The sequence below is a fragment of the Aquarana catesbeiana genome, linkage group LG01 (genome assembly GCF_042186555.1).
Source record: "Aquarana catesbeiana isolate 2022-GZ linkage group LG01, ASM4218655v1, whole genome shotgun sequence".
In the NCBI taxonomy this organism is placed as follows: Eukaryota; Metazoa; Chordata; class Amphibia; order Anura; family Ranidae; genus Aquarana; species Aquarana catesbeiana.
In genome coordinates, this window is record NC_133324.1 from 185,888,534 (window position 1) to 186,032,712 (window position 144,179).

The window sequence follows — 144,179 nt, forward strand, 5'->3', positions numbered from 1 at the left end:
GCCTTCCCAGGGAGCATCAGTGGTGCTGGTGTTAAATCATCAGTGCCTTCAGGGAAACAAGAAAGATACAAGAGAAGTAAATCAATAAACTTAAAAAAAAAAAACTGTTTTGGATGATTCGTGCTGATGTGCTGATGTAAATTTTAGGGAAAGGGAGAAAGGTCAGCTTTAAGTTCAGTTTGTGGTTTCTGCATGCATTTTTAGGATGACATTTTAAATATTCCAATAAAACTGACCTAAAATCATTGCAGTTTCCCTTTAAAGACATACTTGTTCATTCAGGCCTATGGGCCATGTTTTGTGCACTGTTTTGGCCTTGTAGAGAGAAGCGTGTCCATGATATTTATTATTACTAATAATAAAGATATATTCCTGTGTTTGGACATAGCCGTACTTCTTTCTTGCAAACTATTCCAGCTTTCAGCCTCATATATACTTTAAGTTGACAATCTCACAAATCTTATGTACCCAGCAGAAGCTGCCATCTCAGCACAATGCAGTTTATATACAATATTAGTTTCCCTTTGCATGTAAAACATTGCCTGGAGTGCTAAAGTTGACAATACCTGCACAATGACCATTACTTTATTTGGGCTCCATTATTGTAATAGCGTATTGTATTGTATAGCGTTTAATGCCTATCCCACATCTTCTAATGTTTCACACTGATGTGTTTTCATCCTGTCAGGGTATTTTACCTTTAAAACTTGGAGTAGTGTGCTTTAATGATATAATATTTTAAACCGAGTTTATGGATGAGCAGATCTAGAATATAAAAGTAGCTGGCACGGGTTCAGCAGCTTGCAAAACATGCCCCCAGATACTGAATTTCCAATTCTTATATATAATTACACTGGAGTTCTAAGCCAGAATTTTCAAACACAGAGCAAAAGGTAATTGAGAGTCAAAGCAAACTGACGAGAGTAAGATGAAAAAAAAGCACCAATTTACTATATTTTCTTACAGTCAATTTCAAGTAAGCATGAAATCTCAACTTTTACAAGGCTGGCGTCAATGTTTCATCAAGCATTTCTATGATTTCTCATGCATCTCACCCTGCTATAAGATATCTCCCTGTTTGTTGTATTTCTAAAATAATATTAAAGTGATAAAGTTATGCAGCATTGAGACTTTCAGTCTGGGCTTCTTATTAACTCTCTTTCATTTTTATTATGATTTGATCTTTATGCTTTCCAAGTCACAATGATAAATGATTGTGATATGTGCGGTAAAGTGATGCACTTATGCTGAGACTATAAATACACAGCAGAAGAAACAAGAGTGCAGTAACAATGCTCTTCGGCACAAACCTTCATAGAGATTCTTAGTATCTTCAAATCTCTGTCCTGTAATGCAGGTCATAATTTTTCATAAAAGAATCACTACACTAAGAAAGGATATTGAAGGGTTTACATTGTACTTGAAAAATAGACACAGTTTTCTCCACTTGTATACATTCTTTATTAAAGGAACATATCCTGAAATCAGTTCTGCCATTGTAAATGTGTTTTAATAATCCTTCCTTATCATGCATACACATCATAATATTGCCTGTTTTCAAATCCAAGCCTTTTGATCACTTGCTGCCCATGTAACAGATATGTGCAACAGCAAAGAGGGTGGGCTTTAATGCCCATACCCTGCACATTTGTGCCAATGGAAGGCTAAGATTTCTTTTCTGAGAGTGCACTCACTGCGAGTTGTCAAAGACGGCCCTCAGTCTCTAGTATTACAACGTGTACTTTGGAGCCATAAAGATAGGCTGTTGATTATGTATCCACTGTAACAGCCAATCTCAGTGGTCATGTGATTGGGCAGTCTGCCCCGTTCAAGAGACACCAGGGCTGGATGGGAAGGGGTTAGTGTTCTTATATTGCAAGAAAAAGAAAAGAAGGTAAAAAGGAAAAGAAAAGCATATAATTTCCTCTGCATAATGCTTTCACAGGGATCACATTGCTTGCAAAAAGAAAGTTGCATATATTCAAACATTGGGTAAAGGAAAAATTTGTGGCGACCCAATTTCATCAGAGCTGAAATTATTACTAATATATTTGCTTGTTACAAGATTATTATTATTATTACTTAAAACCAAAATGTAGGCAATTAACTACCTGCTTAAATATATAAATGGATGGTCAGTTAAGGAAATATATGAATACGAACAACTGATGGCTTACAAAGATGGTATTCGGGCTAAATTTCACGCTAAATGGTGCATTCTGGGAAATGAGTTCTGAACAGGAGTCTGCTAGAGACTAATGCCAAGACAGATTCAGGTATACCACTGCTTGCATTTTAGAAATACATGTGTATTAAACTGTATTAATAATGTATTACTTTAAGCTGGGTTAATGCTGTATACATTTTTGTCTTTTATAGCTGCCTGGGGCTCATTTGTTTTTTACAGCTATTACTACTTTTTGAAACCACTGCTTTATTGTCTCCATTTCCAAAAAACATAGGGGGTTATTTACTAAAGAAACATCCACTTTGCACTACAAGTGCACTGCAAGTGCACTTAGAAGTGCAGTCACTGTATATCCGAGGGGGACATGCAAGGAAAATAAAAAACAGCATTTTAGCTTGCACAAGATTGGATGATAAAATCAGCAGAGCTTCACCTCATTTCAGATCTACCCCTCAGATTTACAGCGACTGCACTTTCAAGTGCACTTGCAGTGCACTTGTAGTGCAAGGTGGATTTGCCTTTGGTAAAAAAAAACCCATAGTCTTTATTTCATTTCATAAGATTTACCACTTCAGCCCCGGAAGGATTTACCCCCTTCCTGACCAGAGCATTTTTTGCAATACGGAACTGCGTCACTTTAACTGACAATTGCGTGGTCGTGCGATCGCATCCAAACAAAATTGACGTCCTTTTTTCCCTACAAATAGAGCTTTCTTTTGGTGGTATTTGATCACCTCTGCAGTTTTTATTTTTTTATAAACAAAAAAGAGTGACAATTTTGAAAAAAAAGCAATATTTTTAACTTTTTGTTATAATAAATATCCCTAAAAAATATATATAAAAAAACGAATTTCCTCCTCAGTTTAGGCCAATATGTATTCTACATATTTTTGGTAAAAAAAAAAAAAAATCGCAATAAGCGTACATTGATTGGTTTGCACAAAAGTTATAGCGTCTACAAAATAGGGGATAGATTTATGGCATTTTTTTATATATATTTTTTTAATAGTAATGGCGGTGATCTGCAATTTTTATCATGATTGCGACATTGCGGTGGACAGATTGGACACTTTTGACACTATTTTGGGACCAGTGACATTTATACAGTGATCAGTGCTATATAAATGCACTGATTACTGTGTAAATGACACTGGCAGGGAAGGGGTTAACACTAGGGGGTGATCAAGGGATTAAATGTGTTCCCTCAGCGTGTTCTAACTGTAGGGGGATGGGCTCACTAGAACATGACAGGGATCACTGCTCCCAATGACAGGAAGCAGTAGATTCCTGTCATGTTGCTAGGCAGAACGGAGAAATGCCTTGCTTACATAGGCATCTCCCCATTCTGCCTCTCCGTGTCACTATTGCGGGCCACCGGTGGACATCGAGTCCACAGGACCTGCGGGCATGCTCTGGTGGCGCGTACGTGCCCACAAGCCCCCGATTTAAAAGGGACATACATGTAAGCCCATTTGCGCAGCCGCGCCATTGTGCCGACGTATATCGTCGTGCGATGGACGGAATGCAGTTAAATATGTTTTTCAGTCCATATTTCATACCTAACTCATCAAAATACAGTTTTCCTATCTTTCATTAGACATGGCATCTGACCTCTATATCTTGTGACTCAATAGAGTTGTGGACCAGAAAAAAAACAGCCCAGTAGAAACTCCACAAAGGTGCATGAAAGAGATGAGCACGAACCCAAACAGATAAACAAACCTAATATACATGCTCACAACTTGGTTTTTAAAAGAGAATGCTAAATTAACCAAAAAGATTTGGAAAAAAATATTTTTATTAATAATTTACTTTTTTATGTACCGTTTTGAAAGAAACCAGAAAAATAGCAGGCTCTGAGCCCATGGGTAAAATTTAGTTGCATGGTTGTGCAATTAATCGTTTCAGCTGGAATACAACAGCCAACAGAAGAAAGCTCATAAGCAATTTTAGTTGAGTGATCAAGCAATTGATCACAGGGAAACAGCACGTGCTCCAAATCAGTTTCATTACAAGCAATGCAATTGCAAATTTTAATGCAATTTTTTGGCTCATTGACTTCAATAGGAGGACAAATTACTAGCTAGTTGTAATATAATCTAGTGATATGTGATTTTTTTTTTTTTTAATGCGATTATTTTGTTTACAGCCTTCCATAACACTAACAGTGATGACAGCCTAAACGTTTCTTTACAATACATTTTCAAAAATAGACTTTACACAAGCAAAAGTTCCTCTACTTTTCTTCCCCTTTGTTCATGTTAAGGCCACAGGTTGTAAAACAAATTATCTTGTCATAATGTAGAAAAATATTGTGCAATGACAGTAAAACATTTCTCAAGAAGCTGAAATCATAAATAACAGCCAAATAACAATAATGGCCCGTACACACGGTCGGATTTTCTGATGGAAAATGTCCGATCGGAGCGTGTTGTCGGAAATTCCGACCGTGTGTGGGCTCCATCGGATATTTTCCATCAGATTTTCCGACACACAAATTTGTTGAGCAGGAGATAAAATTTTCCGACAACAAAATCCATTGTCGGAAATTCCGATCGTGTGTACACAAATCCGACGGACAAAGTGCCACGCATGCTCAGAATAAATAAAGAGATGAAAGCTATTGGCCACTGCCCCGTTTATAGTCTCGACGTACGTGTTTTACGTCACCGCGTTTAGAACAATCGGATTTTCCGACAACTTTGTGTGACCGTGTGTATGCAAGACAAGTTTGAGCCAACATCTGTTGGAAAAAATCCTAGGATTTTGTGGTCGGAATGTCCGAACAAAGTCCGACCGTGTGTACGCCATATAACAGCGCCCAAAAATAAACTGCAGGCAAGAAGCTCAGACCTTGAATTTTTGCATTTTTTGGGGGGGAAAATTGCTTATCAATTGTGTATGAAATTGCATGATCAGGGACTTTTTAATTGCACATTTAACAATCTCTCAAATGTGCCCAGTTTTAATGACATTACTGCATTCTTAAGATATTTTCAACAACCATACAACAATTGATTAGAACTTTATTTTTGTTTTCTATTCCTAGTTTCCATGCATCTATAACACTGCAAGTAATAGTGATCAGCTATTTGCAATGAATTAGTGATTCACTTCACTAAATGAACAAAAGATGTCTTTTCAACCTCTTAAAATCCACCTCCTTATTGCAGTGTGCCTCCAACTCCCCCATATACACAAGCTGGTCTTCGACCAATCATTGTTAACCTGATCATGACATAAAGGTATGCATTTGAATTTGAAGACTGATGAGGGGCATCACTGGTATAACCCATGACTGCATGCCATGAGTTCAGTTTAATACACAACTACATGGCAGGCCATTCACTTGCTGACCTTGCTGAGAAAACAGGGGATTGGCTAGGGCCTTGTTTATATGTTTGCAGAAGGGATATCCTCACTAGTAGAATAATGGTTACACCCATAGCACAGTATTTCCAGAGACACCCTATCATTAAATGAGAGCCTATATACATTGCTGCAATGTATTAAGACAGTCCATTAATTTTGAAACACACAAGTACACATCTAAACAGTTTTACCAACACAGAGCACAAGAAATTGCTTGTGTTTACATCTGTGTGATACTATACACTTTACCATAGGTGCATTTTGGTGCAATAGGTGTGTGTGTGTTGGGGTGTCTCTAAAAATGAATAGCAGCACCGTCAGCGTCAAAGATTAAATGTGACCTCAAATCCTATGGAGAGGGGGATGTCTCACAGTTCTGACTCCTTCACTCACATGTTTTAGCTTGAGCTATTGAGCTTTTGACCTTTATAAACAACAGGCTTTGTTTTCAATAGAAGAGACAAGGAGAACCTAAAAAAAAAGAGCCAAGATCTCCACCTCCTGCTTGTGTATGAAAATACAAAATATTTAAAGTGATTCTAAAGGCATTTTTTTAAGGCGTTTTTTTTTTCTTCAAGGCCTGAAGAAGTCACGTGATCGGTGACGTCACACGTAGGGACGGAATAGGCTTGTTCATACTGCTGGAAGCATTACGAGCTCGCTGCTCATAGGAGATAGGCATTTGATCTGTATACTGCTCAATGTGAGTACTTTTTACCTATGTTTTTGAATAAAGCGACCCCCCTGTTCAAAACATACTTCACTATATGGTATCTTTGTCCTGCATATCCACTTTCTTATACACATCTGAGTTGTGGAGGAGGAGCTAGGACCCGCACTGGTCTAGGACCCCAGCTAGGACCATAGCTATATACATCCAGCTGCCATAAGGATCTTGGAACGCTAGCAAGCGTGGACATAGGGACGTGATTGAGGCTCAAGATCCTGCGCTTTTAGCGACTATCTCTGCGGTTGACCTAGCGCTGCTAGGTAAGGGGCCATTACCCACACTAGTGTATGTTGCACGAAGAGGACACAGAGTGTATTGCATCCCAAAACACCTCACTGCTGTGTTTTTTTGAGCACTGTTGTCTGTGCACTTCTATAAGACTTTTTTTTTTTTTTTGCACATTTTTTTGCTGGATTACTGGCATGTCATTTATTACCTTTGGACATCTAGCACTCTAAATCACTGCATTGAGGCATTTTAATATCAATTTTGGTCACTATTCACTGCAATATTGATTTATAATATTTTATTTATTTATTCACTTTATGCTTTGTTCGAATTTGTCTGAATAATTACACTCAGGTCACCTGAGCACTAGCACTTTATTATATGGTTTTTTGCACTATTGATTATATATATGCATTGTATGATTTTTAGATATATTTACATTGTACTGTTCACAACCAGTTTATTTACATCACTTCCCTGGATTATTATCACATTTTAGCATTTTTACACTTCACAAGGTTTTTAGCAACCAACACCAACCTATGCGATTTTTCTCTGCGACTTTGTTATTTTTATTTATTTATGCGATTCTATGTGTAGACATATTTACGTTGTACTGTTCACAACCAGTTTATTTACATCACTTCCCTGGATTATTAATACATTTTAGCATTTTTACACTTCACAAGGTTTTTAGCAACCAACACCAACCTATGCGATTTTTTTTCTGCGACCTTGTTATTTTTATTTATTTATGCAATTCTATGTGCTGTTGGGTATTAGCACATAGGAAATGACCACAAACGGAGATCTATAGCACTCTTTTCTGGTTAGCGCAGCACCCCTCCCTCTTCTACTTTGCTTTTTTGGGTTCATGCTTGGCCCTTTTATGGTGTGTGCAGCTGTCCAGTTGCATAGATCTTCCACAGCTCTCATCTTTTTTTCCTATTCCTCTTTTCTTTTTCCAACTGGGTAGCGCAGGAATATCTTTCACTTTATTTGGATTCACTCATTACTAACCAAATTAGATTTGATAGAAGGCAGATTCTATAGTATTATTTTGCAGAGGCCCTTCGCCCTTCGCCTTAAACCCCACATCCACATATATTGCCTGCTTTTTATAATAGGCTTGTCTAATCATAATTTATCATAGTACTTCAAATACTTTTACAGTTTTTTTTTTTTTTACCATGTACCTCTTGGCTGACTGGTGAAAAGAGCACCTTTGATTAAACAGCAACATAACAAAAATTAGATGTTGTATACTTACTATATTTGTATATCTAATATAGTTTGCACCTGCTTAGGCTTATGCTCTAATCAAATTTTTATATGACCAATCCTCGGAGAACTGACTTAATTTTATGTCTTTTTTTCCTGAAATGTGTCTAAACGCTGCTTATCTTTTTTGTGTGTTGTCTGACCATATGCCCTTCCAGTTTTTGAGTATTATGTCACTGTCCTCTCTGCAAACAGAGAAGCGCTAGGTAGGGTTCATTTCACCCATCTCAGTTATTATCTTTCTTACCTTTTTCAACAGCAAGCACTCCCACTAACTTTTTCAAAATGTAAATAGAATACAGTTTAAATCTAACATCAGTGATCATATACAGCAGGGGTCTCCAAACTTTCTAAAGAAAGGGCCAGTTTACTGTCCTGCAGACTTTAGGGGGGCCGGACTTTGCCCAGTGTGAGTAAACAATGCCAGATCTTTGGTATTAGGAGGAAAATTAGTTAGTGTCATTGAGAGGAATAGCGTCCTGTTTTTGTTGTCAGTGGAAGGAATTATATCCCATCCTTAATGTCAGTAGCAGGAATTATGCTCCATTGTTGGTGTCAGTGGCAGAAAAAATGCCTCGTGGGCTGGATAAAGGCAAGCAAAGGACCACATCCTGCCTCAGGGCCATAGTTTGGAAGCCACTGGTATACGGTATACTATATGTACTGTACACAGTAAATGATAGTTTTTGCTTTGAACTGAAGTTTATCTTTAACCTTTTTTTATGCAAATGGGAAATAAACTGAAAGCCAGTGGTTGCTGCTCCATGCACGTGAACCATTGGATTTAGATTTAATTCTACATTTTCTCATTAACTTTAATTTCTTTTGTGTCTACAGTATAACAAACTTCCGCTTGAGAACTCTGCTTCCCACACTCTTCCCTGCTATTTTCTATCATTTGACTCTAGTAGCATACAACTGCAGACAATGAGGTGTAACATTTGTATTATCTTTTTCTTTTATTGCAAAAAGTTAAACTGATGTGTTGGCAAAAGTTTAACTACCTCTATTTTCACAGCCAATAAAGTAGTAAAAATTTGGAAAGATGCCTATGGGACTGAGCACAGGTACAGAAGGGAAAGTATGGGAATGTGTTTTTGTAAAACAGTAAACTATATAAATGCATGCAGTAGCACATGTCTATACCAAGTGTTAAATGGAAGCTATGTTGATTTGGGGTTAAACTTTTATTATAGCTGTCTTTTAATGTGTATATGATTTTGAATTATTGTCTTGTATTTTTACTGTAAATGTACAACCTTTTTTTTTACCAATAAACAATTAATACATGACATAGAATTCCTAGAGAACTATCAGTTATCTAATGACTGAGCACAGCAAAAGCTTCTTGTGTTGAGGCACTGTTTGATTGCAACTTCTGACTGACCATCCTAAGTCACTCCTAGGGTTGAGGTTCAAATTTGTCATTGCCTTGGATTTTCAGTGGATCCAGTGGCTTTAAAATGTACTGCCCTGGTGAACTAATGTGGAAATTTGCCAAACCACCATTGCAGGTTTACAATGAACAATAAGGGGGGCTTTGTTTAAGGTCATAACATTGACATATAACAGTCACGTGTTTTGAAAATTTCATCCCTTGATCTCCGCTTTAACCACTAGGCACCCGTGCTATAGCCGAAAGACGGCTACAATGCAGCGCAGAATTGCCGGGAGGACGTCCCTGGACGTCCTCCTGTCTACTTGTTCCCCACGCGCCACCGCGGGTGCGCATCGGGGAAAATCTGCGTTGGCCATGTCCCTTGGACACAGCCAATCACAGATCGTGCTAAATGGCCAATCACAGCGGCCATTTAGCACTTAATCGGCTTGTCCAATGAGAGATGATTTCAAATGTAAACATATGAAATCATCTCTCATTGCCAGCTCTCCCTCCTCACACAGAGACCACGTGTGAGGAGGGAGAGCGACCTGTACTGCAGCGTGAGTGAACACTAACACATTGCCACACTAACACAAAACACAGTGCCCACAGTACCTATCAGTGCCATTTGTCCCCAGTGCCATCTGTCCCCAGTGCCACCTATCAGTGCCAGCTGTCTCCAGTGCCATCTGTCCCCAGTTCCACCTATCAGTACCATCTGTCCCCAGTGCCACCTATCAGTGCCATCTGTCCCCAATGCCACCTATCAGTGCCATCTAACCCCAGTGCCACCTGTCAGTGCCATCTGTCAGTGCCATCTGTCCCCAGTGCCACCTGTCAGTGCCATCTGTCATCAGTGCCACCTGTCAGTGTCACGTGCCATCTGTTATCAGTGTCACATGTCATCAGTGCCATGTATCAGTGCCATCTGTCATCAGTGCCACATCAGTGTTAGGTGTCATCAGTGCCACATATTAGTGCCATCTGTCATCAGTGCCACATCAGTGTCACGTGCCATCAGTGCCACGTATTAGTGCCATCTGTCATCAGTGCCACATCAGTGTCATGTGCCATCAGTGCCACGTATTAGTGTTATCTGTCATCAGTGCCACACCATTGTCAGGTGTCATCAGTGCTATGTATCAGTGCCATCTGTCATCAGTGCCATGTATTAGTGCCATCTGTCATCAGTGCCACATCAGCAAGGATGTGGAATTTCCTTCCACAGGCGGTGGTCTCAGCGGTGAGCATCCATAGTTTTTAGATAAGATAAGATAGAAACTATTAGATAAGCACCTGAACGACCGCAACATACAGGAATATACAATGTAATGGAAAAGTAAAATTGCGCTATTTTGAAAAAGATGAAAAAGCTGAAGCAGCTACATAAAAATGTGACTAAAATTTGTAAACACGAGGTGGGTAAAAATGTAGCGCTAATAAGGCTGGGTGAAACAGCTATGTGAACAAAAAAATGGAAGACGTGAATGTACATATAAAAAGTATGGACTACAAACAAGCAAGTCCTATTGGAGTGATGAATCACAAATGGATCAATAAAGGAGTGATAAGTGAATCACAAATACAATGTGATAGTGATAATGGCAAAGAGTCCGTCAGATGATAGACATCTACATGTAAACAGTCAAAGACAAAAATTAAAGCATTGGCAGCAAAAATCCCCAAAGGAAATGGTACAGGCAGTAGGCTTCTGGAGACATAGCAGCAGCCTCAAAATAAAGTGAAAAATTGCAATTATTAATAATTCCAAACAAAAGAAGACCAGGAAAAGGCGGAAGCCTCAAAGAGGGGGAACACAGACATTGCATCCCTGAAGGAGGGTCGATCTACTAGCGGTGATCATACTGGATGGATTCTGTCTTTCGAAGATACCGAAATCTGCTCCAGTTTCCCTGCTGACCATTCCAGGATACCTTGAGCTGTCTCTATCCATGCCTGATTGATCTGGTATTGCTGACAACCAGATCCATTTGTTCCGGTAAGAGTACCCATTCATTTTCTTTTCAACACTACTCTTGATGTCCCTGACTGCTCATATGAAGATGTCCTCAATCTAATGGACTTTTGGTCCTCATAACCATTTCCTTTGGGGATATTTGCTGCCAATGCTTTAATTTTTGTCTTTGACTGTTTACATGTAGATGTCTATCATCTGACGGACTCTTTGCCATTATCACTATCACGTTGTATTTGTGATTCACTTATCACTCCTTTATTGAGCCTTATTTGCGCTACATTTTTACCCACCTCATATATACAATGTAATACTGACATATAATCACACACATGGGTTGGACTTGATGGACGTGTGTCTTTTTTCAACCTCACCTACTATGTAACTATAACTATGTAACTATAATGCCCTGTACACACGGTCGGACTTTGTTCGGACATTCCGACAACAAAATCCTAGGATTTGTTCCGACGGATGTTGGCTCAAACTTGTCTTGCATACAAACGGTCACACAAAGTTGTCGGAAAATCCGATCGTTCTAAACGAGATGACGTAAAACACGTACGTCGGGACTATAAACGGGGCAGTGGCCAATAGCTTTCATCTTTTTATTTATTCTGAGCATGCGTGGCACTTTGCCCGTCGGATTTGTGCACACACGATCGGAATTTCCGACAACGGATTTTGTTGTCGGAAAATTTTATATCCTGCTCTCAAACTTTGTGTGTCGGAAAATCCGATGGAAAATGTGTGATGGAGCCTACACACAGTCGGAATTTCTGACAACAAAGTCCTATCACACATTTTCTGTCGGAAAATCCGACCGTGTGTACGGGGCATAAGTGTTATGTGTCATCAGTGCCACGTATTAGTGCATTTGTCATCAGTGCCACATCGGTGTCACATGTCATCAATGCCATGTATTAGTGCCGTCTGTCATCAGTGCCACACCAGTGTCACGTGCCATCAGTGCCACGTATTAGTGCCATCTGTCATCTGTGTCACATGCCATCAGTGCCACATATTAGTCCCATCTGTAATCAGTGTCACATGCCATCAGTGCCACGTATCAGTGCCATCTGTCATCAGTGCCACATCAGTGTCACGTGTCATTATCCTGGTGCTCCAGGGCCTTCAAAAGTGTAATAGGTAGTCAACAAGTTAGATGTGTAATTTATGCTCCTAGAACACCTGATGGTGCTCCCTGCATGTTGGGCCTCTCTATGTGGCTAGGCTGTGAAAAAGTCCCACACATGTGGTATTGCCATACTCAGGAGGAGTAGCAGAATGTATTTTGGGGCGTCATTTGTGGTATACACATGCCATGTGAGAGAAATAACCTATTACAATGACAATTTTGTGGGAAAAAAAAATCTTCATTTTGCAAAGAATAGTGGGAAAAAAATTACAACATCAAAAACCTCACCATGCATCTTACTAAATACCTTGGAATATCTACTTTCAAAAAAAGCGGTCATTTGGGGGGCATTTGTACTTTCCTGGTTTGTTCGGGTCGCAAGAAATTAGAGAAATGGCCACCAGTACATTAGATGTGATCAATTTTTTATGATTTGCACCACAGCTTGTAAACTCTATAACTTTCACACAGACCAAATAATATCCACTAATTTAGGTTATTTTCACCAAAGATATGTAGCAGTATAAATTGTGGCCAAAATTTATGAAGAAAAATTAATAATTTGCAAAATTTATCACAGAAACTAAGAAAAATGCGTTTTTTTTAATCAAAATTTTCGGTCTTTTTTCATTTATAGCGCAAAAAATAAAAAACCCAGAGGTGATCAAATACCACCAAAAGAAAGCTCTATTTGTGTGAAAAAAGGACAAAAAATTAATTTGGGTACAGTATTACATGACTGAGTAATTGTCATTCAAAGTGTGAGAGCACCGAAAGCTGAAAATTGGTCTGAGCAGGAGGGGGGTTTAAGTGCCCAGTAGGCAAGTGGTTAATATAAAAAATGTACTTATATTATTGTGTCCTGGCCATTCCCATATTGCTTGTGGGCATGTAAAGCCCACAAACATACTGTTCTGGGATACAGTGCAGCTAAGTGACCAGTATGCACCGCCCGTTCTCGCGCACGCGCAGTATGACAGGCTCGCAGTGCCGTAAACCTCTCACGTTGCCATCACAATGGGCATCGTCGTTGAAAGTGCCCGTCCCGTTGTGATGGCAATGAAGCCCTTGGCGCTGCCCACTGACTCCTGGGAAATGATGACACACATCTCCCAGGAGCAGTAGCGAGCAGAGAAGCCGAGGGAAGTGACGTGGTGAGGAAGGGGAAGATTTGAAGGGACAACAGGGATTAAAAGGTAAGTAAAAAAAAAAAAATTCTCCAAATGTCATTTGTTATATTATTTGCTATACAGTAATGAAAAATTATTTTTATGGGTGGAACTCCACTTTAAAGCATACACAGCCTGGTCCCAGTATCCTATTTGTAGCCACGCAGATCTGCCTATCCTTGCTGCTGTTTCCTAACAGGTAATTATCCTGACAGGTAACTAACTATTCCATGTCACTTTTGAAGTCCCACTGAAAGAACCCTCTTCCTGCTGTATGATATTGTTTTTCTTTGTTGCTTTGTTAAATGTCCTTCATGGCAATTCTTGGCTCCTAATATCCTTTTTGGCAATAGCTTACCTTTTAGCCTTGAAAATGGCCAGAATGTAGTAGCAAAATTCACCTCTACCTCCATAGACAATGGGGTTTCACAACTAAATTTGAGTTTGGCAAATTTTGAAAAGGATTTAATGAAAGCTCCTGGGATTTGAACCCTATTTTGACAGCAAAATTCGTTTTGCTGAATATTTTACTTGTTTTGGTGAGAGAGCCGAGGTTATTTGGGCTGGCTGATTAGGCAAGCTGGTCTGGAAGTTTTGGGCTCTATATATAAACTCATCCCAGAGCCGCACACACTCTGCTGCTGAGCCAAAGCCTCAAACATGTAAAGTGATTGGATACCTAGAATTGGCGCCCTATGAATGAGGAATATGCAAATGAAGCTGTCCCTTGAAGGGTAACAAGTCACAAAAAAGTTGAAAAAAATATATAAAAGGTGGCGCTAAGCATATACAAGTGAATATACAGTATATATCATGAATCAAAATCATGAAAATATATCACTGCAAAAAAACACATATTGTTAAACATATAACAAGCTAAAAAGTCAATTAATGATAGTGTTCCCAACACCAAAAAAATGCTTTTAAATGAAGCTTCTAGTTCTTCCACCACAGGTGCTCAATGGAAAGGTTCTTCCACCACAGGTGTTTGACCACTTTTTAAGGTAGGTCAAATTGCAGATTTGGAATAACAAATTGATTCCCACTGCAAGCACAACTCCGCTCCAATGGACCCTCCGGATGAAGCTAGGGCATAAAAATTTACTCCATGGGAGACGAGAGAGAAAGTCTCATAGTGTAGTATACTTAATAAAATTTAAAAGCAATGACAAAGTAGCTTGCACGTGAGCCTAGTGGTGAATAGCTTATCTATCGTTATCCATGCAGACTATCCTCAGTGCCAGGCCAAGACACCTACCAATGTAAGCAGGCACCCCACTTTGTATTTTTGTATATTTTTAAATAAAACAGTATTGCGCTATTGATTGTCTTTCTCTTTCTTTATGACATAATTTGGAGTAGAGGAGGACACAGGGGCTTCATCCATTAACTAAGGGTTCCTACAGCGCATTAGACCATCTTTTTAAGTAAAGAGGTCATAGCCATCTGGTGAGTAGCTTTCATATCTGAGCACGTTTGGTGTTGTTTTATGTTATATGGTGAAGGATTTCTTCTCTGCCATCAAGATTCTAGTCACCACTAATTTCCGCTATGGACATTCTCAATGTTATACCTTTGTAACAAATAAATATTATTTTTATTTGTATATCCAATGTTGCACTTTATATTTGAATTGATTTATTCATATACGGTTTATAGTATTTTTTACAGATAGGTATTAATCACCTTATTTGCACTTTTTTTGCAAATGTCACTTTATTCCATGTAAAATGGTCTTTGAGATAAGGCACATATTATTATCACACAGCGCCCCCTACCAACCATTTTTTAAGTACAATACTGAAGAAAGTTGTAATAATGTAATGTACAAAGTAATGTAAGAAAATAGTTGCCATAAGTGGAGTACATTAATAGGGAAAAGGAAGACAAATAAAAAGAGTAACAAGAGCTACTGCATATCACATATAGTAGTATTGGGTTAGAGCTATTTAAGACAGATAATCAAAGTTAGTATATTAATACGAAGTATGAGAAGTTTTCTGATGCCAGATAAGCCATTGGGATCAGTTTTCCCGAGCAGAATACAAGTGTCCTTTACAGGCAGCAAACATACGCTCATAAGAGCCATGGGTGTCCACCAAGGTGACCACGTTACAGTATCTGGGGATTTACAGTGGTGAACAATTGTCAACCTTGCTGCTAAGAGGATATGAGAAGAGATGCAACTAAGATGGTGGTGGAAGTTATCAAGCCCTATACCCAGTAATGCAAGTTCGGGAGATGGCTTCATATCTACTTTAGATAGTAGGTGAAATATGTCTTTCCAAAAAGTAGACACATTAGTGCACTCCCATAGAATATGGTACAGGTACAGGGTCAAATGTATGAATTATAGGTGATATACCAATGGAGTGTGAATTTATGGACCAGTTCATGTAAGTTGGAAGATCGGGATGCATTGAGGCTGATTTTAAGGGCAGCTAACCATTGGGAATCATTGAAAGTTTGGCTTATATCTTTTTCCCATTTGGACATAGGGATCAGTTTCCTGAAGGAGGTTTTATCCTGTAGTAGATTATAGAAAAGGGTGATTCCTTTTGATTGGGGATCAATCCCTGATAAGAATCTCCATGCCTGACTGTGTAGAGAGACATGAACATGGGGATTACGAATAAGACAGTTGTTGCTTGAATGTATTTGTAGTAGTCTGCTGATGGGAGTGAAATAGATCCTTGTAGGGAATTAAACGGATTGAGGAGATTGTCAGAGTAAAGATCTGAGATTCAATGTAAGCCTTTGTCTTGCCATGATTCCAATGAGAGATTAGGGATGATTAGAGGAAGTATAGCGATTGGTGTAGGTAATTTGCAAGGCTTGTCCCCTCTAGGAGTATGTGAAAGGAGGTTGGTAAATGCCGCTACTGTGGCTCTAATAGTGGGTGAGAAGGCTACACTTTGTGTTTTCACTATGGGTGCACTAAGTAGCCAAGTGCCAAGTTATGGCCAGGTACCTGTAATGCTTCGATTTCGTACCAGAGACAATTGGGGCTGGGGACGAACCAAGTTTTGAGTTGTGCTAAAATAGAAACAGTATAATAGTCCTTGATGTTTGTATACCCTGTACCTCCCACTGATCTGTGTTTCATTAGGTTAGTTCATGCAAATCTGATCTTCTTTTGTTGTCACACAAAATTGCTAAGAAGCGCTTGCATGGAAGCAAAAAAGGTCTTGGGGATTGGAATGGCAAGTGACAGGAAAAGATAAAGCAGCTGAGGCAGTAGAAGCATTTTGAATGCTGCTAATCTGCCTGACCACAAGAGTGTAGTTTTGGAAATACTCTCCAAATCTTTAGGGCGATAACTTAGAAAAGGAGTGAATTTTGCTTATAACAGAGAGGATACTGGAGCAGTTAGGTTTACCCCTAAGTATGCGAGGTAGTCTTTAGCCCATGGATATGGATATGTACCTTGTAGCATAGCTTGAAGGTCCTGAGGCAACCCTAGTGGTAGTATAAATCATTTAGAATCATTCAGCTTGTAGTATAAAACACTGCTGAATTCAGTCAGAATGCACTGTACCAAAGCCAGGGAGGAATCAGGGTTAGTCAACATGAGGATAACGTCATCTGCAAATAAGTTAATTTTATGTTCTTTTGATCCTATAGTGAATCCAGTTATATATTTCAGGGAGCTAATTTTTTCTGTGAGGGGTTCCATCATTAGTTTGAAAACTAGGGGGGAAAGTGGACACCCCTGCCTCGTGCTGTTGGTTATAGTAAATGTCTTGGATAGCATAGAGGAGCAGTATACTTGGGCCGAGGGTTGAGCATATAAAGCCATTATTGCAGCGAGAATATGGCCTGGAAAGCCAAACTTTTGAAATGTCAAGGTTAAATACTGCCAGTTAACCCTGTAAAATGCCTTCTCTGCATCCAGGGAAAGGTGCAGAGAAGGCACTCTGTGTTTCTCGGTGTGATGAATGATATTGATCATTCTGCAGGTGGCATCAAATGTCTGATGACTCTACGTGAAACCAGATTGGTCGGGGTGGATGAGGGATGGGAGGAGGTCCAATAGTCTATTTGCAATAAATCGAGATTGAGCAATGAAATGGGGGGAAATTTTGGGGAGTGGTAGGTTCCTTACCTGGCTTCGGCAGAGTGACAACTTTTGCTGTGAGCATATCCTTAGGGAATGAGATGGAGGAGGCAGCAGCATTGAACAGTTTAGTAAGATGCTCAATTAATATGAGTTTGAACTGTTTGTAGTATTCCCCTACAAATCCATCGGGGTCTGGGGATTTGTTATGAGGGAGTGAATTAATCACTTCTCCAATCTCCACAGTGGTGAAGGGAGCATTGAGGACTTCCAATTGTTTAGAAGTCAGACTAGGAAGATGAACTGAGCCTAAGAAATATGATTTGCTAGAAGGTTTTTAGAGTCCAGGAGTGGATCTGGAGAGATGTTTAAGTCACAACACCAGACAAAAGAGCCTTGTTGGATGCCTCTGACTTTTTTGTGAAGTTTGCGCAGTAAGCGCAGCTGATGCATGTTTGGGGCGTACACTGTTACAATAGTGTATAAAGCATTATTGATGGAACATTGAAGAATAAGAAAGCGACCTCCTTCGTCTTTGATGCATTCTTGAAGCAGGAAGGAGAGGAAGTTGCTGATGGCAACAAGGATGCCTTTCCTTTTGGCTGGAGCTTTGGCTGTAAAAACATTGGTGAAGTTCTTTTTAGAGCAGGACGGGGGTTAAGTGCATGAAAATGAGTTTTCTGCACACAAAGAATGTCGCAGTGAGTCTGAGCTGCTAGTTCCCGTAATGAAGCTCTTTTAGCTTGGTGGTAAAGACCCTTGGTGTTGAGAGATAAGATTTTGATGGTCATAGTAGAAGGGATATGAACTGATGAGATGCGGGTATCTGAATTTGAAGTTCAGTGGATAAAAGTCGCCACAGAGGAGTATTAGCAGTGCTGCAGTAGTAGAGATAATGTTATATGTCAGTGGGTTTAAGCCGTAGGTGTACTTCAGGAAACCAACAAGTAGGTAGAAACTTAAGGATGAACAAGAAAGTGAGTAATAAAAAAAATAAAAAAAAATAAGATAAGCCAACGGACTTGATGCCCAGTACTCTTCCTGAGTAATAGCACAATAGTGCCAAGGAAGAAACAATGGGGGTAAAAGTTCCGAAAGGCCATGTGCGGGCACTCACCGGGTGGGGTATTAAGTATGAGGAAAGTCCCAAGGCTACTATTAGCAAAGTTTTAATCTGCCGGAGTATTAAAGGAGGGGGTGCTCCTTGCGGGTGCCTTCTGGACCTTGCTACATTAGTGTGGAAGTGGAGGTGTCAGGAACAATGTCCCAGTTTTGCAAGGGAAGTAACCCATCTTGGAGTGATGCCACCACATGCTTGGTACTGTTATGGGTGATTGCAAGTTTGGCAGGAGCAACCCACTGGTATTGAATGTGGTGGTTGCATAAGATCTTTGTTACCATGTTAAGTTGTCTGTGATGTTGCAGGGTATGTTGGGATAGATCCACAAAAAGTTGTACCTGTGTATAAGGGTCTGGCAGGGTGCCCATAGCTCTGGCTTTTTGCATAAGCTGTTCTTTAACATGGAAAAAATTAATGCGCAGGATTACATCCCTAGGAACGGATTCAGACAGGAATGGAAGCTTAGGAAGTCTATGAATATGGTCGATGATTAATTCAATGTTCAGCAAATCCGGTAATAGATTTTTGATCAAGCCCCTAGTGTATGAGGATAGTTCATGAGCCTGTATGCCACGGATTTTTAAATTGTTGCGGCAGGATCTATCTTCGATATCCGCTTGTCTATCCACTTATCTTTGATCCACTGGTGTTCCTCAATATGGACTTTGTGCGCATCGACAAGGTCATTAACAGTAGTAGCAACAGCCCCCATGTTTGTTTCGATATGAGAGACCCTGTTCTCAAGGGTGTGGTCAAATTTAGGTAAGAGGGTGAGCATGTCAGATTGAAGACAGCTCCTTCAGGGACATTAGCATGTCTTTCAGAGTGTTATCCATGACAGGCTGCCTCAGAGTTGGATAGGAAGCTAGAGGGTCTAACTGAGGATCCTGGGCTCCCTGTGTGGTATATTGCTGGCTCACCTTGTGGTTGTCTGTTGCAGGAGAGTCCATTCTCATCTGGGCCTTAGCAGGGCTATGGGCTGCAGGGGTGCCTGGTGGAGAAGGTAGCGGGCTGGAGAGCTCCTGTGGACAGGCTTCAGTGTGCAGGGAGGTCCCCTATGGGAGCTGAGAGACCGTGAGAGCAGCAGGGCTGTGTGTTAGCGTGTCGGCTGTGGCACCATCTTGGTGGCACCACTCAGCCGGCTGAAACATGAATTCCAATAATTTCCTCATTGCTTGTCGTCCTTACACTTCAGGGACATATCACTGGTGAGGAGGCAGAGTGCGGGCAGGTTCTGATGGGCTTACTGATCCTTAGGAGAGCTGACAGACACTGCAACCCCAGGTCAGTGAGAGGAGCCTGTAATCTAAGCGTCCATTCCGTCCGCATGCCGGCCACACCCCCAACCCCATAATCTTTTTGAGTAAACCCCTCACTGTCAAAGATTACTGCAGATGATGACGCTGGGATGTTTGATCCAGAGATCCCCCCATGTGAATGAGTACCCCTACTCATTCACCAAAAAAAAATGTAGTGTAAAAAAAGACAGTTGGCAGTCCTTTTTTTAAATAACAAAAATTTCAAAAAATGTCTCCCCATGTAGCTCTATTGTCAATCACAATGCCTGTCGCCACAACGGACCTGAAAAAAAGAAAGAAAAAGTTCTCCGCTGCCGATGAAAGCTCCCGATGTCTGCCCTCTCCTTTGAGAGTTCTTAAATAACTAACTTTAATTAAGTGCGGGAGCTGAGTTTTTTTGGGGGCTGGCTAGTTAGGCAACAAGCTTAGCTGAAATAGGTCTGGTAGTTTTTGGCTCTTTATAAACCCCTAGTTTGTTCAGTGATTTTGAATTGTGTATGTCAGTTTGGAGAATTCTGTTCTACCTGTTTGGTAAAAATTAGCCTATGTTCGGTGAGACACAGCATTTGTGGCCAGGATTTTATTTATAGACAGTTAAAACAGAGCTCCACCCAAAAGGGGAAACTCCAATTGTTTGCCTCCCCCCCCCTGTTCGCTGCCACATTTGGCACCTTTCAGGGGGAGCGGGTACCTGGCTTTGACAGGTACCTGCTCCCACTTCCTGCTGAGCTCGCCGCGGCAAACTCAACAGGAAGTTCAGTCCCCCACCACCAGGCCATTCACAAATCGCAGCAAGCTTTGTGCATGCAAAGTAGGGAAACGGCTGTGGAGCCGCAGGGCAGCACCCGAGAGCCAATTAAAAAGTCGGCTCAGGTGAAGTGCCACTGGATTTGTGGACAGGTAAGTGTCCTAATAGTAAAAGTCAGTAGCTACAGTATTTGTAGCTGCTGACTTTTAATTTTTTTCTGAAGAAGACCGAAGCTCTGCTTTTTTTTCCAAATATAAGTTTTTATTAAGTTTTACAAAGGAATACAAAAGAGATACAATACAACTGTGGCCGTAATATATGGTCAGACTTACATACTGGTCTTAAACAGAAAGCTAAGATTCCATCTGCAATGTGGATGGTATAAACTACAGTGGGGACGGAAAATATTCAGACCCCCCTTAAATTTTTCCCTCTTTGTTATATTGCAGCCATTTGCTAAAATCATTTAAGTTCATTTTTTTTCCATTTTTGCAGATTTATTAAAAAAGAAAAACTAAAATATCACATGGTCCTAAGTATTCAGACCCTTCGCTCAGTATTTAGTAGAAGCACCCTTTTGATCTAATACAGCCATGAGTCTTTTTGGGAACTATGCAACAAGTTTTTCACACCTGGATTTGGGGATCCTCTGCCATTCCTCCTTGCAGATCCTCTCCAGTTCTGTCAGGTTGGATGGTAAACGTTGGTGGACAACCATTTTTAGGTCTCTCCAGAGATGCTCAATTAGGTTTAAGTCAGGGCTCTGGCTGGGCCATTCAAGAACAGTCACGGAGTTGTTGTGAAGCCACTCCTTCGTTATTTTAACTGTGTGCTTAGGGTCATTGTCTTGTTGGAAGGTAAACCTTCGGCCCAGTCTGAGGTCCTGAGCACTCTGGAGAAGGTTTTGGTCCAGGATATCCCTGTACTTGGCCGCATTCAGCTTTCCCTTGATTGTAACCAGTCGTCCTGTCCCTGCAGCTGAAAAACACCCCCCACAGCATGATGCTGCCACCACCATGCTTCACTGTTGGGACTGTATTGGACAGGTGATGAGCAGTGCCTGGTTTTCTCTACACATACCGCTTAAAGTTAAGACCAAAAAGTTCTATCTTGGTCTCATCAGACCAGAGAATCTTATTTCTCACCATCTTGGAGTCCTTCAGGTGTTTTTTTAGCAAACTCCATGCGGGCTTTCATGTGTCTTGCACTGAGGAGAGGTGCTGTGTGTACATTAATGAGGAAAAAATTAACTTCCCGGTGCCTTCCCTGTCTGCTCCCTCTGATGCACAGGGACTTCCCTGTGGCATTCCCCGTGACGTCAGAGGGGGGCAGACGAGAAGCGTCACACAGCGGGAGCCTCCCATCCCATCATGCTGGATGTGGAGCGGCCCAGAAGATGAAGGGAAGAAGATGCCGGCGCCGTGGAGGAAAATGCCGTACGAGAACACCGGAGGAAGAACCAGAAGAACCAGAAGAAGATGGAGGAAGAAACCGAAGGAAGATAGAAGAAAGAAGAAAGAAGATAGAAAAAAGAACATAGAAGAAAGAAGAAGCATTTAAATAAAAGGAATTGTCAAAAACTGTCTCTTGTCATTTTTAACACTTTTGACACTTTTTTTGTGAAATGGTAGGGTACCCCCTTACCATTTCACACAGGGGGGAGGGCCGGGATCTGGGGGTCCCCTTGTTAAAGGGGGCTTCCAGATTCCGATAAGCCCCCTGCCCGCAGACCCCCACAACCACCGGGCAAGGGTTGTGGAGATGAGGCCCTTGTCCCCATCAACATGGGGACAAGGTGTTTTGGGGGGCTACCCCAAAGCTGAGGGCATGTAGCCTGGTACAGTTCAGGAGAGGGGGTGCTTTCTTGTCCCCCCCTCTTTTCCTTTTTTAATTTTGGCACGGGATTCCCCTTAAAATCCATACCAGACCTGAAGGGCCTGGTATGGAATTTAGGGGGACCCCCACGTCATTTTTTTTTAAATTTTGGTTTGGGGTTCCCCTGTGGGGAATTCCCATGCCGTTTTTATCAATGAACTTTTATGTGTATTATCGGACCGGCAATTCATTAATAGCCGCAAGTAGTTTTAAATGACTTTTTTACCTTGAAATGTCATTTTGCTGTCAGACTGTTCTAAACACGGGAAACATGCGCCCCTTTACAGGCAAACAATAGACACCCCCCAGGTACGAAATTTAAAGGGATATTACACTTTTATTGTTTCACTGTAAGCATTATTAAAATCACTGCTCCTGAAAAAACGGCCGTTTTAAAAACTTTTTCTTACATTGATCCATGTCCCCTGGGGCAGGACCCAGGTCCCCAAACACTTTTTATGACAATAACTTGCATATAAGCCTTTAAAATTAGCACTTTTGATTATTCATGTTCCTGTCCCATAGACTTTAACGGTGTTCGTGTGTTCGAACAAATGTTTTGCCTGTTCGCATGTTCTGGTGCGAACCGAACAGGGGGGTGTTCAGCTCATCCCTACGTGGTACCTATGATAAGATGTGTCGTCATATCTGGAGGTAGCTTATCATAGCACCATATTGCTTCCTTTAGTGGAACCCCTACTTGAGTGTGTTCTACTTGAATCCACAGTTTGGTTTGTTCGTGTCTGTTCCAATCCACAATTTTCCCTAAGTGTACCGCCTGGTAATAGTGTTTTATATCTGGGAGGGCCAGTCCTCCGTAGTGTTTCGGTAATGTCAGGTAACGATTGCGAAGTCGTGGTTTAGTATGGGACCATATAAATTTTGTGAATATTGAGTGTACTTGTTTAAAATATGTTGGTGGAATCTTAATAGGTAACGCTTGAAACAAGTATAGGTATTTCGGTAGGATACACATTTTAATCAGATTGCACCTGCCGAACCAGGAGTGAAGTCCTTTGCTCCATTCCTCAAGCAGTCTTCTTGCTTTAGATAACATTGAAGGGAAATTCAGTTCAAAAGTGCGGGTAAGGTTACCAGGGATAATAGTTCCTAAGTAGTTAATGTGACTGATTACTTGAAATTAAATTTAGTTTTCAGTGGAATCAGATTCTCGGATGTCATATTAATGCCCATGGCTGTGGATTTGTCAAAATTCATTTTTAGATTCGATAGGTATCACTTGAATTCTGTAATTAGATTTGGGAGTGATATAACCGGATTAGTAAGGGAAAATAAAAGATCATCAGCATATGCAGAAATCTTGTATTGGGCCTGGTCTATGGTGATTCCGGCTATGTCTGGGTTCCGTCGTATCATACAGCGGAAGGGTTCTAGTACCAGGGCAAAGAGAAGGGGTGACAAAGGGCATCCTTGCCTGGTACCTTTAGAGATAGTGAAAGGTTCGGAGCGGACTCCATTAGCTTTAACCTGGGCCGTTGGGATGGAGTAAATATTCGAGATCCAATGTAGCATATTCTCACCTAGTCCTATGTGTTGAAGGACAGAGGACATGCATTCCCAACTCACCCGGTCAAAGGCTTTCTCAGCATCTGTACTGAGAAAGACACATTGAGTTTTGGTCACCGAAGCCCTATGTATTAAATTAAGTACCTTTGTGGTGTTATCCATAGCCTCTCTTGAGGGAACGAAACTTACTTGATCCAAGTGTATCAGATCTGTCATATACTGTGAAAGTCTATTGGCCAATATTTTAGTAAAGAGTTTGAGATCTATGTTTAACAGAGATATAGGCCTATATCTGCCACAAGCCGTTGGATCCTTTCCCTCTTTAGGTATGAGGGAGATATGTGCTCTTAAGGTATCTCTTTGTAGGTGGCCTCCCTTTGGGAAGTTGTTAAACATTTTGATCATGTAGGGGCCTAGTACTGGTAAGAAGGTTTGACAGTATTGGAGGGTGAACCCGTCAGGGCCTGGCTCCTTGCCCGGTTTCATGCTTTTGATCACGCATTGTAGTTCCATCAAGATGGATTCCTCCAATGCCGCCCCAGTTTCTTCCGGGAGTTTGGGAATGTCTGACAAATTTAGATGTAGTGCTGGTAGATTTCTAATCTACTGCTTATAGGTAAATTTAATGGATCATCTGTGCTATACATTGTTCAGGTTTAATCTAAGGTTAATTTAGCCTCTGTTCCAGCTTGGCTGTGTTGTGTGCAGTTCCACATTGCACCTGTGGGTGTCATTGTCATCGTGGGTCAATGTTGGAAAGCAGCAAACTGAAGTGTATGAGTGCTCTTCTGTCCCGAAGATAACTCGGCGAAGGTGGTCTTCCGAGTTGCATTCTGGGAGAGCGTATTTATGGGGCAGACCCCATGTTTTGGGGAGCTTTTTGCCTCATGGCCCTCTTGGCCTAGAGGTATGTGTCAGTGAGTGCTATTTCGTAGCCCTCCGGCTTGGAGCGTTACGCCGCTGCAGCCGGGCGGGTAGGCCCAGAAGTCTGTCTGGGGCCTGCTACTGCTAGGATGGTCCTGTGCTGTCTGTCCTGCGGGAAGAAGCTGGACAATTGAGAAGAATCCAGGGGAGAACCCATCTTGGAAGGGACCATGCGGAGCGCTGGTCTGGAGAGGGGCCTGGTGACTCAATTGGAGGACACATCCTAGATTGCCCTACCACACAAGTCCTTCCAGGTCGGCTTAAAGGTTCTGGTACTGTGTTTGCTGTTCATCGAAAACTACTACATCCTGTGGCAGAGGATCGTATGAGTTTGTCCCACCAAAGTCTGCGGCAGAGACTTTTTGTTCGTGCTGCGTTCCGGCTGCTAGGTCAGTGAGAGAAACCTATCCGGGCGGGCAAAAGATTTAATCCTAAGCTGAGGATACATTCATCTTAGAGATTTAAAGTCCTTGACGCTACGCCAAGAAAAGGTATTTGAACACCCCTGCAACTCTCCTTCTACCTCTTTCCTGCTACTTCTTCCAGTTATCCCCATTAAAGCATTGAAAAAGTACTTAAGTGACTGGTGCCTACATTGCCTCGCAGTAAACTCAACGGAGACCCCTAGACCAGGTGTTGGTGAAATTACAGGTAACAAGGTGACGGTAACAGCCCGCTTTAAACCAGCAGCTCCATCATGAGTTAGTGCTACATAGATAATCCTTTATTGCAGAGTTACTAATACACTGCTTCGGGAGCTTATATAGGGAGGAGTAGTAGGCCTGGAATTCGCTTGCAATTTGGGTGGGCATGACTTTCCTATGTCCCGAGGATGAGGTGACTTGAGGGATGTATGTGTGCAGTCTCTGTTGTCTGACTGCTTTGGCCAGCAGTTTCCCGCATTTATTCCCTGATTCATAGGAGAGTTTCCTACAGGATTGTAATGCCGCCTTAGCCTTATATTGCAGTATGTCTACTGTTTGTCTGCGAAGAGACAGTAGTTCTGTTTCCAGTGAGTGTATCGGGTTCCTTTTGTGTTTAGTTACTAATTCATGCATTTTACTTAAGAGTAGTGATAGTTGCTTTTTCCATTCTCACTTGATGTGTGCACCGTGCTTAATCAGCACCCCTCTAATTACGGATTTGTGGGCTTCCCACAATACCCCTGGGTTACAGTCGTCAGTGTCGTTGGTTAGATAGTACTGAGTTAATTCTTTGGTAACATCCGTCAATACTGATGGGGTCTGTAGTAGGCTTTTGTTTAGCCTCCAAAACTTAGCTTTGGTCATCAAGGTCTGTGAAAGGGTATAGAGCATAGTAATGGGTACGTGATCCGACCAAGTTATATTGCCTATCGCTGGGTCTTGTGCTGCCTCTAGTTGGCCATGTGGTATCAAAAAATAATCGATACGAGAATATAGTTTGTGCAGTGACGAAAAGAACGTGTAGTCCCTTTCCCCTGCGTGGTGAAGCCTCCATATATCTATTAGTTGGGCTTCATGTAGAACGCGAATGATGCATTTGTGTATACTGGTTCGGAGAGATGAGCTGCCAGAGGATGTGTCTACTGTTGGGTTCAATGTTATGTTAAAATCACCCCCCAGAAATTGACTGCCCTTCAGCAAAATCTGTCAGAAGATTAAGTATCTTGCCTGTCATTTGGTGCATAGACCATGGCTAGTGTCACCAGTACGCCTCCTATTAGTCCTTTAATGAACACATACCTCCCGTCTGTGTCAACTTTAGTTTCACGGCAGGTCCAGGGTACAGTCCTCACAATGAGTATCGATACTCCCTTAGATTTTGTAGTTGGATTGGTGGCATGGTAAGTTGTCGGAAAGAACCGGTTTTTCAGGCATGGTGGTGCACCTGATTTGAAGTGGGTTTCCTGTATGAACGCTATATCTGTTCTAGCTCTTTTGAGATCATTCAAGAGCATATAGCGCTTCTCAGGTACATTTAGCCCTTTGGAGTTCAGTGAAAAAATATTAATGTGGTCCATCACGCCCGTGTAGGGTTGTTAAAAGGTTAGCGGGGGAAGGGGTGGTGTGGTAAGGTAGAAAAAGTGTGGGGGTTAGAAAGGGGAAAAGAATAGAAAAGGAAGAGCAAGGATAGCTCTATAAAGAAGGAAGTGGACACCAAGTACTCTTAAATGTCCTATTTAATAAAAATTGTTAAAAAAAAAATCAATTTTATGCAAATTTCTGCAAAAAAACACACTCCGGTTATCACCGGGAAGGTGTTTTGGCCTATTGGGGAGGAGGTTAGACTACAACTGGGAGAGTCCACCCGGTCCCGTCCTGTCCTCCCAACCCTAAGGTAATACTTCGGCATGTAACGTGGGAGAACATATAGGGGTTGATTTACTAAAGGCAACTAGACTGTGCACTTTGCAGGTGCAATTGCTCCAGAGCTTAGTAAATGAGGTAAAGCTTCACTTTGCAAAGAACACCCAATCACATGCAAAGGAAAATAAAAAAACAGCATGTTTGCTTGCACGTGATTGGATGATGGAAGTCGGCAGAGCTTCTGCTCATTTACTAAGTTCTGGAGCAACTGCTCTTGTAGAGTGCAACTGCACTTTGAAAAGTGCATAGTCAATTTGCCTTTAGTAAATCAACCCCATAAAGTCAACAAAAATGTAAACAAGTAAACGGACAATAACTTATATACAGCCCCCTATGCACATATATATGACTACCGTGCTAAGGCATGAAACACATTCAACTATTTCTAAAACATTAGATACAAAAACTTTTTTTAGTCCAACCCTAGCGGAGATATATCCCTCCATTCAAATCTTCAGACATAGCAGCATGTTTTGTTCTGGTCCCTTTTCAATGTCTTTCCTCAATGAGGTGTGGTGTGGGTGGACCCACATTCCATATAACCGCCTGGATGGCTCTGCTCTCCCCGACAGGGGGGCCATAGCCCTCCCCACATGAGTACATCCATGTTCTTCAGGGTTAAGCCCGGGGAAGTGTGGGGAAGTACAACTGCAGCCTATTGACCTTTATGTCTATCTCCTCCCCTCCTCAAAGAATTTCCTTTCCCACCTTCCCCCACCAACTATCGTGAGATGACTCCTGGTCAGCCTCACTGGTTTCTAAGTTCCACCAGAGCCAACAAGGTGACCATTCCCAACTTGTATATACAAAAAGAAAAACAGTGTAGTGCTAGACTAGTGAAGAGAAACATATGTTGATATATGCAAATATGTCAAGACCCACAAAATTATTATGAGTCAACAAGTGATACTTAAAACAATAATCAGTGTGACACTGGTTTAAGGTGATACAATACACATATATAATGAGAACACTTGTGGATTATTCACCTGAAATCTATACCGTCATAAATAGTATAATATAAATCATATAAGTGATGATCCTTATAAATGTCCATACCCTAAAGGGTGTATATAGAGAAAAAAAAGGTGCAAAAATAAACAATAAAGTTCATAGGTGTCTCAAATGAAAGGATGAATCCAGACAAAATCCAGAGAGGCTATTGCAAAAATCAGGATTGCATGGTCCACCTTCAGTGCAGCCCACCACCAGATGGTAAAATTAGAGGCTTACCAGAAAGCCTGCGACCGCCCTTACTCAGGGGGGTCAATACAGGCTTAGTAGTGGAAAATATCCGTAGATGGTGTGTTCCCTGGATCGTTCTCACGCTCTTCCTCACCAAACAGATGTGAGTGGTCCTCAGCAACGGGGACTCCAATGTAGAAAAGGTGCTCCCATGGATTCCTTCAATACTCCTTCATGCATCAAAAATGCACCGGACCCCAGTACAGTTAAAAAAAGCAGGAAGAAGAAAGTATCTGGAACACGTCAAAAATATGCATGAAGAAACTCCCATTCCCAACTTGTATTGTATACCCATTAGCGCCCTACTGAGAAACCAAAATGAGAAACCAAAATCTCATTACAATAATGACGTCAAAGTGAAATACTGTGGGGGGAGGTCTGTGTGTTCCTAGGGGATGGCTTTGACATGTGAAACCTTCTTAAAATTCTATCTGTCTTTCCGTCATACCTTAGTCCCGCACAGTGATTAAACCATCTTAGGTCTTCAACACAACCGGTATGGAGAGAATAACCGTTAGGAGTAGGTGACTCTGTAAACCCATAACTGACTTATATAGTCCCTTGTTGTCTCCTCCATTATATGTAGACATATGCGTCCTGGGACTAAGCTCTCTTGCTTATAGGGTATGATTGTTCTCCTCAATTGTCATGTTTGGTAACTCCCTGCTTTCCAGTGATCTTGTCCCTTATGAACACCTTCAGTTCTGGAGTGTGGTATGACAATCTGCAGTGGGACACAGAGAGAGTAATAATCCAGGAGAGTCACGGTGTGCCATTAGAGGCTCATGGGGGGGATATCCTTCTTGCATGTCCTTCTCAAGAGACATTTCAAGGTGTCTGCAGTGGTGGGTGAAAGTACAAATATGAGGATATTAGCCGAGTCAGATATCTATCTTTAAGTGCATCCCTGATCCACACTGTCCAGTCACCTCCCCCAGTCCACCTTCCACCCAGATGTCAGGAGCTTGGCTTGAAGTTCAATCAAGGAAAAGGGGTTAGGGGTCCCCCCAGGTTTTGTCCAGGGAGAATGTTTAGTTTGCATAGGTGGTTTCTGAATGGGACAGGTGACAGGAGTCTCCAACACAGTGACATTTTATATGGGCATAACTGGGGGCACATTAGGGGTGAAATATTTGGGGAGGTATGCAAAAGTGTGTGTTCTCACCCTTGGGGCAGCCGTCGCTAGGTTTCCCTGGCTTCTTCTGGCGATGTGATGCGTGATCTGCGCCGGCCTCTCACTTGACCCTCCTACACGGGGGGCAAATCGTGGAATCACTTGGAGCCAATCCAGAACAGCTACTGGATCTGCTTCAAGAAATTCGAACAATGCAGGTAGTTCTGAGGGTGAGCACAGAGTGAAGAACTGTGACCTTTTCTTAAATGTCACTGCTATGGGGAAGCCCCAGCAGTATGTAATGCCAGCGTATTGAGCAATTTCAAGCACAGGCTTAAGTAGTGCCCTCCTCTGCAGGGTGGCCCTTGGGAGATCTGGCAAAATCTGAATAGTGGCCCCATCAAACTCAATGTCTCTCACCTCCCAAGCCTTCCGTAGGATGGTTTCTTTGTGCACATACTGATGAACTCTGCAGATCACATCCCTCGGGTGATTTGGGTCTGCGGATCATGGCCCCAGTGCTCTGTGTATCCGATCAAAGGACATAGTAGTTGGAAAGTTCTCCCCCGCTATGTTTCTAAATATGGCCAATGTAGTCGCTGCCAGGTCTTCTGAACCAGTGGCTTCGGGCAACCCCCGTATTCGTAGATTGTTCCTCCTACTACAATCCTCGATTTATTCAATATGCAGCTGCTGAGCGAGTACCGAGTTGATTGTCTTCCACTTGTTTTAGTCTCTTCTCAAGTATCGTCACCTTGGTCTCCCCTGCTCCCATACGATCCGTCAGGGATGTGATGTCTGCGCGCACCTCCGCAATATCCTTGCGTTGAGAGGCTTCAAGTCTGCTGGCTAGTGATTCAAAGTTGGCTCTCGTAGGTAGGGCCTGTAGAAGTGCTCGCAGCTCTGCGTCCGTCCATAGGGTGAGGGGTGTAAGATGCGGGTGAGCTGAGTCCTGTGTGTCCAAGCGGAATACCGCTGGGGTGTCCAGTTCCCTGTCCATGCTGAGTGGGGTCTCGGATTGTGTTTGTGTGGTGCTCGGTCCTGCACTCACATGTCCGCCGGGCCTCGTGCTGTCCGCCATCTTAGGAGCTGGAGATGCCTCCTGTGAGCTGGGGAAATATCTGTGGATTTCTCCTCGTGCTTGGAAAGCTGTTTTTTGTACTGTCTCCCTCTGCGTTTCCCAGCAGAGTACATGCTGTGGTTTTCTGTGAAATATCACTGATGTTAGGGCCAAAGAGGCCAGGACGGCACTGGAGCTCCACTGAAGCATGTCCCTACACGGCCATGTCCAGACCACGTCCCCCCGTAGCTCTGCTTTAAGTTCCCAGGCATCAGTAGGTTGCACCCGGTCTGACAGCCAGGGACCCTGTACATTAGTAATTTGCTGAGCTAATCTCTAAACAATAAAATATACAAATAGGTGTAGTGCCCTTTAAGATGAGCCTAACTTTTGTATATGACATTGTTTTGAAGTAGTAAATAGCTAATGACACCTTTATTAAAGTCAAAAGGCATAAACAAACCATTTTATACACAGTTTTACCAAATCAAATGTATAAAATTGGAAAATTAAAACTAAATAAGTGTGAAGTTTAATTCTGGAAATTTGATTGAATAATGTGTAAAGGTTTCCACATGCATTACTCACCTATGGTCCCAGTATGCTGTTAATTAAGATTTAAAATTAACAAATTCACACTTATAATGGGTTATAGTTCAATTACCTGTCTGCAGTTCTTTTCAAAACAAAATCAAAAATTTTACTTTGATACAGAAAACACTGCCAATATGCCAATGTTATAAAAGCCACTTAGTTCGGGAAAATAAACCAGAGTGACAGAGAGAGGAGCTTACCACTGTGCTGATTCTCCGTTCACTATCCAGTCTCAGGTTGGTGCAAGTTCAGGATGACCTGGGCTTAGAGCAAGGATCCTCAAGCTATGGCCCTCCAGCTGTTCTGGAACTACACATCCCATGAGGCATTGTAAAACTCTGACATTCACAGACATGACTAGGTATGATGGGAATTGTAGTTCCTGAACACCCGGAGGGCTATAGTTCGAAGACCCCTGGCTTAGAGGAAGAGGGTTGAATGATACTGACCATCAGGCTGAGGACATCTAAAGGCAGCAAACACTGGTTTTATTATTTTGTATTTTAAAGAGCTATGCATTTTTATCTCTATTTAATTTTTGACTGGAGTTAGGCTTTAACAATCCTTGGGTTTATTTAAAATAACAATGATGGATAACAGCTGATTTTGAAAGCCAATTCACCAGTGTCACAAGAAACCCCATGCATGTCTACAAGGCTGCTGCTAGAAATCACGGGGCCCCGTACAACCTACCTGACAGGGCACCACTGAAAAAATATCAAAACAATATTTTTGCTAAAAATATACAAAAATCATTATTAGCAGGCACAAACACAACATAACTTACAAACTTACGGGAGTACGGTACGGGGGGGAGGAGGACACAGTATAGGGGGGCACAGTAAGAGAGGGACAGGAAAGTACAGTTCGGGGGGGCAGGGGGGTAGGAAGGTAAAGTATGAGGAGGCAGAATAGCACAGTACAGTGGTTAGGGGGATACAGTACATGGGGGAGCAGGAGGGCACAGTAGAGGGGGAGGGTAGGTGAACATAGTACAGGGGGAAGAACTATTCTTTCCAAGTGTGAGACTTTTTCACAGCCTAGATGTTTATAGAAGGGTCCAAAATCCAAGCAGCACCTTTGGACTTTCAAAGAGCATACATTGTGCATCTAATTTCCTGTCTACCTATCACATTTCTTGAGTCCATGAAGTGCCAGAACAAGAGAAACAACCAAAAAATGGCCCTATTTTGGAAAGAAAACACCCCAAGATATTTTCTGAAAGGTTTAGCGAGTCTTTTAAAAATGTTATATTTTTACCACAATTTTTTTAGAGGGACCCAAAATCCAAGGATGAATTACACAGGTAGTTTCCTGAGTAACCAACAAATTTTTGAAGCCCTGGAGTACCAAAAGAGTGGAAATACCCACAAAGTGACCACATTTTGGAAAGCAAACCCCCCATGGTATGTTCTAAGAGGCACGTTGAATCTTTCGAAGACAATCTTTTTGCCACAAGTTTTTGCAGAATGAAAATGAAAATGTATTTTTTACACAAATTTGTCAATTAATAAGATATTTCTAACACACAGCATAGGCATACTTAAAATTACTCCTCGATAAACATTCTTATACTCCTTCCAAGTACGGCAATACAACCTGTGTGAGACTTTGTGAGACTAAATTACACATCTAATTTCCTGACTACCTATCACATTTTTTGAGGCCCTGAAGTACCAGGACAGAAAAAACACCCACAAAATGACCATGTTTTGGGAAGCTCTCCTCCGGCCATTGCAAATAAGCAGTCAGATGGGAACTTTTCCAATGTACGTAGATGTACCAGTACGTCCTTCCACTCCCGCGCCTCAATGTGTGCCCTCTAGGGCATGCAGCAGTACACTCTTTGATTTCTGTGTCCTACGATAACAGCGGATTGGATATCGGTGTACAGAGGCAATGAAATTGGCCCTGTACCATGTGTGATTGCTGTGACTAATCAGCGGTTAATAAGCGGTTAATAATGGAAAACTTAAAAAAGCAGTAGAAAAGGCAAAAAGTTCACATGTTTTCTTCGTTCTATCCTAAACTACAAAAATAAATTAATAATATAATCTGCTCTTTGGATCAATTATTCACAAAATCAACAAAAAAAAACAAAACAATATACTACAATATTCCAATGATATGTCTGAAAACAAATACCACCAGAAGCATCACTCTAAACCATTGATATCAAATATCTATTGCCCGCAAACAATATTTATGTGCATCTAATTGATAAATGTAATTCATGAACAATTGTTTAAATAATATTAATCCCTTATTTTATATCATGTGCAAAACAAATTGCAAAAAATAAGATCCACGAAACAGGAAAGTGTCCTCCTAAATGCATAAATTGCAGAATCTCCGAGCAGTGTTGCAGTAATTGTTAGACATGTGCAATCCGTTTTGTAACGAATCAAAATTCGGCCGAATCTTTTGGACATTCAGATGCATCCGAATAAAAAAATAACGAATTTCAACTAATACGAAAGAAATTATAGCAAATATAACAAAATAATTTGACATGATTCGGTCATTTGTTAAAGATCTAATGAAACAGAAGGTCAATCAAAGTAAATCTTACAGTCTAATCGGCTGATTCATTTTGTGCTGGAGGTTGGATATTACTGGCAAAGTGCATTCCTGAGAACTGAGTGAGAAGGGTGTTGTATTGTATTTGAGCAGAGGAAAAGAGATATTGTCATTGTGTGTGTTACCTGCTTGCCGACTGCCTCACGACGATATACGTTGGCAGAAGGGCACGTACAGGCAAAATCACGTACCTGTACTTTGCCTTTAAGAGGCTGCCAGCGGGCGCGCGCGCGCCCGCAGCAAGCTGTGTGAGTCGGGTTGTGGGTCCCGTGGACTCGATCGTCGCGGAGATACCCACGATTGCCTCACGGGGATGAAGGACGGTAAACGCTATAACTTTTGCGCAAACCGATCAATAATCAATAATCGCTTATTGCGATTTTCTTACCAAAAATATATAGAAGAATACGTATCGGCCTAAACTGAGGAAAAAAATATTTTTTTAATATATTTTTGGGGGATATTTATTATAGCAAAAAGTAAAAAATATTGCGTTTTTTTCAAAATTGTCGCTCTATTTTTGTTTATAGCACAAAAAATAAAAACCGCAGGGGTGGTCAAGTACCACCAAAAGAAAGCTCTATTTGTCGGAAAAAAAGGACGTCAATTTTGTTTGGGAGCCACATCGCACGACTGCGCAATTGTCAGTTAAACAACGCAGTGCCAAATCACAAAAAGTGCTCTGGTCAGGAAGGGGGTAAATTCTTCCGGGGCTGAAGTGGTTAATAGATTCAATAAACAAACGACTTTCCAAACTACATATCATTATTACGAATCAATATACATACATAAATATTGAATTTCAACTAATATGAAAGAAATTATAGCGGATATAACGAATGAATTCGACATGATTTGGTAGTTTGTTAAAGATCTAATAAAACAAAAGGTCAACTCAAAGTAAATCTTACAGTCCAATCAGCTGATTAATTTTGTGCTGGAGGTTGGATTACTGGCAAAGTGCATTCCTGAGAACTGAGTGAGAAGGGTGTTGTATTGTATTTGAGCAGAGGAGAAGAGATATTGTCATTGTGTGTGTTAATAGATTCAATAAACAAACGACTTTCCAAACTATGTATCATTATCACGAATATATATACATACATATATATCAAATTTCAACTAATATGAAAGAAATTATAGCGGATATAACAAATGAATTCAACATGATTCGCGATTCAGTATAACTAATATCGACACTCTACAGAAATAACAAATTATCTGAAAATGAATTAACGTAACATAACGAATATAACAGAACGAAACTATGTATTTTACGAATGACAACGAGCCGAAACTAAACAACATTTTCCATTGTGTACAAGTCTAGTAATTGTACACAATCCTCTCATGCTCAATAGTGCTTGCTTCCATCAATTGTAAGGCAACCCCAGTGGACACAAGCACTCACCAGATAAAAAGGCCCCTTAATAAAAAGGTATAAATGCATTTGATTTAATTAGCCTCTTACTGCCCTGTTTCTTGAGACAAACTGTGGATAAGAAAGAAGGAAAATGTTTACATGTGAGTTACTAGGTAGTTTAGAACTAAGAGAGAACAAGAGGAACAGTACGAAGTAACAGAGGCTAAAAGGTGTTAACCTTTACCTACTCTATACAAAGTAAAACTCACGTTTGGTATATAAATACTTCTGAATGTGGCCTAGAAAATAATCTAATTTATTAAGGGAGTAAAACATGTTCACTTTTGAAGAGATTTTTCACTTTGAAAGTAAATCTTCACTTAGCTTACTGAATATTGTATCAATTCTCTTTGGAAATAAATCACAATCATGTAGAAGGAACAATTAAATTCAAGAGATTTTCTTGGACTTAATTAGATTATTTAGGTCAGCAAAGTGTCACTAAGCTATGTGAAAAGCTCCTTGCAGCATGAATTATCACTAAAAGTTAATGTGCTCAACTCTTTTCTTTACATCTCTCTTTAAAGTTTATTTAGACCCATATATTGTTTTGTAGATAGAATAGGGAAAGGTAAGAACCCCTGTCTTTTTCATGCCATTTGTGCATATATTATTGAGATTTGCCATTACTTTTTGGCCCTGGGACTATATTTTCCAGACTGAAAACAAAGGTATATCTTTGACATTGCACCAGACAACCATAACATTCTTATAGGCATCAGAGCATTCCTTTACATCTATGTTGCTGTTAGAGAACTCCCTGTTTTGTAAAAAAAATCTACACATAAAAGGCAATAGAGGACCCTCTGTATTAGAGTCCCGGACAACATAAATACCTGAAAGGGAATCTAACCCATCATCACTCTATCCAAGGCAGAAAGATACAAAACAACACGACAATGTGAGTTTGGAACTTTTGGCATACCTTCTATAATTGAACCTGGTGCTTGGCTGGGACCAGGACCTTCCTCCTCTGGCTCTGTGTCCTCAACCTAGAGGCAGGAGGCCTGTGTGGTGAGCCATCTTCTGCAGCTTTCTCCTCTTTTACTGTGGAGAAGTTGCTGTCTTCTTCCTGCTGCTCCTCCTCAAAGAACAGGAGGAACTCAGCACAAGAATCCTTCTCCACTTCCACCTGACCAGATGCAGTAATTGGTGTTTGTGGCTGGCAGGGCCGCTGATAAGCCCTCCTGTACCTGGCCCAGGCCCCATCAGGTTGAAAGGGAGGCCTGGGCACCTGCCAAACAGTACTGCCTTATTGCCAACTCTTGTGGCTCCCCCTGCAGCTCTGCCGCCTTCAACTCATTCTTCTCCATCTGGCTGCAGTGCAAGGGGATTGGAATCTGTGTGCCCACCCCCCTGCTGTGCTGTCGGGGGCCTCCCTGTGTGCCCCCCTTCCCTGCAGCATTGCCAGCTTCCCTCCTCTCCCGCCAGTGACTGAGGGCACACAGGATGGAGAGCGGGGAATGTGTGGTAAATATGTCCTATTTACCTGCCCTTCATTTCTTGAATGAACACAGTGAGCGTTTGGCGCCGATCACTCACTGTGTCCATTTATTGTTGAATCATAGTAAATTGTGTTTCCTATACTTCAGTTTATGAATTAACATGGAGCCTCAGAGTGCTTCCCATTCATTCACTGTTCAGTGCAGATGAGGCTGCAGAGAAAGGGACTGGGGAATCTCTGTCCCCAGTCCCTTTCTCTGTTTCAAATGTGATATCCCCTGATGTTTCACCAAAGGCCCCCCAACAAGACTGTTAAAAAAATGAAAAAAAAAAATAGGGGGCCCTGTCAGGTAGGCTGTACAGCAGCCCTGTATAGCTAGGAAAGAAAAAGGACAAAAATAAAGAATTTTGACCTGTCAATTACTATGTTCTTAATTTTGAGAGAAAAAAGAATAGTAAGAAACAACAAAGGCTTGATAATATAAGAACTTAGAAGCACATAGAAAAGGTTAATTGTAACACCCTCCCACAAAATGTATTAAATCATTATTTGGATGGCAGCTATCTCCACTGAAAATAGCCAAGGAAACCAGGGTTTCTCTTAGGCCGCTTTCACACTGGGACGGGCGTTGATGGTAAAAAGCTGCTAGTTGTAGTGGCGCTTTACCGTCATTTTAGCGGTGCTATTCAGTTGCTAGCAGGGCACTTTTAACCCCCGCTAGCGGCCGAATAAAGGGTTAAATGTTCCCGTGCAGCACCGCTGCCGAAGCACTTTGTAGACACTTCAGCAGAGGTGCCCATTCACTACAATGGGCAGGAGCAGTGGGGGAGCGGTGTGTACCCTCTTCCACCACCCCAAAGATGCTGCTTGCAGGACTTTTTTTTAACATCCTGCCAGTGCATTGCCCCAGTGTGAAAGCACTCGGGCTCTCACACTGGGACTGCAGGGGAGGTGTTTTTAGGAGCTATTTTTAACCCAAAAGCGCCTGAAAAACGCTCCAGTGTGAAAGGGGTCTAATTGATTTTGCTCAACAGTGCTACAATTGCAGAACTCTTGGGAGGTGGCAAAACTGCATTTATAACTGGACACAGAGCAGCTCCATAATTGATGCATGGGAAAACGGGGAGGGGGTGTTGTGTGGCATTGCCGACATATGTATACATGCAAAAATTGTTTCTTTAGTGCTAGCAACAGCTCACAAAGACATAATGCACACAATCACATAGGATTCTCAGACTCACATTTGGATGGTAGCTCATGTCACAGGAAGGGAAATTTTAATAAAACGTAACATAAGGACAGAGTTCCTTGTCCCCCTGATGTCACAAAAGTTCTTGCTGCATTACAAGCAGTCATGGAGTGGCAGAAAAGTGCTATACAGTTTCAAGACACATACACCCACACACATAATAATATATACTATAAAAATATATACTAGGGTATAAAAAACTTGAACTGAGAGGTTGCTGTACTATGCAATGTTAGTACAGCGATCTCTCACTGTGCTATTCTGACAGGGGTACCATCAACCTCCCACAACACACCAGTCAGTGCTCGCAGTATTGGCTGCAGGTGCTGATCTGATGCCAATTGGCTGCTGGTTTCGAAGCATGCTCATTTGACAGAAGCTGGTCATGAGATCAGCTTCTGTTGGACAAGCAGCTGTATACGCGGGCCGAGTTTGTACTGTAATGGCTGATTTTGGCCAATATATGGCCTGTGTGTACGGGGCTTTACCTTGACAATGGCCACAATCCCTCAGTGATTGAAGATTAGATCTTTACTCAGAGATCTTTACTCAGTACAGTAATGCCCTGTACACATGGTCGGACATTGATCGGACATTCCGACAACAAAATCCATGGATTTTTTCCGACGGATGTTGGCTCAAACTTGTCTTGCATACACAAGGTCGCACAAAGTTGTCGGAATTTCCGAACGCCAAGAACGCGGTGACGTACATCACGTACGACGAGACTATAAAAGGGCAGTTCAGTACCAAGCGCGGCACCCTTTGGGCTCCTTTTGCTAATCTCGTGTTAGTAAAAGTTTGGTGAGAGACGATTCGCGGTTTTTCAGACTCGTGGTTTTCAGATCATATTTCTGCTGTTCAGTTTGTGCTTGTGGGTTTGTATCTGGTCTTCAGTGCGTGCAGCGAGTTACCATTGACTTGTCATTGTGTTCTTGTCCGTTCGTTACTGATTTTCAGGTCACTCTGTACAGGCCTTGCTGTTCTTCAGTGCGTTCTGTTACTCCGTTCTGAGCAGCCAACCGTTTTCTAGCCATGTTGCGTGTACGTACTCATCGTAGAGTTCGTACTGTGTGGGGGCTTGGTGTTGGGGTCCTTACTTTGACACAAGCCCAGTCCATGAACAGGCTGAGGAGGAGTTCATGGACCAAGAATTGGTTGCTCCAGCGTGACCAATTCTGTCACATGCCTTTGCCCCGTGAGATCGGTGAGAATAATCCTGACGATTTCAGGAACTTTCTCCGTATGACAGACCCCATTTTTCACCATTTGTTGGCTTTACTAATCCTTTATATCAGCAGGCAGGATACCTGCATGAGGCAAGCCATCACTCCGGAGCAGAGGTTAGTCACCTCCCTGCGGTACTTGGCAATGGGGAGAAGCCTGCAGGACCTCAAGTTCTCGACAGGCATCTCTCCTCAGGCTCTGAGGATCATTATCCCGGAGACCTGTTCTGCCATCATTCAGGCCCTGCAAAAGGAGTATATTAAGGTAAGATTTTTATCCTTTAACATCACATTTTATTGTATTTAATGTTTGCTAATGTATTGTATTTCTTTCCTCATTCCCTAATTACCATGATTGTAATATGCTGTGAATGTCCCCTTTGTCCTCATGCATGCTGGATTTTAAAAAAAAATTTTTTGTCCTTCATACATATTTTCCTTCACTAACCTCCCCAGCATGCTCTCCTGGGCCTATATCCACCTCTTCTACTCAATTAACAATGTATTTTGTCAGCTCCATAGTAGTGCTTTACCCTGAATACCCCCTAAAATGTGTAAAATTGTGATTTGTGCTTTAAATTCTGGCAAGTTTTTTTGGGGTCCCAAAATCATTTGGAACCCTCCCTCCCCCCCAAATGCTAACTCGGCTGATACCAATCCTCTTCTATCATCAATCCTCTATCTGCTGACTTTGCCAAACCCATACACACTATACCCACCTCTTTTGTGGTCATATTTATGGATGAATTCCCCAAAGTATGTAGTGCAAGGGCCTGCCTGAATACTTTCAAATGGTACTGTTTAAAGATCTTGTATCCAATTATTATCTTGATAGGTAATATCCGATTGTAAAAATGTGCTTCAGTGTGTACAGTGTGTATTTCTATCTTTGTATTATGACTCTTCTTACCTGTCCAGGGGGCTGCCAATAGTGTAAATAAGGAGGGGCTGGCCAAAGTAATATACATTATTTAGGCATTCATCTTTCAATGAAGTGGAGAGGGTTACCTGGCCAAAACATCTCCCCCCTAAAATTTTTAAAATGGCCCATGGGGGGGGGGGGGATCTGATAGGTGGACCTTATACCTTTGTCTTTAAATACTCCCTAAAATAAATGTTATGTTGATGTTGGCCAAGAATGTTTGTGTCTAATCTGCTTTCCATGTTTATGTGCAAAATGATTCATTTATTTTTCTTGTTTGACTCCACAGTTTCCTTCCAACCAAGAGGAATGGCAGACTGTGGCCTCCCACTTTGCCCAGTGGTGGGACTTTCCTAACTGTGTCGGGGCAATTGATGGGCAACACGTCCACATCGTCCCACCACCCAACTCTGGGTCATACTATTACAACTACAAGGGGTTCAATAGTATTGTGATGTTGGCGGTGGTGTTGGCTACTTATGGGTTCCTGTATGTGGACGTGGGGAAGAATGGCAGGATGTCAGATGGTGGAGTCATCACCCACACGTAGTTCTACAGGCGTCTCCAGAATGGAAGCTTGGGCTTGCCACCTCCAGAAGACAATGCGGAAGAACTCCCATTCGTCTTCGTTGCGGATGAAGTGTTTGCACATCTTATGCGGCCATTCCCTATGAGGACCCTCACCCCGGACCAGAGGGTTTTTAATTACTGGCTGGCCAGAACCAGAAGAGTGGTGGAGAACATGTTTGGAATAATTGCCAGCCGATTCCGCCTATTTCTTACACCAATACACATGGCGGAATATAAACTCAATCACATCATTCTGGCTTGCTGTGTTCTCCACAACTTTTTAAGGAGAAATTATTGGAACTATGCTGGCTCAGTTCAGTTGGGCCTGAAGCCGGAATTAATATGAATAAACCAAACCTGACGGCGCTTGAAGCTGGCCGTCCTGGCTTGCCCCCCCAGAGTGCCCGTGAGGTCCATCTAAGATACATGAAATACTTTGCGGGTAGGGGGGCCATCGATATGCCAGACAGTGTCTGAGACATTTTTTACATAAAAATATATTTTAAACTGAACAAATATTTGCATAAATTTACTGCTTGGCTTTCTTTTAGCTGACCATGACTGAAATTTGGGGAGTCCTGAAAATGGCGTGATTATAAAGCACTGTTGGGTGTTATTTACTAAAGGAAAATACACTTTGCACTACAAGTGCAATTGAGACTGCACTGAAACTGCACTTGTAGTGCAAAGTGGATTTGCCTTTAGTAAATAACCCCCAATGACACTGAAAACACCAACTTTACAACAAAAAATGCTTTTGAGCAATGAAAGAAGAAGCCACACATTGTAGATTCTCAATCTTTTTTTATCAAAGCACAATCACATGTGCATTTTTAAAAGGTTTTTAAAAAAACCAACATGTTTGTTGTATAACAATTTTTTATGCCACATTAAAAAGTAGAAATTGCCTTTTAAGGTAAAACAGGCATGTTTAAAAGCAAAAAGAAATACAGTACACAACTCTGGAACTTACAAAGTTCAACTTTTATAGAAAGTGAAGGCAATATCAGACATGATTATTTATAAACTGTGTTTGATATTGCGTTCAGCAGATGGGGTGAAGTCACCCCTGCAAAAGCCAAATTTTGAAGATGCACACAAATTGCCGAATTTCAACATGTGCTAGCTGCCATCATGGGGGATCAATGGACGTGTTTTGTGGGTGCAACCCCTTCCTCTCAGCTACTTTATTATTGAGGAAGGGGTTGCACCCACAAAACGCGTACATTGATCTCCCATGATGGCAGATAGCATATGTTGACACACTGTGTGCATCTTCAAAATTTGATGTCACAAAATTTTCACAAAATTGTCAGAAAAACAAAAACACAAAGCACAAATAAGTTAAGGATTTTTAGGGGTTTTAAATTCTCCCTAAAACATCAATGATGTTCTTCATTTTGTTTTGAACATCATTGATGTTTTGCTTGATGTTTTCCAAGTCCCTATTACACCCCATTATCTCCCCGATCAGGATCTGGGCACTTTCACTGGTGAAATGACCTTCTTCCACAACATCACGATCACCTAAAAATATATAGAAAAAGAAAACACCATGTATTATAAATATGCCGGCATTCATCTCTTACCTGAACCTGTGGTTGCAGACACTCACCTCTTGTGGTAACAATTTCCACCACATCTCCCTCCTCCTCCTCTGCTTGGGTTTGGGGGATTTCCACTTCTTCATGAGGTAGGGGGTCTGTTGTCCTCTGAGTCTTTTCTCCCCTATTGTCAAGCTTGAATACTTACCTGTTTTGTACAAGCTTCACAGATGGAGACACCCCTATAATATTCACTGGAGCACCTGTGTGGGCCCCCCAATAAAAAGGGTGTTCTTGTGTCCCACACTAGTGATCCAACGTCCAGATGTGTAAACAGCTGCTGAGTGTCCTCTCCTTACACAAAATCTAGTTTGCATTTCATTCTAGTTACAAACCCATCTAGACAAGAAACTTATTTTAAGAGAAGTAGGCCAGAAAAAAAATATTGAAATGCATCTGGACAAAACATGGTGTTTTATTGGCCGAACGAACAATGTTTCCTACGAACGAATAATGTGTCCATGAACATGAAAGTTGCCTTTTTAAACTGTACAACAGTAAAGAAAAGCACATGGAGCAGCACGAACGTTCTAAAAATAACGAATAGGAACGCAGCACAACTACTTACTTTTTTGCAGCACTCTCGTGATCCTTCTATACTGATCGTGCTCCCTGATTTTGAGGTCCGACCACCGCTTCCTCAATTGATCCTTGGATCGCCGTACCCCAAAATTCCTGTGCAGACTCTTCACAACTTTAGTCATGATCTTGGCCTTTCTGACATTGGGGTTGGGGTAAGGTCCATACTTCCCGTCATAGTCGGCCCTCTTCAGTATGTCGACCATCTCCACTAGGGATGAGCTTCGTGTTCGAGTGGAACCCATGTTCGACTCGAACGTCGTGTGTTTGGCCAATCACTGAATTACGAACGATATGGGCCGTTCGCGCCAAATTCAAGTGGTGCGTCATGCCCATAATTCACTGCAGCATCGCAGTGCATTGCTGGCTGATGATTGGCCAAGCATGCACTATGACCCGCATGCTTGGCCAATCACAGCGCCGTCTGTACAGAGAGCCGTAATTGGCCAAAGCTAGGGTGGCTTTGACCAATTATGGCTCAGGGGGTTTAGTACACGCCCCACACTATATAAGGCCACCTGCACGGCGGCCCTGTGGAGTGTGTTCCGGCGTTGAGAGAGAGATAGATAGACAGAGAGACAGTGTCATTTGATTTAAGTTAGATAGAGTAGGCAGGCGAGTCAGTTAGCTGCACTTACAGTGTATTGTGTATATATATATATATATATATATACATCCTAAGTGTTGTATATATATATATATATATATATATATATACACTGTATTCAGTTTAGCTAGATCCATTCCTGTTATTCTCTTCCTACTACTGACAGGCAGGCAGGTGTTTTTACAGTATTTACAGCTACCTGAAGAAAATTGCTGGTGTTCTTCTGATCCTATTAGTCCTATTAGCTACAGTATTTACAGTTAGTGTAGTGCATCCTGTGCACAGTGTGCACCTAAAGCTACCTGAAGAAAATTAGTGTTCTTCTGATCCTTTTAGTACAGTACCACAGGCAACTACAGTATTTACAGTTAGTGTAGTGCGTCCTCTGCACAGTGTGCACCTAAAGCTACCTGAAGAAAATGAGTGTTCTTCTGATCCTATTAGTACAGTACCACAGGCAGCTACAGTATTTACAACTTAGTGTAGTGCGTCCTCTGCACAGTGTGCACCTAAAGCTACCTGAAGAAAACTAGTGGTGTTCTTCTGATCCTATTAGTACAGTACCACAGGCAGCTGTAGTATTTACACATTAGTGTAGTGCGTCCTCTGCACAGTGTGCACCTAAGGCTACCTGAAGAAAATTAGTGGTGTTCTTCTGATCCTATTAATACCACAGGCAGGCAGCTACAGTATTTACAGTTAGTGCACTGTGTCCTCTGCACAGTGTGCACCTAAAGCTACCTGAAGAAAATTAGTGGTGTACTTCTGATCCTATTAATACCACAGGCAGGCAGCTACAGTATTTACAGTTAGTGTAGTGCATTCTCTGCACAGTGTGCACCTAAAGATACCTGGAGACAATTGCTGTTGTTCTGCTCCTATTAATACCACAGGCAGGCAGCTACAGTATTTACAGTTAGTGCACTGTGTCCTCTGCACAGTGTGCGCCTAAAGCTACCTGAAGAAAATTAGTGGTGTTCTTCTGATCCTATTAATATCACAGGCAGGCAGTTACAGTATTTACAGTTAGTGTACTGCGTCCTCTGCACAGTGTGCACCTAAAGCTACCTGGAGACAATTGCTGGTGTTCTCATACTAATAATACTACAGGCAGGCAGTTGATTCTGCTAGCTTCAGTATCAGTATATATATATATATATATATATACATCACAGCTTTGTGCAGCTACATCTCACTGCAGGCCATTAGTATGTCTGGAAGGCCAACAAGGAGAGGCAGACAGTCACAAGCCAATAAAAGAGAGCAAGCAGGCTCTGTGTCTAGAGGCAACAGTGCTGGTCATGGAGACGGTGCATCCTCATCAGCACGTGGCCGTGGGACATGCTTGTCCTTTTTTTCGGCAGCTGGCCATGTTGAGCCGCAACATGCGGAAGACTTGGTAGAGTGGATGACCAAGCTGTCCTCATCCTTCTCATCCTCTCTCATCCAGGCTCAGGGTACTTTGTCTGGCAAAGCAGCTGCCAACGTGGCCTCTTCCCTTGGCTCAGTGGCATCAGTCACTCCTTCCCTAGCCCCACCATGTCCTCCTGAGCAGTCCCCCGAACTGTTTGACCACAGTATTGGGTACATGCTCTAGGAGGATGCCCAGCATTTTGAAGGCTCCGATGATGGTACTCAGCTAGAGGAAGGCAGTAACGTGAGCCCAGAGAGAGGGGGTGCCCAAGAAGGACAGCAATCTGGCAGTCATGTTCCCCCAGCTGCAGCATACTGCCAGCTTTGCTCCAGTGATGAGGAGGGAAGGGATGATGAGGTCACTGACTCAAGCGGACAGGGCAGTCAGCGTTAAGGTGCATATTACCGCTGACTCATGGTCCAGCAGGCATGGACAGGGACATTACCTATCTTTCACCACGCACTGGGTGACTCTTCTGGCAGCTGGGAAGGCTGCAGGACAGGGTGCAGTACTGTTGGAGGTTGTTCTGCCACCACGCCTCCAAAATACTACTAGTGGTGATTCTTCCACGCCTCTCTCCTCCACCCCCTCCTCTTCTTCCTCCTCCATGGCCTCTTCCTGTGCTGATTTGACTTCGGAACCAGCGGTGCTCCGTAAGCGTTCAAGAGGCTACGCAAGCATGCAGGCCAAAAGATGCCATGCGGTGCTTGAGCTGGTGTGCTTGGGGGACAGGAGCCACACTGGGGCAGAGATTCTGTCAGCTCTGCAGGAGCAGGTTCAGAGGTGGTTGACGCCACGCCAGCTTAAGACAGGTATGGTGGTTTGCGACAATGGCACCAACCTCCTCTCCACCCTCCAAAAGGGACAACTGACCCATGTGTCCTGTTTGGCTCACGTCCTTAACTTGGTGGTGCATCGGTTCTTGGGCAGGTACCCGGGCTTACAGAATGTCCTGAGGCAGGCCAGGAAAGTCTGTGTGCATTTCCACAGGTCATATAATGCCAGTGCTTGGCTGGCTGACCTCCAAAAGGAATTTAACCTGCCCAAGAACTGCCTAATCTGTGACATGCCCACCAGGTGGAACTCAACGTTGGCCATGCTGCAGGAGCTGCACACGCAGAAGAGGGCCATCAATGAGTACCTGTGCGACTATGGCACCAGGACAGGGTCAGGGGAGCTTTTTTTTTCCCCACGCCAGTGGGCCATGATCAGGGATGCATGCACTGTCCTGTCACCATTTGAGGAGGCCACGAGAATGGTGAGCAGTGACAGTGCATGCATCAGTGACACTGTCCCCCTTGTCCACCTGTTGGAGCACACGCTGCATGGAATAATGGACAGGGCACTTGAGGCAGAACAGAGGCAGGAAGAGGAGGACTTCCTTAGCTCTCAAGGCCCCCTTTATCCAGACAGTGTTCCTGCATGCCTGCCGATCACACATGAAGAGGACGAGGAGGAGGAGGAGGAGGAAGAGGAGGATTGTGTCAGCATGGAGGTGGAGCCTGGCACTCAGCATCAGCAGCAGTCTTTAAGGGATCATTTACAGTCCCAAGAAACCCATGGGCTTGTACGTGGCTGGGAGGAGGTGGCTGTGGATCATGTCGTGCTTAGTGACCCAGAGGACTCCGGACCGAATGCCTCAGCAAACATACGCTGCATGGCCTCCCTGATCCTGCAAAGCCTGCAGAAGGATCCTCATATTCGTGGTATCAAGGAGATGGATCAATACTGGCTGGCAACCCTCCTTGATCCACATTACAAGGGTAAGGTTGCGGACCTTATCTTGCCGTCACAGAGGGAGCAGAGGATGAAACATCTTCAGGAGGCCTTGCAAAAAGGTCTGTGCAACGCGTTCCCAGAGACTGGGTGGTTACAAACCCCTGTTCATGGACAACGTGTTGCCGAGGCTTCAGTCAGTCGAAGAAGGAGCGGTGGAATAGGTGGCCGTCTGACCGATGCGTTCAGACAATTTTTTAGTCCGCAGCCCCAAGGTATGATCGGTTCCAGCAACCATTGCCAGCGTCTGTTTTACATGGTGCAGGAATACCTAAGGGCAAGATCTGACTTGGACACCTTTCCCACCGAAAATCCTCTGGGTTACTGGGTCTTGAGGATGGATCACTGGCCAGAGCTTGCACAGTATGCAATTGAGCTATTGGCCTGTCCTGCATTCAGCGTTCTTTCGGAACGCACATTCAGTGCTGCTGGAGGTTTTGTAACCGATCAAAGGGTGCGCCTGTCCACCGACTTGGTCGATAGACTGACCTTCATAAAAATGAATCAGTCTTGGATCACCACCAGCTACCAAGCACCTGATGCTGATGTAACCGAATCATTTTATTTTAAATGTCAGATCCCTTCAAGACTGCCTATGCTGATGCTGAATGACTATCCTGTTATGCTGAGTGACTATCCTCTTCCTCCTCAATGATCATGCTGATAGCTTGTAAGAATATTTTTGGGTCTGGGCGCCGCCACCAGTGGCTAAGGCCCAATTTTTCAGCCCCTGTTTAACAGGGGCGTGTAATTACAATTTTTGATGCAATACTTTGCAGCAGGGCTTGTTCCTGCGCTCCAACTAGAGTATCTGTGAGGGGTTGCAGTGTTGTGGCACCAGCACCAGTGCCTAAGGCCCAATTTTTCAGCCCCTCTTTAACAGGGGCGTGTAATTACAATTTTTGATGCAATACTTTGCAGCAGGGCTTGTTCCTGCGCTCCAATTAAAGTATCTGTGAGGGGTTGCATTGTTGTGGCACCAGCATCAGTGCCTAAGGCCCAATTTTTCAGCCCCTCTTTAACAGGGGCGTGTAATTACAATTTTTGATGCAATATTTTACAGGAGGACTCATTCCTGCACTCCAACTAGAGTATCTGTTAGGGGTTGCAGTGTTGTGGCACCAGTGCCTAAGGCCCAATTTTTCTGCCCCTGTTCAACAGGGACATGTAATTACAATTCTTGATCTAATATCTCACAGCAGGGCCAGTTTCTGCGCCCACCAAGGGTAACTGTGAGGACTTACAGTGTTGTGGCACCAGCACCACCACCACCAAAGGCCCAATTTTTCTGCCCCTATTCAACAGGTGCATGTAATTACAATTCTTGATCTAATATTTCACAGCAGGGCCCGTTCCAGCACCCACCAAGAGTAACTGTGAGGACTTACAGTATTGTGGCACCAGCACCACCACCATCACCAAAGGCCCAATTTTTCTGCCCCTGTTCAACAGGGGCATGTAATTACAATTCTTGATCTAATATTTCACAGCAGGGACCTATGAGGGCTTACAGTGTTGTGGCAACACCAACACCTAAGGCCACAATTTCTGCAGAGTATATAGGGCAGGCAAATAATTTAAAACATCCAACTTACAAACGACTCCTACTTGCAAAGAAGGAGACAACAGGAAGTGAGATGAAATCTACCCCTAGGAAGGGAAATTCTCTCCTGTAAGAGTTAATATGGGAAAAACGTGTCTCCTTTCCACTGATGCTTTATCACCAATCCTTGTTTCACTAACAACCCCAAATTTTCCAAAAACATTTGTCATTGGGACAGAAAGTGAGGTAAAATCTTCTGAAGAGGTGCACAGACAGCAAAACACATGTCACAGGGGTGATAACCCTTCCCTATGTTTTCCAAAAAGCTTAAAAATAGATTTTTTGGCTGGAGCTACACTTTAAAAATGTACCAGTTCAAAATTACAAACATATTCTACTTAACAACAAACCTACAGTACCTGTCTTGTTTGCACCACCTGTATACTGCTGTTCAGAGGGCCTGGGGCCCCACGCTTTTCCTTTTTTTAATTTGGGTGCGGGGTTCCCCTTAATATCCATACAAGACCCAAAGGGCCTGGTATTAGACTTGGGGGGGTACCCATGCCGTTTGTCTCACTGATTTTCATCCATATTACCGGGATTACATTAAAGCCGTAAGCAGTTTGAAATGACTTTTATTCCTTTAAATGTCATTTTGTGCAGGGACTGTTCTAAGCACGGGATACATGCGCCACTTCACAGGCATACGATAGATACCCCCCAGGTACGATATTTAAATTAATATTTCCATTTTCTTTTCCCTTTAAACATCATTAAAATCACTGCTCCCGAAAAAACGGCCGTTTTTAAAACTTATTTTTGCATTCATACATGTCCCCTGGGGCAGGACCCGGGTCCCCAAACCCTTTTTTAGGACAATACCATGCAAATTAGCCTTTAAAATTAGCACTTTTGATTTCGAACGTTCGAGTCCCATAGGCTTCAATGGGGTTCTAACGTTCATGCGAGTCCATTCGCAGGTTCTGGTGTGAACCGAACCGGGAGGTGTTCAGCTCATCCCTAATCTCCACCATCTCTACAAAGGCCATATTTGAGGCCTTAAATCATCTCCTCCGGGATTGTGATGTTTTTGACTCCGGGCATTCCTCCTCCTCGTTGCTGTAATTAGCATGCACCTGCTGTGTCTCCGCCATGTGCTCTTCCCCACTGTGCCGAACGAGAAGGTGAGGGAAATACACTAGAAAGAACATCAGGGTGGGCGGAGTTTCACGCATGCGCAGTGTATATAAAGTGTAACATGCGTGCGTAGTACGTACGATCTGTGAGCGGAGGAAGGAGTATAGAAAGCACCGACCGTGATAACGAAGGTAACATTTAAAATTTGGGTCTATACTGCTTAGAGATTGAGGCCTATATTGGGACAAGTTTAGGAGACTTTAGCCTGACATCAGGGTTTGTCTTGTGTTGTGTATTGCAGATAAAATGGATGGCTTCAATGACCACAACTTCCTCCCCCTGTTCATGGACAAGTACAGGGAGCTGCCCTGTCTGTGGCAGGTGAAACACCCGCAATATAATCATAAACAAAAGAGGCAGGCAGCGCTGGAGAAACTGCTGGAGTTGGTGAAGCCGGTGGTCCCCACGGCAACCATCCCCTATTTAAAAGTCAAAATTGGTGGCCTGAGGAGCACTTATCTTAGGGAACGCAAGAAGGTCCAGAATTCCCAGAGATCCGGAGCTGTAGCAGAAGACGTTTATGTCCCCAGGCTCTGGTACTATGAGAGACTGCGATTTCTGTCAGACCAGACTAAAGTCAGGGAATCCCTCTCAACCCTTCCTTCCACTCTTCCTTCCACCCTATCTTCCACCCCAGCTGAGTCTTCCGATGTCCAACCTGGGATTTCCAGCCAGGAAGAAGTGGAGGAGCCCAGCTTGAGTCAGGTATAGCATTCTTCTACAGATTTCTGGTCAATAAATAAATGATGTTTACTAGATGTTATTATTGATCACTAATTGCTGATTTAATAAAGTGTTTTACATGTCAATAGACAGTAGTGGGCAAAAATAATTGGGACAAGAATGAAAAATGCTGGGCTCAGAATGATAATCTTTTATATTTCTTAACATTTAATTTGCAACAATCATGAGATGAAAATTGTGTGTGATTGATGAAGAAAAAAATAAAACTATGTCCCTTTTTCATACACAGAAAGACCTCAGCCAGGAGGAGGCTGTGGAATGTGGCACACAGTAGGAGGCTGTGGAATGTGGCAGCCAGGAGGAGGCGGGGGTAAGTGGCAGCCAGGAGGTGGCAGGGCCCAGTAGGAGCCTCACAGAATCACAGGTTCCTCCCCTCCGTCTTCCAAACAAAAGACCCAGGAAGGGGAGTAACGTGGAGGATTCAGCACTCAGGCTGATTCAGGAGGCTTCTGCGTCCCTCATAGCCACCCCCACTTGTGAAGAGGCCTTTGCTTGCATGGCTGCCACCAAACTGCAGGACATGGAGGAGGGCCAACGCCTCATGTGTGAGGACATCCTTTATAAAACATTAACTAAGGGGGTGAGGGGCGAAATTACACCCAATACCCACCTGTGTGAGTTACATCCTCCTCCTCCTGCCACAACTCCACCACCACAGACACAGCGTGGAAGGAAGAGTGGAAGGAAGATAAGAAAGTGATGGCCTAGGTTCAGTTTGGTCTGACAAAAGATGCAGGCTCTAGTATGACCACAGCCTTGGGACATGTATGTCATCTGCTGCTGTTCATGATCTCTTGGACTTCTGGACCAGATTCTACTGCCTTACATATGGACAACTCAGGCCACCAATTTTGCATGGAAATAATTGATGTGTGCCCTGGGGGCCAAAGACTTCAGCAATTTCTGCAGTTTCTCCAGCGTTGCCTCCCTCTTTCTTTGGTTAGGACCCCTTAATAAATTTTTGGTTTCTTTTATCATACTATGTGTGTTTTCCTTCAAAAAGGACAGTTTGTTTGTGAGGAGGCAGGTACATTTCAAAACTACAATGTGAAATTAACAAGAGACACCAACACCAAGCAACCTCCTTGAGATTAAATAATACAAGATAATAATGGTGTTGTGGTAACTTAACACACAAAACACACCCAAAACTATTCTGGAGTTAAAAAAAAAAAAAACGGAGGCAGGAGGCGGAGCCTAGCGGAGCAGACATGCATTGTTAGAGCTCCACACCGCTGAGGAGAGAAGAGAAGGACAAAGCGGAGCCTGCAGGCTCAAAAGGTATCCATTTGAACCTTTTTGCCCCAGGGAACAACCTGTGAAAGTTTGGTCAGGAAATATGGTACTGGGAGGAAACCGTGGCAGAAATAAAAATCACCTCACAAAGAGCTCACAGGCACTCACTGCAGCTGAAGCAGCTCCAGTCACCTCACAAGATACAGCATCAGGGCGCTCTCACAGACAAAAAATGTCACAGCAAGACTCTCCATTTGAGTCAGATACAGAACAAATCCTCTCACAAACTTCTCCACAAGCCTCCTCAGTATCCCCAGTAATATTATTACAATTTGAAAAGATGCTTCATAAGGCTTTAAAACAAACCTCAGATCAAATAACAAACAGCCTAACCAAAGAAATAAGAGAGCTGGGAAACCGCACCGCAGCCTTAGAAATAAAAATGGATGAAATTGAAATTACAACCCAAGAAAATATAACAGAATTGGAACAATTAAAAAAAGAGAATTTAATACTTCAAACTAAGCTCGAAGATTACGAAAATAGAGCCAGACGTTCAAACTTGCGCATAAGGGGAATACCTGAAACTGTGACAGACCTGCAATCTACTATTACTGCTCTATTACAAGAACTAAAGCCAGATATCCCTATTGAACGTTTAGAACTGGACAGAGTACACAGAGCCCTCACAGCCAAAAAGAAAGATGGACCCCCACGTGATATAATCACAAAATTTCATTATTACAGAACGAAAGAACAAATACTAATTGCTGCAAGAGAAAAAAAGGAACTTAATTTTCAAGGACACAATTATCAAATTTTTGCTGACCTATCCCAACTTACTATTACTAAAAGACGATCCATGAAACCCCAACTAATGGAACTGCAACGCCACAACATTATGTATCAATGGGGCTTCCCCTTTTCAGTCAGATTTAACTACCAAGGTACAATTTACAGAAGCAGATCAGCAGATGAACTACAACAAACCCTTTTAAAATTAAATCTGACAGAACCCACAAGCAGCAACACTCCCACACGCAGAAGAATGGCATCATCTTCACCTTCAGGCAGCACCCAGAAAATTCCAGAACAAAATGGGAATCATCATTCTCACAAAAGAGGCCGTTATGCCAAATCATCCATGGACCAAGAAGATTCAATGGACTGACATCCTAATTCCTGATATCTCTTCATTTATTATACTAAGAGATGGTTCTCTATAAAAAAACTATATTTATAACTGAATGTAACTGCATTCTGATAGTCACACACTGTGTGGGATCATTTTACATTCCAGTTATATTTCTTATTACTTCTGATTCATATAGCCTTAGAATATATAAGTGAAATAAGGAAATTCTTGTTCAGTTATATATTATCAGGTAATAACAATAGATTTATTACTTTTTAGGACAAATATGTTCAATAATCCAGAAGTAATGGAAGCTTTTTTTTTTTTTTTTTTTTTTTTTTCTTTCTTTTCTTAAAACAAATATATTATTACCTAACTAGTTCCTAGAATTATGTTTTTGTTTATTCTAATCTGAAGCAATACAACCTCAATTTTATGAATTAACATATCTAAACAGTTACATATGAATAAAATATGTAATTGTTTACTCTAAAAGGGTTAAAATCCCAAAATAATTCAAACTATCTTCATCAATACCAAAGTTATTAACAGTACCTTTCTAACTGAATTATTTAGCCTAGGGAAAGACTAACCATATACAACCACCCTGGAATAAATAATTTCAACAAAAACTATATTCTGCACTCCAACCAATGAAACATCATTTTGATGTCTTTTGACATAGCACTTCTCTCCTGTAAGCGGAAGATCCGTGTACCCCCATTAGCCCTCCTCATTCTCCCAACCATATTATGTGGGAGTGTGACGAAGGCACTTATTCCCCTGAGAGAGATATTTATTCTCTTTCACGGGTAAATTGTGATTATTTGCAAAAAATAATTTATACAATGTATCATCTAATCTCATATGTTTTTTGTTTACTCTTTACTCCAGAATTCACTGGTTTCTTTTCTATCTATTCATCTCTTCAGTCCACACAGGTTGATCTGCGCAGTCAGCTCTGCATAACAAAAAGTAAGTCAAAACTATTTGATCTATTGCCATGGCACCACTGAATATACTTTCCCTGAATGTTCAGGGAATAAATGTCCCTCAAAAAAGGACCAAAGCCTTCCGTACTTTCCATAACAAGAAGGCTCACATAGTATGCCTCCAAGAAACACACTTCACCAAAGATTCTACTCCAAAATATATTTCTCCTTTTTATCAACAAATTTACACGGCTTCTGCCTGTACCAAGCAAAGGGGAACTCTAATTGCATTTCACCGATCCACACCATTCACCTTATCATCAGAAATTAAAGACCCAGAAGGTAGATACCTGATACTCATGGGTTATATAATGGATACAGCAATCACGGTGATTTCCTACTACGCTCCTAACAAACAACCTACACCATTCCTCTCACATATATTACAAGTGATTAATACACACAAAATAGGAACAGTGATAATGTGTGGGGATTCGAACCAGGTCCTCCTCCCATTTCTAGATAAATCACCTTTTACACCATCCAAAATAACCTCTAGATTACCTTTTTCTCAACTTCTTTCCAAATACAATCTGGTAGATTCATGGAGAGAAAGTAACCCAATGAAAAAGAAATTCACTTATTTCTCGCACCCTCATCAAACCTTCACCAGAATAGATCATATTTTTCTAACAATATGAATGATACCAGAAATTATTGCATCAGATATAATTCCGATTCCGTGGTCTGATCATAATGCAGTATACACTACTATAGCCTCAGCCATACCAAAAGCGCATGACCCAACGTGGTACTTACCGGACATAATGCTCAAACACCCACTACATCAGATGGCCATTGAACAAGCTTTAAAGGAATACATATCAATTAATAATACAACAGACATCTCCCCAATAACACTGTGGGAAGCTCATAAGCCTGTCTTGCGTGGTACAATACAAAGACAAATGGCACTATTTAAACGGGAACGCAAAAATCTAGCAAAAAAACTAGAACTCAATTTTAATGCAGCCTACATATCATTTCAAGATAATCCATCTCAGAGTACAAAATCTCATCTGGAAAAATCTAGATTGGAATATGATCTATTTCTCACTGAGTCAGTTGATAAATCCCTCAAACGCTCCAAACACAATTTCTACATGAATACAAACAAACCAGGTACATATTTGGCTCGGGCATTAAATTCAACTAACAAATCTTTCAAACCAATACGTTTGAAATTATCAAAAAATGTTTACACTTGTAATCCAGTTAAAATAGTCCATAAATTTCACTCACATCTCGCAACTTTATACAAGACAAACAATGAATTTAATCCTACAGAGGCTGAATCCTTCTTCTCAAAAATAACCTTACCTGAGTTATCTCAGAATCAAAAAAGCAGTTTGGATGAGCCTATAACTATAGATGAAGTTGCTAACGCCATAAAAGACCTAAAACTTAACAAAAGACCAGGCCCAGACGGCTACTCGGCTTTATACTATAAAACATTCTCAGAAATACTCTCTCCCATTCTCACTGAAACTTTTAACAAACTTCTAGATGGACATTCTTTTCGGCAAGAAACACTAATGGCAATTGTTTGTATGATCCCAAAACCCCTTTCTGATGATACTTCCTGTGTGAATTATCGGCCTATCTCTCTGTTAAACCTCGATATTAAATTATTAGCAAAAATAATAGCAAAACGCCTCAATAGCATTATAGGAAAATTAATACATAGAGATCAAGTAGGCTTCATGCCAAATAGACAGGCAGGCGATAATATACGCAGGGCAGTGTTATTGGCACATATTGCTAAAAAACGGAAAATCCCTTTATGTTTTCTATCTCTCGATATTAAGAGGGCATTTGACACAGTATCCTGGCAATATATGCAATATTCATTACAAAAATGGGGTTTTGGACCCCACTTTTTAACATGGATCAAAGCATTATATAATAAACCCAAAGCCTATATAAAATATGCTGGATACAAATCTGAAGCCTTTAATATCGAAAGAGGTACCCGACAGGGTTGCCCATTATCTCCCTTATTATTTGCCCTTATACTCGAACCCATGGCCCAATACATCAGAACAAACCAAACTATAACTGGCATTGAAGTAGGAGGTATTACACACAAATTATGTATATTTGCAGACGATATATTACTTTTTCTATCATCACCACAGGTCTCTGGTCCTAACTTAATACCAGCTCTTGATGGATTTGCAGCCCTATCCGGCCTTGTGATTAATCCTAAGAAATGCCTAGTGCTTAATATTTCACTCACAAACATGGAATTGATCCCGGCTAGGGCTGCACTCCCATTCACATGGGCAGAAAAATCAATCCCATATCTTGGAATTCATTTAACAGCCTCTCATTCTGACTTATTCTCAACCAATTATCCTCCTGTATTAAGACAGATCACAAATCTAATAAAACAATGGTCGCAACTTCCTTTATCCTGGATGGGGAAGATTAATGCAATCAAAATGACTATTCTACCCAAATTGCTTTATCTATTCAGAGTCCTCCCTATTCCAATTCCTTCCTATTTTTTGAGAATAATACAAAAAAGAGCAACTTCGTTTATATGGGGCTCTTCTAAACCACGTATACCTATACACACAATACATCTTCCCAAAAATAAAGGAGGCCTGGGATACCCTAATTTTACTAACTACTACAGAGCGGCACATTTGGCCAGTCTGTCCAAATACCATGCAAAACAGGAAATCCCATTATGGGTATTTATAGAGGCTTCAGAAAATGACCCTCTATTAATATCAAATTTATTATGGCTTGATCCTAAAGACCGCTTTAAAATTCATAATCCCATAACTAAACACTTCTTATCTCTCTGGGATAAACTAAAAACCAAATATCAGTTACAATCTCCACACAATCCTCTCCTTTCTTTTATCAGAAATCCGGCCTTTTATCCGGCATGGATCTACCCAAATTCTTTTAAAGCTTGGACAACATCAGGCATTCAGACACTAAATGACTTCATAGCATCTAAATCATTCCTTTCATTCCCATCGCTTAGAGAAAAATATGATCTACCAAACTCTGAGATATTTAGACATCTCCAAATCAAAAATTTCTATACACCATTCCTAAAGGGGGATACACCATTATCCCAATTATCCATTTTTGAATCAATCTGTACAAAAGATCCATTTGCTAAAGGTACAATTTCATCACTTTATAATCAATTATATGGAGTACCAAATCTTAATAGACCCTCTTACATTCAGAGGTGGGAGGAGGACCTGGGACGAACTTTAGAAGACACGGACTGGTCTAACATATGGCTCACATCTAAGTCATCTTCACCCAACATCTTAGCACTGGAGACAAATTATAAAGTCCTAACTCGCTGGTACCTTGTACCCGCTAGAGTGGCAAAATATTCACCTAATACCTCAGCTCTTTGTTTTCGAGGATGCCCAGAAATAGGCACATATTTACACATATGGTGGACGTGCCCAGTAATCCAAACCTTCTGGAAGGAAGTCTTCGTGATTGCATCTAAAATATTTAAAAAAATAATACAACCAGATCCATATTTAACTTTACTTAATCTAAAACCGGAATGGTTAACACTCTCTCAATTCAAACTTATGATCCAACTAATAACAGCTGCAAAACAAACAGTGGCCAAGGCATGGAAATCTCCTACATTGGTACTAGCAGAAACAATTCACAGAATGAATAATACAATGTCCCATGCTAAGATGGTAGCCATCGATCAAAATCAAATTCCAAAATTTGAAAAACTTTGGCATCCTTGGATAAAACAACAGTTCCTGTCAAACTTCAATGACTCTGTCCTGTTGCCATGGTAACGGATTAAATGACTTACAGAGACACCCATTCTAAAGCTTCAAAGAGAACTAAAAAGAATAATAAACTGACGAGCGGGACAACCTTGTGGACCATACCTCTACCTTTCAACCCTTTTTCTTCTTTCTCTTTCCTTTTCTCCACCTTACGATTAAAGCTCATTATCAGAATTTATTTGACCTATATACACTCTACTTGTAAACAATATGTATAGTAGGTATAAATCATTTAAATACCTAAAAAAGTAACTAAGGAAATGATATATATCTTTAATTTAGGTTTACGTGAACCCAATGTTTAATATTTGAAATGTCATGATATTTACCTATATATACACCCTACTGTAAAACAATGAGCTTACTTTATAGATCCTTGTAAACTTACTTTATGTATCTTTATAACATTGTATACTCAATAAACTTCTTTTGACAAGGAAAAAAAAAAAAAAAACACAAGATCAGGATTTAAAAAATAAAAAAAAACAAAAATTAATCTAAAAACATCAAAAAAATTTTTTTTTTTTTTCGGTAGATGTGACAAATAAAAATATTATATTGATGAAATCACGATAAATAATAAAGAAAGAAGTTTGTGAGAACACTGTGTGAATATGAACAGCAAAACAACTTCATTCTTCTAGCAGTATAAAGAAGAAGAGAGTGTGCTGCATTAAACAATTTAAATCATTGCAGCGTGACGAAAGTGCTATATCCATTACAATCGCTAATTTTACCAGACTGAGCAGTTTCGTCTCGGAATTTATTCTGAGCATGCGTGGCACTTGCGTCGGAATTGTCCACAAGGTCGGAATTGACGCGAACGGATTTTGTTGTCAGAAAATTTTATAGCCTGCTCTCAAACTTTGTGTGTTGGAAATTCCGAGGAAAAAGTCCGATGGAGCCCACACACGGTCAGAATTTCCGACAACAGGCTCCGATCGCACATTTTCCGTCAGAAAATCCGACCGTGTGTACAGGGCATAAAACCTTGGATTGAGAGTAACTTGGTTTGAGAGCGTTTTGTAAGACAAGCAAAATTTTCTGATAAATTTTGACTTGATATACAAGTAGCGTCATGTCACAACTGAGTATAAAAGAGAAGCGAGGCGCCTCTAAGTGTAGCAATAGGGTTACATTTAATGAAGGTATAACATTTAGCAACTCACATGTCTGATGATTAAAACAGGCACATCAAATTATGAAGGCATCCGGATAAAGTTGTCCACATAAACCATCCTCCACACCACCATCTATGTCATCCCTTCCACGTTGCAATCCACGAGCGCTTCAAGCCTCGCTTTCAGATCACTCTACTGCAGGGTAATCTTCCTGGCCATGATTGCAGACTGACAGCAGTGTGAGGCGGTGGTGTGGAGGATGGACTATGTAGACAGCTTTACCCTGGATGCTGGCATATGGACAGTAGATGTGCCTCTTTTAATCATCATCCATGTGAGTTGCTAAATGTTGGATCTTCATTAAATGTAACCATATTGCTACACTTAGAGGTGCCTATCTTCTCTTTTATACTCTAGTTCCTGCTGGATTTTGCTTCTAATCCCCTTGTGGTGGCTGCCATTTGTGGATGGACATTTTATGGTTACACAATCTATCACATTGCTATAATATTTTTATATAGACTATGAACTGAAGGACTTACGAATAAATGGTTGTGGAAGGAATCATTTGAGACTCCATTATTTCCTATGGGGAAATTTGATATGAGTGCTTTAGATTACAAGCATGTTTCTGGAACGAATTATGCTCGCAATCCAAGGTTTTACTGTATTATCTGCAGTCCTTACCTACATTTTGAGAACCTCTATAGTAGGAATAAGTATCTCACAAAAGTGAGTACACCCCTCACATTTTTGTAAATATTTTATTTTATCTTTCATGTGACAACACTGAAGTGAAATGACACTTTGCTACAATGTAAAGTAGTGAGTGCACAGCTTGTATAACAGTGTAGATTTGCTGTCCCCTCAAAATAACTCAACACACAGCTATTAATGTCTAAACCACTGGCAACAAAAGTGAGTACACCCCTAAGCTAAAATGTCCAAATTAGGCCCACCAAAGTGTCAATATTTTGTGTGACCACCATTATTTTCCAGCACTGCCTTAACCCTCTTGGGCATGGAGTTTGCCATGGAAACATAGTTTGCCACTGGAGTCCTCTTCCACTCCTCCATGATGACATCAAGGAGCTGGTGGATGTTAGAGAACTTGCAGCAAATTGACACTGTTATACAAGCTGTACACTCACTACTTTACATTGTAGCAAAGTGTCATTTCTTCAGTGTTGTCACATGAAAAGATATAATAAAATATATTTTAAAATGTGAGGGGTGTACTCACTTTTGTGAGATACTGTATATAATAATGGATAGATTGAGGTCAGGTATGCCTGGAGGGAGCCCACTCTTCCTTAAAGGCACAGGGGTATGCTGGACACTCAGGAAATAGCACAATAGCAGCAAAGGTGTCCAGTGCACCCCCTTGCCAAATAACCAACAGTACAAACGGAAGCTGCCCCAACTTATAACTGGCCTTAACAGCAAGGAGCACATGGAAGGGTGATGCATGTCAAATAACAACAGAGAAAAATTCCCAGCTCAACTTACTAACCAGCCTGCAACAAACCGAATTGTCCTGTCTAACAGTTCACATTAAAAAGAGGGGTTTAGTTTGCACACATTTTCAAATACATGCGTAAGCTGCAGAGGCCGCGACAAGGCACCCCAGTATTATCTGCATTCCTAACACTATACATTTTGAAAACCTCCATAGTAGGAGAACATATATAATAATGGATAGATTGCGGTCAGGTATGCCTGGAGGGAGCCCACACCCCCTTAAAGGTACAGGGGCGCAGTGGACACCCAAGAAATAGCACAATAGCAGCAAATTTGTCCAGTGCGCCCCCTTACCAAATAACCAACATTGCAAACAAATGAAAAGTGCTCCAACCTATAACTGGCCTCAACAGCAAGGAGCACATGGAAAAGCGATGCATGTCAAACAACAACAAAGAAAAATTTCCAGCTCAACTTACCAGCCAGCCTACAACACGCCAAATTGTAACAATCCACATTAAAAACTGGGGTTTAGTGTGCACACCTTTGCAAATACATGCGTAAGCTACAGAAGCCATGTCAAGGAATCCCAGTATTATCTGCAGTCCTAACTCCATACATTTTGAGAGTTTGCATAGTATGAGCACATATAAAATAATGGATAGATTAAGGGCATGTTTGCCTAAAAGAGCCCACTCCTCCACACACACGCACACACACACACACAACTGTGGGGGCTTGATGTGTATTTTATGGATAGTGTATTTATAAATGTATGTTCGCTTTTTAAAATGAAATCTTGTAAACAAGAAGTAAATAAAGTGAAGCTGTGTGCACTATGAATAGGGAAGTATGTGCATTGGATAAGGGAACACAGCCTCATTACTAAACGTATGTTTACTCTCCTAAGTGAACAGTCTTCATTTCTAATCCAACCCATATGTACATCTTCTAGAGAAGAAGTTGAACAAGTAACAACCATACACTCTGTAACACCTGCTCTTGCTGCACGGTTGAAAATGCTCCATTCTCATATTATCAAAGTAGGTAAGCCAAGACGCTGATAAAATTTCAGCAACCATATTTGTAGATCTATCACAGTAACAAGTACACATTTTTTTAAGGTATACTGAGTCTTGATCTCTAGAGACCAAACATTGTGCACTTAATGTTTAGAATTCAAAAATAATTACAATGCTCTTGTACAATGCCCATGTTTTGTATTTATTGCTGGAACAATAAGGCTGTTTTATTGCTATTGTCTAATTATTTGCCCTTTTCATTGTTCTTGCTTTGTTATCATGATTTATTACAAGCACCTCTATTTATCTATTCTTCACAAGCTATGTTCAGAACAAGATTTAATTTAGCTGAGGTATCTGTTTTGGGAGATTATTGAATATACTGCATAACACAATGCCCAGAAGTACCTATTAGGAAAAATAATTTCTGACATTTATTGTGTTTTAGCTAATACATAAGTCATGAATAATAAAATGGTTAGATGAATTGCATAAAGTGTCCTATATAGTAGAGGTATAAAATAAATATACACTAGATATTGTTAAAGTGACTCCTTCCTTACCTAAATTAATGTAATGTAGCAACTAAGGATGAGCCCAATGTTCAACTTGAACATCGGGTGTTCGCCTGTTCACCGAAGCAGCAAATTCGAAAGCTGCAGAACACCGTTAAAGTCCATGGGATATTAGCATGAAAAACCAAAAGTGCTCATTCTAAAGGCTTATATGCAATTTATTGCCATGAAAAGTGTTTGGGGACCTGGATCCTGCCCCAAGGGACATGTATCAATGTATCAATGCAAAAAAAAGTTTTAAAAACAGCCGTTTCGGGAGCATTGATTTTAATAATGCTTAAAGTGAAACAATAAAAATGAAATATTCCTTTAAATATCACGCCTGGGGGGTGTCTACAGTATGCCTGTAAAGTGGCACATTTTTCCCATGTTTAGAATAGTACCACAGCAAAATGACATTTCTAAAGGAAAAAAAGTAATTTAAAACTGATTGCGGCTGTAATTAATTGTCAGGTCTCGGCAATATAGATAAAACACATTGAAAAAAACGGCATGGGTTCCCCCCCCAGTCCATTACCAGGCCCTTTGGGTCTGGTATGAATATTAAGGGCAGCCCCGAACCAAAAATGTAAAAAAAAATTGCGTGGGGATTCCTCCAAAATCCATACCAGGCCCTTCAGGTCTGGTATGAATATAAAGGGGAACACTGTGCCAAATTAAAAAAAAAATGGCTTAGGGGTCGCCCCCAATATCCATACCAGACCCTTATCAGAGTACACAACCTGGCAGGCCGCAGGAAAAGAGGGGGTGCTGAGAGAGCGCCCCCCCCCTCCTGAACATGCCCTCAACCATGGGAGGGTAGTTTGGAGACAGAGTGACACCACGTGATGTCAGAGGAAGAAGGGGTTGCCCATTTATGTCACCGTGTGGCTCCGCTCTCAGCTATATAACAGCTGCCACCGAGAAGAAGCGTCACTCGGCGGGAGCTTCCCATGGAGGCCGAGCTGTTGCGGCTTTTTTTTTCTTTTTTCGGCTCGTCGGCAGCATGAGATGGATCTACATCGTGGGATATTTTTATTTTTGTATCTTTTAATAAAGGACTTGTCCCAAAGTCCTGTCTTTTTTACTATTTTGACACTTTTTTGTGAAATGGTAGGGCTACAATGTACCCGTTACCAATTCACATGGGGGGGGCCGGGATCTGGGATTCCCCTTGTTAAAGGGGGTTTCCAGATTCCGATAAGCCCCCCCGCCCGCAGACCCCCACAACCACCGGGGAAAGGTTGTGGAGATGAGGCCCTTGTCCCTATCAACATGGGCTCAAGGTGCTTTGGGGGGCTACTCCAAAGCACCCTCCACATGTTGAGGGTATGTGGCCTGGTATGGTTCAGGAAGGGGGGCTCTCTCATCCTCTCCTCTTTTGCTGCGGCCTGCCAGGTTACATGCTCAGATAAAGGTCTTGTGGATTTTGGGGGGGACCCCTACGCCATTTTTTAAAAATTTGTGTCCGATTTGTCCACAACGATGTCGCAGTCCTGCTAAAAAACGCATTACTAGTAAAAGAAAGAAAAAGAATAAATAAAGATGCTATAAAATTATCCCATAGTTTGTAGACGTGATAACTTTTGCATAAACCAATCAATATACGCTAATTGGGATTTTTTTACCAAAAATATGTAGCAGAGTACATATTGGTCTAAATTGATGAATAAATTCATATTTTTACATATTTTTATTGGCTATGCTTTATAGCAGAAATTAAAAAATATTGTTTTTTTGTTTTTTTGTTTTTTTACAAAATTGTCGCTCTTTTTTTGTTTATAGTGCAAAAAATAAAAACCACAAATACCACCAAAAGAAATCTCTATTTGTGGGAAAAAAGGACATCAATTTTGAATAGGTACAGCTTCCCACAACCGCGCAGTTATTAGTTAAAGTAACGCAGTGCCGTAACGCAAAAAATGGCCTGGTCATTAAGGGGGTAAAACCATCCAGGGCTGAAGTGGTTAAAATAATGTAAAAAAACATAATAAACAGTGCAGTTGGGCTTTACTTCAACTGACTAATACAAAAGAAAGCAATGTAATTAGTAGTGGTTAATTATATTCAACTGGACTTGTTCTTTTATGTTGAAGATGCTTTGTAGCTAGGGATGAGCTCGATGTTCGGATCGAATATACAGTATCTCACAAAAGAGAATACACCCCTCACATTTTTGTAAACATTTTATTATATCTTTTCATGTGACAACACTGAAGAAATTACACTTTGTTACAATGTAAAGTAGTGAGTGTACAGCTTGCACAACAGTGTAAATTTGCTGTCCCCCCCAAAATAAGGCAACACACCGCCATTATTGTCTAAACCGCTGGCAACAAAAGTGAGTACACCCCTAAGTGAAAATGTCCAAATTGTGCCTAAAGTGTCAATATTTTCTGTGGCCACCATTATTTTCCAGCACTGCCTTAACCCTCTTGGGCATAGAGTTCACCAGAGCTTTACAGGTTACCACTGGAGTCCTCTTCCACTCCTCCATGATGACATCACGGAGCTGGTGGATGTTAGAGACCTTGTGTTCTTCCACCTTCTGTTTGAGGATGCCCCACAGATGCTCAATAGGGCTTAGGTCTGGAGACATGCTTGGCCAGTCCATCATCTTTACCCTCAGCTTCTTTAGCAAGGCAGTGGTCGTCTTGGAGGTGTGTTTGGGGTCGTTATGTTGGAAGACTGCCCTGCGGCCCAGTCTCTGAGTCTCCCAATGAATGGGATCATGCTCTGCTTCAGTATGTCACAGTACATGGTTGGCATTCATGGTTCCCTCAATGAACTGTAGCTCCCCAGTGCCGGCAGCACTCATGCAGCACCAGACCATGACTCTCACACCACTATGCTTGACTGTAGGCAAGACACACTTACAGTATCTCACAAAAGTGAGTACACCCCTCACATTTTTGTAAATATTTTATTATATCTTTTCATGTGACAACACTGAAGAAATTACACTTTGCTACAATGTAAAATAGTGAGTGTACAGCTTGTATAACTGTAAATTTGCTGTCCCCTTGCTCTACATAATGATGGCCTAGGCTATAAGAAGATTGCCAAGACCCTGAAACTGAGCTGCCGCATGGTGACCAAGACCATAGAGTGATTTATCAGGACAGGTTCCACTCAGAACAGGCTTCACCATGGTCGACCAAAGAAGTTGAGTGCACGTGCTCAGCATCATATCCAGAGGTTGTCTTTGGGAAATAGACATATGAGTGCTGCCAGCATTGCTGCAGAGATTGAAGGGGTGTTGGGTCAGCCTGTCAGTGATCAGACCATACACCGTACACTGCATCAAATTGGTCTGCATGGCTGTCATCCCAGAAGGAAGCCTCATCTAAAGATGATGCACAAGAAAGCCCGCAAACGGTTTGCAGAAGACAAGCAGACTAAGGACATGGATTGCTGGAATCATGTCCTGTGGTCTGATGAGACCAAGATACCTTTATTTGGTTCAGATGGTGTCAAGCGTGTGTGGGGGCAACCAGGTGAGGAGTACAAAGGCAAGTGTGTCTTGTCTACAGTCAGCATGGTGGTGGGAGTGTCATGGTCTGGTGCTGCATGAGTGCTGCCAGCACTGGGGAGCTACAGTTCATTGAGGGAACCATGAATGCCAACATGTACTGTGACATACTGAAGCAGAGCATAATCCCCTTTCTTCGGAGACTGGGCCACAGGGCAGTATTCCAACATGATAACAACCCCAAACACACCTCCAAGTCGACTACTGCCTTGCTAAAGAAGCTGAAGGTAAAGGTGGTGGACTGGCCAAGCATGTCTCCAGACCTAAACCCTATTGAGCATCTGTGGGACATCCTCAAACGGAAGGTGGAGGACCGCAAGGTCTCTAACATCCACCAGCTCCGTGATGTCGTCATGGAGGAGTGGAAGAGGAGTCCAGTGGCAACCTGTGAAGCTCTGGTGAACTCCATGCCCAAGAGGGTTAAGGCAGTGTTGGAAAATAATGGTGGCCACAGAAAATATTGACCCTTTTGGGCCCAATTTGGACATTTTCACTTAGGGTTGTACTCACTTTTGTTGCCTGCGGTTTAAACATTAATGGCTATGTGTTGAGTTATTTTGAGGGGACAGCAAATTTACACTGTTATACAAGCTGTACACTCACTACTTTACATTGTAGCAAAGCATAATTTCTTCAGTGTTGTTACATGAAAAGATATAATAAATAAATAAATACTCAGTCTAGTATATATATATATATATATATATATATATATATACTCTGCATCCAGTGTAGCCTATATCTACAGTGCATTCTGTGGTGTACTATTTCTACTACACTTCTGGTAGTGTACACAGTACACATTACAGTGCAGCCGTAGTGCAGTTGCTACTACTTTTCTGGTGGTGTACACAGAACACAATACAGTGCAGCCGTAATGCATTTACTACTACTTTTCTGGTGTTGTACACAGTACACAATAAAGTGCAGCCGCAGTGCAGTTGCTACTACACGTCTGGTGGTGTACACAGTACACAATACAGCGCAGCCGTAGTGCAGTTGCTACACTTTTCTGGTGGTGCACACAGTACACAATACAGTGCAGCTGTAGTACAGTTGCTACTACTTTTCTGGTGGTGTATACAGTACGCAATACAGTGCAGCCATAGTGCATTTGCTACTACTTTTCTGGTGGTGTACACATTACACAATACAGTGCAGCCGTAGTAAAGTTGCTACTACTTTTCTGGTGGTGTACACAGGACACAATACAGTGCAGCCGTAGTGCAGTTGACACTACTTTTCTGGTGGTGTACACATTACACAATACAGTGCAGCTGTAGTGCAGTTGCTACTACTTTTCTGGTGGTGTACACAGCACACAATACAGTGCAGATGTAGTGCAGTTGCTACTACACTTCTGGTGGTGTACACAGTACACAATACGGTGTAGTGTGGTGTTGCAAAACAAAATATACATGTCTGGAATGCCACCAAGGAGAGGCAGACGTTCACAGGCCACTAAAAGAGGGCAAACAGGCTCTGTGTCTACAGTCAACAGTGCTGGTCATGGACATGGTGCATCCTCTGCAGGTGGCCGTGGGGCACGCTTGTCCTTTTTTCTGCTAGTCTCCTCCTCTTCTTCTTCTTCCTCTATGGCCTCTTCTGCAGATTTGTCCTCTGAACCAGTGGTTCTCCGCAAGCGATCAAGGGGCTATGCACGAACTCAGGCAAAAAGATGCCATGCAGTGCTTGGGTTGGTCTGCTTAGGGGACAGGAGCCACACTGGGGCAGATATTCTGTCAGCTCTGCAGGGGCAGGCTTAGAGGTGGTTGACGCCATGCCAGCTTCAGCCAGGAATGGTTGTATGCGACAATGGCACCAACCTACTCTCCGCCCTCCAACAGGGACACTTAACCCATGTTCCATGTTTGGCACACGTCCTAAATTTGGTGGTGCAGTGGTTCTTGAGCAGGTACCCAGGCTTACAGGATCTCCTGAGGTGGTCATTTCCGCTGGTCATACAATACCAGTGCTCGGCTGGCTGACACTGAAAGGGAATGCAACTTGCTCACCAAACGCCTCATTTGTGACATGCCCACCAGGTGGAACTCAACATTGGCAATGCTGCAGCAGCTGCACACGCAGCAGAGGGCCATCAATGAGTACCTGTGTGAGTATTACACCAGGACAGGGTCAGGGGACCTTGGCTTCTTTTTGCCCTGCCAGTGGCTACTGATCAAGGATGCATGCACTGTCCTGTCACCATTTGAGGAGGCCACGAGGATGGTGAGCAGTAACAATGCATGCAGTGATACTGTCCCTTTTGTCTTTCTGTTGGAGCACACGCTTCATGGAAAAATGGATAGAGCACTTGAGGCAGAACAGTGGCAGGAAGAGGAGGACTTCCTTACCTCTCAAGGCCCCCTTTATCCAGATAGTATTCCTGCAGCCCTGCCAAACACATAGGAAGAAGAGGAGGAAGAAGAGGAGGAGGAGGATTGTGTCAGTATGGACGTGGAGAATAACACTCAGCAGCAGTCTTCAAGGGATGGTTTTCAGTCCCCAGAAACCCCAGTCCCCAGTCCCCAGAAACCCAAGGAGTTGTACTTGTCTAGGAGGAGGTTGTTACAGATCATGTGATCTTTACTGACCCAGAGGACTTAGAATCGAAAGCCTCTGTAAACTTAGGCTGCATGGCCTCCTTGATTCTGCAAAGCCTGCGAAAGGACCCTAGAATTCATAGTATCAAGGAGGGGGATCATTACTGGCTGGCAACCCTTCTTGATCCACATTACAAGGGTAAGGTCGCAGAACTCATCCTGCCTTTGCAGAGGGAGCAGAGGATGAAAAATCTTCAGGAGGCCTTTGTCAGGCTATGAGCAAATAACAGGTAACAGTTCAGGTGTGCTGATTATGCAAAGAGTTCAAGGAACAAGTGCACATACCATGAGCCGGTCTAAGCAGAGCAGGCCAGCTGGGACTTGCAGTTCACCGCTGCAGATGAAGGTAGGTGTTGGCTGGACCTTGTAGTTTACTGCTGCAGATGAAGGTACAACAGTAGAATCAGGCAAAGCGTAGTCTAGGTAAGCTGGGTCATACACAAGTAGGTCAGAGTCCAAATGGAACAGAATCAGAAGCAAACAAGCAGGGTCAAAACTAGCTGGGTCATACATGAAATATATACAGAGCAGATATCAGCTGGTTCGAGCAGTAGCTTTCAAAGGTAAGCAACTGTTTCACGAGCATTGATTGTGTGCTGATACAGGTGATTTAAAGGTTAGCTGGCCAATCACTGTTGTTTCCCAGGCAAAGGCTGGGTCAGGTGAGTTCCGCTGGGTCTTAAAAGGATCCTAGTACTGACAGCTTTGAAGAAAGGTTTGTGCAATGCATTTCCAGACCCTGGGAGGTTACAACGTGGTGCTGGACAATGGGTTGCTGAGGCTTCATTCAGTCAGAGGAAGAGCGGTGGAGAAGGTGGCCGGCTGACCGATGCCTTTAGACAATTTTTCAGTCCTCAGCACCAAGATCTGATGGGTTCAAGCAACCATCGCCAGCGTCTGCATTACATGGTGCAAGAATATCTTGAGGCAAGAGCAGACTTGGAGACCTTTCCAACAGAGCATCCACTGGGTTACTGGGTCTTGAGGATGGACCACTGGCCAGAACTTGCTCAATATGCAATTGAGCTACTGGCCTGTCCTGCACGCAGCATGCTTTCTGAACGCACATTCAGTGCTGCTAGAGGGTTTGTAATGGATCATAGATTGCGCCTCTCCACAGACTCCCTTTGATAGGCTCACATTCATAAAAATGGATCAGTCTCGGAATCAGCAGCCATCAAGCACCTGATGCTGATGTAACTGATTGATTTTTCTATGGATGTGGGATCCCTTGAAGACTGCCTATGCTGAGTGACTATATTATTCCTCCTCAATCTTGATAATGCTAGCTTCCAACAATATTTTTAGTTTAGGGCACCACCACCAGTGCCTAAGGCCCAATTTTTCTGCCCCTGTTTAACAGGGGCATGTAATTACAATTCTTTATCTAATATTTCACAGCAGGGCCCATTCCTGCACCCATCAAGAGTAACTGTAAGGGCTTACAGTGTTGTGGCACGACCACCACCAAGGGCCCAATTTTTCTGCCCCTGTTTAACAAGGGCATGTAATTACAATTCTTGATCTAATATGTCACAGCAGGGCCCGTTCCTGCGCCCACCAAGAGTAATTGTGAGGGCTTACAGTGCTGTGGCACCACCACCACCAAAGGCCCAATGTTTCTGCCCTGTTTAACAGGGGCATGTAATTACAATTTTTGATATAGTATTTCACAGCAGGGCCCGTTCCTGCACTCACCAAGAGTAACTGTGAGAGCTTACAGTGTTCTGGTACCATCAACACATAAGGCCCAATTTTCTGCAGAGTATATAGGGCAGGCAGTAAAGTATATATACTTCTGTATATAGTGTCTGGGGCCCCCCCACGCCATTTTTCTTTTACATTTGGGTGCGCGGTTCGCCTTAATATCCATACCAGACCCAAAGGGCCTAGTAGTGGGCTGGTGGGGGGGGGTCAACCCATGCTGTTTTTCTCAATGAATTTTATCTATATTGCCGGGACTCGACATTACATTACAGCCGCAAGCAGTTTTAAATGACTTTTATTCCTTTAGAAATGTCATTTTGCTGTGGTATTGTTCTAAACACGGGGAAACTGCGCCACTTTACAGGCATACTATAAACACCCCCAGGCACGATATTTAAAGGAATATTTAATTTGTATTACTTCACTTTAAGTAATATTAAAATCACTGCTCCCGAAAAAGAGGCCATTTTTAAAACTTTTTTTTTTGCATCAATACATGTTCCCTGGGGCAGGACCCGGGTCCCCAAACACTTTTTATGGCAATAACTTGCACATAAGCCTTTAAAATTAGCACTTTTGACTTTTCACGTTCGTGTCCCATAGAATTTAATGGTGTTGGCGTGTTCCAACAAACTTTTTGCATGTTTGCATGTTCTGCTGTGAACCGAATCGGGGGGTGTTTGGCTCATCCCTATTTGTAGCCTAGCCAGGCCACTTCTTCAGTTTCAATTAGTGGCAGGAAAATATCGCAGCATTTATAGCCACACATGTAACACAGACACATTTATCCAATCGCCATGGAATGTGTCCAGGCAGCTGTTGATTGAGAGTAGCACAGACATTTCAGGAATGTTTTCAATGTTTTTGGCTACCCAAACTAGGTCACGAAAACATCCACAAGGTTAGGTGGAAATGCAGAACCATTGAACAGTTGGAGATGCAGAACACATGGAGTAATATAATAATCCCATATGCAGCTGGAGTGTAAAAAAAAACTCAGAAGGATCTTTAACAAACATTGCATTACTGGGTCTATTAAGCCCAGAAATACACTGAGATAGAGGCTTGTACATTCAAAAAACCCACACGGGTAAAGTAATTTGATATTAGCAGTGCAGTGTAGTGAGAAATGCAAAGCCCTTAAAATTGGGGGACACAAAACAAACTCTCAGTAAATGAATATCCAAACATAGGAGGGCCAATGCTACAGCTCAGGACATTTTTTGCACACCTACGTGGTTGCAAAGTTAGAAGGTTTTTTATCTTAATGCATTGTATGCATTAAGATAAAAAGCCTTCCATGTGCAGCAGCCACCCCAGCACCCCCTAATACTTACCTGAGCCCCATCTCTCTCCAGCAATGTCCAAGAGTGCCTCGCCATCCGGGACTCTCCTCCTGATTGGCTGAGACACAGCAGCGGTGCCATTGGCTCCTGCTGCTGTCAATCAAAGTCAATTAGCAAGTCAGGAGAGAGAGGGGGTGAGGCCAAACTTGGGCTCGTTGTCTGAATGGACACGGGGAGCTGTGACTCAGCACATGTGCCCCCATAGCAAGCTGCTTGCTGTGGGGAGCACTCAACAGGAGGGAGGGGCCAGGAGAGCCAAAGATTACCCAAGAAGAGGAGGATCTGAGCTGCCCTGTGCAAATCCACTGCAACAGAGCAGGTAAGTATAACATGTTTGTTATTTTTAGAGAAAAAAAAGGAGACTTTACAATCACTTTAAGAAGAATGGAAATTCTTTTGAGGAAAGTGAGAAGTACGTTTTGGACAGAGTGGACAACTGATTTGCAAGAAGTGTGCAGGAGTACATTTAGGTAAAACTGGAACAACCATCCCTGAACATCAGTGTGGGCCTTTCGACACCATCTGTCTTCTACATCTAATGCCATTTTAATGTCTCTGTTGTGGCAGTTTGACAATGATTCACACATAAAGCCCTGTACATTTAATTATTAACTCATATGCAGACTTCCTGACACCAAGGATAGGATGATGAAACCAGAACAGGATAGATCGCCAACTTTCATACCTCCCATCCTGTTCTCAGACAATCAACATCTATTTGCCTTGATACGTTCTGTCCTCGTAGGCTCCCTATGACTCTGAGTAACTGTAGGGATATTTTATTTTATTTTTTATTTTTTTCCTTTCCTGTGGCTTAGAGTGAAGTTTCATTCACTCTGATACGTGGAAAATACATAACAATGCATTGCTTTGCACCTTGTGGCATCTTATGGATTCAGTAGGTCTTGTGTTTTGTTTTTCCTTCCAAATTGACGCATGTGCTGTTAATATGTGTAAAGGTTTTATGTCTACATGTTGTCTTCTTAAACTTTAAGTACTTACAAACACACCAGGTTTTCCTATAACTTTTTGTTTGTCAGAGTACAGATATGTGGGTGTGTCTGTACATTTTCGACCGTACTTACTGTGGATGGACGCATTATCTCAGCTGGAAGTCTGTTCCAATCATCCACTACTAATTTAGTACATTATGAACCTCTCAGAGAGGTACAGTGAGGTGTTAGTAATTTTTGAGTTTTGTATTTTAGGAGAAATACACAGACAAGGACGAATGATTGGACCCAGACTGGACAAAGTACTTTGAAACACAGAGGACCTTAAAACATAATTTTTATTTTTGTTTTAAGGAGAAGCCTTGAATCTAATTAATTGCAGTCAGGCCCAAGTAAATTCTAAAAAGAAAAAAAATTTAAACATTTTTTTTTTTAAACAGAGATCCTACTCTCTGTAATACAAGTTCTTGTGGCCTGCTTGATTTGCAGTGAGAGTCAATTAATATGTTAATCACCACCGACAGAGGGTGTTGCCTTTTGAATAGCTACAATGTTTGAAGGCAATTTCAATGTTTTTTTTTTTTTGACAGAATACAGATTCAATTTTTTTTTTTAATTTGTTACATTTTTTTTTTTTTTCTCTCATTTTTATTCTTCTTTTTTCTTAACGGTAACTTTTTTTTTTGTTTACAAAAAAACAAAAACAAAGGGGGAAGAAAGATTTTTAATTTTTTTTTTTTAATTCTTTTTTTTTTAATGTTTACTATTTTTCTTTCTTTCCTATAGTACCTTTATTTTTTTTATTTTTTATTTTTTTTCATGGTGATTCTTGAGTTTAGTTTCACTAGGGTAAAATAAAGAATATTTTCTTTGTATATGTGACATACAATCCTCTCTACAGTTCTAATATTGGGCAGTCATCATATGTGGTCATTGATCAATTTTTTTTTTGGTCAGTTTTCTTTTTGTGCCATAATCAAGTTCAAAGATCATTGCGTGAATATCATATAGATATACTGGGACTGGTGAGACTCATAGTGATTGGCAAATAGCAGGGAGTATAGTACAATTGTACTTAAGAGTAATTTATTTTTATTGTTCCTGAAGCCACTAGTGACTGATGACATCCCACTTATCCGTATTCTGAAATCAAGTTATTTTTGTCTGCGTAGGCGACACTGCCTAATCTGCACGGAGAACTCTTAAGGTGATGACCTCTTCCGTAGCCTGCTAAAGGCAGGACTCATAGAGTAGCTACACATGGTAGCCAATGACGGAGCTATATGCCCAAAGGTTTGGCACCAGCCAAGGTTGAACGGAACACAGTTCCAGTAAAAGGGGTTAGTGGTGAGTTGCGATAGCAACAAAATTCCCCTGAACACGTGAAGCGTCATACACACACAACGTGGTGTTCCACAGAAGGTGGGGCAGAGGTACTTTCAGGCATATGACAATAGAGGAAGAAAGATGGGGGGATGAAAATCAGACACCTGGCTGAAGGGCGTAACCATTTAAATTGTTACACATGTCACTGGGAAAGGGGTCTCATTAGTATGTCACAGTATATCTATGACAATTCTAATCAAAGGTCCTTACGGCTCAGACTTACCAGACAAGCATTCAGTTGAATGCATATGTCTTAAATGTACTTGTGTTTTCCTTTCTCTACCTTTGTCCACATTAATAAAGTATAATCTTAGAAAGCCAGGAAAGCTGGTCCCCAGCCCATTATTGTATGCTGTATCCAATTGGAATCACTCGGGAAGGCCGTCCCAGAAGCAAGGGCAACAGAACCAGATGCGCATTATGGACTTTCGTACTGTTATTATTGGACTGTTGAGAACAAGGATCCTCATGGTTTTTTTTTTGTTTTTTCTTCTTCTTCTTGTTTTGTTTTGGGGCTGTTTCTCCTGATTTTTATTATGGACTTATGACATCCAGAACAAGTAATGACTACCAATACTGGGATCCAGAAATGTGAACTGTAGGGATGAAGAGTTTAAAAGTTTTTTTTTTCTCTTCTCAAAGAGTTTTATTTCATTTCAGAGGACAAAGCCAAACGTGCCAGATATTGAAGGAGATTGCACATAAACCATTATTCTAGGTGTGGCCGAGTCTCATATTTTCAACTGGCCACAAGGGGCCATCTGTTGCCTTATGGGATTATGTGAAATCTCCATTAATCACTGTAAAATATTGCAATTAGAAATATATTTCAGTTAGAGGGAAATATATTTAAAATACTGAGTGTTGTGTTGGTGTTATTGTAATTAGTTCAACTTCAAAGGTTGGCCTTTTGTTCTCCCTGATAACATCTTCCCTGGGTAGTAAACAACAGCCTTCTTTGACTCATCCAATCAAGCTGTGCCCAATATACATTTACTAGGTACAGTGACCAATTAGGGAGAATTATATTAGCCACACTACAGAAAGGAGGGGGGGGGGGGTATAATGCTTTGTGACCAAGCTAACTCACTCTTTGGTGTGGGAACAGACAGCAGTCACCATGGGCTGACCTGAAGTTAACAGGTAATCTAATATACTTGTATTTTATACTGTACTGTAAATATGGGTGTCGTGGGTAATTTGTAAATACCATGTAAGCCAGGAGACCTACACTGTACATTGTGTTGTAAATACTGTCGGGTGTGTACTTTGTATAGATTATGTAACCCTATTAATAAATGTGTATTGCGGAACAAACTACCTCTTTGTTGTAAGATCTCTCAGATCTAGATATGTATATGTCCATACTACTACAATGATTGAGGTGTATGCACAAAATACAGAACTAGTCAACAGTTCCATGGTGATTAGATAGAGGTGTCTGTGCTACCTGTGTGACTATTAATACCAAGATATTTTCGTGACACTCGTCAGGACTGAAGTGGCTTGGATGAGCTACAAAGTGTCTTCAACAATATAGAACAAGTCCAGATGAATGTGACTAACTACTGCTAGCTGTACCATAACTTGGATAAATAAGAACTGAGAGAGCAGGGAGATAGTGGGCACTATGTCTTGTATTTCCAATGAGTAATATTTCATTAAATGTTGCTTCCTCCCAGTGCAGATGACCACAGTTCTCTGTTTACAAATTGGTGATTTGCAGCTACATCATAATGAATGAATTCATAGTTTATCTTTAGCAGACCTGCTAGTTTTGCTCAGTGATTTAGCAATTTGCCTTTTAATTACTAAACAAGCTTGTGAAAGGTGTTATTGTGACAAATGTTTTCAGTTAACCCCTTATAAATAAGGGATAAAAGGAGTAATTAAATTGTAGTAGCTCAGATTACCCCCTTACAAATATCATGTAACTAGGGCTTCTTTAATTCACTTGAGCTTCACTCAGTATAGCTAATGCTCAATATAGCTCTATCTATCTATCTATCTATCTATCTATCTATCTATCTATCTATCTATCTATCTATCTATCTATCTATCTATCTATCTACAGTGGGGGTTATTTACTAAAGGAAAATCCATTTTTCACTGCAAGTGCACTTGAAAGTGCACTTGGAAGCAAAGTTGCTGTAGATCCGAGGGGGACATGCAAGGAAAATAAAAAACAGCATTTTAGCTTGCACATGATTGGATGATAAAATCAGCAGAGCTTCCACTCATTTCAGATCTACTCCTTAGATTTAGAGCGACTGCACTTCCAAGTGTACTTTTAGTGCACTTTTAAGTGCACTTGCAGTGTAAGTGGATTTGCCTTTCGTAAATAACCCCCAATAACTCACAAAAGTGAGTACACCCCTCACATTTTTGTAAATATTTTATTACATCTTTTCATGTGACAACACTGAAGAAATTACACTTTGCTACAATGTAAAGTAGTAAGTGTACAGCTTGTATAACAGTGTAAATTTGCTGTCCCCTCAAAATAACTTAACACACAGCCATTAATGTCTAAACCACTGGCAACAAAAGAGAGCACACTTCTAAGTAAAAATGTCCAAATTAGGCCCAAAGTGTCAATTTTTTGTGTGGCCACCATTATTTTCCAGCACTGCCTTAACCCTCTTGGGCATGGAGTTCACCAGAGCTTCAAAAGTTGCCACTGGAGTCCTCTTCCACTCCTCCATGAGGACATCACAGAACTGGTGGTTGTTAGAGACCTTGCGCTCCTCCACCTTCCATTTGATGATGCCCCACAGATGCTCATTAGGGTTTAAGTCTGGAGACATGCTTGGCCAGTCCATCACCTTTGCCCTCAGCTTCTTTAGCAAGGCAGTGGTCATCTTCGAAGTGTGTTTGGGGTCATTATCATGTTGGAATACTGCCCTGTGGCCCAGTCTCTGTAGGAAGGGATCATGCTCTGCTTCAGTATGTCACAGTACATGTTGGCATTCATGGTTCCCTCAATGAACTGTAGCTCCCCAGTGTCGGCAACACTCATGCAGCCCCAGACTATGACACTTCTACCACAATGCTTGACTGTAGGCAAGACACACTTGTCTTTGTACTCCTCACCTGGTTGCTGCCACACACGCTTGACACCATCAGAACCAAATAAGTTTATCTTGGTCTTAGTAGACCACAGCACATGGTTCCAGTAATCCATGTTCTTAGTCTGCTTGTCTTCAGCAAACTGTTTGCAGCCTTTCTTGTGCATCATCTTTAGAAGAGGCTTCCTTCTGGGACGACAGCCATGCAGACCAATTTGATGCAGTGTGCGGCGTATGGTCTGAGCACTGACAGGCTGACCCCCACCCCTTCAACCTCTGCAGCAATGCCGACAGCACTCATACATCTATTTCCCAAAGACAACCTCTGGATATGACGCTGAGCATGTGCACTCAACTTCTTTGGTCGACCATGGCAAGGCCTGTTCTGCGTGGAACCTGTCCTGTTAAACCGCTGTATGATCTTGGCCACCATGCTGAAGCTCAGTTTCAGGGTCTTGCCAATCGTCTTATAGCATACGCCATTTTTATGTAGAGCAACAATTCTTTTTTCAGATCTTCAGAGAGTTCTTTGCCATAAGATGCCATGTTGAACTTCCAGTGACCAGTATGAAAGAGTGAGAGGGATAACACCAAATTTAACACACCTGCTCCACATTTACACCTGAGACCTTGTATCACTAACGAGTCACATGACACCGGGGAGGGAAAATGGCTAATTGGGCCCAATTTTGACATTTTCACTTAGAGATGTACGCACTTTTGTTGCCAGCAGTTTAGACATTAATGGCTATGTGTTGAGTTATTTTAAGGGGACAGCAAATTTACACTGTTTTACAAGCTGTACACTCACTACTTTACATTGTAGCAAAGTGTCATTTCTTCAGTGTTATTACATGAAAGGATATAATAACATATTTACAAAAATGTGAGGGGTGTACTCACCTTTGTGAGATACTGTATATATTTAGATGGAAAGAGAGAGGGAGCGAGAGAGAGAGAGAGAGAGTCCATGAAGTCCATGAAAGTAGTTCTGCAGCACTTCAATGGATTTATTTAATTGCTTGCAAAATCTACAAGCTTCACATGTGATACTGTAAACACATACTATAACACACAAAGAAATGGTGCAAAAAATTAGCAAAATACCAATAAGGTTGACTGTAGCTGGTGATATAAGTCTTTAAGAGTCCAGTGGCATATAGCAAACCTTTTTTTCACAGCTGCAGCAGCTCAGTGAAGCAATATCTTGGGTAAATCTCACTAGTGCACATATGGAAAACAAACAGAGATAGAGAGGGCGCCACTGACTAAGTGTAGCTTTATTAAAATCAATGCTAAAAATACACATAAATGTTCTCACTGTGGAAACATAAGGAACTGCATATCAAACATCCCAGGCTCTGTGTATTATTCTCATATTAAAAGTCTTTGGCTGGTGGAGTAATGGAAGCTAGTAACAAGCAGGAGAGTGTGGCATGGAAGCGGCCAAGCCATGCAAAGTATAACAGGGAGAGCCCCCCTCCTGAACCGTACCAGGCCACATGCCCTGAACATGGGGAAGATGCTTTGTGGTCCCCCCAAAACACCTTGTCCCCATGTTGATGGAGACAAGGGCCTCGTCCCCACAACCCTTGCCCGGTGGTTGTGGGGGTCTGTGGGTGGGGGGCTTATCGGAATCTGAAAGCCCCCTTTAACAAGGGGAGCCCCAGATCTCAGCCCCCCCATGTGAATGGATATCGGGTACATACAAATTCACCAAAAAAAGTGTAAAAAATAGTAAAAATGACAGTAGACAGTTTGGGACAAATCCTTTATTAAAAAATAAAAAAATAAAAATGTCCCACGATGTAAATCCACCATCCATCACGCCGCCTGACGAACCGAAAAAAATAAAAATAAAAAGCAACAACTCTGCCTCCATGGGAGGCTCCCACCGACTGAAGCCTCTTTGCGATGATGGCTGTTATATAGCTGAGGGCAGGGGCCACCCGGTGACGTAAATGAGTGACCCCGCCCCCTCTGACGTCACGTGTTGTCAAAGGACGCGGGGGGTCACCTGTTTACATCACCAGGTGGCCCCGCCCTCAGCTATATAAAATCTGTCATCACGAAGAGGCTTCAGTCAGCAGGAGCAGAGGCAGAGTTTTTTCCGTTTATTTATTTTTTTTTTTGCGGGTTGTCGGACACAGTGATCGAAGATGAATGGACATCGCAGGACAGTTTTTTCTTCTTTTATTTTTAAAGGACTTGTCCCAAATTGTCTACTGTAATTTTTACAATTTTGACACTTTTTTTGGTGAATGTGTAGGGGTACAATGTACCCGATACCCATTCACATAGGGGGGTGGGATCTGGGGGTCCCCTTGCTAAAGAGGGCTTCCAGATTCCGATAAGCCCCCCACCCACAGAACCCCACAACCACCAGGCAAGGGTTATGGGGACGGCCCTTGTCCCCATAAACATGGGGACAAGGTGTTTTGGGGGAACCCCAAAGCACCCTCCCCATGTTGAGGGCATGTGGCCTGGTAAGGTTCAGGAGGGGGCGCTCTCTCCCCCCTCAGATAAGGGTCTGGTATGGATTTCAGGGGGGGACCCCTACACCTTTTGTTAATTTTGGTGCAGGGTTCCCCTTAAAATCCATACCAGACCTGAAGGGCCTGGTATGGATTTTGGGGGGACCCCCACGCATTTTCTTTTTACATTTTGGTGCGGGATTCCCCTTAATATTCATACCAGACCCAAAGGGCCCATGCCGTCAAAGATTTTCATCTATATTGATGGGATCCGACAATTTATTACAGTCGCAAGCAGTTTTATCCACTTCAGCCCCGGAGGATTTGGCTGCTCAATGACCAGAGCACTTTTTACAATTTGGCACTACACTGCTTTAATTGGTAATTGCGCGGTCATGCAATGCTGTACCCAAACAACATTTGCATCTTTTTTTTCCCACAAATAGAGCTTTCTTTTGATGGTATTTGATTGCCTCTGCGATTTTAATTTTTTGCGATATAAATGGAAAAAGACCAAAAATTTTGAGAACAAATTACGTTTTCTACTTTTTGTTATAAAAAAAATTTAATAAACTCAATTTTAGTCATACATTTAGGCCAAAATATATTCAGCCACATGTCTTTGGTAAAAAAAATGTCAATAAGTGTATATTTATTGGTTTGCGCAAAAGTTATAGCGTCTACAAACTTACAAACTAGGGTACATTTTTTGGAATTCACACAGCTTTTAGTTTACGACTACCTATCTCATTTCTTGAGGTGCTAACATGGCAGGGCAGTACAACCCCCCCCCCCAAATTACCCCATTTTGGAAAGTAGACACCCCAAGGAAATTGCTGAGAGGCATGTTGAGCCCATTGAATATTTATTTTTTTTGTCACAAGTGATTGAAAAATGACAAAAAAAAATTACACAAAGTTGTCACTAAATGATATATTGCTCACACATGCCATGGTTATATATGGAATTACACCCCAAAATACATTCTTCTCCTGATTTCACTCTTTCACTCTCTCTTGATTTCACTCCTCACTACCTATCACAGTTTTGAAGGCCATACAATGCCAAAATAGCACAAACCCCCCCCCCCCAAATTACCCCATTTTGGAAAGTAGACACCCCAAGCTATTTGCTTATAGGCATGTTGAGTCCATGGAATATTTTATATTTTGCCACAAGTTGCGGGAAAATTACAATTTTTTTTTTTGCACAGAGTTGTCACTAAATGATCTATTGCTCAAACATGCCATGGGCATATGTGTAATGACACCCCAAAATACATTCTGCTGCTTCTCCTGAGTACTGGGATACCACATGTGTGAGATTTTTTGGGAGCCTAGCCGTGTACAGGACCCCAAAAACCAAGCACCTCCTTCTGGCTTTCTAAGGGCGTAAAATGGTGATTTCACTTCCTCACTACCTATCACAGTTTCAGAGGCCATGAAATGACAAGATAGCACAAAACCCCCCCAAATGACCCAATTTTGGAAAAAAAAAAAATTCAAGCTACTTGCTGAGAGGCATATTGAGTCCATAGAATATTTTATATTTTGCCACAAGTTTCAGGAAAATTACACTTTTTCTTTTTTTTTTTTTTTTTGCTCAAAATTGTCACTAAATGATATATTTTTCAAACATGGCATGGTTATATGTGGAATTACACCCATAAATACATTCTGCTACTTCTCCTGAGTATGGGGATACCTCATGTGTGAGACTTTTTGGGAGCCTAGCCGCGTACAGGATCCCGAAAACCAATCACAGCCTTCAGGCTTTCTAAGGGCGTAAAATGGTGATTTCACTTCCTCGCTACCTATCACAGTTTCGAAGGCCTTGAAAAGTCAAGATAGCACAAAACCCTCAGAAATTACCCCATTTTGGAAAGAAGACACTTCAAGATTTTTGCTGAGAGATATGTTGTGTCCATGGAATATTTTATATTTTGCCACAAGTTGCAGGAAAATTACTAATTTATTTTTACACAAAGTTGTCACTAAATTATATATTGTTTAAACATGGCATTGTTATATGTGGAATTACACCCCAAAATACATTCTGCTGCTTCTCTTGAGCACGGGGATACCACATATGTGGGACTTTTTGGCAGTCTAACCGCATACAGGACCCCAAAAACCAATCACCGCCTTCAGGCTTTCTCAGGGTGTACATTTTTGATTTCACTCCTCACTGCCTATCACAGTTTCAGAGGCCATGACATGCCCAGATACCCCCCCCCCCCCCAAATGACCCCATTTTGCAAAGTAGACACCCCAAGCTATTTGCTGAGAGGCATGTTGAGTATTTTCCAATCTCCCTTTTGAAAAAAATTGATAAAAGAAAAAAAATTACATTTTCCTTTTCTTTCTTTATTTTCAAAAGTAAATGAGATCTGCAAAATACTCACCATGCCTCTTAGCAAATACCTTGGGGTGTCTACTTTCCAAAATGGGGTCATATGGGGGGAGGGGGGGTTGTGCTATCTAGATAATTCAGGGCTTCTGTAACTGTGATAGGTAGTGAGGATTAAAATAAAAATGTACGCCCTTAGAAAGCCTGAAGGCGGTGATTGGTTTTCAGGGTCCTGTACGCGGTTAGACTCCCAAAAAGTCTCACACATGCGGTATCACCGTACACAGGAAAAGCAGCAGAATGTATTTTGGGGTGTAATTCCACATATAACCATGCCATGTTTGAACAATATATCATTAAGTGACAATTTTTTGCAAAAAAAAAAAAAAGTGTCATTTTCCCGAAACTTGTGGCAAAATATAAAATATTCCATGGACTCAACATGCCTATCAGCAAATAGCTCGGGGTGTCTACTTTCCAAAAAAATGGGTCATTTGGGGGGGTTTGAACTGTCCTGGAATTTTATGCATAACATTTAGAAGCTTATGTCACACATCACCCACTCTTCTAACCACTTGAAGACAAAGCCCTTTCTGACACTTTTTGTTTACATGAAAAAATATTACTTTTTTTTTTGCAAGAAAATTACCTTGAACCCCCAAAAATTATATATATTTTTAAAGCAAATGCCCTACAGATTAAAATGGTGGGTGTTGCAATTTTTTTTCACACAGTATTTGCGCAGCGATTTTTCAAACGCAATTTTTTTGGAAAAAACACACTTTTTTAATTTTAATGCACTAAAACACACTATATTGCCCAAATGTTTGATGAACTAAAAAAGAGAATCTTATGCCGAGTACATGGATACCAAACACGACATGCTTTAAAATTGCGCACAAACGTGCAGCGATGACAAACTACATACATTTTTAAAAGCCTTTAAAAGCCATTACAGGTTACCATTTTAGATTTACAGAGGAGGTCTACTGCTAAAATTACCGCCCTCGATTTGACCTTTGTGGTGATACCTCACATGCATGGTGCAATTGCTGTTTAGATATGATCTAGATCTCTCCTCTGCCCTCAAAGCATCTGACCACACCAAGATCGATGTGATAAAATGCTTTGCCAATTTCCCAATGGCACTGTTTATATCTGGAGAAACCTAAGTCATGAAAAGCTCATAGCTTCCGGTTTCTTAGGCCATAGAGATGATTGGAGCCATTCTGGTCTCTGATCAGTTCTATGTTCAGCTGGCGGAACCACCGGTTGCATTCTCGGGTTGCCTGTTGGGACAGGAGAGCCTGAGAAAACCATGGAAGATGGTGGGGGGATGTTCCCTCCCACTGCTTGTAAAAGCAGTCTAGAGGCTAAATAGCTGCTACGATTGCTTTTTCATGAAAGCCGACTGCTCGCTGAAAAGAATGATACCAAGATGATACCTAAACTTGCAGGCATCATTCTGGTATAACCATTCAAAGCCCAGCAACCTCCTTGTTGGGCATACATTGTAATGTTCTTTTTTCATGCAGCCTGTGGGCTGAACGAAAAGAAGAGATTGATTGGTGGGTATGCCCACCATTAGAATACCACCTTTCATCCACCCACTTCTAATGATGGGCATACATGCACCATTTTTTTTAACTGTGGTGGTGAAATCACCTCCTACAGCGCTGGAGTCGCTGATTTACATATCATGGGAGCAAACGCTGTTGCTGTCAAGATAAATAAATCAGTACTGCAGCTGAATGCTACCTGCTAAGCAAATGAATGGTTAACAATAAAACAAAGTAACATTTCAATATAACTGTAAGACTTACCATACTAGATTGCTTTAAGAAAGGCCTGGATACTTTCCTAAATGTACATAATATAACTGGGTACTAACATTTATAGGTAAAGTTGATCCAGGGAAAATCCAATTGCCTCTTGGGGGATCAGGAACAAATTTTTTCCCCTGTTGTAGCAAATTGGAGCATGCTCTGCTGGGGTTTTTTGACTTCCTCTGTATCAACTGAGGGTATAAAATTGGGTATATTGGATTGTAAGATGTTTTTTATTTCATTTATTTATTGTTTTTAAGGTTGAACTGGATGGACTTGTGTCTTTTTTCAACCTGACTAACTATGTAACTATGTAACTATGTAACTTGCAAAGTAAATACAATAAAACATAGTAAAAATAAAAGATTTTTTCTTGTCAAAAGAAGTTTATTGAGTATACAATGTTATAAAGATACATAAAGTAAGTTTACAAGGATCTATAAAGTAAGCTCATTGTTTTACAGTAGGGATTATATAGGTAAAAACCATGAAATTTCAAATATTAAACATTGGGTTCACGTAAACCTAAATTAAAGATATATATCATTTCCTTAGTTACTTTTGTAGGTATTTAAATGATTTATACCTACTATATATATTGTTTACAGGTAGAGTGTATATAGGTCAAATAAATTCTGATAATGAGCTTTAATCGTAAGGTGGAGAAAAGGAAAGAGAAAGAAGAAAAAGGGTAGAAAGGCAGAGGTATGGTCCACAAGATTGTCCCATTCGTCAGTTTATTATTCTTTTTAGTTCTCTTTGAAGCCTTAGAATGGGTGTCTCTGTAAGTCATTTAATCTGTTACCATGGCAACAGGACAGAGTCATTGAAATTTGACAGGAATTGTTGTTTTATCCAAGGATGCCAAAGTTTTTCAAATTTTGGAATTTGATTTTGATCGATGGCTACCATCTTAGCATGGGACATTGTATTATTCATTCTGTGAATTGTTTCTGCTAGTACCAACGTAGGAGATTTCCATGCTTTGGCCACTGTTTGTTTTGCAGCCGTTGTTAGTTGGATCATAAGTTTGAATTGAGAGAGTGTTAACCATTCCGGTTTTAGATTAAGTAAAGTTATATATGGATCTGGTTGTATTATTTTTTTAAATATTTTAGATGCAATCACGAAGACTTCCTTCCAGAAGGTTTGGATTACTGGGCACGTCCACCATATGTGTAAATGTGTGCCTATTTCTGGGCATCCTCGAAAACAAAGAGCTGAGGTATTAGGTGAATATTTTGCCACTCTAGCGGGTACAAGGTACCAGCGAGTTAGGACTTTATAATTTGTCTCCAGTGCTAAGATGTTGGGTGAGGATGACTTAGATGTGAGCCATATGTTAGACCAGTCCGTGTCTTCTAAAGTTCGTCCCAGGTCCTCCTCCCACCTCTGAACGTAAGAGGGTCTATTAAGATTTACTACTCCATATAATTGATTATAAAGTGATGAAATTGTACCTTTAGCAAATGGATCTTTTGTACAGATTGATTCAAAAATGGATAATTGGGATAATGGTGTATCCCCCTTTAGGAATGGTGTATATACATTTTTGATTTGGAGATATCTAAATATCTCAGAGTTTGGTAGATCATATTTTTCTCTAAGTGATGGGAATGAAAGGAATGATTTAGATGCTATGAAGTCATTTAGTGTCTGAATGCCTGATGTTGTCCAAGCTTTAAAAGAATTTGGGTAGATCCATGCTGGATAAAAGGCCGGATTTCTGATAAAAGAAAGGAGAGGATTGTGTGGAGATTGTAACTGATATTTGGTTTTTAGTTTATTCCAGAGAGATAAGAAGTGTTTAGTTATGGGATTATGAATTTTAAAGCGGTCTTTAGGATCAAGCCATAACAAGTTTGATATTAATAGAGGGTCATTTTCTGAAGCCTCTATAAATACCCATAATGGGATTTCCTGTTTTGCATGGTATTTGGACAGACTGGCCAAATGTGCTGCTCTGTAGTAGTTAGTAAAATTAGGGTATCCCAGGCCTCCTTTATTTTTGGGAAGATGTAGTGTGTGTATAGGTATACGTGGTTTAGAAGAGCCCCATATAAATGAAGTTGCTCTTTTTTGTACTATTCTCAAAAAATAGGAAGGAATTGGAATAGGGGGGACTCTGAATAGATAAAGCAATTTGGGTAGAATAGTCATTTTGATTGCATTAATCTTCTCTATCCAGGATAAAGGAAGTTGCGACCATTGTTTTATTAGATTTGTGATCTGTCTTAATACAGGAGGATAATTGGTTGAGAATAAGTCAGAATGAGATGCTGTTAAATGAATTCCAAGATATGGGATTGATTTTTCTGCCCATGTGAATGGGAGTGCAGCCCTAGCCGGGATCAATTCCATGTTTGTGAGCGAAATATTAAGCACTAGGCATTTCTTAGGATTAATCATAAGGCCGGATAGGGCTGCAAATCCATCAAGAGCTGGTATTAAGTTAGGACCAGAGACCTGTGGTGATGATAGAAAAAGTAATATATCGTCTGCAAATATACATAATTTGTGTGTAATACCTCCTACTTCAATGCCAGTTATAGTTTGGTTTGTTCTGATGTATTGGGCCATGGGTTCGAGTATAAGGGCAAATAATAAGGGAGATAATGGGCAACCCTGTCGGGTACCTCTTTCGATATTAAAGGCATCAGATTTGTATCAAGCGTATTTTATATAGGCTTTGGGTTTATTATATAATGCTTTGATCCATGTTAAAAAGTGGGGTCCAAAACCCCATTTTTGTAATGAATATTGCATATATTGCCAGGATACTGTGTCAAATGCCCTCTTAATATCGAGAGATAGAAAACATAAAGGGATTTTCCGTTTTTTAGCAATATGTGCCAATAACACTGCCCTGCGTATATTATCGCCTACCTGTCTATTTGGCATGAAGCCTACTTGATGTCTATGTATTAATTTTCCTATAATGCTATTGAGGCGTTTTGCTATTATTTTTGCTAATAATTTAATATCAAGGTTTAACAGAGAGATAGGCCGATAATTCACACAGGAAGTATCATCAGAAAGGGGTTTTGGGATCATACAAACAATTGTCATTAGTGTTTCTTGCCGAAAAGAATGTCCTTCTAGAAGTTTGTTAAAAGTTTCAGTGAGAATGGGAGAGAGTATTTCTGGGAATGTTTTATAGTATAAAGCCGAGTAGCCATCTGGGCCTGGTCTTTTGTTAAGTTTTAGGTCTTTTACGGCGTTAGCAACTTCATCTATAGTTATAGTTTCATCCAAACTGCTTTTTTGATTCTGAGACAACTCAGGTAAGGTTATTTTTGAGAAGGATTCAGCCTCTGTAGGATTAAATTCATTATTTGTCTTGTATAAAGTTGCGAGATGTGAGTGAAATATTTGGACTATTTTAAATGGATTACAAGTATAAACATTTTTTGATAATTTCAAACATATTGGTTTGAAAGATTTGTTAGTTGAATTTAATGCCCGAGCCAAATATGTACCTGGTTTGTTTGTATTCATGTAGAAATTGTGTTTGGAGCGTTTGAGGGATCTATCAACTGACTCAGTGAGAAATAGATCGTACTCCAATCTAGATTTTTCCAGATGAGATTTTGTACTCTGAGATGGATTATCTTGGAATGATATGTAGGCTGCATTAAAATTGAGTTCTAGTTTTTTTGCTAGTTTTATGCGTTCCCGTTTAAATAGTGCCATTTGTCTTTGTATTGTACCACGCAAGACAGGCTTATGAGCTTCCCACAGTGTTATTGGGGAAATGTCTGTTGTATTATTCATTGATATGTATTCCTTTAAAGCTTGTTCAATTGCCATCTGATGTAGTGGGTGTTTGAGCATTATGTCCGGTAAGTACCACGTTGGGTCATGCGCTTTTGGTATGGCTGAGGCTATAGTAGTGTATACTGCATTATGGTCAGACCACGGAATCGGAATTATATCTGATGCAATAATTTCTGGTATCATTCCTATTGTTAGAAAAATATGATCTATTCTGGTGAAGGTTTGATGAGGGTGCGAGAAATAAGTGAATTTCTTTTTCATTGGGTTACTTTCTCTCCATGAATCTACCAGATTGTATTTGGAAAAAAGTTGAGAAAAAGGTAATCTAGAGGTTATTTTGGATGGTGTAAAAGGTGATTTATCTAGAAATGGGAGGAGGACCTGGTTCGAATCCCCGCACATTATCACTGTTCCTATTTTGTGTGTATTAATCACTTGTAATATATGTGAGAGGAATGGTGTAGGTTGTTTGTTAGGAGCGTAGTAGGAAATCACCGTGATTGCTGTATCCATTATACAACCCATGAGTATCAGGTATCTACCTTCTGGGTCTTTAATTTCTGATGATAAGGTGAATGGTGTGGATTGGTGAAATGCAATTAGAGTACCCCTTTGTTTGGTACAGGCAGAAGCCGTGTAAATTTGTTGATAAAAAGGAGAAATATATTTTGGAGTAGAATCTTTGGTGAAGTGTGTTTCTTGGAGGCATACTATGTGAGCCTTCTTGTTATGGAAAGTACGGAAGGCTTTGGTCCTTTTTTGAGGGACATTTATTCCCTGAACATTCAGGGAAAGTATATTCAGTGGTGCCATGGCAACAGATCAAATAGTTTTGACTTACTTTTTGTTATGCAGAGCTGACTGCGCAGATCAGCCTGTGTGGACTGAAGAGATGAAAAGATAGAAAAGAAACCAGTGAATTCTGGAGTAAAGAGTAAACAAAAAACATATGAGATTAGATGATACATTGTATAAATTATTTTTTGCAAGTAATCACAATTTACCCGTGAAAGAGAATAAATATCTCTCTCAGGGGAATAAGTGCCTTCGTCACACTCCCACATAATATGGTTGGGAGAATGAGGAGGGCTAATGGGGGTACACGGATCTTCCGCTTACAGGAGAGAAGTGCTATGTCAAAAGACATCAAAATGATGATTCATTAATTGGAGTGCAGAATATAGTTTTTGTTGAAATTATTTATTCCAGGGTGGTTGTATATGGTTAGTCTTGCCCTAGGCTAAATAATTCAGTTAGAAAGGTACTGTTAATAACTTTGGTATTGATGAAGATAATTTGAGTTATTTTGGGATTTTAACCCTTTTAGAGTAAACAATTACATATTTTATTCATATGTAACTGTTTAGATATGTTAACTCATAAAATTGAGGTTGTATTGCTTCAGATTAGAATAAACAAAAACATAGTTCTAGGAACTAGTTAGGTAATAATATATTTGTTTTAAGAAAAGAAAGAAAAAGCTTCCATTACTTCTGGATTATTGAACATATTTGTCCTAAAAAGTAATAAATCTATTGTTATTACCTGAAAATATATAACTGAACAAGAATTTCCTTATTTCACTTATATATTCTAAGGCTATATGAATCAGAAGTAATAAGAAATATAACTGGAATGTAACTTGATCCCATACAGTGTGTGACTATCAGAATGCAGTTACATTCAGTTATAAATACAGGTTTTTTTATAGAGAACCATCTCTTAGTATAATAAATGAAGAGATATCAGGAATTAGGATGTCAGTCCATTGAATCTTCTTGGTCCATGGATGATGTGGCATAACGGCCTCTTTTGTGAGAATGATGATTCCCATTTTGTTCTGAAATTTTCTGTGTGCTGCCTGAAGGTGAAGATGATGCCATTCTTCTGCGTGTGGGAGAGTTGCTGCTTGTGGGTTCTGTCAGATTTAATTTTAAAAGGGTTTGTTGTAGTTCATCTGCTGATCTGCTTCTGTAAATTGTACCTTGGTAGTTAAATCTGACTGAAAAGGGGAAGCCCCATTGATACATAATGTTGTGGCGTTGCAGTTCCATTAGTTGGGGTTTCATGGATCGTCTTTTAGTAATAGTAAGTTGGGATAGGTCAGCAAAAATTTGATAATTGTGTCCTTGAAAATTAAGTTCCTTTTTTTCTCTTGCAGCAATTAGTATTTGTTCTTTTGTTCTGTAATAATGGAATTTTGTGATTATATCACGTGGGGGTCCATCTTTCTTTTTGGCTGTGAGGGCTCTGTGTACTCTGTCCAGTTCTAAACGTTCAATAGGGATATCTGGCTTTAGTTCTTGTAATAGAGCAGTAATAGTAGATTGCAGGTCTGTCACAGTTTCAGGTATTCCCCTTATGCGCAAGTTTGAACGTCTGGCTCTATTTTCGTAATCTTTGAGCTTAGTTTGAAGTATTAAATTCTCTTCTTTTAATTGTTCCAATTCTGTTATATTTTCTTGGGTTGTAATTTCAATTTCATCAATTTTTATTTCTAAGGCTGCGGTGCGGTTTCCCAGCTCTCTTATTTCTTTGGTTAGGCTGTTTGTTATTTGGTCTGAGGTTTGTTTTAAAGCCTTATGAAGCATCTTTTCAAATTGTAATAATATTACTGGGGATGCTGAGGAGGCTTGTGGAGAAGTTTGTGAGAGGATTTGTTCTGTATCTGACTCAAATGGAGAGTCTTGCTGTGACATTTTCTGTCTGTGAGAGCGCCCTGATGCTGTATCTTGTGAGGTGACTGGAGCTGCTTTAGTTGCAGTGAGTGCCTGTGAGCTCTTTGTGAGGTGATTTTTATTTCTGCCACGGCTTCCTCCCAGTACTATTTTTCCTGCCCAAACTTTCACAGTTTGTTCCCTGGGGCAAAAAGGTTCAAATGGATACCTTTTGAGCCTGCAGGCTCCGCTTTGTCCTTCTCTTCTCTCCTCAGCGGTGTGGAGCTCTAACAATGCATGTCTGCTCCGCCTCCTGTCCCCCCAAAATAAAACATTTTTTAACGCAATCTGGGCCTAAAAAAATATATGCCGAAGCATGGCGACAATCCACCCCTAATGTTGGGGGCAAATCGCCCCTCCACCCTTGCCCCCATGCTTCGGCATATACAGTATCTCACAAAAGTGAGTACACCCCTCACATTTCTGTAAATATTTAATTATATCTTTTCATGTGACAACATTGAAGAAATTACACTTTGCTACAATGTAAAGTAGTGAGTGTACAGCTTGTATAACAGTGTAAATTTGCTGTCCCCTCAAAATAATAAATAATAAAATAACTCAACACACAGCCATTGATGTCTAAACCACTGGCAACAAAAGTGAGTACACCCCTAAGTGAAATTGTCCAAATTGGGCCCAATTAGCCATTTTCCCTCCATAGTGTCATGTGACTCATTAGTGTTACAAGGTCTCAGGGGTGAATGGGGAGCAGGTGTGTTAAATTTGGTGTTATTGCTCACTCTCTCATACTGGTGTGGCGGCAACCAGGTGAGGAGTACAAAGACAAGTGTGTCTTGCCTACAGTCAAGAATGGTGGTGGGAGTGTCTGGGGCTGCATAAGTGCTGCTGGCACTGGGTAGCTACAGTTCATTGAGGGAACCGTGAATGCCAACATGTACTGTGACATACTGAAGCAGAGCATGATCTCCTCCCTTCAGAGACTGGGCCGCAGGGCAGTATTCTAACATGATAACGACCCCAAACACACCCCCAAGACGACCACTGCCTTGCTAAAGAGGCTGAGGGTAAAGGTGATGGACTGGCCAAGCATGTCTCCAGACCTAAACCCTATTGAACATCTGTGGGGCATCCTTAAACAGAAGGTGGAGGACCGCAAAGTCTCTAACATCTACCAGCTCTGTGATGTCATCATTGAGGAGAAGAAGAGGACTCCAGTGGCAACCTGTGAAGCTCTGGTGAACTTCATGCCCAAGAGGGTTAAGGCAGTGCTGGAAAATAATGGTGGCCACACAAAATATTGACACTTTGGGCCCAATTTGTACATTTTCACTTAGGGGTGTACTCACTCTTGTTGCCAGTGGTTTATACGTTAATGGCTGTGTGTTGAGTTATTTTGAGGGGGCAGCAAATTTACACTGTTATACAAGCTGTACACTCACTACTTTACAGCAAAGTGTAATTTCTTCAGTGTTGTCACATGACAAGATAATCAAATATGAGGGGTGTACTCACTTTTGTGAGATACTATATACTCTTTTTTTTTTTTAACTGTGATGGTGAAATCACCTTCTACAGCGCTGGAGTCGCTTATTTACGTATCGTGGGAGCAAACGCTGTTGCTGTCAAGATACATAAATCAATGCTGCAGCTGAATGGCGTACCTGAAAACAAAAAAATGGTTAACAATAAAACACAGTAAACAGTAAAGTATAAAATAATTACATACCTGAAAAGCAAACATGATAAAACATAGTAACAATAAAACATTGCATTGTAGAACGCAGTAAAAAAGAGTAGAACAATAGAGAGAGAGAATAGAGAGAGAGAGAACAATAAAACAGCTATTTTTGTTCTTTTTATTTTATATTATTTTTTAACTTTTTTTTTTTTTTACCCTTTTATTTGTAACCGTAATGGTTGTAATGGTTTGGTTCCAGGTTCGGGTCTCCCAAAATGCGATGACAGCTTTGGAGACCCTGTGAAAGTGTGTCCTAGTCTGTGCAGTGCTGTACCGTATGCTAATACTCAACTAGTGTATGGTGGCATTCAAAACATTCACCAATGTAAAGACCAGGATGGTCAGGATAGGAGGGACAATAATAGTGGGTGTCACGCCTATATCTGCGCTTTCTACAGACAAGACATTTTCTTTGGGGGGCTCATTGGATAGGGGTACCAGGGAGGACATATGGAAAATGCCTCCCATACAGCCAGCTTACTGCATTTGGATTGGGAAGTTGGGCCACAGCACCATCTGGAAACAGAAGGGCTGTTATGATCTCTTCCTGAAGCTTTGTATAGCACATAAGCATTCAGCAGAGCCAATTGAAATAAGTATACAGACACTTTTTTGTACCAGCGTCTGGCCTTACGGGCAATTAGGTACGGCGCCAACATCTGGTTGTTGAGGTCCACCCCACCCATATTAAGGTTATATTTATGGACACGGAGGGGTTTCGCCACAACACCAGTTGCTGTAGGAATTTGGACTGTCGTGTCTGCGTGAAGGGAGGACAGAACGAAAACATTTTGATTATCCCTCCACTTCACAGCGAGCAAGTTATTACACTTCAAGCAGGCTCTCTCCCCCAGCCTAATGCCCCGTACACATTGATCGGACATTCCGATCAGACATTGATCGGACATTCCGACAACAAAATCCATGGATTTTTTCCGACGGATGTTGGCTCAAACTTGTCTTGCATACACACGGTCACACAAAGTTGTCGGAAAATCTGATCGTTCTGAACGCGGTGACGTAAAACACGTACGTCGGGACTATAAACGGGGCAGTAGCCAATAGCTTTCGTCTCTTAATTTATTCTGAGCATGCGTGGCACTTTGTGCGTCGGATTTGTGTACACACGATCGGAATTTCCGAAACGGATTTTGTTGTCGGAAAATTTTATAGCAAGCTCTCAAACTTTGTGTGTAGGAAATTCCGATGGAAAATGTGTGATGGAGCCCACACACGGTCGGAATTTCTGACAACAAGGTCCTATCACACATTTTTTTGTCGGAAAATCCAACCGTGTGTACAGGGCATAAGACGGGAATCTACAAGCTGCTGGGGTAAGCTCCGGTGATTAGATGCGCCAATTTCGTGATCAAACAAATGATTAAAATGTGGCATCCTTGTGTAAAAATTGTCCACATACAAGTGGTACCCCTTTCCGAAAAAGGATGACACCAAGTCCCACACAATCTTATCAGTGCTCCCTATGTAATCTGGGCAGTTCTCCGGCTCTCTTCCCTCGTAAACCATAAAACTATATGTATAGCCTGTAGCCCTGTCACAGAGCTTATACATCTTGACCCCCATATCTGTCACGCTTGCTGGGAAGATACTGTTTGAAAGACAAGTGGCCGGAAAACCTAATCAGGGACTCAAAAATGCAGACAACTTGATGGGGAGTAAACAAGGCTGCAAACTGTTGGTTGAAGTGGTTTACGAGGGGCTGGAATTTGTAGAGCCAATCGTATCCAAGGTCACCCCAAGGATGACAGAGTTCATTGTCTTTGAAGTGCATGAACTGCAAGATCTGCTGGTCATGGAGGCAGATAACACGGGCATACTCACGCAACTCACTCTTTTTAGTTATGGCCATGGGCCCAGAAAGGTCTCAAATTCGAAAACCGTAATAGGTTTCCAATCTCTGGCAAGTGTCAAATGGGGATTAGCAGCTATGAATTGACCAGCATACAAATTGCTTTGGTCCACAATAGATCTATAGAGATCTTCCATGAAAAACAGCGAATAAAAATCAAGTGACGAAAAATCAACTGTTTCCACCTGAATTCCGGGTTGGCCAGTGAATGGGGAAGCACGGGTGCTGCAGAAGTGATGGGCTCCCAATTCGGATTGGCAAATGCAGCAGGAAGGGCACTATGGACTCGACGGGCCTGTCTTTGTCTTATTGCTGGCTGTGGGACACTAGCTATGCTAGCCACCGCACCAGCTTGAACTGCACTTATGGGACTCGCCACGTCACCACGTGTTACTGCAGTGCTGGTTTGACTATGACCAGGGTGTACTAGGCTGCTGGTGCTTGCCAGTTCACCAAAAGGATTAGGGGCACTAGTACTGGCTCTCTGCTCCATACGAGAGCCCTGTGGTTGTTGCACCTCAACGACAGCAGAAGAACGGAGTTGGGTACGCCTGACCTTGGCAGGGACCACAACTCTGTTGTCAGAGCTATCTGTCAGGGTGCCACTGCTGTCTACAGGATCATATTCTGAGCCTGTATCTGACAGATGAGTGACTTCCTCTTCACTATCTGTCATGCTCAGAAATGTTTAGGCCTCTTTAATAGTGTACCTTCGATTTGACATTTTGGTCTCTAAATTTACTGATACAGTAGTGAGACTCACAGGAAAAAGAACTCCTGACTGTCAGCGACTGATTAAAATGCTACCAAAAAACTGTTAGCGTTCGCAGGGATCAGGCCTGACTCTGTGAATGCTGCAGTTATGTGTGTTGTATTTTTGTAAGTGACAGTGATCGACTGATACTGCACTTGGGTGGGCTGGGCTGGGCGGAGGGGCTAAACGCAGGTGCTAGCAGGTATCTGGGCTGATCCCTCTAACACTGCGTTTTTGTGAACCCTAAACTTCTGGGGACGCTAGTATAAATCTGATCAGATCAGATATCGATCCGTTCAGACACTATACTATTAAGGGAGGTATATGGTGCGTGCGTGGGTGTTAACGCTACTGGCACTAATCTGATGCTGCCTGGGGCAACGCAGACCCTGACTGATGCTAAAACCTAACTGATATCATCCGCTGGGCGATCAGGGGGTTAAACCTTTATTGGGTAATATACGGCGGGTGCCCTGATGCTTTTAAAGACAAACTTACTAACACCCGTAACACTAATACGGTGATCTCTGGTGACAGGGGGTAAAAGGGTTAACTAGGGGGCAAGCAGAAAGTTAAAACCTTTATTAGGTAGTATATGGGGGTACCTGACGCTATAAAAACCTAACAGTGAAACAAATCACCTAACTGGCTAACTAGCATCACCTGTGACACAAATACGGCAATCGATTAGTGACACTGGCGACAGGGGGTGAAAGGGTTAACTAGGGGGCAATTAGGGGGTTAAAACCTTTATTAGGAAGTATACATGGGGGTACCTGATGCTATAAAAACCTGACGGTGAAACTAATCACCTAACTGGCTAACTAGCGTCACCAGTGACACAGATATGGCGATCGATTAGTGACACTGGCGACAAGTTGTGAAAGGGTTAACTGGAGGCGATCAAGGGGTTAAACCAAGTGTACCTATATGTACTGGTGTTAGTGTACTGTTGGTGCAACTCACGGTTAGATGTTATCTCTCCTCTCACTAGAATCGAAAAGACCCCACGAGGAGAGATGACATCACTTCCTCCTGTATGTGTTTACACTTACACAGACAGGGGAAGGTTTCCATTCGTTAGGAGCGATCACCAGGTCCAGACCATAAATCATTGGTCTGGTCCTGGGGACTGATCGGTCCTCTAATGAATTCGACCGCTGCGGACACGGGGGGGGGGGGGGGGGGGGGCGTGATCGCACCTCCCTCCCCATGGGGTGGGAGGGACGTATAGGTACGCCCATTTGCCCACCCGTGCCATTCTGCCAACGTATATCACCGTGCAGCAGTCGGGAATCGGTTAAATTACTTTTTTTCCGTTAGAAATTTAATTTTGCTGTGGTATTGTTCTAAACACTGGAAAAAATTGCTACTTTACAGGCATACAAAAGACACCCCCCAGGCACGATATTTAAAGCAATATTTCATTTTTTATTGTATCACTTTAACCACTTCCCGCCCGGCCTATAGCAAAATCACAGCTGGGCAGTGGTTCAGTTATCCTGACTGGGTGTCATATGATGTCCTTCAGGATAACAACCGCCGCGCGCCAGTGGGGGCGCGCATCGTGGCGATCGGTGGAGCGGTGTGTCAGTCTGACACACTGCTCCACCAATCTCGGTAATGAGCCTCCGGCAGAGGCTCTTTACCACGTGATCAGCCGTGTCCAGCCATTGATCGGCTTTTCAGAAGACAGTCAATCTTAGCTGGTCTGTTTGTCAGAGAACCTGAATTATTTAGCAATTAAGCATAAGCACAGCAGCAGAACAATAGTAAAGCAAGCTACAGTTCAACTTAACTTTTTCATAATAATCTGCTGCTATTGTGTTAGTGTTGTGAACTTGATAGTGATACTAGTGTTGTGATAGCCTCAGAGGCTGCCCATGTTGTGGGGGGGAAAGCAACGAAAAACATACAAACATCGAATCTTTGGCTTATGGTGTCTGTCGAAAGTTCTAAGAAGATTCAACAGAGTAGCTTAACTGTACGACATGGCAATCGTACATTTCAGGTCAAATGCATCCACCCATAGGCTATAGAAAAATTCTAATGTTGGTTGACTAGTAAAATAATTAATAAATATAATTATTACTAGTCATATAACATTAGAATTCTACTACAGCTAGCTTGTAGGTGGAAAATTCGACCGGAATGTACACGTACAGTTTAGCTGCTCCATCGAATCTTCTTTGAACATTCGACAGACACCATAAGCCTTCACTGACAGATTCGACCTTAATTAATTTGGATTTACAGACAAATGCAATTTTTAACGAAAAACTACATAAATAAAAACGAATTTCAGGAGTAACTAAATAAATTTACTTGTAAACAGGAATGAATTCTGGACAACCGCACTCGTAGACTAGCCTCGTTTATTAAGAAAATGCACATCAATTACAGGGTGACAGCAGACAGGAATAGAGCTGACGTTTCGCACTAACGTTAGTGCGAAACGTCAGCTCTATTCCTGTCTGCTGCCACCCTGTAATTGATGTGCATCTTCTTAATAAACAAGGCTAATCTACGATTGCGGCTGTCCAGAATTCATTCCTGTTTACTGCTACTAGCAATAGCCAGCACGTACAACCTCCGAACCAAGAAGGATTCATTTTGGTCTGTTTGAACTTTTCCTGGAGCGGTGATCACTCCTTCCTAAATAAATGTACTTTTCGGACGAAAACGAAATTCCGAAACAAAATATTTCAGTGTGCACAAGTCTAATGCCCAGCAATGCCACCCATCAGTATCATCAGTCCCGCCCATCAGTGACATCAGTGCAACCCATCATTGCCACCTGTCAGTGCTCATCTATGCCCATCAGTGCCCACCTATCAGTGCCCATCAGTGCCCATCCGTACCACCTATCAGTGCCACCCATAAGTACCAATCAGTGCCACCCATAAGTACCCATCAGTGCCGCCTACAAGTGCCCATCAGTGCTGCCTATGAGTGCCCATCAGTGCTGCCTATGAGTGCCCATCAATGCTGCATACCAGTGCCACCTATCAGTGCCCATCAGTGCCACCTATCAGTGCCCATCAGTGCCGCCTACCAGTGCCCGTCATCAGTGCCCGTCAGTGCCACCTCATCAGTGCCACCTCATTGGTGCCACCTCATCGGTGCCCATCAGTGCTGCCTTATCAGTGCCCGTCATTGAAGGAGAAAACTTACTTATTTACAAACATTTTTAACAGAAATGAAGAAAAACTTGTTCTTTTTCAAAGTTTTTGGTCTTTTTTGATCAAATACCACCAAAAGAAAGCTCTGTTTGTGGGAACAAAATGATAAAAAATTTGTTTGGGTACAGTGTAGCATGACCGCGCAATTGTCATTCAAATTGCGACAGCGCTGAAAGCTGAAAATTGGCCTGGACAGGAAGGTGTCTAAGTGGCTGATATTGAAGTGGTTAACCACTTGAGCCCCGGACCATTATGCTGCCTAAGGACCAGAGGTCTTTTTCCAATTTGGCACTGCGTCGCTTTAACTGCTAATTGCGCGGTTATGCAATGCTGTACCCAAACGAAATTTGCGTCCTTTTCTTCCCACAAATAGAGCTTTCTTTTGATGGTATTTGATCACTTCTGCAGTTTTTATTTTTTGCGCTATAAACGGAAAAAGACCGAAAATTTTGAAAAAAAATGATATTTTCTACTTTTTGTTATAAAAAAAATCCAATAAACTCAATTTTAGTCATACATTTAGGCCAAAATGTATTCGGCCACATGTCTTTGGTAAAAAAAATGTCAATAAGCGTATATTTATTGGTTTGCGCAAAAGTTATAGCGTCTACAAACTAGGGTACATTTTCTGGAATTTACACAGCTTTTAGTTTATGACTGCCTATGTCATTTCTTGAGGTGCTAAAATGGCAGGGCAGTACAAAACCCCCCCAAATGACCCCATTTTGGAAAGTAGACACCCCAAGGAAATTGCTGATAGGCATGTTGAACCCATTGAATATTTATTTTTTTTGTCCCAAGTGATTGAATAATGACAAAAAAAAAAAAAAAAAAAAATATTTACAAAAAGTTGTCACTAAATGATATATTGCTCACACAGGCCATGGGCCTATGTGGAATTGCACCCCAAAATATATTCAGCTACTTCTCCTGAGTACGGGGATACCACATGTGTGGGACTTTTTGGGAGCCTAGCCGCGTATGGGACCCCGAAAACCAATCACCGCCTTCAGGATTTCTAAGGGTGTAACTTTTTGATTTCACTCTTCACTGCCTATCACAGTTTCGGAGGCCATGGAATGCCCAGGTGGCACAACCCCCCCCCAAATGACCCCATTTTGGAAAGTAGACACCCCAAGCTATTTGCTGAGAGGCATATTGAGTCCATGGAATATTTTATATTTTGACACAAGTTGCGGGAAAGTGACACTTTTTTTTTTTTTTTTTTTTTTTTGCACAAAGTTGTCACTAAATGATATATTGCTCACACAGGCCATGGGCCTATGTGGAATTGCACCCCAAAATACATTTAGCTGCTTCTCCTGAGTATGGGGATACCACATGTGTGGGACTTTTTGGGAGCCTAGCCGCGTACGGGGCCCCGAAAACCAATCACCGCCTTCAGCGTTTTTAAGGGCGTGAATTTTTGATTTTACTCTTCACTGCCTAACACCGTTTCGGAGGCCATGGAATGCCCAGGTGGCACAAACCCCCCCCAAATGACCCCATTTTGGAAAGTAGACACCCCAAGCTATTTGCTGAGAGGCATGGTGAGTATTTTGCAGCTCTCATTTGTTTTTGAAAATGAAGAAAGACAAGAAAAAACTTTTTTTTTTTTTCTTTTTTCAAATTTCAAAACTTTGTGACAAAAAGTGAGGTCTGCAAAATACTCACTATACCTCTCAGCAAATAGCTTGGGGTGTCTACTTTCCAAAATGGGGTCATTTGGGGGGGTTTTGTGCCACCTGGGCATTCCATGGCCTCCGAAACTGTGATAGGCAGTGAGGAGTGAAATCAAAAATTCACGCCCCTTAGAAAGCCTGAAGGCGGTGCTTGGTTTTCGGGGTCCCGTACACGGCTAGGCTCCCAAAAAGTCTCACACATGTGGTATCCCCGTACTCAGGAGAAGCAGCAGAATGTATTTTGGGGTGTAATTTCACAAATCCCCATGGCATGTTTGAGCAATATATCATTTAGTGACAACTTTGTGCAAAAAAAAAAAAAAAAAAAAAAAAATTTGTCTCTTTCCCGCAACTTGTGTCGCAATATAAAATATTCCATGGACTCGACATGCCTCTCAGCAAATAGCTTGGGGTGTCTACTTTCCAAAATGGGGTCATTTGGGGGGGTTTTGAACTGTCCTGGCATTTTATGCACAACATTTAGAAGCTTATGTCACACATCACCCACTCTTCTAACCACTTGAAGACAAAGCCCTTTCTGACACTTATTTTTTACATGAAAAAGTTTTTTTTTTTTTGCAAGAAAATTACTTTGAACCCCCAAACATTATATATTTTTTTAAAGCAAATGCCCTACAGATTAAAATGGTGGGTGTTTCATTTTTTTTTTTCACACAGTATTTGCGCAGCGATTTTTCAAACGCATTTTTTGGGGAAAAAACACACTTTTTTAAATTTTAATGCACTAAAACACACTATATTGCCCAAATGTTTGATGAAATAAAAAAGATGATCTTAGACCGAGTACATGGATACCAAACATGACATGCTTTACAATTGCGCACAAACGTGCAGTGGCAACAAAATAAATACATTTTTAAAAGCCTTTAAAAGCCTTTACAGGTTACCACTTTAGATCTACAGAGGAGGTCTACTGCAAAAATTACTGCCCTCGATCTGACCTTCGCGGCGATACCTCACATGCATGGTGCAATTGCTGTTTACGTTTGACGACAGACCGCCGCTTGCGTTCGCCTTAGCGCAAGAGCAGGGGGCGACAGGGGTGCTTTTTTTTTTTTTTTTTTTTTTCTTTATTATTTTTTTGCTTTTTTATCTTATTTTTAAACTGTTCCTTTCATTTTTTTTTTTTTTTTAAATCATTTTTATTGTTATCTCGGGGAATGTAAATATCCCCTATGATAGCAATAGGTAGTGACAGGTACTCTTTTTTGAAAAAATTGGGGTCTATTAGACCCTAGATCTCTCCTCTGCCCTCAAAGCATCTGACCACACCAAGATCGGTGTGATAAAATGCTTCCCCAATTTCCCAATGGCGCTATTTACATCCGGCGAAATCTAAGTCATAAAATGCTCGTAGCTTCCGGTTTCTTAGGCCATAGAGATGTTTGGAGCCACTCTTGTCTCTGATCAGCTCTATGGTCAGCTGGCTGAATCACCGGCTGCATTCTCAGGTTCCCTGTTGAGACAGGAGAGCCAGAGAAAAACACGGAAGACGGTGGGGGGGGGGGGGGGCATTCCCTCCCACGGCTTGTAAAGGCAGTCTAGAGGCTAATTAGCCGCTAGGATTGCTTTTACATGAAAGCCGACCGCTGGCTGAAAAGAATGATACCAAGATGATACCTAAACCTGCAAGCATCATTCTGGTATAACCACTCAAAGTTGTGAATGGCGTACCTGAAGACAAAAAAATGGTTAACAATAAAGCACAGTAAACAATAAAGTATAAATAATTACATACCTGAAAAACAAACATGATAAAACATAATAACAATAACAATAACAATAACAATAACAATAAAACACTGCAGAATAGAATACAGTAAAAAAAGAGCAGAACAATAGAGAGAGAGAATAGAGAGAGAGAACAATAAAACGACAACTATTTTTTTTTATTTTATATATATTTTTTTTTTTTTTACACTTTTTTTGTAACTAACTTTTATAACTGTAACCGGTTCCAGGTTCGGGTCTCTCAAAATACGATGGCATCTTGGGAGACCCTGTGAAAGTGTGCCTAGTCTGTGCAATGCTGTACCCTACGCTAATACTCAACTAGTGTATGGTAGCGTTCAAAACATTCACCAATGCAAAGACCAGGATTGTCAGGACAGAAGGGACAATAATAGCGGGTGTCACGCCTATATCCGCGTTTGCTGCAGACACAACATCTTTTTGGGGGGGGTTCGTTGGGTAGGGGTACTCGGGAGCACATAAAAATGCCTCTCATGCAGCCGACTGCATTTCGTTGGGGGATGTGAATGGGGGAAGTACGGGCGCTGCAGAAGTGGTGGGTTCCCAATTAGGATTGGCGAATGCAGCAGGAAGGGCACTATGGGCACGACGGGCCTGTGTTTGTCTTTTTGGTGGCAGCGGGACACTACTTGTGCTTGTCACCTCACCAGCTTGAACTGCACTTATGGGACTCGCCACGTCACCAAGTGTTACTGCAGTGCTGGTTTGACTATGACCGGGGTGTACTAGGCCGCTGGTGCTTGCCAGTTCAATAAAAAGCTTCCAAAAAAACTGTTAGCGATCGCAGGGATCAGGCCTGACTCTGCGAACGCTGCAGTTATGCGTTTAGTGTTTTGTAAGTGACAGTGATCGATCGATACTGCACTTGGGTGGGCTGGACTGGGCCGGGCGGAGGGGCAAAACGCAGGTGCTAGCAGGTATCTGGGTTGATCCCGCTAACACTGCGTTTTTGGGAACCCTAAACTGCTGGGGACGCTAGTATAGATCTGATCTGATCGGATCAGATATTGATCCGTTCAGATACTATACCACTAAAGGAGGCGTATGCTGCGTGCGTGGGTGTTAGCGGTACTGGCGCTAACCTGACGCTGCCTGGGGCCGGTGCTTGCTAGTTCACCAAAATGCTACCAAAAAAACTGTTAGCGATCGCAGGGATCAGGCCTGACTCTGCGAACGCTGCAGTTATGCGTTTAGTGCCTTGTAAGTGTCAGTGATCGATCGATACTGCACTTGGGTGGGCTGGGCGGAGGGGCAAAACGCAGGTGCTAGCAGGTATCTGGGCTGATCCCGCTAACACTGCGTTTTTGGGAACCCTAAACTGCTGGGGACGCTAGTATAGATCTGATCGGATCAGATATTGATCCGATCAGATACTATACCACTAAGGGAGGTGTACGGTGCGTGCGTGGGTGTTAGCGGTACTGGCGCTAACCTGACGCTGCCTGGTGCTTGCTTGCCAGTTCACCAAAATGCTACCAAAAAAACTGTTAGCGATCGCAGGGATCAGGCCTGACTCTGCGAACGCTGCAGTTATGCGTTTAGTGTTTTGTAAGTGACAGTGATCGATCGATACTGCACTTGGGTGGGCTGGGCGGAGGGGCAAAACGCAGGTGCTAGCGGGTATCTGGGCTGATCCCGCTAACACTGTGTTTTTGGGAACCCTAAACTGCTGGGGACGCTAGTATAGATCTGATCAGATCAGATATTGATCCGATCAGATACTATACCACTAAGGGAGGCGCATGCTGCGTGCGTGGGTGTTAGCGGTACTGGCGCTAATCTGACGCTGCCTGGGGCGACGCATATCACCGCCGGGCGATCAGGGGGCTAAACCTTTATTAGGTAATAAACGGCGGGTGCCCTGACACTATAAAAAATAAACAAACTAACCAGCGTCACCCGTAACGGTTATACGGTGATCAGTGGTGAAAGGGTTAACTAGGGGGCAATCAAGGGGTTAAAACATTTATTAGGTAGTATATGGGGGTCCCTGTCACTATAAAACGCTGACGGCGAACCTAAATATTTACCTCACTAACTAGCATCACCAGCGACACTAATACAGCGATCAGAAAAACGATATTTGAGTCAAAAGTAATCGGGCTCATCCTTACCTGCAGGTGTCTGCCCTCCCCTCATAGCTGCTGAGCCCTGACACCGTGGTCAGTTTACTTGCCTCTGTCATCCGCAGCCGGCTATCTGCTCTCCTCTCTGCTCCTGTGTCCTCCTTCCCCTCCCCTCCCTGCCTTTCTGCTCATGATTATGATGTGTGATTTATAAAAATAAATGCTGCAAATACCTAATTTCACAGCTGGGATTGCAATCACATGACCAGTCAGCTCTTTCCTCCTCTCCTCCTCCTCCACTCCAGACTGACGTCAGCAGGGGGATCTCGGCCCCTCCCCCTGCATCTGTCAGAGGAGGAAAGGCGAGAGCCGGCCAATCATGTGATTGCAATCTCGGCTGTGAAATTAAGTATTTGCAGCATTTATTTTTATAAATCACACACAGAAGGGGACACTGCAATAGGAGGCAGTGCTGATGGTGTATACAGGTTAGAGTGGCTTAACAACCACTTTAATATCCAGTTATATTTTGTGCATTTAGGAATGCATCCAGCACATTTTTAAAACAATCTACTGTGCTGGCCAGAACCAGTTCTTAATGATTCTATTCTACAAGTTTACATCTCCTACTGTGAAGAAGACTTTCCATTAATGAAGGTTACATTTATTTTCCTCCAGACATAAAGAGTGCCCCCTTCAGGGTCATAACCTGAGAGTCACTACAAGGACCGTTTATGTTTTTAACCATAATGATCATATCCCCCCTTAACCACTTTCCTCAATGTAGAAAACTGGCGGGCGGATGCTCCCTAGTCCTGGGAGGACATACTCATACATCCCCCCCAGAACTGCACCTTGTGCGTGCCCCCTGGGGTGCACAGTGGCGGGATCTGTAACCACTGTGTTGACAATCACAGTGGTCACAGTTACAGTAGTAAGCAAGGTTGCCTACAACAGCCTAAATTGTAAGTTGAGCAGCTCTGTTTTTATTGTTGCACTTGTTCCATGGAATTTCTTTGATTCTAATAATTGCATATAGTTAAAAAACACTACACTATGACCACATTCTGTGCTCCTGTGTGAGCTTTATTGCCACAGCTCATATCACTATGCACTTTTGGGGGAGGAAGATACCAGAGAGGTGGCAGGGACTGCATATAGGATCAGATTTATTTTAAAGAGATGCTGTGTTTGCTACCGAGGGTAGCATTACATACCGGTGAGTGTCCTGGGAGATGATGTGTGCTCATACATGGGAAGATTTATTACCAATCCAAATCTGGTGGGGGAGAATTTGTGTTTAACATATGTGGATGAACTTTATTATTTAATAAGTTGAGTTGAGAACATAAATATGTAATGAAACTTTTGTTGGGAAAGGAGTGCTGGATTTGCTATTCTAAATTTAAATTTCTGGATAACCCCTATATATTGACACTTCTGAGATTTTGTTACTAATTTATTTGCATATTTGGTTTTGGTTTAGCACTGCAAATATTCACTCATATTTTTTAATGTCTTTAATCACCGCCACACATGTCATATTGTCCCTGATCACCATCACACCAGTTACAGTGTCCTGATCACCACCACACCAGTTACAGTGTCATCATCACCACCCCACCAGTTACAATGTCCCTGATCACCGCCACAACAGTTACTGTGTTCCTGATCGCTACCACATCAGTGCAGCGTTTCCTCTGCCTGCTGCCTGTACTAACCCTGGTTGGTTTGTTGACCATGTTCCTGCCTGCTGTCTGGACCAATCCTTTGCCTGTTTGCTGAACGTGTCTCTGCCTGCCTCCTCAACTGACCCTTCTGCACATTTCGCTGACTACATTCCTGTGAGACACCAGGCCAGTGAACATTGCATTCCTGGGAGCAGCCATGTACCAGTAGGCTAGGCTTGCTTGGCTTATAGGAGCTGAGACTGCTATAGGTGATGCTACACTAAGCTATATTCTCTGACCACTCGTATGGAGGTGACCATTACAGTTCATTGGTTTTGATACTATTGGTTGATTTGCGTGAGACACAAGATAAAATGTCTAGTCCAGACAGAGAAAGTCTCACACATGTGATATCGCCATACTCGGGAGGAGTAGCACAATGTTTTTTGGGGTGTAATTGTAAATACGCCTGTACTGTGGGTGAAAAATATATTATTAAATCGATAACTTTGTGTAAAAAAAAAATAATTTTAATTTTCTTTCCGCATCTTTCAAAAATGTTTGGCAATAAAAAATGAAGTCTTCAAAAGGCCACAATGCCTTTTTAAAATACCATGGGGTGATTACACATCAAAATGTGGTAATGTATGGGTGTTTCTACTGTTCTACTGCTCCAGAGCCTCCAAAAAAATGTAATAGTTAGTACTGTTGGGGCGAACAGTTCGGTCCGAGCAAAAGATCAGTCTGAACATCGACTGTTTGCACGTTTGGTGAACAACCAAATTTGCGTGCACTTCACAGTGCATTCTAGGGCCCTAATTGGATGAAAATATAAAAATAAGAGAATACCGCGCTTAGAATAAAGTAAAACAGCAACAAAAACCATCTAATATCTAATGGTGCTAGTGTGCAGTTATAAATAAAGTTGCGCTAAATTAAAAAATCTCTTTAAAGAGACCAAGTGGAGGTGAAACAAACAAAATAAATTAATCGAATAATACAAACATATGCAATGAATAAATTGAATATTGAAAATAAGTGTCCATATGCATCAATAGTGCATTGTGAAATATAAAAATAAAAATATGAAAATAAAAATAAAATGAATGTCCATATACACCAATAGTGCAAGAAATAGTGTCCTTAAAAAATGTGTACACAATTGATAAGTGTGTGGAGGAATGGGTAAATTTGGGCAATGAGGACCATAACAGGTAGGGATTCCGGGTGACCGCCTTCGCCCTTTAATGCCACAACTGAGAAAAAAGGGTCTCAACCTGGAAGTGAAGCTCTATATATGAGAACCCTTACCAGAGCTGGTGGACCCCCTAAAGAGCAGGGTCAAAAAATCAGACAGATTAAGCCCTTTGCAGGGACACGTGGATCAGGCTGATACACAGACCAGCCCGAGTGTGTTTTTTTCCAGTTTGTGAACATCCATCTGATGAGTGCATCATCGCATTTTGGCGAATTCTCCACCAATAATCTGAGGCAATCGAAGGATTGGAGATATTGGAGGATCCATGTGTCCCTGCAGAGGGCTTAATCTGTCTGATTTTATGACCCTGCTCTTTAGGGGGTCCACCAGCTCTGGTAAGGGTTCTCATATATAGAGCTTCACTTCCAGGTTGAGACCCCTTTTTGTCAGTTGTGGCATTAAAGGGCGAACGGGGTCACCCAGAATCCCTACCTGTTGTGGTCCTCATTGCCCAAATTTACCCATTCCTCCACACACTTATCAATTGTGTACACATTTTTAAAGGACAATATTTCTTGCACTATTGGTGTATATGGACATTCATTTTATTTTTATTTAATGTTTTTTATTTCTATATTTCACAATGCACTATTGATGCATATGGACACTTATTTTCAATATTCACTGTATTCATTGCATATGTTTGTACTATTCGATTGATTTATTTTGTTTGTTTCAACCTCCACTTGGACTCTTTAAAGAGATTTTTGAATTCAGAGCAGCTTTATTCCTAATTGGATGAAGCCTTATTCCTGACCACTGGTCAGGTTGCAAGGCTTTGCCAATTAGGGCACAGAGCACTGTCAGAGCCCTGATTGGACAAAGTGATGATGACTTTCTCCAATCACAGATAGTCCCACTCTACACTATAAAAGGTTCCTTCCCATAGGAAGCTTTTGCAGTGCGTTGGAGTGGTGAAAGATAGCGCAGGGCTCAGTTTGCTACTAGTGAGTTAGTGTGTTCAGTTATTGTGACTCTGAGTGTAGAGTGTTGGTGTAGTGTTAGTATAGTGTGTCGTTATAGTGTAGTGTCAGTGTAGTGTGTTAGTGTAGTGCAGTGTTTAACATAACATTACATAACATTTAGTGCTGTATACAGTGCTTGTATACCCTTTTTATTTTTTTAGTTGCTGCATGTTTTTTTTTTTTTTTGTCTCCTGCCTTCCCCCTTTTTTTAAAATTGTCAGCCACAGTTTTTCTGATTGCTATACTGGTGTTCCCCCATTTTATTTTTTTTTTATAGTTTTTACATTTCTGTCAGCGTCAGTCCTCAATTTAAAGTGCACCAAGTATCACTTTTCATTCAATAAAGTGCATCCCAGTTTCTATAAAATTTTGGTAATAAGCCCTCCCCCATCATGTCTGGGAAGCCAACAAGGAGAGGCAGACAATCCCATGCGACTATGAGGGGGACAGCACTGTCTGTGTCCACAGTGATGTTGCCCATGCTATCCAGCCACAGGATGCAGAGGAGATGGTGGACTAGCTTACTAAATCATCCTCATCCTCTATAACCCAAGCTGACACTAGTGCACAGTCCACCGCAGCTGCCAGAGTGGCTTATTCTGCCATCTTGTCCACAGCTACTCCTGCCATAGCCCCAGCATCATGCACAAAGGATTCAGCTGAATTATTTGAACACAGCATCAGCCACTTGCTTCTTGAGGATGCGCAGACATTACTTGATTCTGATGTTGGTTCTGAGGTAGAGGAAGGGAGTAACATAAGCCTACAGAGAGGGGGGAATCACTGATAAACAACAAATTGGGATTCATGTCCCCCCAGCCACAGCGTATTGCCAAGTTGATTCCAGTGATGATGAGGATGGAGGGGATGATGATGATGAGGTCAATGATGTGACTGATAGGAGTGCCGGATATAGCAGAGGAGGAAAATGAGGGGGAGAAACAACCCAAACAAGGCAGGATGTCCTCCAGAGGCAGGGCAAATAGGAAGAGCAGGGCTGTCTTTAAGGCAGGGCAAATAGGGCAGCTGCCCAGGGCCCCATCATTGTTGTGGGGCCAAAATTAGCTGCCTCATACTTGACAACTATCCCAGTTTAAATTCCCTTATCCCTTGAAGTTTTAGTCCTGTGCTGTGTCCCAATATCTCAGTGTGAAGTTCTGTTACTATTGCTGCCCAGCTCTGCCCTATTGCCGTGTACAGCTGACTCATTTGCAGACCCTCTGTAAATAACCTGCATTGATATGTAAATAGCGGCAGCATTAATATGTAAATAGCCGCAGTGTGGCGGCATTGATATGTAAATAGACAGCATTCATATGTATTTCATTTCCCCCCCCTGAGGTCATATCCACTATCACTTCTGCTGAATGCTGCCCACTGGGGAGGTAAAGGGACATGCTGGAAAGTTTTGCCTACAACTGTGGTCATTAAGCCTAACATCAGCCTGTTCTGCAAAGGTAAGAAAATTGGAGGTGGAACTCTTTTTCAAATTAACATGGTGCCACAGCACCCTGAATTTTGGTGCATGTAAATACGCACATCTCAGCAGATGCATGAGAGTGTAATTACCAATTAATGGCACTGCTGTGTATCTGCTAAAGGGCAGCACGTTTCTGTGGTGTCAGGAAAGCGATTTTGCATGCCTTCCCGACACACACAAATGTGAATGCAGGCTAAACGTCTCAGTTACATTGTTGGTCAGTGTAGAATCCCCTACTATATACTTGCCAAAGATTTCCAGCTTTGCTTTACATGATTCAGAATTTGCCACAGTGTACTGCCTCCTAACTAATCCCATACCCCCACCACTGGCACTGATCCCATCAACCGCACAGAATTGCCACTGATTACACCCCCCCTCCCCCAGCATTGCCACTGACTGATTCCAGGAGTCCTAGGATCTCTAGGAGTTTACTGTCTATTGATGGGTCCCCTCACCTCCTCAGTCCATGGTGTGCAGGCAGTGAGGAGATGATGTCCGGTAACCTCTAGCAACCAATCAGTGAGCAGTATTGATGTACAGTAATCTCTAGCAACCAATTAACAAGCAGAAGTCATGTGCTGTAACCTCTAGCAAAAAATCAGTGAGCCATACTGTGTGCTGTAACTTTTAGCAGTCAGTCCGTGAGCGGTAATGATACACTGTAACCTCTGGTAACCAATCGCAATCACTGCCTGATCTAATTCAGGAAATTGATTTTGAGTCTAGCTGCTATTTATTGTATGTCTCAGAGCAGATGGAGAGTGAGATTGCATGGAAGGGGGAGGCCCAAGAAAATATTTGCCCAGGGTCCAATCAACAATAAAGACAACCCTGTGGAAGAGTAAAGAGCAGCCACAGTGGAGCTGTTATCTCCCAGCCCACGGCCCACAGCTCAGCTGTATGGGCCTTTTTTAGCACATGAGCAGCCGATTGTACTGTTGCAATTTGCAATCTTTGCTGCAAGCAGATCAAGCGTGGCAAAAACACCAGCCATTTGGGTACCACATGCTTGGCAAGGCATTTAACCTTCCACCACTCAGCCCGTTGGCAAGAGCACCTGAAAACCACACACAAGGGACATAATTCTTTTCTCACTCCTCACCTTTCATGTCTACCCATCTATATCTCATAACCTCTCAGCAGCCTCCACTGACATGGATGATGGTAAAGCAAAGGGTGTCACAGATCCTTGCAACACATCTGCCAGCAGCGCACCACCAGCTGTAGAGTATACCAGGAAAATTTCCCTGCCCCAGCTACTGCATCAAAAAGAAAAATACATTCTCTGCCACCCACATGCCCAGCGTCTAAATTCCAGTTTGTCCAAATATAGAAAGCTTGCAGGGAAAATCAATATCATTGTCATATTTTTTTTATGTCAGTTTTGCTGCAGCACGTTCTATACACTGTACAGATGCACCACTTTACAGTCAGACTAAGGGAACCCCCAGGCACTATATTTAAAGGAATTTTTCATTTTTATTGTTTCACTTTAGGCATCATTAAAATCACTGCTCCTTTAAAAACAATCTTTTTAAAAGTTTTTTTGCATTGGTACATGTCCCCCAGGGCAGTCCCCAGGCCCCCATACCCTTTTTATGGCCAATAACTTGCATATAAGCCTTCAAAATGGGAACTTTTGATTCTTCTTGGGGTCCCATAGACTTTAATAGGGTTAAAATTTACAGTTTGCGGATTGTATGATGAGTTAGACCAGCCTTTTTCAACCAAGGTGCATTGAGGTTTCTTCAGGGGTGCCTTTGCAAAATGTGTAAAAATTGCCCAAAAATTGTACACAAGTCGGCGTGTGGATGAAGCCTGCCTTTTAGTTACACTAAGCCACAGGTTTTCATTGTGCACCATGCCAGCATCCTAACGACAATGGCATCATCAGTTAATGAGGAGGATGTCAGTCGCCAGCATAGCATCCTTGTTTGTCCCTCCCCTGCCCCTCTCCATCAGCGGTGGGTCATATTAGCTGAGTGATGGATAAACATTGGAATACTAGTCAGTACCAGTTTGCAAAAGTGTATTTGATTTGGAAGAATAAATCACCTCTAACATTGGGTGTCCTACTTGGACTTGTGGATGTTGCTGCATTATGTAAAACTATTAGAATAGTTTTTACATTTTAAAAAAAGCATTGAGACTGTCCATAATTTTTAAAGGGTGCCTCGAGATTTCCATAATTTTTAAAGGGTGCCCTGACTAAAAATAGGTTGAGAAACACTGGGTTAGACAAACTGCCCTTTAAATTAAATCCCTGCACATTCACACCTCACCAAAATTGAGCCTACAGGCCATAGGTAAGCTTGTCAATGTTAATTATTCAAAGTCCACATGCGGCGCTAATATAAAGCAACAGTCTTTATAGTTTTGAAGGAGAGATGTAATCCCTTCACCAGTTTTCAGTGCATGAGATAAAGCACACCACACCACATGGGAATCCAATCTGCTTACCAGAACTCAGCATATATTGGGCAATACATGAACTCCTCAAGGAATCACGGCTCAGCTCCTCAATCACTGTTAAGTGGATGGATAATACACTGCAACCTTGCATCTGTTCACTTGTTCCCAAACAGCACACGTAGTCAATAATAGTCTCATCCAATCAACTGACCATCATCACCAGACAGAAATAAAGCAGCATATAGTGAAGCCCGTATAGCTAGTAAACAGATTTGTTAAAAACTCACAAATACAGTCAGTAGTAGCAATCTTCATCAATCCCCGAAGAATCAACCTCCAGAAATGACGCGAAAACCAGAAATGGGTGTCTAGAACACATCACGTCCTGCGCTTGCGTTCCATTCACAGGAAATACGTCACGGCTACTGCAAACCATGGAGGAAGAACCCCCGGGCGGACGCACCAGCTGGATTATGGATTGTTAGCTGCTATATAATAGTAAGATTTGTCATTTACATATGTAATTTGAGCGCTGACGTGATTGCATCTAGCAGCTATCAAGCCATAGTCTGGCTTGTAAATTCACCCAGGGGTTCTTCCTTCATGGTTTGCAGTATCTGTGACGTATTTCCTGTGAATGGTATGCAAGCGCAGGAGGTGATGCGTTCCAGACACCCATTTCCATTTTTTGCATCATTTCCGAAGGTTGATTCTTCCGGGATTCGCATCACCCATGATACATGTAAAAAGGGTGTGTTTGTGTCCCATAGCCATGCCTCTGATGATATCCAACAGGATGAAACATGTCAGACGGGCCAGGACACAAGCACGCTGAATGCTGCGGCTGTTTTGTACTTTGAAGATGGCCACTACTGACTGTATTTGTGAGTTTTTAATAAATCCATTTACTAGCCATACGGGCTTTACTATATGCTGCTTTATTTCTGTCTGGTGATGCTGTTCCCTTGATTGGGTGAGACTACCATTGACTGCTGGAAGCTCACTGTTGTGTGCTGTTCGGAAACAAGTGAACAAATGCAAGGTTGCAGTGTGGTTAAGCCATCCACTTACCAGTGATTGAGGAGCTGAGCCGCAATTCCTTGAGGAGTTCATGTATTGCCCAATATATGCTGAGTTCTGGTAAGCAGATTTGATTCTCATGTGGTGTGGTGTGCTTTATCTCATGCACTGAAAACTGGTGAAGGGATTAAATCTCTCCTTCTTCAACACTATAAAGACTGTTGCTTTTTATTAGCACCACATGTGGACTTTTTATATTTTTAATATTTGGTTATCAACTGGCTGCTTTTATTAGATTTCTACCGATATTACTCAACAGTAGTGCAGATACCAACCCATTTACATTGTTTTACGATTTGATTGATCTAGTATCTGCTGTTCTCTGGCTGATTGCAATATATCATTATGGATGTTTTTGATTTCAGGAATGCACGTTCTTTGGACCTTAAAGATGTTTTTAGCAATGTAGAAGCCCAACAAAATCTTGATATTGGAGACCTATTCATGCAATTAAAAAATCATTGGGATCTTGCTTTTCTTGAAAAAATCTAGATGACAAAATGGTCCCTAGAAGCCTGAAGTTAGAGATTACTCCTCAGGTGGATAAATTAGACCTCCTAGGCTGGTTCAAGTATTTTAATGATGTTGGGCTTGATCTCCTGTGATTTTTAATCGCTAGGAAAAAGCACAAATTGTTTAAACTAAATGAGGACATTTCAGAGGTTAAAGATAAACTGTCACCCTATAAAGACTCAGATGAATATAGAAATAAATCTGATAATCTAAAAAAGATGTCAGAAAAAGAGGATTTAGATCAAAAAGCTAAAAAAAAAAAAAACAAAAAAAAAAAAAAAACAGGAATTTGAAAGATTATAAGAATAATCAAGTGTTTAAATGGCAGGTTAGGAGGTCTGCATTAGCCAATGGAGGGGCTGACCATGGCCCCGGACCAGCCAATAATACAGGATCCAATATCCTTGCATCTCAACCAAATGCTGGGAGTTATAATAACAATGTTTCTCCAGCTGGTGGATGAAAGAAAGTTGAGTCTAAAAAACCGATTCATGTAAATCACCCCCAAGTCAGAAGGGGTCCCCCTAACAATAATAATACAAGGAATGTTCGTGCTCAACATAACTATCCACAAAGTTACTTTCCAGAGGAAGTACCTGTGTATAACCATTATGAGCCTCTAGCTAGAGACTATGATGATTATACAGAGGAGGATGATATAGAACAGATATATAGTACAGCATCCCTCTTATCGTACTCCTAGATCTGTACAACCACAATATAGATCAACTGACTATTACCTCCCGAGGCGACCACAACTTCATAATGATGGACCTCCACCACCTTCTTTTTTTCCTAAAAGGCCCCCAAAAAACAAGAGGGGTGGAGAGCCAAAAGAGGGACCAGAGGGGGAGGAGGTAGAAAAAAGGAGAAGAGTATAAATTATGCAGGGATATTTAATCTTAGCAGTAATACACTGACTGACAATGAAAAATTTGTGTTGAATCATGGCTTGAAATTTGCCCCTGATAAGCCTTTAAGTAAATTTTACGTGGTTGTGGAGGAGCAGACTGGGGGAGGGGGGCTTGAGATGGTCTGGGCAATCCAATGTCTTTCTGTTTAATCCGCCGGGTCATGTTCCACCATCAATCTCAGTATTTAAACATCTTGTGTTGAAGGATAGGAATAATTTTATGTTTTGTAACGGCCTGAAATCCTTGCAAAATAGGAATGATATCGTCATCCGCCCTATGGATAAAGGTGGTGGAATTGTGGTAATGGATAAAATAGTGTATGTGGATGAAATTAATAAAATCCTTTCTGATAGAGATACCTATATGCCACTCCACAGTGACCCTACCTTTAAATACAAAAAGGAATTATTGAAACTTATAGACACAGGGTTTAAAGACAATGTACTTACTAAGAAAGAGAAAGCATATTTGATTCCCTTGGCACTAAGGATGCCAGTGATTTATTTTTTACCCAAAGTACATAAAGACCCAGTTAGACCACCAGGAAGACCTATCATTAGTGGGCTGGACTCTGTCACTTTGAGGATAGGAAAGTTCATAGATGGCTTTTACAGCCATTAGTCTAACAAATTTCACACAGGTCATTCAGACATTAGAGGCTATTGAGTGGAGAGTAGACATGTGCGATTAGTTTCGTACGAATCGAAAATTTGCACGAATTTCCATAAATTCATACATTCGGGAGGATCCGAAATACAAATTGCTATGCTTCCGAATTTTGTACAAAATATGAAATTTCGTTTACGAATTTCGGAAATGAGAATGTTCATTAATTACGATTATTCGTTATGAAGAAATTAAAAAACCCAGGAAGTCAGCACAGCACAGGGATGGTGGGAGCCCCTCATAATAAATTCATCATAACGAACATTCATAATTGTTACGAAAAGTTAATGAACCTAAAAGTTAAAACTCCAGGAAGTCAGCACAGCACAGGGATGGTGGGAGCCCCTCATAATGATAAATTCATCATAACGAACATTTGTAATTGTTACGAAAAGTTAACAGACCTAACGAAAGTTCATATTTCGTACGAATGCGAATTGAATTTCTGACAAGAATTACGAAATACGAATTAATTCTAATACGAAACGGAATGAAACGAAACAAATTTATTGACGGTTCACATGTCTAGTGGAGAGAGAGTTACATCATGGCTACGACTGATGTGGTTTCTCTCTACACTATAATATCACACAGTGATGGGTTTGAGGTAGTTGACATGTATCAGAAAAGAGATGTTGACTTGCTTTCCCCCCAGAGAAAGTTTGTGTTAAGCCTAATCAGGTTTGCCATGGCTCACAATTACTTCTGGTTTGGAGGAACTTTTTATCTCCAGAACAGAGGGGTTGCAATGGGTGCAAAGTTTGCACCGAGCATGTCAACCTGTTTATGGCCAAATGGGAGGAGGATGTCGTCTATACTCACAGGAGACCTGAATTAGTCTTCTAGGGTAGATATACAGATAACGTCCTCCTGCTATGGGATGGCGACATGACGTCATTGGCTGCCTTTATGGAACAGCTTAATGATAATTCATTGGGCATTTCTCTGCAACACAAAGCAAGCCAAACCAAAATCCACTTTTTGGATCTAAATATTGAGATTAGAGAGGGTAGTTTTAACATTTTTACCTATTTCAAAAGTACTGGTCATCACCCCACATAGCTAAAATCAGAACCCAAAAGCAAGTTCATTCATTTGAGACAAAATTGCAACATGAAAAGGGATTTTGTCAAACAAGCTTGTTTTCTAAAATGTAAATTCATAGATAAAGGCTATTTACCCGCTGAGCTGGATAAAGTGATTGGTGAGGTGGCCAATATGGACAGAGCTGTGATTTTGAAAGGTAAAGATACTGTATTTATCAGCGTATAACATGCACTTTTTTCCCCTAAAATCAGGTGAAAATCATGGGTGCATGTTATACGCCGATCCCTGCTGATTGTGAGCGGAGCGAGCCCCAGCGATATACACATAGCCGAGTGTACTTGGCTATTCTCGGCTCTGCTCACAGTCAAGGGCTGGACTTTGAGAGGAGCCGAAACTAGCCGAGTACACTCGGCTATGTGTTTGTCGGCGCCGCTCGTTCCTCTCGTCTCGCAATCAGTGAAGATGGGCGGGACTGCGAGAGGAGCCGAAACTAGCTGAGTACACTCGGCTATGTGTTTGTCAGTGCCACTCATTCCTCTCCTCTCACAATTAGTGGAGATGGGCGGGACTGCGAGAGGAACCGAAACTAGCCGAGTACACTCGGCTTTGTGTATCTCGCCGGCGCTCGCTCCTCTTACAGTCAGCGGAGATCAGCGGCTGGGCAATGCTGCAAAGAGGCTGGCAAGGCTGCAAAGGCACTGGGCAATGATGCAAAGGCACTGGGCAGGGCTGCAGTGGTACTGGGCAAGGCTGCAAAGGCACTGGGCAATGCTGCAGAGGCACTGGGCAAAGCTGCAAAGGCACTGGGCAAGGCTGCAAAAGCACTGGGCTAGACCGCAGATGGACACTGGGCAAGGCTGCAATGATGGACAAGGCTGCAGATGGACACTGATAAGGCTGCATTGATGGGCATTTAAATGTAAGTTTTTTTCCTTAACCACTTGCCTATCAGGCACGAACACCCCCTTCCTGCCCAAGCCATTTTTCAGCTTCAGCGCTGTTGCACTTTGAATGACAATTGCGTGGTCATACTACACTGTACCCAAACAAATTTTTTATCATTTTCTTCACACAAATAGAGCTTTCTTTTGCTGGTATGTAATCACTTCTGGGTTTTTTTATTTTTTACAAAAAAAAGACCAAAAATTTTGAAAAAAAAATTTTTTTTACTTTTTTTCTGTCAGTAAATATTGTAATCAAGTAATTTTTCACCTTCACTGATGTGCGCTGATGAGGCGGCACTGATGGGCACTGATAGGCTGAACTGGTGGGCACTGATGAGGCGGCACTTATAGGCACTGATGAGGTGGCACTGATGAGGCACTGATGGGCACTGATGAGGTGGCACTAATATGCCACACCTATGGGCACTGATAGGTGGCACTGATATGCGGCACTGATGAGCACTGTTAGGTGGCACTGATGGGCACTAATAGGTGGCACTGGTGGGCACTTATAGGTGGCAGTGGCGGGCACTGAGAGGCGGCACTGGTGGGCACTTATAGGTGGCATGGATAGGCGGTATAGATGGGCACTGATGGGCATTGATGGGTGGCACTGATGGGTGACACTGATGGGCATTGATGGACAGCAGTGATGGGCAATGATGGGCAGCACTGATAGGCGGCACTAATTGCCAGCACTGACTGGCATGGCTAATGGGCACTGATTTGTGGCACTTGTGGGCAGTGTGGGCACTGATGAAGTGGCACTAATATGCCACACCTATGGGCACTGATAGGTGGCACTGATATGTGGCATTAATGAGCACTGTTAGGTGGTACTGATGGGCACTAATAGGTGGCACTGGTGGGTACTTATAGGCGGCAGTGGCGGGCACTGAGAGGCGCCACTGGTGGGCACTTATAGGCGGCATGGATAGGCGGTATAGATGGGCACTGATGGGTATTGATGGGTGGCACTGATGGGTGACACTGATGGGCATTGATGGACAGCAGTGATGGGCAATGATGGGCAGCACTGATAGGCGGCACTAATTTCCAGCACTGATTGGCATGGCTAATAGGCACTGATTTGTGGCACTTGTGGGCAGTGTGGGCACTGATTGCTGCCACTGGTGGGCTCTGATCACTGGCATTGGTGGGCACTGTATGCTGGCATTGGTGGGCATGGCATTTTATTTATTAGTGGCACTTTATTTATATCTTGTAATCAGGGCACTGATGATCAGTGCCCTGATTACTTCCCTAGCTGTCCCCCTGTGAGGAGATGCCGCTGATCGGCTCTCCTCTCCTCGCACTCTGTCAGTGTGAGGCGAGGAAAGCCGATTTCCGGCATCTCCGTGTTTACATGTGACCGGCTGTGATTGGACACAGCCGATCACATGGTTAAAGAGCCGCTGACGCGGCTCTTTACACAGATCGGTGTCGCACAGTGTCCTAGCAACATGGTATCATGATATTAAAAAAATATTTTTCAAACATTGGGCAATAGGGTGTTGGGTCCCGTTCTTCCAGACCGTCTGCAAGTAATTTTTAGAGGGGTTCCTCCCCTTAAACTTCCTGTTGCACCTAACATTTTGGATGCCCCCAATAGAGTTTCTTTTTTTCAGAAATCCAAAGGATTTTTTCCGTGTCGGAAATGTGCTGTTTGCTGTCTTAATAAGAATAAAGATAGGAAAATATGCAGTTTCAAATCTAATGTAACAATGAAAGAATATGACATTAACACTTTCATTACTTGCACATCTCAGAATGTGGTTTATATGCTCACTTGTCCCTGCGGCCTACAATATGTGGCCCGCACAATCCGAGCTATGTACATCCAAATCAAAGAACACGTGGCAAACATTAGGAAGGGGTTTCCCAAACTTACAGTTTTCCCTCATTTCTTGGAATGCCACAAAATCTAGCACATTCACAGCCATCGATAGATTGACACCTCACTGGCGAGGGAGTGTCGCTAAGAGGGAGGTCTCACGGATGGAAACCCACTGGATATATGACTTAAAATGCTATACGCCTTTCGGATTAAATGTTGATTGGGACGAGAACAGCTAAGTTCACAACAGTTGAGTTATGTACCTCTTGGAGAGATCTCTTGTATTTTGTAGTTAGAGAATGCTAGCATATAATCCTGTTTATAACACTTTTTATGTCTATGGGTGACAATTTATTAAATGCCCACTAGAGGGGTTATGTTCCTTTTTTATATTTTAATATGATGTTTGTAACAAGCCCCTGCTCGCTCGATTCCACTCTCCTGACACTCCTCTGCGGCTATAGAATCAGATTGCAGATCGCAACATCTGATGGTTCGATCATCCGATGCTCCGGGACTAGAACTACAGCTATGTGCCGTTCTAATCCAGTTGTGTAGCTCAGAACAAACACCAGGCAGGCTGTATGTAAGTTCAAACAGGAATCTCTTTTATTGAAAGGAATACAGGCTCTTTTATACAGTAAAAGAGGAGGTGCATACCTCCTGCTCATATTACTCTGAACATACACCTGTGACCAGAAACCTAATTAACATGGGCTAATTAACTAATCCCTTTAGACAGCCTAGATGACTCAGTCATGACCTTTAGGCCAGACTGGCCGTCTTGTAGCTCAGAAAACACAATCAACATTATCACAAATCAACACAGAACTCTTCTTCATACAATAGCAGAGTTAATTAACACAAACAACAATGGGGATCTAATGACTCTTAGATCCCATACTAGACTTATTTACAATAAACACATTCTAGCAGGCAACAGACAGATAGGTGGCTGGAATTGACATCAGCATCTCCTAACAGTATTTGTCCCAACATTATGATTCAGCCACTATTTCTAATATGGCAAATCCAGGGTCCCCAGAGTCTGTGTCTCTTGGGGGGATATGGACCTGAATCCAAAGTAACACCACCTCAAGGGTCCTCAGGCATACAGCTCACAAAGAGCACCATTCCCCCAAATGCCGGGGCCCACGATCAATCGGCAAGAGGCTAGCATTCAGTCCCCTCAAAAAGTCACACTCCCGGCTAGGTCTGTCACATTTCTCCCCTTTCGGCAGGAGACTAACACAGGAGGAGACCCCAGACGGGTTGACTGCAAAGTTAGTCCATAGTTCCAGTCCCCCAAAGCTGATAACACAGTACCCCAAATAAATTGTCCTAAACAGAGCATTACTTACCCAGCCACCCTCTGCCTCTCTCAGAGAACACGCCCGCCGCTGGGGAGAGGCCTGGACTGGCCCTTCTCCCTGGAGTCTTTTCAGCCGCTGACAGGGTGACTGGGGCTCACTCCGTCATGCCTTTGGGGATCTGGGCCGACCGCCCAGCATCCCTGGGGTATACAAGTGGAGACTGAAGTCCCATCCACTACCACAGGAACTCCCTCTTCTGTTATTTAAGGGCAGAGGCCAGCAGCACTCTGCCCGGTTGCCAGCCCTTCTGCTGGGAACTCCACATCCTCCACTCTGGCTAACCGTTGGGGCAGGAGGCTGGCTTCCTCCACTCCCAAGCTGTGTAACTGCCGTTGGGGAGGTGAGCCGGCTGCTTCCTTTTCCATTCTCTCATCTGGATGTTGGGATGATATGTCTGTGGTACTGTCTCCCAGGTGCTGGGGAGAAAAGACCACTTCCTCCACCCTGGCCAACTGTTGGGGAGGGACGACGAACACCTCCTCTCCCTTCTCCCCCTGTATCCTGATCTGCTGCTGGGAAGTGACCACCTCCTTCTCACCCTGAGCCTCTGGAACCGCCGCAGGTGTAGGGCAGAGATCTTGGACCCTCTGTCCTGTTGCCAGCGCTTCAGCTGGGGAAGTTCCTTGTAACTCCACAGATACTTCTGTTGGTGCTGGGCAGAGCACAGTGAAGTTTGGCCCTAATAACAGCTCTTCTTCTGCTGGAGGCTCACCAGGTTATTCTTCCTCAGCAGAAAAGTCTATCAAATCCCTGTCTCTGCAACTGGTGTCTGGGGATAAAGGTTCACCATCTCCTCTCCGTGGAACCCAGAAGATGCTATCAGTGCTGGGCAGAGGTTAGCAGAGCTCTGCCCTGTTGTCAGCACTTCAGCTTTGGGGATAGCAATCTCCAGATTTTCCACTGCCGATTCTCTGGCATTCTGCTGGACAGGCACATTCCTCCATCCAAGATCATCCAATGCAGAAACAGGTTCATCAAGGTCAGTCAGCACTTGCTCCATCCGCCATAAGACCTCCACATCCATAGCTGCGGGGGCAGGTTGGCAAAGCACACTGTTACTCTGCCACATTATCGACTCTTCAGCCAATATTTCAGAGTTGTCAACTGGTATTTCCTGATAGTCCCAGGCAAAGGGAGCCCCACCCTGCTGCTGAGCAGAGTCTAGCAGCTGTCTGTAGGCCATCTCAATCTCCCATTCCTGAACGGCCAGAAACTCCAAATCTTCCTGTGCCCAGTGCACTTCCGAGACATTCAGTCTTCGCTCTCTGTGCTCCATTATTTCCTCCAAACGCCATTCCCGATCACTCTCAAAGTCAGGGTCCCTGGACAGCCTCCAGTACAACAATCCCAGGCCATTGTAGTCAAAGCCTTCCATGGGGCTGTCATACGTTGTCCATGGGCACACTTGGGCTACATATCACTGGAGGGCTCTGTAGCTCTCGTCCAACCGCATTTCTGCCCGGATCAGCCTGCTCAACTCAGCTGTCCACTCCTGATTCGGCTGTTCCCCCAATAACAGCATTCGCACTTCATACTGCGAACAGTACCTTACATGGATGGAGGGGAGAACTTTTCCCTGGTTTCGCTGCTTACAGGCTAGCACTTCCTTCCAGAGTTCGCAGCAGATAGAATCAAACCATCCTAGCAGGACCTGCTCTGATACTGGTCCTCCGTGCTGTATCTGCATCTCTCGCAACCTCCTTCTGAATTCCTCTTCCATGGTGGCTGGTATCTGTACCTCTCCTCTCCTGCTATCTGGACCTTGGATCCAGGTGATGGTTTGGATGTATTCACGGCAAGGAAGCACAATCCCACCGGTCCCTCCCAGCTCTCAAGTAAGTCTTTCAGAGTGGCTCTCCTGCAGGCTTGTTTGGAGTGTCCCAGTAACTGGAGAGCAAATCCCACAGCTGCCAACCAATGTAACGAGCCCCTGCTCGCTTGATTCCACTCTCCCGACACTCCTCTGTGGCTATAGAATCAGATTGCAGATCACAACATCTGATGGTTCGGTCATCCGATGCTTCGGGACTAGAACTACAGCTATGCACCGTTCTAATCCAGTTGTGTAGCTCAGTACAAACACCAGGCAGGCTGTATGTAAGTTCAAACAGGAATCTCTTTTATTGAAAGGAATACAGGCTCTTTTATACAGTAAAAGAGGAGGTGCATACCTTCTGCTCATATTACTCTGAACATACACCTGTGACCAATTTTAACATGGGCTAATTAACTAATCCCTTTAGACAGCCTAGATGACTCAGTCATGACCTTTTAGGCCAGACTGGCCATCTTGTAGCTCAGAAAAAACAATCAACATTATCACAAATCAACACAGAACTCTTCTTCACACAATAGCAGAATTAATTAACACAAACAACAATGGGGATCTAATGACTCTTAGATCCCATACTAGACTTATTTACAATAAACACATTCAAGCAGGCAACAGACAGACAGGTGGCTGGAATTGACATCAGCATCTCCTAACAGTATTTGTCCCAGCATTATGATTCAGCCACTATTTATAATATGGCAAATCCAGGGTCCCCAGAGTCTGTGTCTCTTGGGGGGATATGGACCTGAATCCAAAGTAACACCACCTCAAGGGTCCTCAGGCATACAGCTCACAAAGAGCACCATTCCCCCAAATGCCAGGGCCCACGATCAATCGGCAAGAGGCTAGCATTCAGTCCCCTCCATAAGTCTCTCTCCCGGCTAGGTCTGTCACAATGTTTTTTTAAATGCATTTTTAAACGTAATAGAATTTAAACATGTTTGATATACCAAATCAGCTCTGTACCCCTAAGCTATATGTATATATGTAATTACTATGTGGCATTGTTATAATAATAATAAGCTTTGTCATTTACATATGTAATTTGAGCGCTGATGCTATTGCGTCCAGGAGCTAACAAGCCATAGTCCGGCTGGTTTATGCAGAGGTGGACTCTTGAAAGGCAAAGCTTGTAAACAAGAAGCATGGTCTAAATCTGATCTATGAGCCAGCAATGCAAAAATAGAGACACAAAGGCACAAACGAAAAAATGGAACAGTGGTTCAAATAATCAAGATATTAATGTTGAATACCATTGCTTTGAACAGGAGCTCAGCCTCAAGGAGCCACTATATATATCTGCTAACAGAATAGCAATAATATATATTATGCCTACTTTATATGCACTTTGTATAACTTGAAAACTCAACAAATAACATCTTAAAAAAAAGAGAACACCCCTTACATTTTTGGAAGTATTTTATTATAACTTTTCATGTGACAACAATGAAGAAATTACATTTTGCTACAATGTAAAGTAGTGAGTGTACAGCTTGTATAACAGTGTAAGTTTGCTAATCTCTCAAAATAACTCAACACACAGCCATTAATGTCTAAACCACTGGCAACAAAAGTGAGTACACCCCTAAATGAAAATGTCCAGTCATTTTCCCTCCCCAGTGTTGTTAGTGTTACAAGGTCTCAGGTGTGAATGGGGAGCAGGTGTATTAAATTTGGTGTTATCGCTCTCACTATCTCATACTGGTCACTGGAAATTTAACATGGCACCTCATGGCAAAGAACTCTCTGAGGATCTGAAAAAAAAGAATTGTTGCTCTACATAAAGATGGCCTAGGCTATAAGAAGATTGCCAAGACCCTGAAACTGAGCTGCAGCACAGTGGCCAAGCCCATACAGTGGTTTAACAGGACAGGTTCCACTAAGAACAGGCCTCACCATGGTCGACCAAAGCAGTTGAGAGCATGTGCTCAGTGTCATATATAGAGGTTGTCTTTGGGAAATAGACATATGAGTGCTGCCAGCATTGCTGCAGAAGTTGAAGGGATGGGGGGTTCCGCCTGTCAGTGCACAGACCATACGCCGCACGCTGCATCAAATTGGTATGCATGGCTGTTGTCCCAGAAGCAAGCCTCTTCTAAAAATGAAGCACAAGAAAGCCCCCAAACAGTTTTCTGAAGACAAGCAGACTAAGGACATGGATTACTGGAACCGTGTTCTGTGGTCTGAAGAGACCAAGATAAACGTATTGGGCTCAGATGGTAGAAAGCGTGTATGGCAGCAACCAGGTGAGGAGTACAAAGACAGGTGTGTCTTGCCTACAGTCAAGCATGGTGGTGGGAGTATCATGGTCTGGGGCTGCATGAGTTCTGCTGGCACTGGGGAGCTACAGTTCATTGAGGGAACCATGAATGCCAACATGTACTGTGACATACTGAAGCAGAGCATGATCCCCTCCCTTCGAAGACTGGGCCACAGGGCAGTATTCCAACATGATAATAACACCCAAACACACCTCCAAGACGACCACTGCATGGCTAAAGAAGCTGAGGGGACTGGCCAAGCATGTCTATAGACCTAAAACATATTGAGCATCTGTGGGGCATCCTCAAAGGTGGAGGAACGCAAAGTTTCTAACATCCACAAGCTCCGTGATGTTGTCATGGAGGAGTGGAGAGGACTGGAGTGGCAGCCTGTGAAGCTCTTATGAACTCCATGCCCAAGAGGGTTAAGGCAGTGCTGGAAAATAATGGTGGCCACTTAAAATATTGACACTTTGGGCCCAATTTGGAAATTTTCACTTAGGGGTGTACTCACTTTTGTTGGCAACGGTTTAGACATTAATGGCTGTGTGTTAAGTTATTTTGAGAGAACAGCAAACTTACACTGTTATACAAGCTGTACACTCATTACTTTACATTGTAGTAAAGTGTCATTTGTGTCACATGAAAAGATATAATAAAATATTTACGAAAATGTGAGGGGTGTACTCACTTTTGTGAGATACTATATACAGTGGGGACGGAAAGTAGTAGACTTATAGCTGCAAAGGGTGGGCCAACTCAATATTGAACCCTACAGACTAAGACTGGGATCCCATTAAAGTTCATGCACATGTAAAGGCACTCATGGCTGTATTAGATCAAAAGGGTGCTTTTACTAAATACTGAGCAAAGGGTCTGAATACTTAAGACCATGTGATATTTCAGTTTTTCTTTTTTAATAAATCTGCAAAAATGTCAACAATTCTGTGTTTTTCTGTCAATATGGGGTGCTGTGTGTACATTAATAAGGAAAAAAAATTTACTTAAATGATTTTAACAAATGGCTGCAATATAACAAACAATGAAAAATTTAAGGGGGTCTGAATACTTTCCATCCCCACTGTGTATATATATATATATATATATATATATATATATATATATATATACACACACACACATACACACTATATTACCAAAAGTATTGGGATGCTCGCCTTTACATGCACATGAACTTTAATGGCATCCCAGTCTTAGTCCGTAGGGTTCAATATTTAGTTGGCCCACCCCTTGCAGCTATAACAGCTTCAACTCCTCTGGGAAGGCTTTCCACAAGGTTTAGGAGTGTATCTATGGGAATGCTTGACCATTCTTCCAGAAGAGCATTTGTGAGGTCTGGCACTGATTGGGACGAGAAGGCCTGGCTCGCAGTCTCTGCTTTAATTCATGCCAAAGGTGTTCTATCAGGTTGAGATCAGGATTAGTCAAGTTGCTCGACCCCAAACTTGCTCATCTATGTCTTTATGGACCTTGCTTTGTGCACTGGTCCAAATAATTTGGTGGGGGGGGATTATGGTGTGGGGATGTTTTTCAAGGATTGGGCTTGGCCCCTTAGTTCCAGTGAAGGGAACTCTTGAGGCGTCAGCATACCAAGACATTTCCGACAATTTCATGATCCCAACTTTGTGGGAACAGTTTGGGGATGGCCCCTTCCAGTGCACAAAGCAAGGTGCATATATTGGGACTTTCACCAGGCACATCCCTACTATAATGCGGTGCTTGGCTCCTGTACAGACTGTCACACAAGAGGGATTTGTAGTATCTTGATGTGATTGTTGCATCCTTTTTAAGGTAGCAATATACTATTTTGTTAAAGAAAACAGATGCCATAAGCTCAGAGGCTCACCTATGTGTCTATTACATTTTATCAGAGAGGACAAATACACTGACTCCAATTTTTTTTTGTCTATGACTTATCAACTTTCAGAAATCAAGCCAAGGAAACCTGCACCATTCTGTCTAAAGTACTTGTGATTTGCCTATGAAGCCTCTACATAAATATGTTTCCTATCAGTATTCAAACATTTTAGCACCTGTGTGATAGAGAGCATCCTCATGTTCTAAGCTTTCAGAGCTGAAATATCCTGTCCTAAAGAGTAATTCCACTTTTGTTGGGGGTAAAAAAAAAAACTTTGGGTGATCTATGTACATTGCAAGGATATTAACAAACTTTGCTGCAGACTTCTACCTTTTGTTATTCTGAAGAAATAGCTGTTTGCTTGTTCATCTGTTTTCATGCACAAAGTGAATGCAAATAAGAGTGTCTTTTTCATTATGGATCAGCTGCTGCACTTGCAAGGTTCTAATGAGGAAAATTGCAGATTCTGAATCCCTTTAGATGTGATTAACCCTTTGGGCATAACTCACCAAAACTAAAATGTTTATGTGAAGATGCTTAAAATTTGATTTGTATCTTTGTGCAGCCTTCTGGGAAAACCAATGAGCCAATCACACAAGCAGGAAATTACATTTCTGGGGTGTGTTCCATATGCCATCCATGTACAGAATGCCTAAAGGTTGCCATATTCCAATGCATTTGCAGAAAAATTACATCGCTGCAGATTGAAAAGAAATGTGATTTTTAATAACATTATATTACAATAAGACATGTGTTGCAATTGTATATGCTATATTTTATTTTTAATTTGCAATATTTATTTTCCAAGAAAAGTTGAGTTACTTTTTAAATTGAGCAATTGTTTTTTTTTTTTGTTTTTTTTCCTAATGCTATTGATATGTCATCAAAAATGTATTTGGTTATCTTCCATTTAGGAACAGGAGTTTAATCCCCATTATTCTCTATTTTTGCTGTGCAGGTAAATAGGGCCTACCATGTTAAACTAGAAATGTGGAAAACAAAATCCACTGTGACTCAACACAAATCTGAAATGAAATCAAAAGTTGTAATTTTTATGGAAGTGTGTGTGTGTGTGTCAGAAGGTGACAAGGTTGACGTTGATGTATACATTTTACATATGCAATACATTTATTCCCTGAAAAAAATAAATATAATTCTATGACAGTGTTTTTTTTAAGTTCATTCTGCTTTCTTTGTGTCTAGATTCATATGCATCCAACAACAAGACATCCAGTTCTGCTTCTTTGATTAATATTATAGCATGAATTAATATTGTGTTTAATTATTTAACATTCTACTTCTGTGTTAGATATTGAGATCCTTTCATCTACTTGATGGCGCTTCTCCCTTTTGCTCAGCATGACTCTAATTACTCATTAACCACTGTCGCTGTTATGGATAAATGCTTTCTTCAAAAGTGAGTTCCCAGTCTTCTCTCTACCACTCTCAGAAATGCACCATGTGAAATAAGCATCTTTTGGAGAAGGAGAATGTATTTGTTATAAATCATAAGTTAAAACTCTGATCTCTTTAATGTGGAACTTCAGTGTTTGAACCTTTCTACTCTGCCACAGGAAAATCCTTGAAGTGGCAGGTTTGGAGCATGCCTGTCATCTTGCAAAATGAGAAGGCTGTCATGATGATTTTACTGTGATGAGTCTGATAAAAATAAATTATTGGGTGCAAGCCATTTTACAAATTTTCAAATGCCTTGATCAGCTTGGCACAGGTTAGGTAGGAAAATATGGTAATGCACATTGCCTCAAGTTAAAAATATGTTAGGCTAGTGTCTGTGAAACAAAGTTAGGAGATACTAAACTTTATGACATTTAAAAAAAAAAGATTTATGAGCAAGGGTTAAACTGACTTTTGAATTTGCAAGAATTATCTTTCAGCAGAATTACTTTGTATTTTTAAAGTTTAATTTTTAAAGTATACAGTAGGGGAATCCTGCAGGGCAGTGCAGCATTATTAAACTATTCATTTTGTAAAAAAAAAAAAAAAAAAAATTCCTTTCTAGCCTTGCTTTTATTAGCAGTCATGTGACCTAATGATTCCATCCCCACAGACTAGGTCTGTGGGAGGGGAGAAGCTGCTTGAGATAACCAAGAATATCACTGAAATAGGAAGTCCCAGTCATGGTTGCTAAATGGTTAGAACAGCTGTCAATAAACCAGCAGAGAGCTGCCTGTAATTCACCAAGGAGTGTGACAATGCTCCCATAGCATTGGGAGTCCATGGGATAGCCTATTAACCTATTGTTACCCTATCAAAGAAGGAGTGGGCAGAAACTGGTGATATTTAAATAACATTTACCAACAATTAAAAAAAACTTGTACAATTACATTTACAAGGCAAAAGGTGATCTGTCCAGCAATAAAAATGGTAACTGTCAAAGATTAACAGTTACACCAACAATAACATAGAGTGGTAAAAGAAATTATGGTCACCCATGCTGTGTCCAAACTAAACAGATTGTTGCTTTGAGTGACAGAATTTGCATGGAGTTTAGTGCAGAGCTAAAAATCACAAAAAGCATAGATACTATATGCTATGGGGAGAGGTAGTCCCTGCACTCCTGAGCTTTGTGTCCAAGGAACCACGCTCCATAGACTTACACAGTGGGACTTAGGCCCACCCCTCCACTTCCTCTGATTGACAGCAGAAAGAGCCAGCAGCTCCTGCTGCTGCTCAAATGCAGTGTAAAGTGGAAGTAAGGGGAGAAAAGATGCAGCCCTGCACAGCGCTTATCTCTTCTCCCCTCTCTTCCTCTTCACACAGGAAAGGGGGGGGGGGCACAGGGACACTGAAAATGTTTTTAGGTTTAGTAACACTTTAAATGCAAATTGCCAAAAACTTTGTTTGCCTATACTTTTCATTTCAGAGGGCATTTCTACTATTCATGTTGTGAAAAAGAGGATTTTATGCTTACAACCCTAATGGTAAATTCCCATTTTATTAACACAAGGCTTACTGAGGGGCTAGAAATGTGATAACAGCCTCCCAGATAGCAAGCAATTGTGCTGCAAGTTTGAAAATGACTTACTAAGCTATTGCTGGACTTGCCAGGCTTCACAAGTTTGTTGCACAATTACAGCAAGTCCGCATTGCATGACTCCAGATCAACTTTCTTTGCAAACATTCTGCAAGTCTGCTGCAAGTTCTGGTTCAATTATGTTTTGCAATAGTCGTCCCACCACAGGGGTCACTGTGGCTGAATTTTCATGCTGTGGACCTGCAGAGCTCTTGCTGTAGACTAACCACTGCAACTTTGCTCTTGCTAGAGACTTGCCTCGCAAATGTGCTACAAATTGGAAAAGTATCAACTAGAACTTGTGCTTCAAGTGCTCTGCAAGGGTACAACTAACCAGTGAAAATGTGCAGCAAGTTAACAGACTTACAATTCAACACTGCCACACGTGTGGTAGGTTATCCTTGCTATCTGAGGTAGATTGATTACTTTTTTGTTTATGTTTTTAATCCACATGTACTGCATTTGCTGTTCTTACATTAGTAGTAGTAGTAGAAGTAGAGCAGAATGCCCTATCTTACACTGGTGGTCAGTGAGAATAAGCATGCTTCCTTACTCTGGTGGTCAGAGGAAAAAAGAATGTGCCCTAACACCAGTGGACAACAGGAGAAAATGCCCCCTAACATTAGTAGTCAATGGGAAAAAGTATGCCCCTTATATTGCTGGTCAGTAGGAAGAAGATTTCCTCCTTACATTGGTAGTCATTAGGAAAAGTAATGCTCCCTTACATTGGTGGTTATTTGGAGAATGTTTCCTTACAATGGTGATCAGTAGGAAGAATTTTCTTTAAGATTGGTGGGTAAAATAATCTCACATTGGTAGATCACAGGAAGAGAAATGCCTGCCTGCATTGGTGATCAGTGGAATGAAGAATTCCTCCTTAAATTGGTGGTCAAGGAGAGGAAGAGTGCCCCCTCTTATATTGGAGGTCAGAGGGAATATGACTGTTTCCCTTTATGTTGGTAGTTATTTGAAGAAAGACTTAAAATAAAAACATTGGTCTCGGTGTGGCTATCTAAGATTCTTTGCTGGTCTGTCTCTACCAGTCAGGACAAGCATTTCAGTAGACAATATGGTCCATCTTCATGGACTTCTGTGCCTCTACACAGGCTTATTCATGCTTCCTCCTGTAGACGTAGGAATTTGGCTAATACTTCTGCGCTACTACGCGTGCATATACGTGCAAAAAAGGTGCGCGCACCCGTGCTATAGGTGTGCTCACGTGCACTTGTGACAGATGTTGCTGTTATTTAAACTGTGTCAGTGCTTAGGATCAGTGTTGTCTTCCTCCTCCCCTGTATCCTGTGACCCTGTGTTTCTGCATCCAGATTCCAGTTGCTGACCCGGCTTGTCTGACTACTCTCTGAACTCTGATTGCACCGACCCCAGCCTGTCCTTGACATCCGCTTCTGCCTGCTCCATTTGCTTCTGATCCACTAATTGGCTCCTGACCTGACCACGCCCTTGCTTGCTCCTCTGTATCTGATCCATCCTGCCAGTGTTTGACCCTGCCTTCCTGACTCTGCTAATCTTCCTATGGTTTTCTGGTTTTCAGTACTTGCCTTATATCCTGCTGTCACATAAACTAAAAAAGTTCAGGCTGAATGGGGGGCTACCAAGAAGTGGATAGAGTCTTGGGTACTTTATATAATATGTGCAATGACAACTTTTAGTGCCGAAAGTTCCATTGATGGTAACTGTGACACAGTTTGTACATAAGCAAAAGATAATGTATTAAAAGTTAAACAAAACGGCTATAGCTCATGTTGCAAGGATAATACAAAGGAAAAAGCAGGTATAAAAATTATTAGATGCCTTCATATGTCACAGACATCCTCGCAGTAAACTCTTACTGTGTCCTGAGATTAGGGTCCGTTGCTGCGATGGATAGAAGAGAGTCTCAGCCAGAGTGGCCCAAGGCTATAAGTACCGATGGTATGGGGATAATGGTGCAGGAGGACAGAGGTGTCCCTCACTGCTGAGGCAATGGTCAACAAGCAGCCAGTGTCAGTGAGCTGAGCGCCTCATATGACATGCCCCTGTTGAAGACCCCTAGGTTGAAACGCGTCTGGATCATTTATCATCCTCCATGTTGCCCATTTCTTTTATTTCATTGTGATCACGTTTTTATTGCAAAAAAGTTTTTTAGAAATAAAAAACACCCCCTTTTTTATCTGCACCATGTGGAGGCATATTTTTTCTTTCCACATACTTTCTGAATGAGGTCAAGTGTTTGCTTCAGCTCCACAAGTGATGTCTTTGCCTATCTGATCCACATTCTGGTTGCCTGCTGTGAGGACCTACCTGGTGGCCCCCGGAGATCCATGCAGACTCCAGCTTAGAGGATTAGAGCGACAGGACGTCCCTCTCCACGCCCATGGTGGCAGACTGCTCATGCGATTCCCTGTTGCTGACACGGGAATCCACGGGATCTGGTAAGAGTTTTATACACACCATCCTTTCCATGATCGCCTCATCTGGTTGATGTGTCCCTTCTTTGTGAAGTCAAATTTCTGCCAACTACTTGAATACCATCACCCCCTGAAGTACATCCACAATTTTGTGCAGTGGGACATTACATCCCTCACATATATAATTTATATTGACTTTATGTTCATCACATGCCATTTGGGCTGACGTTTCATCATCACTTTTTCCTGACTGAAGTACAAGCAAGGAATTTCTTTGTCTTTGATTACACATCTATTTATGATAGTATAGTGCGGCCTACGTATAGTAGGCCGCAGGGGCATGTGAGGCAATAGACCACATAATCTGAACCACAATTGGAGAAGTCGGGGATGACATATAGTTTACCCTTATGATGGAAGTCTTTTTGCCTATGTGTAACATGGGCGCATGTGAGGCAGAGGGGCTTCCTACATTGATACATGCCTTTGATGTTAAAGAAGGTTAATGGGGCACTGGCGGTGGGGCATGCTGTTTTCACTTTGCTTGGTGCTATTTGGGCCTTTATATTCTTAGCCCGTCTGTAGGTGAACAGTGGTTTATCACTTATTTTAATTTCTTTATTTTTATTTTTATATTTATTTTTATTTATTTGTACTTGTATTTTTATTTTTATATTTATATTTATCTTTATTTTTATTTATATTTCTATATATTTTTATTTTTACTTTTATTTATTTCCCAGTATTTCCCATAACATTCCTCTCATTCCCAAATACCCGTCTGGAAACACACTCCCCCGCTCCTTTTGTCCCAATCTTACGCTTCATTTAAATGTGTATATATGTGTGTGTGAAAGGATCCTTTATAAACGGTTCTTTGTGTTTACACATGTATATACATTGTACATGTTTTATTCCTTTTCCATCATTGCGTCATTTCTTCTCATATATACCACCCATCTCTCCCTATAATTATATACCTATTTAATTATATACCATTTTCTGCATTTTTGTATTCCCTTCCCATATATGTTTACGTGTATATAAATATATATTTGTATATATATAGATATGTGTGTGTATACATATATATATATATATATATATATATATATATATATATATATATATATTGTTCCCGTCCACTATGATCAATACAACATTCCTCTTCATATAGACCGCCTTCTCCTTACCCCACGATCCATATACACACATATATGTTCTTACCACAACATACTCATTTGCATATCTCCTTTTTTTCACCCCCTCCTCACTCTCCGCCCTGCCCACTCCCCATTTCCCTTCACTCCCCTTCCACATTGTGTACACCCCATCTCCATGGTTACCTACGCGCCAAATCATTATACATAGTCCCGCCCTCCTCTCAATTACCTCTCCACCCCTCCCAGTGCCTATGGTATAAATTCCCACACTGAATATGGCCACCAGCATAGCCTGTTGAAGGAGCATGCATGCTCCGAATGCGAAGAACCGTCTGCCTCACCCCGCTCCCGGAAGTGAAGACGCAGGTCAGCACGGCGCTCCACGGAGGATCCATGACCGACATCCTGGCCACCCGGAGGCTCTGAGGACCCTCGGCACTACCGGAACAGCTACCAGGACCCAGGTCACAGGACTCACATCCCAGGAACCCCCCCACTGGCCCGTGACACCCACATCCCCTGAGAGCACGCAGATGAAACTACTTTAATTGCTGGTTTTAGCAACTCAAATGTGAGTGTTTTTATCTATTGTAATAAATATTTTTAACATACATGCTGCACTTAGAGGGCGCCGTCCTTCTTTCTTTTTTATTGTTCCAGAGCTTCTTCTAGCTTTTATAGACTGGCTGCCTTCCATTTATTCAGCATCATTTTATGCTTACATGGACTAATACCTGAACTTGTTGTGAAACGTTAACTACCACCACCAAGTTCCCCCTCTCAGGAACCCCCAACCCACCCCCTTCCACCCACCATTTTTAGTTATATGTACTCAGCTACCTCCATTGTGCGCCATATTAACCCCTTGATCGACTCGAATATCGGCTGTTCACCAGTTCGCTGAACAGCAAACAATTTGGGGTGTTCGTGGCAAATTCGAATGCCGTGGAACACCCTTCAAAAGTCTATGGGAGAAATCAAAAGTGCTAATTTTAAAGGCTTATATGCATGGTATTATCATAAAAAGTGTTTGGAGACCTGGGTCCTGCCCAAGGGGACATGGATCAATGCAAAAAAAAGTTTTAAAAACGGTTGTTTTTTCGGGAGCAGTGATTTTAATAATGCTTAAAGTGAAACAATAAAAGTGTAATATCCCTTTAAATTTCGTACCTGGGGGGTGTCTATAGTATGCCTGTAAAGGGGCGCATGTTTCCCGTGTTTAGAACAGTCTGACAGCAAAATGACATTTCAAAGGAAAAAAAGTCATTTAAAACTACTTGCGGCTATTAATGAATTGCCGGTCCGACAATACACATAAAAGTTAATTGATAAAAATGGCATGGGAATTCCCCACAGGGGAACCCCGAACCAAAATTTAAAAAAAAATGACATGGGGGTCCCCCTAAATTCCATACCGGGCCCTTCAGGCCTGGTATGGATATTAAAGGGAACCCAAGCCAAAATTTAAAAAAAAAAATGGCGTGGGGTCCCCCTCAAAATCTATACCAGACCCTTCAGGTCTGGTATGGATTTTAAGGGGAACCCCGTGCCAAGATTTTAAAAAAAAATGGGGTCCCCCCAAAAATCCATACCAGACCCTTATCCAAGCAGGCAACCTGGCAGGCCGCAGGAAAAGAGGGGGGACAAGAGAGTCCGTTACGTAACCCCGCCCCCTTCTGACGTCACGGGGAATGCCACAGGGAAGTCCCCGTCAAGTCCGCATGCGTCAGAGGGCTGCGGGCGGAGTCACCGGGTGGCCCCACCCCCGTTATTTAAGAACCGTCAGAAGAGGAGAAGCATCACACAGCGGGAGCCTCCCTCCATTCCATCATGGATGCGGAGTGGCCTGAAAAGAAGATGAAGACAAGAAGATGAAGACAAGAAGATGAAGAGAGAAGCGTCACACAGCGGGAGCCTCCCTCCATGCCATCATGGATGCGGAGCGGCCCGAGGAGAAGAAGATAAGAAGACGCCGCAGAGGAAGATGCCGGACGAGAACACCGGAGGAAGAACCAGAAGAACCAGAAGAAAAAGAAGATGGAAGAAGAAAGAAGATAGAAGAAAGAAGCATTTAAATAAAGGAATTGTCAAAAACTGTCTGTTGTCATTTTTAACATTTTTGACAGTTTTTTTGTGAAATGGTAGGGGTACTTTTGTACCCCCTTACCATTTCACACGGGGGGAGGGCTTGTTAAAGGGGGCTTCCAGATTCTGATAAGCCCCCCGCCCGCAGACCCCCACAACCACCGGGCAAGGGTTGTGGGGATGAGGCCCTTGTCCCCATCAACATGGGGACAAGGTGTTTTGGGGGGCTACCCCAAAGCACCCTCCCAATGTTGAGGGCATGTGGCCTGGTACGGTTCAGGAAGGGGGCGCTCCCTCATCCCCCCTCTTTTCCTGCGGCCTGCCAGGTTGCGTGCTCGGATTAGGGCCTGGTATGGATTTTTGGGGGGACCCCAAGCCGTTTTTTTTTTATTTTGGCGCAGGGTTCCCCTTAAAATCCATACCAGACCTGAAGGGTCTGGTATAGATTTTGAGGGGGACCCCACGCCATTTTTTTTAAAAAATTTTGGCTGAGGTTCCCCTTAATATCCATACCAGACCTGTAGGGCCAGGTATGGAATTTAGGGGGACGCCCACGTCATTTTTTTTTTTAAATTTTGGTTCAGGGTTCCCCTGTGGGAAATTCCCATGCCGTTTTTATCAATGAACTTTTATGTGTATTGTCGGACCGGCAATTCATTAATAGCCGCGAGTAGTTTTAAATTACTTTTTTTCCTTTGAAATGTCATTTTGCTGTCAGACTGTTCTAAACACGGGAAACATGCGCCCCTTTACAGGCATACTATAGACACCCCCCAGGTACGAAATTTAAAGGAATATTACACTTTTATTTTTTCACTTTAAGCATTATTAAAATCACTGCTCCCGAAAAAACGTCTGTTTTTAAAAAATTTTTTGCATTGATCCATGTCCCCTGGGGCAGGACCCAGGTCCCCAAACGCTTTTTATGGCAATAACTTGCAAATAAGCCTTTAAAATTAGCATTTTTGATTATTCATGTTCGTGTCCCATAGACTTTAACGGTGTTCGCGTGTTTGAACAAATTTTTTGCCTGTTCGCAAGTTCTGGTGCGAACCTAACAGGGGGGTGTTCGGCTCATTCCTACTGCTAAATACCTTTTCTCATCAGCAGTATATAGCAGTCTTGTGGTTTCTATCAGTGCCTGGTTAAAGCTTGTAGGCGTTTTCATACTGCACTGGCTGTCCTATCAGGAGGCAGGACTCCTGTCTGGACAGTGCTGATTGGCCCTGTGCTGATCACATACACTCTCCCAAGAAAAAAAACTTTCTGGCAATACACATTAATCTGAGCACGTGCAGCTTGACTTCAGTAATTCTGTCTTATCACATGAGACATGACATGAGACAATGCAAGAAGGGGAGGATCTGTGCATACAGGATCAAACAGCCTTTTTTATACAATACAGAGGATAAAAATTATTCTTTACTGCATATACAGACTGAATTTACTGTTGTGGGTTTAGTAACACTTTAAGTCATGTGACTTGCAGCATCCTGATCTCAGGATACAGTAAGCATTTACTGCGGGGATGTCTGTGACATGTGAGTGCATCTAATTATTTTTATATGGGCTGTCTCTTTTTAATTATCCTTGCAACATGAACTGTAGCTGTTTATTTTACTATTAATAAATTCTCTTTTGCTTATACACAAACTGTGGCACAGTTACCATCAATGGAACTTTCAGGACGGAATGCTGCCATTTCACATCTTATATAAATACTCCCTAGCGCCAGACGTTAGGTACCTTTTGGTACCGGTTTGACACCATCTCTGGTATTTTGTTCCTTCTAGCTGCTGGGGTGTTTTAAGCACAAAAGATTCCATCCACTTCTTGGTAACCCCCCATTCAGCTCCTAAACTTTTTCAGTCCCTAGTGCTGAACTTTAGGTACCTTTTGGTTAAAAGCTGTGCCTGCTGTTCTACAGTCTGCTACTGGTGTATGCTTCACCTGCCCGCTGTCACCAGTACCAGCTTGCTCCAGTCTGCCACCCACCAGCTGTCTACCAGCCTTCCTGCTTCACTGAAGGCTACTGATGACTTCTCCTCCCTGGCATAGATACCAGCTCTGCTACTAGCAAGACTTACAGGCACTCATGACTCGTGCACTCTGCACTCCTGTGCCTTCTGCTCACACTACCAGGGACCCTAAGTCAGAGGTGTAAGAGAGCCCTTCCTCGTCATTTCAAGCTCTATGACAAAGTACGTGATACTACCTAATGACGTCAGCTCTGCAACACAAGGGGTTCATTATGGATGGCAGCCAAGCACACCTTTGAACCACTAGCAACCACATGGGCTACAGGGCAATAGTCCCGCAAGTAGAGTTAGGCACTGCATGGCCACCAATCAGATTCAAGTCTACTCTAATCACTAATCACTCTAATCACTTTACTCTAATCGCTCAAGGCTGCCTAGTGGCAAGTTACTGTGTTGATGGTATAGAAGGAATTGCGTCCAATGGGTTGTATCCCAATTGTAGGTGGTAGGTGATAGAATCCATTGGGGTCAAGGGGTGCTACCCATCTGATAACAACAATGAAGGCATTACTGCAGGGAACACATGGGTAATTGTAGAGGAGCACCCGATGTCCAAAAAAAGTCTCACTTGATGAAATTTATAGTTGTTTATTGAAGGTAGAAGTAAACAACTAGAGCCAACACATTTCAGGGGAATTGTCTCCTTCTTCAGGGTATATAGAGAAAAAGATACATTGTAAAAAACAGTTTAGCGTATATCTTTTTCTCTGTATATTAGCCTGAAGAAAGGGAAGGCCATTCCCCTTAAATGCATTGTATTGTTTGTACTAGAATTAGTAGTTGCTGAAATTTGCATTGCATATTAGACACTGCTTTTACTGCCTATTAGGCCTTTGATAACCCTGTTAAAAACACAATAACATGTAGTGTATTTTTATAACAAGGCACTAAGTATACAACTACTTTAAATACTATGCATTTTATAACAAGGCACTAAGTATACAACAACTTTAAATACTATGCATTTTATAACAAGGCACTAAGTATACAACAACTTTAAATACTATGCATGTAGTCAAGCTTATTCTTTCAGTGACCACTGCACAGTTATGCCCTGTACACAAGGTCGGATTTTCCGACGGAAAATGCGTGATAGGACCTTGTTGTCGGAAATTCCGACCGTGTATAGGCTCCATCACACATTTTCCATCGGATTTTCCGACACACAAAGTTTGAGAGCAGGCTATAAAATTTTCCGACAACAAAATGTCGGAATTTCCGATCGTGTGTACACAAATCCGACGCCACGCATGCTCACAATAAATAAAGAGATGAAAGCTATTGGCTTCTGCCCCATTTATAGTCCCGACGTACGTGTTTTACGTCACCGCGTTCAGAATGATCGGATTTTCCGACAACTTTGTGTGACCGTGTGTATGCAAGACAGGTTTGAGCCAACATCCGTCGGAAAAAATCCTAGGATTTTGTTGTCGGAGTGTCCGATCAATGTCCAACCGTGTGTATGGGGCATTATATGTCATAGCAACAGCTACCAAAGCACTGTAGAATACTCTATAGCTAAGACCTAATATTATCACTAAGCTGTAAATAAACAGTCTAGGTTCACATGACTAGTGTTTGCTTTATAGCCCTCACTATGTCATGTTTTTTTTATCTAGAAACCAGAGAGAGACAAGTTGAGGAAAATACTATGCAGCATAGTGTTGGAACAATAACTGAGTCAGAATCTATTTAAAAATCATACTGGGGTCTCAGTAACATACACATGAAGAGGATGGGAAAAAAATTCTGTGTCAGTTATCTGCTCAGCAGTGACTTGAGCTTCATTAAGAGAAAGTGTGAACTCTCACAGGACAGACATGTTCTATTCTATCTTGCAAGTATAAATTATGCTATAGAAAAAAATCTTGGCCTTGGCTCTTAAGACTATGTCAATCTGAACAAAATTTCAAGGATTTTTTGTATACATTTCTATATTTCAATCATATCCCCCCCAGTCCCTTTCTTTTTTGAAGAGTGAACACATTCAGGTAAATTAGTTCTCCCTTATTATCAAGGTCCTGCATGCACCTTTTTAACTTGATCATTTTAATTTAAGGTGATCATCCTAGCAATCTCTTGAGTTTAAAATCATGCAGTCCCCCTTTTATTTCCAAACAGGCTCTTATCCAGGCATGTAAGTGGTCATTATATCCTGTTCCCAAAGTGGATGTGAAGGTCTGTGTGAGCCACCAGGAGTCCACTCTCTCCCAAAGGCAAATCACATACATCCCATTTAGCATTGTTACACTCTTTCCACTGTTTGAAACTGGACTGTATGAGGGTATTTACTGGGGCACACAGAATCTGGTGCAGCTGTGCATAGTAACCAATCAGCTTTTCAGGTTTTATTGTCAAAGCTTCATTGAACAAGCTGAAGTTAGAAGCTGATTGGTTACTATGCTCAGATGCACCAGATTCAGTGTGCAATAATCATTAATACATTATTAAATGTATTTTTAAGGGCAGGCTGTGTAAGTACCTGACTTAGTAGCATCCTCTTGCAGTCATTGTATAACATAACTCAGAGATTTACTTCATGCACAAGGACACAGAGATCTGTTGCTTGGAGATGTAACCAAACTTACATGTGTGGTGTTGGCACATCAATGATTTGCAAAGGTATGTGGTGCCTGAAAAGAAGACTTGGCTACAGTACATTTTCACTGGTAAGAAGCATAGGCCAACACCATTCACCATTCTCACAAATATTAATATAGTGTTAGACAAATATAACATAAAGACAATTAAAGTTATGAAGGGCAAGCTTTATAGAAATATTTTGATAAATTGTCGAAATATTCACAATTTTCAACAGCAATGTGGCATAGTCTAAATGCCAATGCCAAGTGCTAGACAAATATCTGACTACCCTATAATCCACATAAATCAATGTACAAACACTAACCACTTTAAAGGCCAAACTACCAATAAAGCTGTCATTACCAGCATAATATGAGCAGAAGGTGCAATGAAGAAGGGGGAATGTAAGGGGTCTTTTAGGCCATGAGTTCTTATTTGCTATACCATATTAAATCCTGATTTGTTGCTTCATCTTGGTTCACTGTATGATCTCTTGTGAAAACTGTCTTTATGATTTTTTTAAAAATTGCCTATTCTTTCATAGCCAATGTCTTGACCTAATGCCACGTACACACGACTGGACCGCCAGAGTAGACTCTGCCGATCTTTCCGACAGAGTTCCGATGGAGTTCCGCTGAAACGAACTTTCCTACACATGATCACACCAAAGTCCGTTCGTTTAGAACGTGATGACGTATGACGGGACTAAAAAAGGGAAGTTCAGTAGCCAATAGCTGCCCTTGCGTCGTTTTTGGTCCGTCGGACTAGCATACAGATGAACGGTTTTCCCGATAGGAATTGAGTCAGTCAGAAAGATTTGAAACATGTTCTATTTCTAGGTCCGTCAGAATTTTAGAAAGAAAAAGTCCGATGAAGCCCACACACGATCGGAATGTCTGACGGAATGATTCAGTCTGACCTTTTCTGCCGGAAAGTCCGGTCATGTGTACGCGGCATAATAGTCCATTTGGTTTAACCACTTCAGCCCCAGAAGGATTTACCCCCTTAATGCCGAGGCCATTTTTTGCTATACGGCACCTTGTCGCTTTAACTGACAATTGTGCGGTTGTGCGACATTGTACACAAACAAAATTGGTGTCCTTTTTTCCCACAAATAGAGATTTCTTTTGGTGGTATTTGATCACCTCTGCGGTTTTTATTTTTTGCACTATAAACAAAAAAAGAATTTTGAAAAAAAAACCCAATATTTTTTACTTTTTTTTGCTATAATAAATATTCCCCCAAAAATGTAAAAAAAAAATTTCTTCATCAGTTTAGGCCAATATGTATTCTTGTACATATTTTTGGTAAAAAATCGCAATAAGCGTATATTGATTTGTTTGCGCAAAAGTTATAGCATCTACAAAATAGGGGATAGATTTATGGCATTTTTATTATTATTTTTTTTTACTAGAAAAGGCGGTGATCAGCGATTTTTAGCGGGATTGCAGCAGACAGATCTGACACTTTTGACACTGTTTTGGGACCAGTGACATCCATACAGCGATCAGTTATATAAAGATTCACTGATTACTGTATAAATGGCACTAGCAGGGAAGGGGTTACCACTAGGGGGCAATCAAGGGGTTAAATGTGTCCTAGCGAGGTGTTTCTAACTGTGGGAGGAGTGGACTGCCTGGGAGTACAGAGAGATCGCTGTTCCCAATCACTAGGAACAGATGATCACACTGTACTCCCTTGACAGAACGGGGATCTGCTTTGTTTACACTGGTAGATCCCTGTTTTGCCCCTCTGTGAAGCGATCGCGGGTGGCCGGCGGACATCGCGGCCGCTGTATCTATTACACAAACCGCCATACCGGTACGGCGATTTGACAAAAAGAGCCAACCCCACAGTATATCTGTGGCAGCTGGTCAGGAAGTGGTCAACTTTTCTATTCAGAGCTGATGGCCTCAGAGGCCTGTGCTGGTCTAAATTGCCCTACATTGTCTAACTTCTGCCCATTATATAGGTTATACAGTAAACTGACTGCCAAAAAGCATTTATTCAGTGGTGACTTCCCTATTGGAAATTTCAGCCTGTTGTTATAGCTTCATTTTAAACATATCAAAATGACATCCTTCCATCATTGGAAGGTCTGATTCAAAAACGAACCAATGGAAACATCCCATTAAAACACCCATATAAAAACTGGACCAACAAATGCAAAACGGCACTGATGTTCCATCTACCTTTGCACCATGGCACAATGGAAATCACCCTTTCCCACTTTGTCCTGCATAAAGCCTCCAGGAAAACACCCCATGCAACTGTTTGATTTCAAAGAAGGCATAACAGATTATTTAACATAATTCCTCCCCATGCAGATTTAAACACGGGATTATTATTCTTCCTATATATGAAATGTTATACATTTACTGTATTTGCATGTATTCTCGCTGTGTGTGTGTGTGTGTAAACATTTCTTAATGTAAGGGACTCACTCCTCTAAAAAGTTATATAGCGAGTTGAACAGTTAGCTTTCTCAAGGGCAATAAACATGTGCACTGTAACTGAGGCAATGTGTTAACTAGCTGTAATTAGCTATAGCTGTTATGCATAAAAACTAATTGCTACACATAGAACTGATTTGCAGCTACTGTAGTAAATGATTAAAAGCTTGTCAAATGAGAAGACCTTTCTGCTTTGAACATTTTCTGACTGTAAAACTTTGTAACGGCTCTGCAGAATGTCAAACTCATCTGTGCCTTTGTAATTTATAAAGCACATCTTAATGAATTTGTCATACATGTTTATATTAGATAAGTGAGAATTAGCTGCATTGCATAGAGCTTTCAGTAAAACAGAAAAAGAAAACTTTTTATTTGGCTGATCATACACAGACTGCATGTAATTAAAATGCTATATTATAACTTGTTTTCTATTTAGAGATGTCATGCAAACTGAGCAAACACATTAAAAAACCAAACCATCACAGAAAATAGCATTTAAGCATGTTTAGCGGGTAGTTATTAAGTGATCATTCCTCCTTTCGTCCTGTCACTTCACAAAGCGCAGATGGTCTTCCTGTTAATGAGTTTTAATACATATATAATGAAATCATTACAAAACATGCACTCTAGGGCTTGCATTGAAGAATGTATGCCATTTGAAGGTGAAATGTACATTATAAACACATTAACCTTATTTTACAAGCTATGCTATTTACACAAACATGTGGCCCTATTCAATAAAGACTTTTTAAACCTAAAAGTATGCATTTTTATTAATTATTTTACATTTTTATACATCTAATTATGCTCTAAAAACTGCTAATATTAGGGGTTACTCCTACTACTCAGTTTCCAGTACAATTACTGGCCCCCACTTACCCTCCTTCTGTAAAATTTGGTTCAATGCAATGTGTTGATGATTCAGCCCAGAGCAGGTCTTCTGAGCCTAAAGAGCACACTACTAGCCAAGAACAGTATGTTTACAACAAAGGTGGATACACACAGAGCAAGACCATGTTGTTGGAAATAAAATTATCATATTAGAATTTTAAATCGGCTGGGAGGACATTATGCATTGAGCAGAACAAATTCTCATTGGTTTACAGCACTTATAAATAAGAATGCTTTACTGAAAAAGGTCAATTTCCTGCAATGCTCTTGCACTGTAAGGGGAGAAGAGTAACAAGTAAGAAGCATATGGTTTTTCCCACCACAGCTTCACCCCTAGAATGTGGAGATCAACATTTAGTACATGCCCACCTGCACAGCCTAGACCTACAATGTGTGTTTGTGCTAATCTCTTTCTTAAATACTTTCTGTTTGTTTTTTCAGCTCACCTCTAAGGCTAGGTTCACATCTGTGCGGGTGGTTGCTGCTGCAGGTCCACATCTGTTCCCACAGCCACAACCACCCACACAGAAAAACGTACACTGCATGTACTAGAAATCACACCCACACTTGGAACCATACTTGCGGTTCTCATGCTGCTAAAATGCTACAGGAACCTTTTCCCTTAGTTTCAGGAGGCACGGCAGCTTATTTAAATGGATGGGCTGTCATTCCCACACAAATCTCATCTTGCAGAACCACATATGTGTGAACCTTGCCTAATGTCCATTGTAATCATTTTCTGCTGCTCTCTGTTGCCATGGCTGGTTCACCGCTATTGTCTGCCTGTCCAATATTTTCTTCTGTTTCTATGCCATTGTCTTCATTACCACTCATTTCTATAGCTCCATTCACTTTTACCTTTTTCTGTGTCCCTGTATAACTACGATGTGAATTGGCAGAACACACACAAATGACTACATGCTCCATTAATTTCTGTCTTTTTTATGCCCCTGTATGCCTCCTATGTGAATTTACAGAACACACTCTTATCTTTTACCCATAACAAGTTAGCTGGGTAGAGGGCAACCACCAATTTCCCAGACTTAATACCATGAACAATCAGTGTCTCCCACACATTCTTGTTTATTACCTCTCTACAAGGTTGGAATAGCTAAGGGGACAAGACCATGGCTACCAGACCTGCAACCTAACTGAAGCCTTGCTCAAAATTCCCCAACATTCCTCCCTATGGTTGCTACTAGGAGTCAACCTTATACTATGCAAGCAGAATCAATTAATAAAATGATAATTGAAACTATACAAGCAACTATTGCCTTAAAAAAACAAATCTAACGTTTTACTCAACATCCAAGAAAACATTCCACTCACTCTCTCCCAGGTGTCTAAATAACTATTGCAACCCCTTATCTAGATGTCCTTTTCCTCTGGCTCTGAAATACATATGCAAAACTCACTACCTCAGTTTGTCAGTTTCACCCTGAGCTGCCAAAAGAAAGACATGCAATACCACCTTACACACTTGAGCCATTTCTGCTGTTAGCTCTGCTACAGTATCAATGCTCTCATTTGTTATCTGATTAATTTCTTTAGCATATAAATTCAATATTTTCACCATGTAGTTTCCCCATTATGTTCACTGAATTAAACATAATTGCTCCAGAAAAAATGTCCCACTTAACTTTCCTTACAACTATGGCGAGTATGATATACAGTTATCCATGAAATTAGAAGGGAGATATTTTAGGGTGCTTCTGCTAGACAGGAAATGTATGTTCTCTAGGCTCTGGTCAGCGGGCGTGCAAGATGATGTCATGTTGTAGCCACGCCCTACATGTTTAGTCAACTGTGACATCGTTGGGTGACTGGCTGGATGCCGTACATCACACAGGAAGCTTATGTGCACTGCCCACTACAAGGCAACCAGGATAACAAAGACAATTAGTATTAGTATACAATTGGTATTATAAAAGCCTCAATGTGATTGAATAAAACTGGCCACCTAATGGTGAACCCAAGTAATACAGTGGCTGATATAATGCAGCAAAAAAGGGGGAAAAAATCTCCCTCGTCTGGCAAAGGTAACTACTACAATTGTCTATAAACCTAAAAAGCGAAAAAACATAAAAAAAATACACTGTAATGGCTCAAAAAAATTCATACTTAAGACCAATATAATAAAACTAATCCCTCAACCTGCTACATTGGATTACAAACATAATGCTTAATAAAATGCATAATACAGAGGATATGGCAGAAATTAGAATAAGAAAATGATTTTCCATGTATAAAAACAATTAAAATAATTAGCATACAAACACTTTCTAAATTGAGATACATATCAGAACACCACCTAATCAGCTGTTATTATTAAAACTATAACTGTCCCTATCAGCATTCAAGCTATATGGGAAATATGTTTTTAAATCGTATATCCATTTGGTTTGAAGATGTGAGAGCTCCCTCTCCAATGAGGAGAGAACTTATCAATGGCAAAAAATGTGATGCCAGCATCATTTTTAGCATTGTACTTTGCAAAATGCTTGGGTACACTGTGGTTAAGGACTCGGGATCTAATATTGGAAATACGTACCTTCAACCTCGTTTGCAACTTTCCTCCCCACATATTGATAACCACATGGACAAATAAGCATGTAACCCACATTTTAGTGTTACATGTTATAAAGGATGTTATATCATATGATGTGGTCATCTGATTAGAGGAAAATGTGTGTAGTTTCCTACCCTGAAATGCATTTATCCTGCAAACTTCACACTTTCGACAGGGATGAAAAACTTTCAAATCTTGAAAAAACTGTGGTCTCCTAAAGAGGTTTACAACATTGGGTGCTATAACATTCCTTAATGATGGAGCACTCCTATGTATAACTGTACCCAGGGCCGGTATCAGGTACCAAAGTGCTGGAGGCCAATGGAGAGAGAGCTTTCCTTGCAGCTCAGTTCCAGACTCCCCTGGAGGTGAGACAGGAGGAGTCAGGCCCAAAGTCACACAGGTCGCCTGCAAAGTTGCTTGCAGAAAAGGCTCAGGAATACGGCTGATGAGCTGCAGGGCTGCTTCAGACAGGTGGCACCT